This window comes from Chaetodon trifascialis, chromosome 7, assembly GCF_039877785.1.
Source record: "Chaetodon trifascialis isolate fChaTrf1 chromosome 7, fChaTrf1.hap1, whole genome shotgun sequence".
Classification (NCBI taxonomy): domain Eukaryota; kingdom Metazoa; phylum Chordata; class Actinopteri; order Chaetodontiformes; family Chaetodontidae; genus Chaetodon; species Chaetodon trifascialis.
In genome coordinates this window covers 7,002,078-7,123,973 of record NC_092062.1, presented here as the reverse complement: position 1 = coordinate 7,123,973, position 121,896 = coordinate 7,002,078, and the positions used below count along the sequence as shown (strand labels likewise).

At 41.6% G+C, this 121,896-nt stretch overlaps 2 protein-coding genes across 6 annotated transcripts; one reads left to right on the top strand and one right to left on the bottom strand.

The window, feature by feature from the left end:
- The first annotated feature begins 350 nt into the window (after positions 1-350).
- Positions 351-13,364, top strand: LOC139333439 (grainyhead-like protein 2 homolog). The gene is made up of 15 exons (XM_070965847.1): positions 351-674; positions 1,516-1,702; positions 1,815-2,252; positions 2,398-2,453; positions 3,282-3,540; positions 3,724-3,835; positions 5,004-5,098; positions 9,323-9,481; positions 9,600-9,657; positions 9,909-10,048; positions 10,211-10,248; positions 10,505-10,596; positions 10,694-10,779; positions 10,934-10,998; positions 11,632-13,364. The coding sequence occupies exons 1-15, from the start codon at positions 661-663 to the stop codon at positions 11,744-11,746; spliced, it is 1,914 nt and encodes a 637-aa protein (XP_070821948.1). The 5' UTR covers positions 351-660; the 3' UTR covers positions 11,747-13,364.
- A 2,750-nt stretch (positions 13,365-16,114) lies between these two features.
- On the bottom strand, positions 16,115-81,526 carry ncalda (neurocalcin delta a). 5 transcript variants are annotated; one of them, XM_070965907.1, is made up of 8 exons: positions 81,328-81,511; positions 79,034-79,160; positions 65,418-65,478; positions 63,059-63,125; positions 30,706-31,116; positions 21,515-21,620; positions 19,755-19,874; positions 16,115-18,344 (listed from the first exon to the last, which is right to left on the bottom strand). In XM_070965907.1, exons 5-7 carry the CDS (start codon positions 31,081-31,083, stop codon positions 19,777-19,779), a joined length of 582 nt encoding a protein of 193 aa, XP_070822008.1. In that variant the 5' UTR covers positions 31,084-31,116; positions 63,059-63,125; positions 65,418-65,478; positions 79,034-79,160; positions 81,328-81,511; the 3' UTR covers positions 16,115-18,344; positions 19,755-19,776. The 5 variants fall into 5 exon arrangements, with proteins under 5 accessions (XP_070822008.1, XP_070822009.1, XP_070822007.1 ...); XM_070965908.1 differs by having other exon boundaries at positions 65,418-65,465; XM_070965906.1 differs by lacking the exon at positions 63,059-63,125 and having other exon boundaries at positions 65,418-65,465; positions 81,328-81,526.
- Positions 81,527-121,896: the final 40,370 nt, after the last annotated feature.

Below are 121,896 nucleotides of genomic sequence, written 5' to 3'. Positions count from 1 at the left end.
ATGATTAAGAGAACACACCATCTCTACTATATTACTCTTTACAATATTAACTTTCAGCAAAAGTAATTTTACTGTCGATTAATCTATCACTTTCAAAATTCTAACAAACAGTCCTGACGTACTAATGTCGTTAAAGACGTGGGCCAACTGAGGGAGAAGCGTGCTGTCACTACAATACAGCTTTCAAGAAATATATCAGCCGAAACTACATTTTGTCCACCTTTCTCTCATTTCAGGTCACGCTCGCTTTCGTCCTTATTCACCAATGGGATGACGACCGTGCCACCTGTGTAGAAACATCTAACCAATCAGCAAGGCAGCTTGCGTTTCCTTGTTTATCCTGCCTTTTCAGCTGCTGCAGCACTAATGTCTTAATTTACTACCTTCGCCAAACAGGATTTAAAGCTGGCCGGCACAAGAAATGCGGCTTTATTTATTTTGACAGTGTCGACTCAAATTTTACCTGACATCAGAGACATTCGAGTATATTTTAATACGCACGGTTAGAAATGATTTCATTGGCTGATTTGACTGAGAAGTTAAATAGATCCAGCCTCTTGGGCGCCCTGTTTTCTCTCCCACACAAACTTACCTGCACCAACTAGAAAGTCCAGTTTCTCAAGCAAGTCCTAGAAAACACCACAGAGTCCTGGAGGCAGCATGGACCTGGACAGGTAAGAGAATCATTCATGTTACGTCTAATAAGTTAGTGTTACTTCAATTTTTATAAGTGTTAAAAATATTTGGGATGGCTTTTGTCTCTTTGTTCTTTGCACGTAGGCAGCAGAACCTGTCTCATTTAATAAGAAACATTCATACATATATATGTGTTTGTGTGTGTGTGTGTGTGTGTGTGTGTGTGTGTGTGTGTGTGTGTGTGTGTGTGTGTGTGTGTGTGTGTGTGAGAGAGAGAGAGAGAGAGAGAGAGTTTGTGTGTGTAATTATTAGCAGCTACTTAAGGAGTAGTTTCTATCAAGAAGAGGAACATCACAAATACTACAAAAATGACCCAAATTAAAATTGTGGTAATATTATAGTAATTTGTATAATGTACACTTACATACATACTCTTTTTCACAGAGGTGCAGTCATGTGTTACTGTTTTTGTAAGTGCTGTAATTAGTGATAAAGGTTTGACTTAACTGGGATGTTAAAAGGTGTACAATGCTGGGGATTCAGAAAGTGGGACTTTATATGCAGCGTCTCCTCTGGTCACTCTCTCTGAATGATGTGTCAGAAATGACATTTAAAAAACAACCCATGCCAGCTTGACATTTTCAGAACTGAATCAGTACATCTTTTTGTTCATTAAATGTGATATACAAGCAGTTATCCCCAGAAGTGCACTTAAATAAACACACCCCACATGCAGCGGGTAATTAGAATGAAGTTCGGTGAGAAACAGCCTGGGGCGGACTTGGTGGCTTGGCAGACATGACTTCTGTTAATGACAGACTGGCTTTGCAGTAACAACATGACTTATTGTTTCTTCCCATTGTCCTGTCAATCTCCTAGTAAACGGCTGGTGGTGGTGGTACCAAACGAAGTGCTGGTGCCATCTCGCAGAGTGCTCAGCAGCGAGGATGAGGCATGGAGGAGCTACCTGGAGAACCCACTGACTGCTGCCACTAAGGCCATGATGAGCATCAATGGAGATGAGGACAGTGCAGCAGCACTTGGAATGCTGTACGACTACTACAAGGTGTGGAAAACATGACATTACGACCAAAACAGATGATATAATAATACCATTATCACATGATGTGTTTGATTTGTTCCAGAGCTTATTTCTGTATTTGTTTTTATCCTGTCAGGTTCCCAGAGAGAGGAGACGTGTCTCCAGCAGTGTTAAACCCACAGACCCCTCTGCTATTGGGCCTGATAACTGTGGGAGCTTGGAGATGCTAGATCACCATCTCCAGGCTCTCAGATCCATGCCTGTCAACCTCTCTCTAAACAACAGCACCACTACAGAACATCAGGGCTCCAAGTATGGAGCTACCTGCCTCGCAGGAGACACCAGAGGAGGAGATGGTAAAGGTGGAGGTGGGGCGGCTCTTGCTTTGGTCAAGGCAGAAAGCCACACGTCCATGGGAGTGTCCTGCTCTGGAGGTGCCTACCAAGAAGAACCCAGAGAGCAGATAAGGATGGTTTATGACCAGTGCCACTATAATATGCCCCTTGTTGGGTACATGAAAGATGAACAGAGAAGCTCACCAGACAGCATGTATGACGATGCTGTGGAAGGAGAGGTGAGACTTGTTATACAAGCGGGGTGAACTGGTATTATGTCTTACTTTGTAAATGAGCACCACATTTGTGGGATTTTGTTGCTCCATTAGTTGTAGTTTGCTGCATTTATACTTCTGAAATACACAATATATTCCTCGTTGACAGATATACCAAAAAAGTCCTTCCTCAGGAGTTGATGAATACCACTACAGCCTCCCAGTGTAAGTTAAAATCCTCAGATAAGCAAAAGCATGAAACGTACAGATTCCTCAAATCATGTGCACGCATGATGTTCTGATGCAGAAGTGTTTGTCAGGTGTTAAATGATCAGGATTGTAATTTTCTATGTTCTTGTTATTGCTTACAAATCCCATAAAAAGACCAAAACCAAGTCTGTCTCAAGACTTCCCGAGCATCTCTGTGACTCTCAGCCCAAGCCCGCTCATTCCTACGGATGATGCAAATCTGCAGTTTTAGCAAACATTACTCACAGGAGTAACTAGTGTGTTTTGGGGACTATTTTCAGCCTTGGAATGAAACACATTTGCGTGAGTGAATGTTTACCGTACAGCAGCAGGACAGTGTTAGTGGGATTGAGTCAAAATAAACTACACTGTGTGTGTTCATGGTAGTGGCAGAACAATGGAGCTCTATGTCCCAGAGATATGTCAGGCTTTGATACAAAGGACATAGTGGCATCAGTTTGTTATTGGTTTTGATCTTTTCTTGGGATTTGCTGACAATAATGGGAAATAGAATATCAGAGATTTATCACCAAAGCACTTAGTCCAGTCAGAAAACAAATTCAAAAATTCATCTTCATTTTCTTTTCTTTCTGATTAAAATGACATGTGTGGGTGTGTATGTAAATTTATATGTATGCATATATATACCTGTGTGTGTGTGTGTGTGTGTGTGTGTGTGTGTGTGTGTGTGTGTGTGTGTGTGTGTGTGTGTGTGTGTGTGTGTGTGTGTGTGGTTTATTGTTATATCAGAGGAGATACTGTATCTTCATGACGTTTGCCCCACACGTGCTTATGTTCTTCCAGTGACAGTTTCCACTACTGTCTGGAGGCCAACATGTCGCTGCGGCCGCGGCAGGGGGAAGGACCCATGGCTTACCTGAACCGGGCCCAGTTCTACACTTTAACACTGTCGAAGACTGGCCTCACATCGTCCCTGTGTCAGCCCAGAGGCAAAGCGCGGGTGAGTGGACTGACACTGTCACACAGGCCTGATGGGAGCCCATCCAGTAGTGAGCAATGCACCATGGGAGGCCCTGAGCTGCAGCGGGACAGTATTGTACAGGTGAGGGAGTGGAGATAGTACATGGAGAGAAAGCGTAGAGGTAGATATTGAGGGTTTCAGTGTTATCTTCTTGGTGGGTAGAGGGACAACTTGTTACATTTAGAAATGTAATATTTGTTTTTGATTCGTTCTTATTCTGTGTTGACCTGGTTATACTGTAATATGTCTTTGCTTCCACTTCAGAGCGTTATCATGGTTGTCTTTGGGGAAGACAAGTGCAGAGACGAGCAGCTGAAGAATTGGAAATACTGGCACTCCCGCCAGCACACTGCCAAACAGAGAGTCCTGGACATTGGTACGATGCTTATTGTTATCTTCCTCAGGCCTGGGTGAGACATCCATGGCCTGATGGCGTTCATCAGTAGAACAGATGGGGAATAGGCCCGGATACAAAAATGGCGCGCGCACACGCACACACACACACACACACACACACACACACACGGTTCAGTATAGAATATCACACTTAGATGTGGATATTTCAACACCTAAGCTGTACTGAACCAAGGGGTAAAAGGAGAGAAAGCAGGTGGCAAACCTGCAGGAGCCTCCAGGAGAACCCAGAGGCATATCCTGAGGTGAAACCCGACACAATTTAAATAACTGTCAATCCTCAATTCCCACAGGAGCACTATGAAGAGACAGGCAATGGGTTTGCATTTGCATAGACGTTAAGAGGAGAAATAGGTGGGGGCCTGGACTGAGGCCATATCCTGTATGATCAGCAAGAAACAGGCCTCAGCCTGTGGTTTAAAACTCAATGGAATGAAGCAGAGATGTCAGACACTGGTTTTGTCTGTGGCAAGTTCATGCCAGTACCATGGTGAAATCCATAACCTAATGTAGGTGGGTGGGAATTAGCCTGCGTGTACTGCAGAAGTTGAGTGTTTAAGGAGGCAAAAATGACCGTATGGGAATTTTTAGTCATTTGGAACCTCAATCAGGTTGACAGAATTGTTTCACGGGTGAAGAATAGCAGATTATGATACAGACACTGCATTTAAGGTAAACCTAAAACTCAGTGTAAACAGGTGAGACAAGAAATGGGTAAACAGTCTTCTTTTAGTTGAACAGTGGTGCAAAGTAAGTGGTACATTTACTCATGTACTGTACTTAAATACAGTTTTAATGTACTTGTGTTTTTTTTTTAATATTTCCATTTTATGTAACTTTATACTTCTACCACATACTACTACTCCTACTACATCTGATATTTTGCTTTACAGATGAAGATTATACAGTAATATATAACACATATGATAAGCATATAAAATACAACACATAATTAAAAATTCAAATTCAGCCAGTGGTTTCTAGCCTGTTTGGCTTAATTATCAGTCACAGGGGCCATTTTCCTGCAGAACAAGCACTTTTACTTTTGATACCTGAAAGTGTCCTGAGATGTTTGGACTGACTATCTCACACCCACTGACAGTTTTCTCTGATCTTCACTTTGCATGCAGCCGACTACAAGGAGAGCTTCAGCACCATCGGGAATGTGGAGGAAATCGCCTACAACGCAGTCTCTTTCACATGGGATGTCAGTGAAGAAGCAAAGGTAACAAAGCCAGAGAAGAATTCAGAGACTGTGCTGTTTAAGTCAAGAAACAGTTGATCTGGTCAGTGTTTATTCTCTTGCCTTTGCGTTCTCATCGATTCAGGCAGTTAATAATTTGGTTCTGTCGTATTGTTTTTTTAGTACTAAACTTGTAGCCACTTGTGGTAAAGATTGCTCAATGAAACCGCAAGTTTCTGTCTTGAGGTCTCTTCAGCTGTAGAGACTTTCAGTCTGTACTCTTCTGTTTACGGAGTACTGACACCTCAGGGTTTCAGAATGGCTAGTGGGGCCATATGCCAGGCCCCTCCATCCACCCCCGACCCCTTTGGAAGGAAGGGGAAAGGAAGGGAGTATCTCATGCTTACACCAGGCACACGCTCAGCACACCTTGAAAGGATCCTCAGATTTCACCCTTGTAAAGGGGGAGAATTGGATAAAGACAAATTGCAAACAATGTGTGAACACACACACACCCACACACACAGTATCAGCCCACCCTCAGGGTGTTTTGGGCTCAGGAGATTGTGGCTGTGGCTCCCATGCAGCTTTCATGAAAACTCCACAAACTGCCTCATTGTGAGAGAGGTAATTGCAGCTTTGTGGGCTTGTGGATAAATATTTCGGTTTGGAATAAACCTTCACTGAACTGTAATTGTTTTTCATGTGTTCAGGTGGTGGTATGCTAATATAGCATGGAGCTTTTTTTTGTTACACCTCAGACCACAGTAATGTACCAGAGACAAAGTGTATGAAAACTGATGCAGCAGATATGGAGGAATCCTGACTTGAAGTCAGTAAAATGAGATCACGCCCTTAAATACTTGATCCTACACTTGAGCATCTTTTCGTCACATCCTTTGTGCCTGGTAAACAGCTACATCTTTCATTTTTCCCGTTCATGACTAGAGCCACCAGCAGGTCAGCAGTTTTGGTTCTGAGTGAAATGTTAAACTATTGGGTGGATTGCTCCTCAGGTCCCCTTCAGGATGACTTTCAGTAACTTTTCATTTGGCGCCATCGTCAGGTAAAAGTGTCATTTTGACCAATCTTTGGGTTATCACCAAATACCTGCAAAACTAATGACATTCCCATCAGCTGTACTTTGTGTTTCGAGCTAATTGGCACATGTTAGCATACTAACACACTAAACTGAACTGGTAAATATGATCTGCTATATATCAGATTGTTAGCTTTGTCATTGTGAGCACTGCAGTGCCTTCTGACAGCCTCACAGAGGCCCCAGCATGGCTGTAGACTCTTATGGACTGTATGAAAATGACTGGTGGGGATGGGAATTGTCTCCAGTTGACATATTGGACCTGTTAGCTTGTGATACAGAGACAGGATAGTAGTGCTGTGCATGTGACAAAGCACACCTGTGTGACACACCGCACACATTACAGCCATCATTTGTAAAGTATAAATCCAGGGTGAGAAACATGAGCTCCCATGTTCTCCTAAAAAAAGTTACACAACCCTCCATTTGGCAAAAAGAAAATTGACGTAACCCGTCCCCCTTTCTGACCCCCAAATGTTTATTCTATATACATATAGAGAAAATGTTCCTATTAATATTGCAATACTCATTTCATCCGCCCGCTTCTAACTTTCATCTTGCCGTGCTGATAGAGCTTCATTTCCTGAATCTGTGTTTCAGTCAGCTGATGTGTGAAAGAAACATTCTTGACAATGATAATGAGCGTGCTGAATGCTTGGTGGTGAGCAGGTTGAATGTGTGCTTCTGCTGTCAGATACAAACCAGATGATCATTATCAGCGCTGCTGCTGCTGCATGCTGGCTGTGTGGCTGCCCTCATACGTCTCCACACAGGACCAGGGCCTGCAGGAAAGAAGGTGGAGGAGGTTGAGAGAGTACACCTGTGTTATAGTGAGGAAATATGTGGGCTCACGGGTCACTGCGGCTGTCGCGTCTGTCTCTCGCTCTTTCTCTCTGTTGTGCCACCTACAAATTTTGGTTTCCAGACATAATTGGATGTACAATCGGGCTGTGACGCTATGACATGTAAAATTGGTATTTTTGTTGCAAATGATCCGTTTTGCGTTTTGCTTTGGCATGGCTCTGCTGTTGCCAGGCGACAATCATCATCCTCATTGTAATGAGGAGTAGTGTGAAATGTGCTGGTCGGGGAGATGAGTTGCTTCCTGCAGCATGACTCTGTTTTTGTGTTTGTTTGTTTGAGCCTGGTTGTGCGGCTGGCACTGAACAGCCACTTACCGGTGCCCTTGTGAACTTTTTTTCTTTTTCGGAAGGTGTTTGAATGCTCACACGCGCAGTGCACGTAAACACAACAAGCCTCCTACACACACACACACGCAGATGCTAGCAACAGTGCATCCAGTGCTTCTGGAGAAATTTAAATGGCTTGGGTCTGTGGAGGTGTGAATTTGTGGAGGTGTGTAGGAGGCTCATTTGTGCTCCAGGCCTTTCCAGCAATCAGCCCTCACCTCTGCAGGTTCAGACACGATGCTGTTGATACGTAGTGGGAAAATTGCTGTTGAGCCACAATGAGGAATCTCTACCGTTAGTTGTCCGACCCCAGGCTGTCAGTCCTGTTTGACTGGAAAATTCATCAGAAGTTTATATTGGTTTGGATACTTTGGCGCTAAACAAATATCATCACTCATCATGGGAATGAGATCTTGTGAATTCTGTTTTTCTCTGACAAGCTTTTAAAAGATTCAGCAGATCATGGGCTCTGCTCTGATACATTATTTAGTGATTTTGGAGCAAAGCCTCACATTTCTAGATGCTGCGGAACAGGGAACAATAAAAACCACCACTAATTCAGTCTGTCCGTATGCAAAACACACTGTCAGATCCAAACCATATCAGCCACAAGTGTGTTCTCACAGATTGGAAGCTTATTTGTCAGTACATGAAACACTGAACATAAGGCGCATTGAGAGGTGGTGGGACACATTAGCATGGCAGAGTGTTGCCTCTGGCCTGTGAACTGCTGCTGCTGCTGCTGCTGCTGCTGTGACTCATGACTCTCTGACCCTCTCACTCATCACTGCACCGTTTATGAGTCAGGTGGAGATTCACGGGGGAACAAAGATCTCTGTCATATCTGCCTCTTCATCTGAGCCACGCTGGCTATAAAACTAACTGAGCTTTAATCGAGCTGATGACAGGCAAATAGCGTGTTCCCTCATTGAAATATGTACCTGTAAGTAATACCTTTATTATCAGCTTTAAGTTAGCAATTATTGCTTTACCTGTGAAAGTGAATTACAGTAAAGTGATGCATTTCCTGGTTTCTGGGGGAAGCTCGTAGCACACCCTTCAAACCCTAACTTCAAAACTCGTCCCGACAAGATTGAAGGTCTGACTTGTCTCTTGTCTTGATTCCTGACATGTGAACCGTCCACCGGTGAAAGATTCTTCACAGCTCCAGAGATGATTTAAGTTCATAGAGAGGTGTCCAGTGTTTCAGATAAGACAGAGGGAAACACACAAAACATCACTGTCAGCTCCGAGTGATTTGTCTTTTTTTCCAGTTGGATTGAGAAAATACGTTTTCACATTAAAGCATCCTGTATGACACTGTACCCCAACCTTTTTGATATTATATATAACATATATATTTAAACTGGATGTCATTGGACTCTATAAAGGACATAAAAGTGGATACTATCGCAACATTTTTATACAGTTGAACTGTTTGTGCTGGTTTGGTCATGTTTACGTTCGGACTGACACCACCTGGAATTACACAGCTGGACAGCTCACCTCTTTGTTCATTGTGTTTCGCTATTTTCACCATTAATGTCAGAATTAGCTATTTTTATCATATATCACTTACTTTTAGCAGATTATCTGTTATCCATTACTTGTAACCTTTTTCTGTCTTTCTTTTCATCTAGTTATTAATTACATTTAGCCATGTGTCAGTGTTGGCTGTCTATTTGTCCATTACTTTGAGCAAACTATTTCAGCTGTTTATCCATTTACTCTTTGCTAGCTTCAGACCGTTCTGATGGCTTCTGAATTTGTTTTCATGCACTGACATCATGTTCAGGTAGTGCAGCTGACTCAATGCGAGGATCAGTTCTTTTTTATCCAAATCATAATTTCAGACTTTTCAAATTAGTTGAGCTGTGCTACGATCACACAGTTTGATAGTCACACTGCTCACTGCTTGTTTCCGGTCACAGAACTCCAGGACTTGACCCCGTCCTATGTCTTCTTTTTGTTTTGTAGGTCTTCATCTCTGTGAACTGTCTGAGCACAGACTTCTCCTCACAGAAGGGTGTGAAGGGGATGCCTCTGATCATCCAGATCGACACCTACAGCTATAACAGCTGCAGCAGCCGGCCCATCCACAGGGCCTACGCTCAGATCAAGGTCTTCTGTGACAAGGTGAAGATGGCCTGCTCTGCTCGATCTAGACTTGAATGAAAGATTCTGTCTTTACCTTTACTGTCTTTTTGCATTTTCTGCCTTTCCCAACCAGTCAACCCCACTGTGTGTCTTGCAGGGCGCTGAGAGGAAGCTTCGTGATGAGGAGAAGAAGCAGCTCAGGAAGAGGATGAAAGGCAAAAACATTTTAAAGAACAAAATGAATGATCTTAATTTTCTATCTTAGAATTTAAAACAGAATTAGCTGTTGGGCTTGATTTAAAATCCACTGAAACAAGGTTACAAAACACTTTCCAAGAAACAATAAAGTTAAATAGGAGAGCTGAGCAGAGGACAAAGGCAAACAAATGTAATCAAACCTTATCAAATCTGTACTTGAAGTAGTTGCCTGGCAACAGATGCTGAGTTCACAATCTCCCTGGATTAGGGAAAAGTGGAGGCTCGGGGCCGATCTCTCCAATCAAGAGGGCCGATAACACACTGCTGAAAACCATGATAGACCTGGACTCCCAGCCTGTCCTCTTCATTCCTGACGTCCACTTTGGAAACCTGCAGAGAGCGGGACAGGTGAGACTTTCTGTCTTGTTGTCTAACAGACACACACACACACACACACACACACACACACACACACACACACACACACACACACACACACACACACACACACAGAGGAAATGTCCAGTCAGTGCAGTGTGCCTCACGTTGGCTTTTTTACACCATTGATAGGTGTTTGCTTTGAACACAGAAGAGGTCAAAAGAGACGGGTGAGTATCATACTGTTGTTTTCACACTTTGGTTTGCTCTAAACTGCAGCTCACTGCACCATGTGACCTGTGTGACAACTCATTTGAAAAAAAGTTCAGTAATCCCAAACTCTGTCCATATCAATCATAATCATTATTGAACAAAAGAGGAAAAAAGTTCCCTGTTTAGAGGAAAACAGGGATCCACTGGCATGCCCTTCAGATGGTGACTACGATGACAATGATGATTGTGTGCGTCTGTCCATCTGTCTGTCAGGAGTGTTCTCGTGAAAAGGGTGTCATGTGCATCTGAGGAAGATGTCTGTCCACCTCAGCCCAAGAAGTCCAAAGTGGAACTGGAAAGGAAAGGTTTGTAAATGTCACTTCTCTCTCACCGCAGGTTTCTCATCATCTGCTTTAGTATTTGACTGAATTATTATGCTTGTCCAATTCCACACCTCACCAGTTCTGCTGTATGTGAGGAAGGAGTGTGATGAAGTGTTTGATGCCTTAATGCTGCACACCCCAACCCTCAAAGCACTGATGGAGGCAGTGAGTATTAATCACTTATTGTTTGAGCTGCTTTTGCCTGAAACAAATTCAAACAGATCATTATACAATTCTTTTAAAATATTGATGAAGCTCAGCTATGGCCTCAGTGTGCTTCAGCATGTTGAAAATGAGCCGTTTCTTCACTGTTTCACAGATCTCGGAGAAGTATGCAGTGCCTGTTGACAAGATGGCCAAAGTTTACCAAAAAAGCAAAAAAGGGTAAGTGAGTCAAACTACTGTCTTCAGCCACACTGTAACAGAGAGCAGAGCTGTGCTTTGAGCCAAGTGCATACTGGACATCATACTGATGTTTAGCAGATATATTTACTGTGTTCACGATTTTAGTTTAGCCTGTTAGCATGTTAACATTCGCTAATCAGCACTCGACACAGAGTACAGCAGAAGCTGAGGCATTTGGCCATAAATCAAAATAGATGAAACGTAATAAATTCTCTATTTCAAATCATCCTGAGGAATCACCAAAGCCACAAACATCAACCTTACCACGCTGCTAGAGGGAAAGTGAGGGGATCACCAAAGTCAGTGGGATGTATCATCAGGAAACCATGAATGTTTGTACAACGGTTTGTGTTAATCCATTGAGCTGGCTGGTGGTGTTAGATAGAAAGTCGGGGGATCGCCAGAGTCACTAGGATTCATCCTCTGATGGCCGCGAATATTTGTACAAAATCTTATGGGCTGACCCACAGACCGACACTGCCATCCATAGATCCACACTGCTAGCGTGACTAAAAAGATATGCAGATTAAAATGAGAAGGCTTTGGTTCACTGAAGGTTTACCTTAAATTAAGTGGAGTGCTCTTGTCTATGAACGTTTTTGTCTTCCTCAGGGTCCTGGTGAACATGGATGACAACATCATCCAGCACTACTCCAATGAGGACACCTTCATCCTGGCTATAGAGAGCTCAGCGGACTCCCTGCGTGTCACCCTGTCAGAGATCTGATGGGTGTTTGCCACAGCACTGTATTCACCAGTCACTGTCAGACAGAGATGATCACTGGTGGGCGAAGCGTTGGCCGTGCCATGTATAGAAATTGTGAATGTTGCTAGCGGTATTAGACAACTGCGCAAAAATGTCGTCTTTGAGGAAGACCACAGAGTCTCAGTAGGGTTTGTTGCCCTACATGGATCATAGGCTAAACTAATCCACATACGCCTCAGCTGCTGCAGGACCTCTTTACCGGACAACCTGCTGTCGGAGGACTTGCATTAGGAGCACAGGCTTAACTTGGAGAACTCATGAAAGCGCCCATATTTGTGGGTTAGGGGGGGAAATGTTTGATATTTCCTGGATAACAACCTATGCAAGTCTTGACAAGCTGACAGGAATTCACTTCTTACTGCTCGGTGCAACAGAAGAAAGGTCTTTATCCAGGTCAGCACAAAGCATCCAGCCGGCTTGCTGTGGCTCCACAGGAAGAGGACGGTACAGAATACAGTAGTGTTATTGGATTAACGGCAGGAGCTGCTTCCTCTGTGCCTTCCTCCTTCCTTCCTTCCTGTTACCTCCTCTAGTGGTGCAAGCTTTTAAATGACTCCATCAGATGTTTGAAAGACTCTTGCTTCAAAGAAGGTCCATGTAACATCTTTTGCTGGCACTCAACATTTCAAGGTAATGGCTTATAATGTGCAGAATTATTTTCAGGCTAAGAGTCACAGTGAGGTGCTGATTGCTGGAAGTGAACGTGAGAGGAGGAAAAAGGTGTCGCTCTCTGGCTCCATATGCATTTCTCATTATTCAGATGACGTTTCAGCCCTCAAGATCATGATTGTTGATGCATTTTTTTTCCTACTCTTAAATAGTTGTCATGTTGTGATTCTAAGTCAGTGAAGTCACTCTAATCTTTCTTTGTTGCCCATCATTTTTATTGATTGGTCTTGTTTTTACTCTGTACTGAATGTTTCCAACTGGTGCCAGTGAAATAACAGTTAACCCAGGCTGTGAGTGCATTCTGGTGTTTAGGGATCTACAATTACATGAGGCACCATTACGGAACAAGACTGCAAATCTGCAGGATGCTGTTAAACAGTTTTTCTTCTTCTGTGCATGTCTTCATTGGTTTTCCTCTCGCTCAAGAGACCATGGTCATTAGTATTTATGACATTAGTTTACACGATCGTTTTCTGAGGCCACTGCAGACCGTCAGACTTTAAGAGCCTGATCGCTCTGTTCCTGCTCACTGCCTGTGCGTCTGCCTGATTCGCTGACAGCTTCTGACTGTGTCCTGTATCTTTTTTGTCACGCACCATGACGTACAAGCTTTTAAATGAGTCAATAAATATAGTTTTATATGTAGGTACATGTCCTCTGGTTTCTTCTAACAGCAGTTTGTTTTGCCAGTATTACCTCCATAAAGACATTATAAGCTGTAATTAATGACTTTATTAATTAATAAATCAGCTCTTAATGTTTTATAGATCATTTATCAGCCATTAATATAAACAAATGTTTCTGTTGTCAGGTTATGAAGAATCCCTTTGACTGGCTATTATCCATTCTATTGAGCAATAAATGCATTTATAACTGCTGACAGCCATTAATAAATTCTTTACAAACATTCATATGAATCCAGTCAGGTTTTTTTGTTGTTTTTATTACGGCTTATACGTGGGCCAGCCTGCATGAAGCCTCTCAGAGTAAAATGTTGGTCTTACTTGTGAAAAATAATGAGAATGATATGTCTTTAGAATTAAGAGTAAGCAGCATGCATAAACATTGCTAGGTGTCAAACTCTGTCAACTCGCTAATGAATTCAGAGAGCAGGTAGCTCTGACCAGCAGAGGAAACTGCTCCACACAGCTTTGAAATGTTACAGTAAGTTAACAAAAGATCCTGCTAATGTTCGCATTCAGTCATAAAATGTGCAATATGAGTCACATTAGCTGAGCTTTTCAAATTCTGCTGAATGTGAGAGACAATAATAAACGATGGACAGATGGATAGAAACCTGTCAGTCCACTTAAAGCTTAAAGCCTGTGTTTCATTTGGAAAAACTAACAAGCATGCACATGAAATCATTCTACAGGAGATCCACAGATAGTATCACTTACAATGGTTATTACATCCCCCCTGAACTCTTCAGATGTTTATGAATGACGGCATGATACTGTCAACATCGCTGTAGAGCAGGGGTGGGCAAATTCATTCCACAAAGGGCCATGTGGCTGCAGGTTTTTTTTCCAACCAAGCAGCAGCACACCAGACTTGACTCATTTAATCAACTGATCTCAGTCTTCAGACAGCTGATTGTTCAAACTGTGTGCTCTTGGTTGGTTGGAACAAAAACCTGCAGCCACACGGCCCTTTGTGGAATGAATTTGCCCACCCCTGCTGTGGAGGAAACATGTTCAACCTTCCTCTTGCATGTTGCATGTTTGAAGCTGTGATGACTGCACGTGATGCAGCTCTGACATATAACCTCTGGAGGCCTGCTATTGGCTAATTGAGTTCTTGAGGAAGTGTCCTTAGTCCTTAGTTTACAAGACTTACAAGAGGCCTCGAAGAATTGTTTGATTTATAGTTCAAGTTTAGGGCCATTCTTAAGACGGTTTCCTAGATGTTTTATACACACTGATCTATAAAGTCACCAACCCATAAATCCTTTATAAAGAGTGCTTAATAGAAGTGATACCAATTTGCCTCTGGTACCTTAGTTTTAGCTGTAAGTGCTTAGAAAGATTAAATGACCTTGTTGTGATATAGTGAGAAACTGTTGCTTTATCAGTTTTCAAATGTGCAGCAGGTTATTTGACTGTGTTCCTTTCTGTAATCAAGGACTGAAGTCCTTTATACAGTGGACAGCTCAGTGTGACGGGTCACAGTGATCTCATTTGAGCAAGCTGAACTGACAAAAGCCTTTCATTTGACATTACTGTTGAGAAAAACTGCTCTGAACACCCACTGAGTGGCAGTTTGGAAGGTTTTGGTCAATATCAGCTTCCACAGTGTAACGGAGGGATGGCAGTGTTGGTCGGTTCACTACTTCGGTCCTGACTGAAATATCTTAAGAACTTTAGGATGGATTGCCATAAACTTTGGTGCAGACATTCATGGTCCCCAGAGGAGGACTACTACTGACTTGATGACCCCGGCTTTTCTTCACCACAAAGATGAGTGACATATCTCAAAAAACTACCAAATGCATTGCCATTGTATTACATTCCTGTTCTCCACGTTTGTAAACGTAAAAGCATGACTGAATGCCTCAAAAGGCAGTAATGTGCATTTAGTGCTAAATGGCAAAATTGAATCTGTGAACAAGCTAAGCTCAAGCCGCCTGTTTGATTTGTCACCTGGCCGTCAATTATCTTCCTCCCAGTGGATTTTAGTCTGTTTCCCTTAGTTTTGGCAGTTTGTCTTCGTACGTCTTTCTTCTGACTATCTTGCCAGTATTCATGAGATTTTGGACATTTGCTTCTTTTTTTCCTGGACCTTACTTGTTTTTGGACTTTTGAACTCTGCCCCCTTTTTCATTGGGTTTGTTTGGACTTTTTACTTTGGTTTTGATCCTCGCCAGCCTCCGTTCCGTTGCTGGCCTCCAGTCCTGTTGCCCCTCTTTTAGAAGGGACCCACCTACGCTGTTGGTCTCCAGCTCAAACTCCAGAAGGGATTTGCCTTCAACGCCGGCGTCCAGAGGGGTTCGGCCTTCACAGGCCTCTGGCCCATCTTCCAGAGGATCTCCGCCTGTGCCACTGGCCTCCAGAGGGACTCCACCTTCACTGCCGTCCTCCAGAGAGGTTCTGCTTTTCGTTGTCGGCCTCCTGCCAGACCTTCCGAGCCAATCCACCTTCACAACCAGCCTCTTGACAGACCTCTCCGCTCATCTCTACAGCCCCCAGGCCGTCCGCCTGAGGTTCCCTGCTCCACCCCTGCCCAGTCATCAGGCTGCCTGCCTGAGGTTCCCTGTCCAGTCTATTCTTTAGCTACGTGACCACTTGGCCCCTCCTCCCTCACGTTTTTTTTTTTTTTTGTTTGTTTTTGGACTTTTGAACCCTGCTCCCTTTTCCTGTGGACTTTTTACTTCAGTCTGGACCCTTGCCTGCCTCCCCTTCCGTAAGTCATCGTTAGTTGCCATTTTATTTAAACAAATGTATTGAATTGCACCAGCTCTGCTGTGTGGTCTGCATTTGGGTTCTATCTCTGTTCATCTGTGACACATTATGACATCTTTAACATTTCTGATATTTCTTGTCATTTATGGGCCAACATACACACCGATTCAATGTGTCTAAAAAAAGCAAACACAGGCTGAACTTTAGTGGCCACAATATCACTAAAACCAGAATATTCAACAATTAACCAGACACCACATTAATGCTTGCACACAATAAATTGTAAATTTAATTCTTGCCTTTTAAAGTTGACCAAAAAACAGAATCCTGTGTTGCAAACTGCAGTCACTAAATACAGGATACCATACAAAACCTACAAAATGCAACAATTACAAACATTTTGTTCAACAGATAACAATTGTACAGTATAAATTTATACAATACTGTTTTTGTTTTTATTTGGCACTTGACCACAAGATGCTATTTTGTGTTTTAACAGAAATGTTAAACCTGACTAAACTTTTTTTTAAAAAAGGAAAAAAAAAAATCATAAAAATACAATAAAAGCAACACATCGTGACAGTATCACTGCAGTAGTTGTGATTCTCGGTTTGTCTGCATCTTTTTCTTCACAAAAAAAAAAACAAACCCAAAAACAAAACAGCAGTTATTTAGTAAAACATTCAAAGCTTTTCTAATTGGAAAAAAAATCCAATAACTAAAACGGTTCTGCACTGGGGAGGGCTCAGTTACATACGAGGGGGAGGGGGTGGGGGGACCTCAGGAATAGCTTCTGTGCCTTTTCTTCAAGAGGATGAATCCAAAAAGCGGCAATGAGATCCTTCCGTTTGGATTAAGTGGGATGCCAGCACTTAGGCCGGCGTGTGACCAGTAATATGTCTTTCAGTTTGTGCAATACTATCATCTGTGTACATGCTTTTTGACTGAAAGTGTGCTCAGACTTGAGACTGGTGCTAAAGGTTTCAGTCCTCTCTGAATGTTTGTTCCTGTTACAGATACAACCGAATGGTGATTTCATTATTGAAACAGAAAAAAAGCTCTCAGCTCAGACTACCCAGCATTGAACAGTGTTTCTTTATGTGTATTGATTCTAGTACACGGTGGTCTCCCTCCATCAAGTTATTCATATGAACCATTAGATGTGTCAGCTTTGGCAGTCCATACGCTGTCAATAACACTGACTACTGGTAGCACTAACAATGACAATACCAACATACAGAAGCGAGCACAGAGCCTGATGGGCGACTGGCTGTTTAGCCACTGATATCCATAAACATACGTAAAAACACACACATGCGCAGTCACATGCATACGTGTTATTTAGTCTATGCACCCCTGTACCCAACTGTTCAACGACTGATTCAACATGCGGCATTTAAAACATCTAAAAGTGAAAGTGAAGAAGTGTGTCTTTGTTCTTCAGATAGGAAAAGTCAAAAAAGGAACTGGTTTGCATGCTTGACATCCCGCAACACCTTAAATAAACAAACTTTTTTTTTCATTATTTCACAACATTAGTTATGAACTGAGCAATGTGGACTATCTGGATTTGATTAAGGTAAACTTGAATATATCTACACTGTACTCAAATACTTTATAGAAGACTACTTTTCTATTTTCCTTAAGCTAGAGCGCAGTAACTCACTCAAACTGACTGATATGAAAAACCACTGGAACAGATGATGGATAAAGGGATGTGATTCATCCTTCATTACGACTTCACAAATTCAAACTACTCATTAGGGCGCATATATGCATAGTAGCATAATATTACATCTTGATGTAATTTTGTCCCAGCACAAAATATGAAACAAAGTCTATCAAGTTTGCAAAATACACAAACACACGTACACATTCTCACAGTAGAAAAGAGGAAACTAAAAGCAGTACTCGTCGTGAGTGAAGGACAAACTTCACAAGTCCTCTCTGCAGATTAAATAATCTCACCTACAGTATGTCCTGTTATTCAACACCATCACGTCTCTCTCTCTCCTCGTCTCATGCACACACTCTGTCTATGATACACATTAGAGTGACAGAGTTTCTTTGTCACCCGGCTGGAGCCTCGAAGGGCACAGAGAGCCAAGGAAAGACACTGATACAGAGACTCCAGTTTATACTGTACATATACATCCTACTGCGGACCTTCTTCATACTCTGACATGCTTATAGGAGAACAGAGGGATCCTGGTCAACTGCTATCAGTGGGGCTTGATAACCTGATGAAGGTTTGGAAAAGTCTTCAGGTTCAGTCTTTGTTTGGGTTTGGAGGGTTTAGATAAACAACTTGGGGGATTGGGGGGGGGGGGGGGGGGGTAAAGTGGAGAATGTGGCTCCTGTGCCCATCTTAGAAGTCCTCAGTGCATTTTGAAGGCCTGTCTTCTTCATCGTCATCAGCTTGTCATTCTTCATCATCAGTCTGCTCCTTAGTGGAGAGTTAAGGGCGTTTAGAGTCACCCAAAGAAGCACTGTGAGAGACAGATGAAGGGAAACAGATTAGCACTGTTGTGTGGATGGGTGTTAACATGTTGGTCACTTTTAAGCATCACCATTTCAAATATGATGCAGTATGAAAGAGAACAGAGCAAGTGTGACAGAACATCATTTAAAACAGACCTCACCACTGCTTTTTAGTTTTGTACGCTACACAGTGTAGCATATTTGAATACATTAAGTTTTCAGTCAAAATATCGACATGTATTGATAAGCGTGTTCCAATTTACTGATTTCTCAAATCTCTCTCATCCCTGCCAGGTGTGGACAATATCAGTGAATTAAATCCCAACTACTGTGCTACTTTATGAAGGAACACACAGACATTAAGCTACATCCAGGACAGAAAATACAAAAAGTAAAAACTCTGAATATTAATTACACTAAATTTATGTCTAATGCCTTAAACAAATGCACACCTGAACTCCTCCGTCATTTTCCTAATGATTCTGATGCTGACACCACAAGAGCCTCACATTAACCAAGAATAAAAACAACTGTGCAGCTACATGGAACAGGGTTTCCTCTCCTTCCTCATAAAACAAGAGGTTAAACAGTTCAAACACACCTTTATTAAGATCAGCCACTGTAACAGATGCTCCAAAATATGCCTACACCGCAGGAAGAGGTGATGATGAGATCAAACTCCTTCTTCAGAACGCCGCACACAAACATTCAGAGAGCAGAGACATGTGCCAGGCTGCTGTTGGCTGACTGCTCCTCTGCTGTCATAATCCATCTTAATTTTCAATTAACTACTGACAACACCCTCCTCCTTTTCTCACTGCTGGCCGACTTCAAGTCACAGACCAAGTTCATCAAGTGTTACTGCAACTAGCGTCACAAAACGTAACTAACTTGTTGACTTCACAAGACAGTAAGAGTTGTAAACATCCACGGAGAGGCTGAGTTAAATCTTGAGTAAAGTTTTTTTACTAAGGGTGCCCACAAAGACAGAACTTCAGCATCGGACAATCCTACACATGGGGGCTTTAAAGGCACAGCGCTTCTGCAGAGCAGCAACACCTTCAACAACTGCTCCAAAATAACAGGCCACCTCCTACAACGTCTCTCATGCCAGTCCACGAACTGCAAATAGTCATAAAGACAGTGACACTGTGATGACCCATCCCACATGCTGCACGGTGCACGCAGCCTCTGAACAGCTTCCCTCCAGCAGCCTTCACTGGCCGGGAGGCACGACTGTTCGTAGGAGAAACACCTCTGTTCCCGAGGCTGAACCTCAGGCTCTTTCTGAAACTGAAGCACCACCAGTGCACCTTCAGTAACTCCACCTCGCTGAACTTGCTACACTTTGCTGTTTAGTGAAGTAAAGTTTCAGAGTGAGGGGTGCTGCAGGTGGAGGTGCTGAATGTGAGGCTTACAGGTCGTGTTGATGCCTCAGGTTTAGAACTGTCCAGCGCTGCTCGGGTCACACTGCAGCAGGCGGACGATGGAGGGGTCGCTCTTCGCTCCTTTGATGAACTCCTCCAGAGACAGCTTACCTAAAACACATACAACACCAGCACAACATGACAATCCCCATTCCAAAAAAAGTTGGGAGGCTGAGTAAAACAGAACTTGTGGAGTTTAATCCTTTCTGACACATACTCAACTGAAAACAGTACAAAGACAATATATTCAATGTTTTAACTCATCAGCTTCATTGATTTTTGTAAATACATGTTTAATCTGAATTTGATGCAGCAGCATGTTTCTAACAAGTTGGGACAGGAGCAACAATAGACGGGGGAAGTTGTGGAATGCTCCAAAAACACCGGTTTGGAACAGCCGTGTTCCACAGCACACAGCTTTAGGAACAGGTCGAACTGACGGAGCAGCACTGCGCTACAACACTACTGGGAGACACGTCTTGCTCTGAAAAAAGCAAATGTCAGTAATTACTGACACTGACAGAATTATGGTCTAAATGTGTTCCTGTTGGGTCTCTTGTTTACTTGTTTACTCATTCTGCTGTCAAAATGTGACTGCTTTATTGGCTACCTCATGCTGTGACGAGGACCTGTCACCTGTCCACGTTAGAGCAAATCAATGGTGAACCAAAGGTTGAAGGCCTTAATTACCATTCTACCTGCTGACCATTTACAGCCACTCGTGGGGTGGCTGGGGTGGCGTGGGGGTAGCTGGGAATTGTGATGGAGTTCAACTAAAGGGCTTTGCAAGAATTTTAGTGAGATAACAAAACACATTTCAAGGCCAGTCTCTTGTGATTCTTTGGAATTGTTCAGGTTTGAGAGCATTCACAGCCTGAATCAATGCAGCCTCGTGATTTTCCACTTCTCACCAACAGGCGGCAGCGTTGAGACAGCTCCACCTGTCCACCCTTGCCATAAACAGACTCTGTTGCCTCTCTACGACGTGGACACTACTTATGACTCTTCTTAGGAGCAGCAAAAGAGAGACAACACATTTCCATGTCCAGGTCTGCACACTCCCTCTCTCTTCTTGTTCTGCTGTCACTTTTCTCCCAGTCAGTCTTCTCTCCTCCTCCGCCCTTTTTTGCTACATCTTCTCCTCCATCTACCCACACTTCTCTCTAGTTCCTCACTGTCCGTCCCTCTGCTCCGTTTCATCTCGTTTCTGTGTCCCCTGCTGTATGACTGTGCTCTCTGAGTATCCACAGTACAATTATGTGTGACTGCAATCACATGTGAATTCTGCTGTCAATGAATTGCAGCTTCAGGCTGGAGCACTCTGCAAGTGCCTCTGTAGTGGAGAACAAGGCCAGTTTGTAATGACAACAGCTGCTGGCAAGCTAACCAGGTGGCAGTGACAAGCTGCTCAATACATTTGCAGCTGAGATGCCTGTTTTGTTCCTTTTCACTGAAATCAACCACTAAATACAGTAAATCTATCAGATCTTTTGAAGTGTTTGTATGTAAAGTCAGGTTACAAGTTACAATCATTAATATCTTCAAAGACCTGCTGTTTTTTTTTTTCCTCACCAGCACAATCGATGTGAACTGAAGGCAGAATCTTTGTATTTTCAGAGTACTGACTTAAGAGCAGGTACACACACACAGCTACAGCAGGTCTTCATTCAACAGTCTGCTGTTAAAACAGACAGAAAACCTATGTGAAACTTCCCCAGCTAGAAGACAGCAGCAGATGAGGTGGGCCTCACCGTCTCTGTTGGTGTCCATCTGCCTGAAGATCTTCTCTGTCCTCTTCTCAGGCGTCGACTCGTCCTCAGGCATCTTCATCACAGAGGACACCATCTTATAGATTGCCTAGAAAGGAGCACAAGGGAGATGATACAGTGATGAATCCTTGGTCTCTAAACTGTTTGCTCTATTGCCTCATGGAATGTCACAACTCTGTGGATGTCCACGGCCGCCAGACTGTACCTAACTACAAATGTGACTTTGCTACTGCACATGCTTGATCCTGTCTACCAGTCATGTTTGAATTTTGAACGTTGGATCTCAGACTCAGAAAGTCTATTTTCTCAATCAGCTACTTACTCAGCAATGTGAGTCCTCAATGAGCACACTACCATCTACCAAAGTTAGAGCATTAATTCCATAAACACAGGTTTAGTCCTATAGCTGCAAGGAAATGAAGAAAGGAACTTATGATTTGTATACACGCGCACACACACACACATGCACACACGTGCAACATCAATATTTCTGTGTTTCTGCTCTTCTTTCTTAAGCACTAATGCTTAGGAAATCTTCTGCAGTGCTTCTCTTTTCAGCCTGAGCAGTTGCTGCTGCTTCTTTTCTGCTTGCTGAACTGGACATTCATTCAGTTAGTTAAGAAGCGCAACAAGTGTTCGTTTGCCAACATTGTGTGCCTTGAACAGAAAAGCCCATTTTCTGCAAATCCAACACACCCCACGAGTGAATAAAATAACCCGGGCAGGCAGCACATGGGAGTTTGCCACAGACAGGATCTTATGTAACATTCCTCAGTGATATGTAATTGACTGATAGAAGTAACATTTACTCTGATGTGTCACAGAGACCTCAGTGAGTCAATACGCACTCTCGGTGCTCACACCCATTCAGAGGAGACTTCATTCCAATACGTCGACATGTTGCACTGTTTCACCATTCTGTGATCACATTTCGGTGGTTCACGTAGGGAGGGGTGGAGACAAACATACGCAGATACACAATCCCTCACAGACTATTTATCAGTGTTGTGTCTCCTTTGCTCTCTGTTGCATTGCAGGCTGTTTGGCAGTAAACAGTGAAATCACAGCCCACTCTCTCTGTCTCTAATAAGGAGGCGGATTTGAGGGAAATGGGAGCTGACATGTGAACAGAGGAGGGCTGATTGTGATTACAGTGGAGCAGGAGCTTTAAATAGGTGCTGGTTATGCCTCCTATTACGCAGGAGCAGGGTAGAGCTCCTGGGTCACGGTGGAGCTGAGGGACAGGCAGCAGCCTCCGTTCATATCGTCTTCATTTCAGTTTGGAGCTGTTATTAATGGAAATCCTTCAAACTGCTGTGACTGTTCACGACATTTAGCCAATATTACATGTTGGAGATTTAGCTGTTGGTCTAATCCAGAGCAACACAGTGGAATAATCTTAACTGTCTAAATCCCAAAATTACAAGCTACCAATAAGAAGTGAAACGATCTGGAGCTTTTCGCAATCTCAATATTTCAATATGAACACAGTTGAAGCCGGAGCGAGACAGAGGAACTTTCTCCTTCCCCTGTGCCACAGAGCTCCACTGCTGGCCAAAAACTATTCAAAACACACCAGTGAGCCACACCGCTGCACTGGGTGACACGTTCTTTCATTACCACGAGAACACACACACACACACACACACACACACACTATAGTTTATTTTGACTCAGTCGCGCACACACACTAGAGCGCCACCATACACACCACTGTGCAGAGCGTGTGTCACTGTATTGGGCGTCTACTAAAAAAGACATTTTTCATGTGTGTTTCTTAGTCAAAGCCACTGCAGTGGAGGCTAACTATATAATAGATATGTCGCTCTATAGCATAGTGGGGTAGATGTCATGTGACTTCAGTGACGATGGCAGCAGTGACTCTGATGATGAATGGCAGCCAGACGAAGGAGCAGCAATCCTGACCCATCTTTCTACAGTACTGACAGGGTCGCTGAGGATGCTGAGGATGTGCCACCTGATGTGGCTTCATCCTGTGCTGTCATTCTGCAGCTGTTTTTTTGGATCTTGTACTTGCTTCGTGCAAGCCTGAAAAATAGATGATGAGCACCGTAAGGCCATTTGTACAATCACAGTGGACGAGTAGCTCTCGAGTATATAAAAGAAAAAAAACCTTGACCCATGCTGAAAATAGCTTTGCTAAAAACTACAGTGACAAGCTAATGGAAATCACTGAGCCTTTAAAAAATGACTACATGTTTGTGACTCTTTTCTTTTAATATTTTAAATATCTATGCATCAGGTAGTAAGACAGGGTAGAGAAGTCAGGGAGTGTTAGGAGACACACTACCACATTTGGTTTTTCATGGGATTTGTTGACAAAGGCAGAGAGTACAGCAGTGTTATCCTTTCACACAGCCGGCCTTCTGATAGCACATTTGAGTCTCCTGCACCAGAGGTAAACCAGTGTTAATCACGTATGATCCTTCCTCCCCATGTATCCACAGACCACAACCTTCGTTTTAATGGGATGTGTCTTTCTTTTTTTTTTTTTTTGTTCCTTCAAACACCCTGCAGGCTGGTGTATCCTCCCTGGCTGACTGACTGTCTCCATCTCTCCTTCAACCTTCTGTGATGAATTTGGTTTATTTCGCTCACAAATTTAACAATGAACACTACCTGGAAAGGGTTTTTCTTCTCTGCCAGCTATCCCTCTCTTTGTCTGCAACTCACATATGTATTTTTACATTTCAGACAGACTCCACCAAGCCTCAGAGGTCTCAGCAGCATCCTTTCTATAACCTGAATGCCACACGGAGAGAAAAAAGACTGTTCTTTCATTCCCTTCAGCAGGGACCTTCCAGACAAGAGCACAACATGGCCTCCCGTGGAGCTGGAAACGGTCTGAGCCACAGTTAAATGAGGACAGAGAGAGGGGAAAAAAAGCACACAGCTACTAAGCCACAGCTGTGGACTATTACCTGAGCACTTATGAATGAGAGTGAGAAGGGAAGTATCATCACATCAAAGTTATTACCTTCCTTCTACACCTTAACCACATTAGACAACACAGAGAGGGACAGAGTGAGGGAAGCTGTCCACTTGTTGGGGCTTTTTTGGACTGACAGAGCCAGCGGAGCACCGTTTAAGTCATCCTGCATTAATAAGCATGCACACACGTACGCATGCACAGCGTCTCACCTCACCCTCACATCAAAGATGAATATGTCTCCCACGGTGACTTTATCTGCCTGAGCAGTGATCTATTCATCTCATTCATCCCATTCTGTTCAAGCTCACTAAATTACCAGTATGAATGCTCTCTTCTACCCTCCTTTTTAACTAATCGAGACAATGAACTTCCCTCTGTGCCCCTCTCGTCTGCTGATAGTGGTGTGTGTCGGACAAAAGGTGGGTTAGATATCAACTATTGATGAGTGGATGAGACAGTTTTATCTTTCTTTCTCGCCGTGTTCAGATTTTGTCATTATCTGAAGAAGATGAGGCAGGCTGGCGGCGATCCTTCCCATTCAATTACTCCCACAGCAAGGCTAATTATGAGCATCACCAGCATTTACACACTCTCTGCAGGAGAGACCATTAGCTAGCTGCAGTGAGCCACAGCTCCCAGTCACTGCGGCAAATGGAGGCGAGTGTGAATAGAAAACATGGAGACCACTGCGGGGGGAAAGACCAGGTTCTCTGAGCGAAGCGTCTGCAAGTACTGGCCGCAATGAAACTGATGTGGAGGACAATGTCCCTTACAGAGAGGGAAAAGTCTAAAAATGGGTAAGCTGATGTTAAATCACAAAATAATTAAATGGCATTTCTCTGATAAACAACAATAAAGGCTGCATACACAGTACACACTACAATCTGTGTACGCAGATGCATTCCAAATATACCCACAAGAAAACAGGATGGCAGGAGGGAGAGCTCCTATGTTTTGTCTTTTCCACTGATTCGGAGAACAGTGTGGTCGAAGAGCTTTAACAAAACGCATTAAACAGCGTATAGTAAGATTTGCATTGCACTGCAGATTAAAAAAAATTAAAATGAAAATAAAAAACGGTCATCAAATTTAGTAGGCTCTGGGGGCCATGCATGCCTGCACAAAACGATGTCATGGCAATCAATAGCTGTCGACATGTTTCACCCTGACCCAAAGTGGTGGACAGACTGACTGACAACGCTTACACTGCAGTAAAATTAGCATAAAAATAAAGGTGTGGAGCTTGGTTCTGCCTTCTCTCAAGCTAAACTAAAGCAGGGCTGCATCAATAACAAAACTGAAGCTGGTGAGTATCAAGTTGCCTTTGGGGTCAGGATCTTGGTAGAAGGATGTCTGGTTTACTTTGCTTAGCCTGCTACCATCATGAATCCTATCCAGATACAAAGCAGGAAATGGATGGATTTAGCCTCATGAGATCCACCTGCCATCTGCCCTCTGACTGCGCTGAAAGCTGATGCTGTGATCACACTAAGCTGCAGCGTTTACTCGAAGACTCTGAGCTCGCTCATCATTTTCACTGCAGTTAGTTGCAGAAGTCAGCGCTACCTGAGAACTTTTCTCTTAAGCCTGCTTTTCTCTGCAGAGGTGGGTGGCTTTGAACCAAGAGAGTGAAACAGCCAAATGCAGAGAGGGAGTAGACACACATGGAGATAGATAAATACTGAGTGTATGTGCGTATGTACAAACGCTTTTTGTGTCTGAGACAGAGAAATTGAGATGGCCCTGAGCTCTATCTAAAACTGCACTCGTAAGACACCAAGTTACTGCTTCTACATTTCAAAAGCTACAATCAAATTGGGGTTAGAGCTACATTAAAGTTTTTTAGTGCACAGTGGAAGTGGAAAACATTTCTGAGCCCTTAACAAACTGCAGCTGATTAACAACACATTAGCTAAATAACCTCACTCACATTCACGCTCACTCCCTCATTACGGCAGACCCATCAACTTTTCAACACTCTTGTCATCTGATTCACTTCAATTGATGAGCCCTGCAGACAGCCAGACATCCAGCGTCTTAGTCATTACTTTCTATTCTTTTGTCCATGGGAACAGCACCACCTTTTAATGGAAAGTGGGCAGAGGGTTTATGTTGTCAAGATGTAATGGAAGTGACAGGGCTGAATCACTGCGGTCTTCAGGTAGAGAAGCTAATTTAACCTTGAAGCAATGATACGTGGGCACATGTGAGGTATTATAAATTCAAATTTCCTAGGACTGCCTGTAGCTACCTTGGAAATGAATCACAGGAGCTGGCTTGATTAACTCAACTCTATAGGCACTGTACCTGTAGAATCAGTGATTCAGATGATTGGAGAAACCAAAACTCTAAATAATAAGAGGCAGTGCCACCGACCACAGCACACACATTTAACATTAGCGATGACAGCTAGATTCTAATGAGAAATTATGAATTTCTTATATAAGTCGTTGCTGAATTAGAAATGCTAATAGATCAGTCATCGAGACTGAATTAGAACGGATAATGTTGTCACAGGCTCTGTGAGGGGGCAGCAGGGGCTGTCCTGACCAATCACACACTTGTTTCATCATTTCAATAACTGCACACTCAAAGTTCCTCCATTTGGCCCTGCTTCATCAGGATGTGAAGGAAACTTGGTGTGTATGTTCAGGAGATATTCGGTCTGAAGATATGTAACCACATTTATAATGCTTGAACAAATCACGACAATTTGACGGGGTGCAGCAGAAAAATAACATAATGTCATTATATCAATGTGTAAAAAGGTGTTTCTTGACGTGTTCCTGAGCTCATGTAGTAATATTCTGATACAATCACGTGTTCACAAAGAGTGAACCTCTCTCCATCCTTGCTTGTGAATGACTGAGCCTTTCCACGATGCTCCTTTCATACTCAATGTTGGAGCCTCACTATGTGGATGAACAAAGAGAGGCTTGCATGTAAAAACTAAAGCCTGATGAAGAACAATCAAAAGAAATCACGGTAAAACCCTGTTGGGCCTTGCAAACCTCTCCTGAGAGCAAGATTTGGTTTGAATTCAAATCAACGCCCCTGCTCTACCTCTGCTTTCCACTGCAAAGTCAAGTTGCTATAGGAGATGCATTGTTCCTAATCAAACATTTGTACTTTAAGTAGTCTTGGCAACAGTCCTTTGCCACGCTGGACGAGTAACAGACTGTTTGTGTTCACTGAACACTTCTGGATCCTGGGAAATCAGCTGTTTGTGTATCTGGCAAGCACCCTGCACAAGGAATTATATGTATTAATGTATTATAGCTCCTAGTTGCAGTTGGACAACAGATGTCTATTGATTGAAGGATTATTGATTGTTGATCAGTATTGCTGAAGTTACATAAATGCTACTGTACATTTAGACAGCAGTTGTGTGTGATTTTATTTGCTTATGTGTTGTGGTAAAAGCTGCTTCAACCCTTCTCTGTTCATCTGATAAATGTAAAATAATATTTTATACATTGACCTCTGAAGAGCCTTTTTGTGAGGCTGTGTCCACAGTTTGGTTATTAGTCCTGATCTCAGGGTGGTGAATTCTTATATGAATTCTTATTAATAATTTCATTGATATTGATACAGTTAGCAACACCTCCAACCAGATCTCAACATTACTCATCATACTATAACATTATCAGATAGCCTGTTTACCTGTGGAATGTTCCAAACAGGTGTTTTTGGAGCATTCCATAAGTTTCCAGTCTTTTGTTGCTCCTGTCACAACTTGTTTGAAATGTGTTGATGCCATCAAATTCTGAATAAATGTATATTGACTAAAACCAATGAAGTTGATGAAGTAAAACATTAAATCTACTCTTTCTTTGGGCTGTTTTTTTAATATCATATATACATAGTATATGTCAAAAAGGATTAGCAAATCATCTCATTCTGTGTTATTTATGTGCTACACAGTGTCTAAAAGTTATGGAATCAGGGTTGTATTTGCACAGCTGTAACTGGCAGTGACATTAGTCAGCAGCTGCAGCCCCAATGTGCAATACACATAATGCAATATTGCATAATGCATTACAACACATAACAAGTAAGCAGAGACACAGTCTTAAGTATTTTGTTCTAGCTGCCAAGATAAGCAGCAGCTGTTTGTGAAGTATGCTATGTCAAACTTTACGAATATAGTAAACAGTAACCACCTACTCTTTCGATGTGAGAAAGTCCCCAAACTCCCAAAAAAAACCATCAAACCGTATTAATTCATCATGCCTTTGAGTGAATTTGGTAATAAATGTCATTTGTCATTTAATTTATGTTTAAAAAATTTAAAAAAAAACCTCACACTTCTGTTTTAAAACTTGCCTGTCCAGTTTTTTCCTTCTTCATGTTACTCCATGATTCTTGGCATCCATTGTCAGTTCATGCTGCTGAAGCACGCAACAACTCCTGAATGTCTATTTTAAGCCAAACTATTATCTTTTCCTGAACTTGACCAAGTAGTCTCGCTGCCAAAACAAAACCAAACTGCAACAGAAAACAAACTGAAAATAATAAGTGAACTAAGCCTAAAAATACATGTCAACAATATAACAATTAAGAAGTCTCACACAGGACACAGACCCTGTCTCTGGGGTGAAAGTCCTGTGCTTGACCCATTCATCCACCATGACCTGCTCCCTGTGTCCATTTTGTTGGCCATATCAGATAGGCTGGAGAGAAGTGTAAAATACAGGAGAACCCTGGGAAAAACGTGAGGGTTGACAGGCCTGGAAACGAGAGGCTGCATTGTACATGCATCCAATTTCAAACTGCTCAAGGAGAGGTAAAACAAGGTGAAACTGAAGTCGGACCAACTAGCTGCTGTTACACAAATGTGGAGGAAGCAAGAAGAACAGTGAGGGCAGAAGTCTACACACCCACACACGCTGATTTACAGTGTGTTTGTGTGTAGCTCTAATAGTCTGTTTACAGGAGAAGCTCTTGTGCAGGAAATGCCACCCATGCTCCCCCTTTTCCCTTGTTGTTTTCTTTTGTAAAGGTGAGCTGTGCCCTACTGTACGGCCCAATTTCCAATTCTTATGCTGTAAACCTGAAGAACAACTGTGGAACGTTCCACGCGGAACAACATGGGATTGAATCCTATAAAAATCTGGAAATACTATGCCTCTCATTTCAAAATGACCAGGGTTTTCGCAAGCTGCTTGTGTGGGTTTTATCCTTTTTTTTTTTTTTTTTTTTTAGAAAAATAATACATTGGGAAGAACCTTTGAAAGCCCACAGAGCCTGCTGGGTACTGACATTTACATTCATTAGCTTAATGTATAACAACAGGTTAGCATGCATGGGCTCTTAACACTGTCTGGGATTAAATATAAATGTCCTTCCTCATCATTCCAGCATTAGGCTGTTTTTGGCAGCTAGAAAAGAAAACAAGTGGGCTTTACAAAATATGGTAATGCTTGTACTAGATAAAACATGCACACATAAACACGACAGCACAAGACACAATACAGACTTCAGACCAGAAGCCAACTCTCTAATGGAGGAGCATATACAGTATACAGCAGATGATTTAGCAGACATGTATAACTGTTTTAATTCCATTTGTGGAACTTAAAAGGTGCAGAACAGACGGAAAATGGATCCTTTTCACTTCAAGAAAAGACTAAAAGCCACATTTAAGAAGGAGTAAAGCTAATGAATTCCTGACTGTTTCCAAAACTGCTTTTATTGGCAGGACAAAGAATGTTTCCAATTAACCTTAATACCTAAATGCATCCTTTAAGCACTGACATTTGAATGCAAACAGTAAATGAGGTCGTGAAGGACGTATCTCTTGGAAGCCCTGTGTTAGATGGAGGTACATCCAGCTCCATGTCTGCAAGAGCTTCCTCCCTATATGGAGCAGAGCTGTGTGTCCTCCTGTTACTATAATGCCAGCACTGCTCTTAAGTCTCATATAGACTGTGTTATGGATACAGTACTGTTAATGCAACGGTGTTTAACACACCACCCTGGCTAATGCTACAGCTAGTGTGTGTGAGAGTGTGTACGATATCAATTTAGAGCTCACCACCTCACAGTCACAGACAGGACTTGAGGACATGTGAGAGTAACTTCCTTCCTGTTAGTCTTGTTTTAGCACTTTTATGTATTTCAGTGGGATCTTTTGTATCTTTTTCCATAGTCGCTTTATATATTTATATATATAGACACACTGAGCTCAACATGTCCATTTGGCTCTAAGCACACTCACCTGAACAATCTCCAGCATCTCAGCTTTACTGATGTACCCATTCCCGTCCAGGTCATACATACTGAAGGCCCATTTCAGCTTCTGCTCCAGCTTGCCACGTGACGTCACACTTAGTGCGATGATAAATTCCCGGAAGTCTATTGTCCCGTCGCCGTTAGCATCAAATGTGCGAAAGACATGCTCGGCGAACTTTGAAGCGTCTCCGTAGGGGAAGAAGTTGCCGTAGATCTTCTTGAACTCCTCCATGGAGAGGTTCCCGCTGGGGCAGTCCCTCAGGAAGCCCTTGTACCACTCCTGGATTTCGTGCTCTGTGAAGTCAGTGCTCTCTAGAAGGTCCTGCATCACCTCAGGACGGAGCTTGCTATTCTGCTTCCCCATGTCTGTCAGTCCGGTCGATCACTCAGCTCACAGCTGGAAAAGAGAGGGAGGAGAGAGGGTTTGGTTTTAGGATGGCATAAACATCAATCAATTCTGCTGATTTCTAGGGTCCCAGCTGAAGGACAGAGATGAAAAGAAGAAAAAAAGGTTCCTCACACACGTACAAAATGTGTAGATTTAATACCCATATTACTGGAACTCATTTTAATCTAAAGACATGTTTTGGAGTGATGTCATCCTGACATGCTTGCACACATGTGAGTGATTTTGTTCCATAAACTGTACGAATCACAAAAGCAGACAGAAGGAAACCTTTTCTGCTCAGATTGCTTTATAAGATAGCAGCATGGAGCAATCTGGTCAGAGCCCTGGATTTTAAGATGTTCAATAATTTCGCCTGGTATAAGGCAAGACGGCTCACACCGTTACTGAATGCTTCAGACAGTTTAAAGAATGATGATCAACGTTTATGTGATCAGTTTGACGTGCGTCTGGTGTGCGATCAATGATGGTCGATGGCTCTTGGATGGAAAGTGCGCCATGCTGTTTCTCTTACAATATTTCTTTGTGTAGTCTTGGGTGGCATTATAGGTATCATGTTAGCTAACCAGAGCTCACATATCTATCACTGCGAGGTGCGCAGTAACATTTTTTTACTGCTTTCCAGCAAGCTGCTGGATAATGAAATATATATATCAGCTGTTCTGACACTGTGTGCGACCCCCTGCAGTGCATATATCTAACGCTCCTATTGCTGGTACAATGGTGTGCATCACCAACCACAAAAGAAGTAACTGGTACATTCAAATGTGTCCTGTTTTCTCTTGTTAGAACTCATTATCATGGGTCCTTTGAACATGTTTTCAGTTATAATATGCCTGTTCAAGTCTCCTTTACTTTGAAAGGGGAGCTCAGTAATTGGCTGCACAGTAGGATGCGGGTTTTGAGGCTTGAATCCTGTGGATGAATCAGTTAAATAATCACCAAGGACACAGCTGCTGTGTCCTCGAGTGGCTTCACTGAGGTATGAACCAAAAACGCAAACAATCCGTCTTTGCACACTTTGCATTTATCAGGACTAAAATCACTCCCTTCTGACAAACTATTGGAACTTTCCATGGAAAACATCACTGTGTACTCTGAGTACACACAGCACCATATGCCCAACATGGGTTTAATTAGTCTATAAAATCTCCACACACACAGACACGCACACACAAACCTCAGCTTAGCTGCACTGGAAGGAAAAGGAGGTGCATTGAAATGATATTTAAGCTGAGCCGCTCTGCAAACATCGTTCACATTCATCACCTCCTTCGAAACAATTTCTGAATCCTCTTCCTGGAACTGGAGCATCAGTGTTTGTGATGTAGATCTTTATGAGCGGGATAAAGCTTTCCAGTCACTGTTTGCAGTTGATTTAAATGTTCATGTAAAGAGAGAAATCTAAAATTGACTCAAAATAGTGATGATGATGAGTCATTCTCTACATGCAGTTGAGCCAGAATAAAGAAACATTACTGTTTATTAGTCACAGTGCTCATAAAAAGCCTTCAGCCTCCATGTTGGGTGATTGATGACTCCGACACAATAATACTACTTAACATGATTTTCCTCGCGGTTTTTATTTAAAAATGCCCCTTTTCCCCAATGATCAGTGAACAGCTCGTCAAAAAATGGTCATGTGAAATAAAAAAATCCTACTACTAATAATAACAGACTCACAAAGCCATAACTGTTGTACTTTGTTTGTATGATCATTTATCTCATTATGTCTTACTGTATTTCATATTGGCCACTTTGGGTCTCCACAGATACTATCTCTCCAGAGACAATAGCAGACGTACAGACATACATAAACAGTCAGAGTTGGACAGGGAAATGATGACGGTCAGGCAGAAAGTGACAGGAGCCATAGTGGAAGATTTCTGACTCTGTTTTCTATCTGCCCTATTGGTGACACAAACAGGAAGTGGCTGCTCCTGGTCTTGGGGAGATTGTGCTCTCAATACAGTAACCATGCAGAGTATATACACGCTCATCTTTTAGTAGTATTGTGTTATCATGAGCTTTTATGCAACTGAAATACAATTTTAAGAACCAAGAAAGTTTGAAATGACTAGAGCACAGGCAGTAATTTCCCAAATGTATTTCATCTCATATGTGTTCAGATACATATATACATATGTAGGTATTTATATCCAGTATGTATTCAGCCCTGTGCATTGCTCTGTTCACCTCGCCTTGGCCTTCACTCTGAAAAGTCTCAGGATATGAGTCACTTGTGTACTCAAAACCACCTAGCAAAGACCTTGATTACAACTGTGCGATAGGAGACCATATGAAACGACTGCTGTTTCTTTTCCCATCCTTGGGAGCAGCCATCTACTGTGTTTAGTTGACTACTGCCAACACATAATGAGAGAAATGAGAACAAAAAGTGGGAGCTCCGACTCTGACTTATAACCATCGAGTCAAATCATGGCATGCTATAAAAATAGACCTCCTGCACTCAAGGTTCAGCCAAGGCTACCGCCGAGGAGGAATTCCACAATGTAAGCAAGGCCTTTTGAGAAGTGATAACTTATCAGACCGTTGAATTATCTGCTCTCAGAGCGTGATGGAAAACCTTAAGCTCCAGGCGTGCCATAGTAGAATAATAGAAAAATAACCAGCCAGGCAGTTAATACTGCAGACCAGCTTCTACCTCTCTTTGATAAACAGTACGGCTCTGATGTCTAGGTGCAACACATCATAACCAATGAGCGCAATCATTTGAGTGGCACACAAATGAATGGAAGACTGACTTTTTGTGGGGAATTGTTGTGACACTCTGATTTGTTTACTTGTAGGGATGGGGAAATAAGAGGATTTTTAAAATCCAGACCGATTTGCATCATGTACATAAGTAGCACGCACGCTACCGTTAGCCTCAAAGGCTAGAATGTATCCCATTGCTTGGCAACACTGTCAGCTGCTCTGGGACTTGTTTCTCTCATTAGTTGTTGTGGCCATGCTCGGAAAGATAAATAACAAACATGTTTGAAATTATTGGGTTAGCCCCAGCTAGCGTGCATTCAGTTTTGAATTGGGGCTAAATTGGCCCCAAACTCCTGCAATCTGAGCCCGACTTAATAGTCCACAGCTATGCCAGCAGTTCTTGAGGCTGTGCTTTGCCACAGCAGTGCTTAGAGCAAAATGTTAACGTCAACATGCTCACATACACAATGCTAACACGCTGATGTTTGGTAGGTAAAACATTTACCATGCTCACCGTCTTACTTTACCTTGATAGCAGACTAACATGTAACAAATGTTTAAGTGCTAAATATTAGCATTGCTTTGCAGGTATTTGGTCAAATTATTATAATCCATCCTGAGGGGAACATTAATGTGTGTACCCAATTTCACGGCAAGCCATCCAACAGTTTTGAGATCTTTTTTGAGTGCTGGACTGATTACCATCCACAGAGCATATACAAATTGCCAACCTATATGTGGATGCCAAGCTCGTTCAGATTAAGGGACAAGTTCTATTTTCTACACCAACTACTACTGCAATTTTCAGAAGTATATCCTGTTTCTCCTCTTTCATTTTTACCAAATACTTGTTGCAAGGCACAAACAAAAGAATACAAAGAAAGAAATGTAAGGCATTTAACATTAAATGATGGACAGTCAAAGATTTTATGTAGCAGCCATTTAAAATTTGAGTTAAAAAGCAACAGGAAAGCCAAAACATCACAGACATTTGGGTGCTTGTGTATGGCACTAGTAATGTCATATTTGTATTGTTCTCTGTCCTATAATGGCAGGTGAAACTGCACAAGTCAAAGTTTGGTTGAGAAAACAATGACTTTATGTCAAATACTGCACTGACTACTATTTAAAAAGCTGCTACAGCACCTGACCCTCAGAGAGATTGCACTTGAGTCTGTCACCACGCTCTTTACTAATGGAATCTGCAGCCATAACCCTGTCCACTGCTATAGCACACATATACACAAACACGCACACACGCAAACGCACACTCTCTCTCACACATACACACGCGAGCATGCACACTCACAAAGCCTTAATTACAGACCCACTGTGCCAGGTCTCCTCTTATGATACACCATGTTTCCACTCGGTATATATACATTTGCACACACACACACACACACACACACACACACACACACACACACACACACACACACACACACAGACACACACACACACACACACACATATATATATATAACCACAGCGCTGAAACCACTCTGATACTACTGATGACACACTCAGCCAACTGAGGACGCTGCTGGCAGCCCACTTGTGTAGTGTGTGTTTGTGTCTTGGTACTTCTATTCTTCTTCGTGCCAGATGAATATTAGACCTTTGAAATGAATAATTGCTTGATGTTAGAATGAAATGGCGAAGCAGAAGTGCAGACAGAAATATAAAGATGTCTGTGTGTGTGTGTGGTGAGAGAACAAGAGCTTGTTTATGTACTGTACTGTATATTTGAGATTGACAGCAGCTGACATTAAAAGGAGTAGGCACTGGTGAGTGACAGAAAACATTTCTGTGCCTCTGAAGGCTGCTGCACGTGTACTGTTCAGTATGTCAGATAGCGTTGGAAAGCTGCCTTCTCATATATAGGCTGGGGGTGGTGTACCTAAGCATTTTTGTCATTCTTCAAAAACATGTGACCTGACAGTCTCTGCTCACTTTCCACATCAACAAGCCAGGGCTGACAGGAGGAGTGCCAATTCGTTCACAAATCCAGTTCTGATTCTCCACACAGCTATTTGACCACCGCATCAATCACTTTCATCCACATCTCAGCTCCTGTGTAGGAGGAGATACTGTTGCTCCATCCCTATTCTTTTTATCTACAGACCTAAACCCTCAGGTGTCAACCTCTTGGAACTGCTTGACATTAAAAACTTCAGGCTGTTCAAGGGGAACTGATGATGGATGCATAATATTAACAGGCACATTTTCTTTTACAAATAACACAGAACAGGAACAAAACTACATTTAACGAGATTAAGTGCCTTTTTTTAGCATATGGTCTCAAGTGCATGGTGCAGGTGCATTTAGCCAACTCGTCTTTAGTTAGTTAAACAGCACATAAAGCAGGTGCAAATTGAGGGCCAAGGCACAGGTTAGTTAAATAGGCACGGTGGTGCTTTGAGCTAAAGGATAAGAAAAAGGAAGAGTCAGTGGCACTGTCATGGCATGACTTCATGTTCATAATGCCACAACAGTTTTTTCGTGCTGCCTCAAATTTCAGCTGTAGTTCATAAAAGAAATACCTTGGCTGTGCAATGTGATTGGTCGGCATTTTGTACAAAGAAGTTTGGTAAAGCAGGCAGAGGCTTCCACTGCTCCTGCCTCTTATCCAGTCACACTTCCTCTGGACTCGGCCTCAAAACAGTCCAACCATTCAAACGGAACATACAAACTGAAGTGGATGGTGATTCAGATTCAAATAACCTGAGCAGAGCTGGTTCCATAGCTCAGGTTCACATTTAGATTCTAACAACCTCACCACTTCACCCACCGCACACACACACACACACACACACACACACACACACACACACACACACACACACACACACACACACACACACACCGCACACACACTGCGCACACACACCGCGCACACACACACACACACCGCGCGCACACACACACACACACACACACACACACACACACACACACACACACACACACACACACACACACACACACCGCGCACACACACCGCGCACACACACACACACACCGCGCGCACACACACACACACACACACACACACACACACACACACACACACACACACACACACACACACCAGTTAAGCTGCGGATATTTTCCGGCCACTTCCATTATGGACAAAACAATTTCTATGTAAACCACAAAGCCTCTCCACGATGAAAGGCTGTGAAGACTGATTGTTTCATGCTGTATGAATACATTGATGAGGTGGCTCTCATGCACTGACAGGGGAGAGGTAAGAGGACTGAAGCAATGAGAGGCAGAGGAGACGTGGAGCACGATGGAAACAGAATTTGTAATTCTATATGTCTTTCTATTTAAGAGACACACACCTTGTTTTTTATTCTCTCTAATACATTTCCTCTTTCACCATCTTCACACTCCTCATCTGTCCTTCATCAATCTCACTTGTGCTTCTCAATAAGATCTTTCCATCTTCACACTATCCCATTCATAAACTTTTCATCTTTCTCATCCACCTTTCCTGTACTTTATTTCAATATTCTTAATCCTGTTTCATTTCATCCTACACATGAACAACTCCTCCTTTTATGAAGTCATTTCACTGCAGTTACCATAGTAACATTCAGCAAAATTCGACAGCCATTGATAAGCTGTCTGAGTGAGCTTCATACACATATGCATGGGTACACACGCACGCACACACACACACACACACACACACACACACACACACACACACACACACACACACACACACACACACACACACACACACACACACACACACACACACACACAGAGCCAAATTGAATCAGAATCAGTGACTGCGGGATGTGTGTGTAGGTGTGTAGGTGTATAGGTGGTTGTGTGGGTGCAGGTATGTGAGGTGAGTAGCAAGAAGCCAACTGGGATCAGCATTTCAGCAGCCTGATCTGCATGCATGCTTCATGTGAAGCCGCTACTCAGGCCATTCTTTTTACCTTGATAAATTTGAATTATTAGTATATTAAATTTGCTTGGATTGTGGATGTGACATGACATTAAAAAATCAGAGGTTTAAAGTACAAAACAGAAAAAGAAAACTCTTCCACACCAGTGGAACAAGTAACAAAATCGTCTTTGTAAGAGCAGGTAACAAGGAATACATCTACATCATTTACATCTAATATTCCAACAATTAATTCTTTTTAGAGTAATTACGGTGTCATAACTATTTGGGCAATCACATACTGAACAAAGGAGGTGGACAGTCCTTTGCACCTTTATGTTCCACTAAAAAAAAGACAATCTGTTGCCTCACTTCTGAATTCAACACCCTCTTGGGAGCATTTGCTAGCTTTATTAGAGTTTTGATGATAGAGATGACAAAAAAATGGAGAGATAGAAATGGAGTTAAACATGCAACAAACTAATGTGGTGATGCTACAAATCATTGTTGTCTTAAACCCAGGTCACAAGGTACCCCAAAGGACAAATCTTTACCATAAAATGTACATTTGTTCAACCAAAATGAACCTCTCTGCACTCTTTCACTAAGAAGCATGCAGCACATTACCAGTCCACCTGAAATTAACACAGATTAAAAAAAAAAACCCTACAAGAACACTTCTAATGAGCAGCCCTTTCCCAAACCTATAGCACCAGCTGTTGCAGAGTGTAAACAAGTGAACTGAGAAAGCTAAGAAAAGGAAGAGACTGCCATCTCCAACAGTGCCAGCTTTACGACAGCTTCAGAGCAGCGGTCTCCCAATTCAGGGGCTGAATCATTTGAACTTTTGAGACCAAATCTGTCATGAGACCTGTTCGAAGGGTCTTTTATATGTAGCTTCCATACAGTTAGTGAAGTTATATGGATATATCCACCATTAGCCTGATATAGTATTTGCTTTAAGAGTTGAGTGAGGCTGATTCACCTGTGTGGCAAATCCAGCCCCTTCACTGGGACATAGTTAAACTCAATCAGAGCCCTCCTCATTCATTCATAGAAAATACTGTTATGAAGGCTTAACAACTAACAACAGCAAAATAGTCACTGGTAGCTAAAACAGTCTCCTGACCTGCCTATTGTAACCTTTAGTAATACTGAAAGATGTTTCTACTGGTTCATATCTCTGTCTCTCTCGCTCTGTCTCTTGCACAACAAAGCAGCAAGTATGATGAAGTGGGCCCTCCATGGTGGCTTTACACAAGGACTGTCAATGACTTGACCTCAAGTATCCCACCATGTTAACACAGCTTAGAGGAAATAACTTTGTCTTAGCTGGATTCAAAGAGCGCTCAGCAAAGCTTTGTTAATTCCAGCTGTGCTCTGGTCTGTTCAACCTGCGGCACAAGGTTCTTTTTCTTCAGGCCAACAGACACACACACACCAACAAATCATACATACAGTTTGGTATGTACCATATGTACCATGTGGAACCCTTGTGATTTTGCCTCTTAAGTGCAGCAAATGAATGGAAAACTAATTGTTATTTACTAGATTTCAAAAAGATTTTAAATTAGAGTACTTCACTTTGAAACTTCCCATTCATACAAATACACTGCATACTTCTTAAATTGGTCCACTTTGTTTTTAGTTGCAGAGAGTCAATATATGCAAACATAATTAACATTTAATAGATTTGCTGAATCTCCCACTGCAAATAGTCATTAATGGAAATCCAAGTCGTGATGCTAAATGTTAAATGGAAAACCAAAGCAGTTTGGGTTGAAATGCCCAAATAAAATGAAAGCTAACCTCACAGAGGGACTGCGATGTGTAACCATAAAGAAGTAGTTTTGGTTTGGGGAGAGTAAATCAGAAAGAAAGACAGAGAAAGTTTTCCAGGACAAGGGAAGTGGGAAGAAGCTTTTTTTTCTTTAGTAAGAAACATTTGCACACTTGGGTTTTTCTTAGTGCAGGGCAGCAGCTTGAGTCTCCAGAACAATGGACAGCAGGAACAACAGAGATGGAAGTGGGGAAGTGTGACAGAGAAGGACACAAAGAAACACTCAAAAATAGAGATTAAAATAAGAAAGAAAATGCTGATGAACTGACAATTGTGTCTGCCAACATCCTACTGGGCTTGAAGCGACAAACCTCTGTTCTCTCTTTTCCTGTCCCAGCAGGAAAACCCTAAGACAATTCATGTAATTTAATAATAATTCATCCTCCAAACCTCACTGTTTGATTAACTACAGAAGGGTGATAAACCACCAAACAACCCGTTTAGACTTTTTTTCTGAATTCCAGAATTCCAAAAGCATTCTACACAAAAAGGGATTTTACCCACTAAAATTCTAAGCTACAGTAAGAGCAGACTTCAGTGTGCCTTGGTTCCAAAGAGCTTCCAAAAGGAGAAACCTCTCCCCTCAAACTTCCTGACAATGCTCTGGCTCTGGGAGGCGAGGTGGGAAAATAGAGAGAGGCACTGGCAGGCAGCCAGGCAGTAGCTGGATATTGGGTAACCAAAGAGTCGGGCAGACGAGTTTGTACTACTTGGACTAAAGCCAATGTTTCTAGGATCTGACCCCTTGATTCTTCCTTTTACTCTTATAAAGAAGCTGCCCAAACTTGTGCGAAGCTCCTTTCCATTGAATCAACACCAAACCTGAGACAGCAGACAAACGGCGTTTGTTCTGTCGGGCTGATTGAGGTTGCTAGCTGGTTAGCCTGAAGCTGTCCACAGTCGATATTTTCAGCCCTTATACGTTTAAATGGCCTCCTTAGCCTTCATTAGGTTGCTATGGTAACAGACCTGATAGGAGGAGGAGGAGGCAACCACACATTGTATTGATTCAGGATAAAAGGAGTGAACCAGTGAGACGCAAAAGATGACATCCTTCCTCAAGTCACTTTCATAATCTACTTAAAGGTTATACAATTTCATCTACGCAGCCACAGCACAGAGATCTGTGAGCACTGTTCCTGTAAAAGTTTGCATTATTGTATCCATGCTGGTTGTTAAATAAGGATTACATAACATCTTTAACATTTATTATGACTCACAAGCATGAGATATAGAAACGTGTAAAGGTTCCAGATAACAGTGGATTAAGCAACTCCTCAGCTGAGTCACATTTGACAGCTATTTTGGTCAATGGTTATGAGAATCAGCTCTGGTTGAATGCCTGAGTGGAATGTCTCTTCTTCTTCACTTGCTCTTCGTCCGGCAGAAAAGGACCCCTGCCTTGTACTCTGAGGTTGTGTCTAATTTGTCTGGCTCCCTGTCTGTGGTGCCCTGGTGCGAGCACTCTGTCTGCCTGAGACTGGATCATTGGACCTTGTTAATTGGTTGGATGACTCCTGAGTCCCAACAGGGGGAAAGAGAATAGATGTATTTCTGTCTGTTACTGCAGTTTGACTGTTACTGTGGTTCTCTGATTTAGTCTGCTTGCAAAGTTAGTATAAAGGACGTGGAGTCTGACTACATGACATGATAAATGGTCATGTTAAATTACCACTTGAAATTCTTAGAAATTTCATTTCATTGCAGACAGATGATGGTAAACACAGTGAGAGTCGATTATGTCAGCGGAAATGCTGCCAGATCAAACGTATTAATGCCGGGATCAGACTACATGAATCTAGACTGATTTTGAGATGATTTTGTCGTGGCCGACCAATTACCAGCGTCATGGCCGATCGTGACGACAGTCAGGCGTCTATACTCGTGTAGTGTGACATGCTAAACATCTGTTGTCGTGAAGCATCTTGGACGCCCAACAACACCAATCAACAATCAGACGTGTAGTCTGATTCCGGCATGAGTTATAGTTGGTGAGTTATGACTGGGTAAGTGATGTTCAGGTGAGGGGCTTGGCTAAGGTTGGGTAACTAAATGCAGTCCCAAATTAGAATTGAATCCAGAATGGCAAAAATCAGATACTGATGAAAAAATTTGAATTTTGGTTCTGCTTATCGGTTCCTAAATGTGCACTAACCCTTTAGGACGTGGCTATCTGCCGGGACCTGTCAATGACAGGTATCAACTCAACAGCATGTTGGTGACTGACTGTTTACAACGCTGTAAAAACTAGAGTGTGCTGGGACTGCAGAGCTGTGAAAAACTGTTTTATTTATTTGAGTCAATTTGTGGCGACATAATTCTTCTGTAATTCCTACTGGGTATAAACAGAATGACAGTGAAGCCACAAAACAATGGAGGAAATAATTTTTTTTATCATTGATATTAAAATACACAATCAACATGAAAAAACACAAACATAAGGGTTAAACTAAATCAAACTAGGGAATTCAGTTTACGAACACAGGGCGTTACCTGTATTGTAATATAATATAAAAGCATGTAAACACTTGACCTCTTTCATTTATAACATATTGAACTGGAATCAATAAAATTCAAACGATGGCTGACCCTGGGTTTAGTGGACAGTAAATTACACTTGGATGTGCTCAGCTGCATCATTTTAATTGTTGAATATTGACTGCCATCTGGGCAGGGGACAAATCTGAAATAAATATCAATCGCACGCTCCAGCCACAATGAAGAAAACAGCCAAAGCAACTCCAAACATTTCTATCACTTTAAATGTTTAATACACCAACGGATGCCTGTTTTGGTTATTTTGTTTTGGCCTTGTTCGTTCAAAGTTAATTTTCCATAAAACTGATGACTGGTGTTAAAAAAATATTTGCCTCCCACTCAATCACACCTGCTGGATACAAATTTCCATTCGCATTGTGAGGGTGGGATGGCTGTAAAATGTGCCAAAGCTTAACTCTAACTGATAAAAGATGTTTGCAGAGCAACTTTAAGACCAGCTGGAGAATGTATGGTTGTCGCAGAATGAGGGCAAGGTCTATCGTGTCTCACAGTGTGTGCATTATGAGAGAGAGCGGAGGGAGAGAGCGTGAAAAGAGAGAAGAGGGAAGAGAAAATGTGGTTTGGGCAGAGCCTGAGCCTGGAGATGGTTCTGAGTGAACAAAGCCCCTGGGGATGCAACAAAGCTTGCCCTGCTTCCTGTGGTCAAAGAAAAAATATAGAAACAGGATATAACATCACGGAAAATAACAAAACAGAACGGAAGTTACATCACAGCGGAGGTCAAGAGTCAGGATGAATCCAGGGAACTGGGATGTGTTGAAGATTAATGCGTTAAGATCACAGAATATTTAGACTGGTAGGCAGTTTGAGTCAGACCCTGTCATGTAAGCAAAGTAAGAATGTGCAACTCTTCAATACAACAGTGATTCTTCTAAAGCCAAGTGGACAAACGGCTGCACGCTGAATGATAATGCAGCCCTGTGCATACTGGATGTGTAAATAAGACAGCATTGGCTAAAATGGAGATAATATGTCTTTAAAAGCTTGCTGTGCAGCTGCCATGTGGGCAAAACTGACTTTAAAATCAGCCACTGATAAAATCCACAGAGCTGCATGAGTATAAATAAACTTTCACACTGATTTATGCGCTGCCTTTTAATTGACTGTTTCTGTTGTATTATAGTATATCGGAGTATTGCAAACATGGTATTCCCATATGATTACTAAAATGGAACTTAATTGACCAAACTTACACTTAAAAAAACGGTTTCTGAATTACCTTTGCAATTTACTATATAATGTGTCCAGGGAGAGGGAAGTCTGGGCGTCCCTGCTCAGACTGCTCCCCCCGCAACCCGGCCCCGGATAAGCGGGAGAGAATGGATGGATGGATGGAATTTGCTATATAATGCATACTCACATGCAACACATGTACTGTACACTTGCAGGCACAAAGTCATGAGTTTAGGGACAGAACAGATAAGACAGCGTTGGACTCTCATACCAATGCTGTTATCAAATTTTCTCCTCCCATATAAAGTCAGAGTTAAAAATCCAAAAGGATGTCTCAGTTACAGTGAAGATAACTAATCATAGTCTGACAGCATCTTATAAACAGTAGTGGAAAATCCTACCAGTGTTTGTCATATCTGGGTGAAGGATATTCAAAACTAATGTGGGCTTACAGTATCTCTGTGTCGTGAACAGCTGCCACAAGATACAAGCTGCCACATAACAAGGACAAGGTCTGCTGCAACATCTCCTCTCCAAGATAGCATCTTCACTTCTGACAGCTCACAATAAATGCACAGCGTCAGAAAGCAATTTACCAGCAGATATTGCGTTCAAGTGATTTTCAAGTGACAATTCAGTGATAGCACGCTCCTCCTTTCTCCTCACGTACCGCAGTCAGGAATGCATCCTGTCTGCCACAGATCCTTGCGAACACTGAGGAATTCCAAGCAGTTGTGTGTCTGAGCTCCATCACCTCCTAGCTGTGTCATTTGCAACACTCCCCTTGGGAAATAATTCATATGCTATATTCTGAATAATTCAATATCTCCCACATTGGCTGAGAGCTGCTTCCGTGCTCCATGTGACAGAAAAACGGCTCGGTTCAAAATAATTTCAACAGTAATTTGATTTGTTTTTTATGAAATCAAGCTTCTTATGAAATAAATTTCATCAATCGTCCCTTTGTCGTCTCTTTACTGATCCAGAAATACTTTATCCAAAGGCAATGTGTGCTAGTTTTGTTCAACTATTACAAGAAAGGCCAGAGCAGACTTTATCTGCTCAGGAGACTGAGGTCGTTTGGAGTGCAGGGGGCACTCCTGAAGACCTTTTATGACACTGTGGTGGCATCAGCCATCTTCTATAGAGTGGTCTGCTGGGGGAGCAGCGTCTTGACGGCTGACAGGAAGAGACTTGACACACTGATCAGGAAGGCCAGCTCCGTCCTGGGATGCCTCCTCGACTCAGTGGAGGTGTTAGGAGAGAGGGGGATGATGGCTAAGCTGTCATCCATGATGGAGAACGACTCCCACCCCCTGCAGGACATTTTAACAGCACTGGAGAGCTCCTTCAGCGACAGACTGCTTCACCCAAAGTGTGTGAAGGAACGCTATCGCAGGTCCTTCCTTCCTGCAGCAGTCAGACTCTACAACCAGTAGTGCTCCCAGTAGACCACACACTCACAAGACTTTTAGACTGACTGCACTATAATACACATGAGCTGTGTTCACTTACACTGTGAAAATATTTAGCTCAGGTGAATTTCAACTTAAGGTGCAATATATCAATCTTTCAGTCAGGTGTATTATTACTCCAATGTGCAATATCAATACTCTAGTCAGGAGTACTACCATCCAATTACAATATCAGTACCTATTGTTCATATTTCATTATTCCTTGTTTATATTGTTTACATTGCTTGTTTGTTATTTAATGTCCTTTTTACTGAGGCCCTCTATGTTTGCTATCTACTTTGCTGCTGTAATACCTGATATTTCTCCACTGTGGGACTAATAAAGGTATATCTTATCTTATCTTATCTTACCTTATCTTAACTTATCTTATTAATTTTCTTGTACTAATTGTCAGAGATCTCATATTGAATGAAGTTAGGAGGAGTGGATTTTTGAATTATTAATGCCTTATGATGAACGTACTGTGACCCAGCACCAAATGTTCCTTCATGGTCCACATCCCAGTCTGGACTTTGACCATGGACTGGGCCTCGACCAGCATCTAACACATCCAGCCCCAGAGAGTACATACACTAAATTTAGCCTTGAAGATCTGGTTTTGCAAAGCCAAAAACATGGAGGGTAATTCTGCAAAAACATGAACACAATGCAATGTCATCAGGCGACACGATGTGTAGATTATTATTATCCTGATGGGAACTTTCAAAAGTCCTAAAATCCTTCCTCACAGCATCATGAATCCCTGCGCAGCGTCTTAATAAGCCCTCAAACTCATGAATGCATCAGTCAGACTGGACTTAATGCATCACATTTCAGCTTCTCACTGGTACCTGTGAGCACATGCGCAGCCTTTAATAAATGCCACTAAATTTGAACAGACCGGTAAAACAGTTGTTTCCCTGAACATTATCAATCTGAATGTTTTCAACAAATAGATTTAAAATAGAAATTTTAAATCAAATTGAGTTAAACATGCTCTAAAGTCCTGACACTGAAATCAGATGTTGTTGTCTCCCTGCTTCCTCTCAAACATTTAGATAAGTGTGCTAATCTTCTCTCGTTCCCAAACACGACAAGCACTGCAATGTCTTCAAAACAGATGTGTAGTGATAACATCCTGTCTCTCTCACTAACAAACAGCAGAGACGCAGAACAAATGAAAGTTGCATCACATGGCTGATCTTCTGTTTTGTTGGTAGGAGTGAACGTCCAGCCTCCTTATTTAGAAAAGCTGACTGATGATTATCTATCTAAATTTAAATGTCCAACAGCATTATCTAGCGAGTGGTCGCTGTTATCAAGTGTCTGATGGAATAATTTAACTTACAGAGCCAATAATATCAATTCTAAAACATGCTCAACAAGGACAACCTGTGAGTGTCAACGCATGCTGTGATGAAACTGATCATGCAATGACAGAAAACCTGACAGTCATGGCAGAAGGGGAGTTCCACAGTTGCAGTGTAAAGTACCACCAACAAGCATACAGTAGAAAGCTCACAGCAAAAGAACGTCTTTGTCTCGTGTCCAGCGTGACATGACAGCGTGTGTGAATTCCGCTCTACGGCTATAAATAGAACATCTGTTTCCCATAGTTCCCTAAACCAGGGGTTCTCAAACACATCACTCAAAGGACCGCATGTGACTTTTAGTCAAGGTTAGAGGCCCAAAACGATCGATGATGAAAAAACAATACTGAATCAATGAATTTACGTCTCATCTCCTGTGATTGGGCCAGCGTGAAGCCGAGGCTCAGACAGTCAGTTCATGTTTATTTCTGACTCAGACAGATTCTACAACTGCATAGACTCTATTTGGAGAAACTGTGTCCTGGACACACCGAGACACATTCTGTATCTGTGATTACGTTAATGTGTGAACTCTGCAGCAACAACACACAGCGCTCTGCAGCAGTTAACATCGCCATGACAACAACGTCAACCGTAGGGAAATAAGTCACAATAAAACCACCTTCATCTGAGGACAGGCTCCCTGTGAATGATCTACAGCTACACATGACTGATCAACGGCACATTTATTTCAAAACAGAAAATATTACACTTCATAACACAAGGTGTGGCAGGGCTCCTCAAAAAAGAAAAAAAAACAAACATTTATTTAGGCCTAATTAGTCTATTATTGTTTAATAATGTGACTTTCTAACAAAATTAATCTTATTTTTATTCTATTTTTTTAATACCAATGTGAACAGACTATGGAAAATCCTCAATGACAGCTCGATACTGAACTAGAAAAGACCTCAATGCTCATTACAAAACCAACAGTTCAACTACTCATGAACAAGTGCTGATCTCAACTAAAAGCTCCTCGTCTGGGGATTAATACATACATTTATTTTCTTTGTCCAACTGTCGTATTGAGTCTCAAACTGAGTATTTTTGTTTGCTTCCTGGGATCCTGAAGAGAAGTTTTATGTTGAGATGAGGTCTCATTCGTTGGCGGTTGAACTGCGGGCTTTGTGCTGAAAGAAGTATGTAAATCATAGTTCACCTGCTCTACAGAAGCAGATACTCACAGAGTCAAAAAGCTTGTTTATTTGACGCAAGAGGCCTAACTTGGGTTTATTTTCATTGGCCAACTGTTGTGTTGAGACCCACAAGAGGAGTTTCTGTTGAGATCAGGACTCACTCATTGCTAGCTGAACTGTGGGCTTTGTATTGAGTGCTGACTGCCTCCTTGGTGGAGCTCTTTTCTAATTCTGTATCGAGTTCAGTTGGATTTTCCATGTTTTCCATGTAGTTTAGTCTGTTCACACTGATATAGACACATAGACTCATAAACTAATAAGGCATAATTACATAAAAAAAAATCATTAATCCATTATTTGTTAGTGATGTTAAATATGCAGAGTAGCTGAAGATCACTCACGTCGATCCTGCAACCAAATAAATGCTGTTTTCATGTGGCTTACTTCTCTATTGTTGCCATGGCGAGTTCCCATGTTAACGTTGCACCAGAGACTTAGCGATCAGCTCCCAAATCACAGATACAGAAAGTGTCTCATTGTGTCCACGACACAATTTCTCCAACTAGTGTAAATGCAGTCATAGGAATCTGTCTAAATAAATATGGACTGTCTGAGCCTTGTCTGCCTTGGTTTCACGCTGACCCAATCACAGGAAATGTGATGTTAATTCATTGATTAAATATTATACTATTATAATATTTTGTACTATTAAATCTGAAAAAAGTCATCAGGTGGAGGCAGCTGAATATTCTGAAATAAATACAATATTTTCTGGAGTCCCTTCCAATCAAGGACAGCAGCAGGGACATCCACCTGTTAGTTGATTACACTGTTTCCTGCATCAAAAGTTCACAGCTGTCAGTTAAATTGATAAATGTGATAAGTTTGAGAACCCCTCGCTGAAAAATGTACCATGTGATGCTATGTGGGATCCTTTAGCTGGGGGCAATCTCTCAGGGGATTCTGCACCCCATTGGTGTTGGATTTCAGTTGAGTGACCTATGACCCCTTTCTAAAGAAGCCTGTTGGAGAATGAAAAGCGCATGGCTGACCAGCTGTCCCTCGAAACCACCACCAACATGTGTCTTTCTGCAGCACCTCATTCAGCCTGTACCTCACAGAGACGAAGGCTTTCACGGAGGATAGAGAGTGAACTCATTTATGTGCTGCTGCTCTGGGATATACTTTCATTTACTGAAACTTCTGTTATGTCATGTCCAGTTACCTCTCCTTAAACAACTGATACACTCATCTCTAGGTCAAATACAGTCCAACATAGAAGGCCATAACACCATTTTCAAAACCCTTTTCTGTAAACTGTCTGCATAAACTCACCTGTGACAAACTCCTCTTCCAATACTTAAGCCAGACACAGACACTGCTGCAGCTTGTCAGTCCAGTGGACTTATTAAATGTTTCCATAAGTGAGCCAAATTTCCACATATATTTTTTCCTTTTCTAACAATCACTGAGGAGTCCCAGGCCACCAACATGGTTACCAACATGGTTACAATGAAGTTGTGTGAGGTTCGCATGTCTAAATATAAAAAGAGTTGAATGTTACAGTAACTACATATTGTGGGGGTGGAGCGACTGGTCACCTGGAACTGATTTGTGATTCATCCCATGTTTCTACTGTTGGTAATGTTTACTGACAGTGAGGATGACAGAGTGCAGGTAACACATTTGCATTTGATACAGTGTGGTAGAGCTACGACAGGCGGTGAGTGACTAGAAACTCTAACCACCACAACATAACAGAAGTACAACCGTGCTTTGAGTGTCAGTTCTTTTTGTTCTGACCTTTACGGCGAATGCAGACAAAGTAGTGAAATATGTCACAGCCACCTATGTGCAGCAACTACGGTGACCAACATTTCCACACCTCGGTCAAACGTGCGTCGACATCTCCTCCTTCACTGAAGTTGGAAACTTGAACTGCACTACACATTTTGAGATTTGAGTGCAACACACTCTAATTACTAAATGTCATTGTCATTGCTGAAAATACATTAGTGCAAACCTGCAGAGGAGTTATCAAAGCACTGTGTCAAGTATCGTTTGCCTACCTGAGACATCCAATTTCCCCAGTAATGTTTGTGTTGCTCATTTGAGACCAGGGGCTCCGAAATGAATGGTGCTCTCATTGAGTGAGTGTTGATGTGAGAGGACCCACATTTTTTTCCACTTCATAATCATATGCTAGACAAAATTGCATTTTAATTTTTACCGCTAGTAGTGCTGAACCATGTTTTCATGAACAGGTGCCTTTACGGTCTCTATCCCCTGTTCTGCAATACACATTTCTGCCAACTGCAGAGTGGACAGAGAAAAACTGAACCACTTAAAATGAATTTTACGATAAGAGCCAACTGCTGAGACCATCATACACACAAGTGGTCTTTCTTACACTCTGTAATCACCTAGCGCTATCAAACACTTAGCAGTGTAGATGGGATATCAGTAGTTTCTTCCTTTCTAAAGGAAAAGCTCTTAACATTTTTCACAGGTACTGTATCGAACTGATGGGCTGTTGGACATTTTAAACAAACGGAGCCTCTCCCTTCCTCTGAATAATAACCCTTAAACGCATCATAGACAGAGGCCTGCACTCCTTGCTTTACAGTCTACTGGTTTTCAAGACTTCCATTCCAAGCTTGCAGTCATTTTTTACAGCTGATAAAAGAGTGAGAGGAATCCAGAAAGTCCCAAAGTGTCTGTCTCTTCTCTTATCTCTGAGCGTCGCTCTCACTTAATCACTTTTCTTTCTGTGTCTCTTGGTTTCTGTCTCCATCCCTCGCTCTGGTCATAAATCAAGCGTTACATAAACTGCCTTCAAGTTAGTTTCCACCAGTGTTACATGAGACTCCCCTAAGTATAAAACAGGATGTTATAGAAGCCTGGTTCATACAGTTCAGCTAAGTTTGTGTATAGCAGAATTAAACTCTGTTCTCCAGGTTTTTTAAACGGATGTGGGCATGAATACATCAGATACAGACGCAACTGTCTCCATGAATGTGTGGGCTCTGTTGCAGAAGAACAGGGAGGGAGTCATGTTTCAAGGATGCAGTTAACCATCATTTTCATCACGAAACGTATTTTTAAAACAGCCCTGTGCACTGAACAGTCACTGACATTGAACAAAAGAGTAAAGAATGCATTTGATTTGGGGGTAAAATAATGGTGGGCTTGTAGAATTTAAACAGATTTTTTGTGAAAAATTATCTCTTTATCTTGAGAAATTGTCCTTTTGCTATCTCGTGATAACAGCATTACATAAATAAACACATGCACTGTCGCTCTTGGCTTCTGTACCTTCACTTTATGAGCCTCATTTTTTATGCAGCAAGATGTAAACAATTTCCAACATGGTTAACTAAGGCTAGAGCAAACAGAGCATGCTTCATAGTAACAGCCTTACAGTGGCTGTCAGTGTAAAGCTTTTAGTCTTTGCATTATGTTGGCTTTAACAAAAACTACAGCTTCCAAATCTGTTACTTCAGGAGTAATGTTTGCTGCGTAATGTTGCCTGTTAATGATCTCTAGCCTGCAGCACTATGGTATCAATCTTAGCCCTGTGTGATATGTTGGTGTACTATTCTTTTAATACTGAACATCGGAAAAGCAGTTATGCCATCTATAGATGGAGCATCTGAAGTATTGATAAGCCCTCCCCCCAGAGAGAAAAGCTTGAAAAAAGCCTATCGTGACCCCGAACATGTTCTGTGTAAATGAAAGGCAGAGATCAAAATGAGCAAATGTCACAGAAACCATTTCACTCCACTCAGTCATCTCATTACCGCTGTTCTTGCATGAGTGAGTTTGACTGTTAGCGTGAAATGAAAGGGTCAATTTGAAGTATCAAATGAAAGTTTACACAACAGGTTCCAGTGACTTGTTCAATACTTAGATCAAACACTGCTGCATGTGTGACTTTGCTTTTCTTCCATGGGTGAAGATGGCTTCACGCACAGCTTTCTAATTCCATATGAAAACTACCCTCATATATCACTTCTTGACATTCTGGCAATTAGACAAACATGGCAGCGTGTCAATAAAGCACCTGGATAAAAGCTAAGACACCACACGTGATCCTCTATAGCTGCCACCTCCTTCACTCCATGAATCCAGTCGCCAAAGCTGTTTCAATACTGAGCTTTCACCATGCAAGATTACAATATTATGAAACATTTGTTCTCATTTCAGTTGTATTATATTTGGCCACCTCCTGCACACGCACACACACACACACACATGCGTCAAGAGAATTATCCACTGCTGCAGGATGTCAGATAAAACTACTGGCTGTAAGCGAGCGGTGTGTGTGGCAGTGGCTCTTTCTTCAGGGTAAATGCTGCCACTATACCCATCTTATAACACACACATAATAGGCAGACACACAACAATTAGATAGTTTGCTTGTGCACACAGTATTATTATGTTAGACTTGAAGGCAGAGATCACAGTACTTTTCTGCCTCTTGACTCAAAATGGCCTCTTGTGGTATTTATGCAGCTCATTTCACAACAGGAAGACACTTCTGAATGATGCACCCTCAGGCTTATAGGACTTTAGGAACTGCTTTACACTGACAACACTGACCGACAGAAAACTAATTTACGCTTTAAACTGTAGCTTGCACAACCTATTAAATGTCAAGATTCATATTACGTTCAGCCTGCTTCTGAGTGCACTCTATATTTGCACGATTTTTGTCTAACCTAAGGCTGTTCACTGATAAAAAACTACTTGTATTCAAATGGGCCATGTAAGGTATTATGTCACCACAACCTTTCTCCAAAAAGCAAACTGTAAATCCAATCTAATCAGTGCAGCACACACTAGGCCTAATTTGTGTCTTAATCTTCTGCAAGCTGCTGAGCATTTAATTGGATGGAGTCAGTAGATACTTCAGTGACAAAGACCTGTTACATGCTCTTGGCTCATCTCCACATCATTAAGTAGGAAGGGGGAAAAACTGCTGGGGAGGGAAGGAGGAGATGAGATAAAGTCTCACAGCAGATGAGTTCTAGACAAGCAGAGAGAGAGAGAGAAGGAGAGAATGAGAAAGTGTGGAGTATTGTTGAGAGATCCAAACCACTTGTTATGCACATTTCTTTCCCCTTCTTTGCACCCTCTTTGGGTTAAATGATGGCTGCCATGCTTTTTGTTTGAGGCAGGCAGGCAGGGAGGTGTCTGTGTGTGTGTGTGTGTGTGTGTGTGTGTGTGTGTGTGTGTGTGTGTGTGTGTGTGTGTGCGTGTGTGTGTGTGTAGGGCGATGGGGAGGGAGGGTTCTCATGCTAGACACTTGTCAAGACAATTCCTGAAAAAACTGAAAATCCTTTGGGAAAAATGCCCTTATCTCAATATTACTGCCAACCTTCACATTAGGAGAGCTACAGTTTTGCAGCATGTACGTCTGAGGCTTTCCCATCCCCACTGAGGGGGGAAGGTGGCAACTGCGCTGCCCCCCACTCTCTGGCAGACAGAGCCAGCAGCTCCAGCCCACACTACTGCCTCTAACATTAGCAGCGCTCTGGGAGGAAAAGCCATGTGGAGCTGCCCATCACTTCCAGCAACACAGGCAACACATAAGACACTCAGCCCCCATAATGATTACACTCTCTTCTCTTCTATCATGCACTCATTTCCTGCAGGGGTGAAACAGATGCGGCTGTGTTTGCTGAGATAGTAAGCAAGTAGTCTTCAAGATCACAGTCTGATCAGGGATCTCCTTCAGCCAGCACATGCAAGTGCATGTGTGCACTTCTTTAACTTGAGCTGAACGATTAAAGGGTGACGAAAAGAGTTTACAACATGTACAGAGACTCATTCACCCTTTGTCTGATTTCATCTAAAAGACAACTTCCTTAGTATGTGTATGTAAGTACAAGAGCTCTCCCTTACCCAGCTACAACTTGCTGCACACCCCTCTGGAAGCAACCACTAGCTGCTAAAGCACACAATACACACACAAAGAGAGAACACAGGAAGCTTACCTCACTTTGTAGCAATGTACAAGCTGTTCAGCAGTCCATCACCCAGCACTTTCTCTCTAGACTAAGTTTGTGGAAGCAGCAGCAGCAGCAGCAGCAGTAGCAGCAGAAGAAGCAACAGGCGAAGATAAAGAAGAGCACCAGAAAGAATCAAAGATTAGAGCAAGACGGAGGGGGAGAGAACAGCAGAGGGGGGAAGGAGAAGACGGACTGAGTGACTGGGACAAAGCTAACGGTGACTGACAGACTCCCAGAGTCTCCTAGTCTGAGCAGGGGGTTTGTTAAAAGCCCACAAACTAATTCGTTCCTCTGTCTGCCTCTCCGGGTTGACGTCAGTGTGGTCACATGACCTCGCTCTGGTGTGGAGGGGAAATGAAAGGGGAGGGGAGTCAGTGAGAGAGACAGAGGGAGAAGAGAGAGAGAGACGGAGAAGCCTGCGTTGCCGTGGTAACAGGCACACCGCACTGCAATGATTTCAATAGGCCATCTGACACAGACACATGCACACACAGATCCTTACATACAGAGGAGGTAGCTAAAGACAAGCTCAGCGCTGCACAGACGGACTCACCCGGGAAAGGTGAAGGAGGTAAAGGGAGAAATGGAATTAGAAACTGATGCAAAGTGGTTCAAGTTTCCTAAGTTTTTCTTTTTTTTTTCTTCAGTTCTCAGAAGCAAATACAAGGAAAAACAGAAAGTGCACCACACAAACTGCACTTCTGAACTCGTGCTTCAACTCCTTGAACTAAAATAAGCAGCATGTTCTGCTCTTTGCTATGACCTTCTTGACGGTGATGATGTATAGAAAGGGGTGATTCTTAAGGACTCTCTCAGTTGATTTTTTACCAATTAGATAAAGGTTTTTTAGTAACAAAAGTCCATATATTTGCCATGATTTTACTTTAAAGGTAGAAGAGCTTATGGTTGCATCACAACCAAATAATAACACCACTTTAGTTATTAGAAACAGACCTCCCCTCTATGTTGTCACTCGGAGATGAATCCTCAGGACTCCAGTGATTAATTCAACAGATGACTAATAAAATCACTATTTCTGTACAAAGGAGTAGGGAGAAGAAATGAATAAGAAAATAAAAAACTTTCATTACTTCAGGGAGGTGGGGAATACAGCAGCTCCAGTTTCAATTTTGTTTTTAATTCATTTATATAACAATACTGTGAGAGAAGCTGAAGAAGCAAACACACCTACAAAAAGATCAGATTTCAAGTAGAACACTATGATTAAGAGCCGACCAAGAACAATAACAAGAAAACCAACTACGGTGACAATCAATAGAGCATATGGGTATGATTACTGTACAACTTTATGTATCAGTAGCAGAGAAACGGCTAAATATTGTTGTCACGGTCAGAGTTAATGAGGCACATTAGCCTGGTCTCTTTCAGGTAACAGCGTCTGGTAGAAAGATGTCAGAAACGTCTGTCTTCACACAAGAAAAGACTTCTACTCCAGTGGACTTGAGGCTGCAAGACTCTGTGAGTAAATTATTCACAATTGAAGTAATAGTTTGACATTTTGAGAAATACACTTATTGGCTTTCTTGCCAAAATAAGATTGATACCATTCTCACAGTTGTATACTAAATCTGATGCTACGGCAGCAGCTGGTTAGCTTAGCTTAGTAAGAAGCCTGGAAGCTAGTGCGGCTCTGTCCAAAGGAAACAAAATCCACCTACCAGGACCTCTAAAGCTCAGGCTATACGGTATACAGGATGAACCAGGCAAATCATGGTGACGACAGGACTCCGGTCCTGTCCAGTCACTGCTTTGACCCAAGAAATAGTCTATCACATAACCTTACAAACCAAAACCTCTTTTTTTAATCTGCAGTTTTAGTCTGGATTAAACAAACCAGATATAAAGTGTTATATTATATTTAGTGAGCTCTTCAGAATCAGACACATCTTGTTACTTTTGTGCAAAGCTAATCTAATGGGGTGCAGGCAGTAGCTTATTTCCCAAAATGTTAAACTGTTCCTTTAACAATGATGGTTAAGTTCTACCACAGATATTCCAATCTGAATATAACTATTATGCCAACCACTGTGCATAAAATAAAATAAACAATAAGCTGATCAGATGATTTTTATCTAGAACATATGGGTAAACCGTGTCATTCATTTCTCTTTCTGCAACGAAGACATTTGTACACCTGGAAAAAACCTACAGCATGTTTACGTATGAGAGTGTGCAACATCAAATCACCTGAAGGGCTGTCAGAAGTGTTTTTCATGCAGCTAGAAAACTGCATTCAATTAACAAGCTGCATGTATGATTGTGACAGTAAATATTGTGATACTGCTCAGACTTCTGATTAATTGTGTAACTTAAACTTGTAAAATATGTCTTTGCCATTTTTTATTCCTTTATTTGATTAAAAAAAAAGATGTATTGAATTGGAGCATCTTGTTGCATGTGTGCATTTACTAACAGCAACTCTCTGTATTAAGAATTTTAACATTTTTACATACTCATCTGTTAAAGTGTCACCATACCTCTACTTCCAAGATGTGCTGTGCATTGTGTCAAGTTAATCTGGGGCAGGGCCTGAGTATCAGACAAAGACTGAGGGTGTGCAGTGTGGGAAGAAAAACTATTTCAGGGCCAACCAACTCCTTTTCCCATCCTCCACTCACCCAAGCTGTGAGTATGAACAGCTTTTGGCTGATTACATTCATCTGAATAGCATCTGCTGGCCTGTTGAATGGAGCGCAGTGGGGCCCAGATTAGGGTGGGGTAGTGTGGAGGGTGGGGTGAGGTCAGCCAAGTGAAAACCACCCCCACTGGACTGCTGTGAGTAAGGGTATGTATGGTTGAGTGAAAGGCACATGGACAGAGACACATGTTGAAATACCACACTGGACTGAGAGAATGGACAGAGTGCAGGGAAAGTAATTTAATAAAGCCTGCAGCTAGGACAAATATGAGTGTAAAGATCCTGCTGAGGAGTAAAGCAGAGACAAGCGGGGGAGCCATGAGGGTAGAAAACAGCAAAGCACAAAGAGATCAGATGATATAAGAAACTGAAATGAGAGTCTGACCATCAGGTGAGTAATTTGGTTCAGGGATAAATTATTTAGACTAAAGCCTGAGTCTTGGGATTAGTGGGCTGACTGGCGATGCCTCAAGGAGAATACAGTCTTTCATAAGCTTGGGTGAAACAACGTGCACCATGTGTTTTACATGGGCTGCCTTTTGATATTGGAAAGAGACACTGGTCATCATGGTGAAGGACTGGGGAGTGATAAAGGGGAAGTATTCGTCGGTGCAGGAGATAAATAAACAGCTGAAGAGAAGTCAAACAATTGCTTTCACAGGTAACACTTGTTCACTGCACTGTATGTTTCACTTTTTCAGGCCCCTGCCTACCAATGCAGACCAAAAAAGTCTGATTTTCAATTAAAAAAACAACAACAAAGATTTGATACAGTAGACAACCTTATCAGACATTTTCAAAGGGCCCTTCTCTACTTTTAGACTGAGCAGCACTTCTGTAGAGGCACGCGTGTGTGCGTGTGTGTTAGGATGTAGGGTGGGTAACCGGCACTAGAGGGAATTCCTTCCTGCTGAAGACTCAGGAAGCAACAGCATGGGCGGAAGAGAAAACAACTTCTCTTTCCAAGGCAAACCCTTTAGAAGTTGTTCCTTTGGAAAAGGAAACACTCCCCACACTGTGTCACTGTTAGAAACTCTAAATAACTCCATTATTGTCTGCAGCAAGTTTCTTAAATCAGATGAGGGCATGAAACAACAGACTCACACAGATTCCTGAAATTGCAAATTAAGCCACACCAAGCAATACTGAGAGATGAAGGAAAAGTGAGTGAGAGGAGCTACAGTTGTTACTGGGCAGTGAGACCTAAAACCAAAAGGTTGGACCTGTGTCAGCGAACTGTCGTGTTAATCTCAGAAGCTAAGCTGGAGGTATTAGATAATAACAGATTATACATTGGATAATAAGTTGTCAGGGAGGGAAGGCACAAAACTCTTAACACGGTTTAAGTGTATTATCCAATAAATCAATGATAGCACGGAAGGCATACGAACACCCACACAGATTGGCTCCCCTCTAATCTCAGCTAATTATAGATGGCATTAGTGTTTCATTATTCATCTCAATCAATTTTAAGCAATATTTTGGGAATACCGCTGCTGGGTGGAGTTATAAAAGGTTTAATATATAAAGATGGATTTTCATGCCCCACATAACAGCATAAATAAAGCATTTGCTCTCACGATACCATACCTGCACCATCCTGTGCAGGGAGCCATTGTGACTGGAGATTTAGGCATGATCTCAGTGGTTTTAGATGAGATAAACATTTTTTTTAGATATCACACTCTCCAACTTAGTGGCTTAAGCCTCTGATATACTAATTTTTAAGTATGTGCTCAAATGCACCCCACATATCCTGTGTTCTTTTACAGAGTTGGATGCCATTAAGAGGAAAAAGACTGAAGGGAAATAACAGACAGAACTGAAGTTTCTGGTGAGTCTGAGTTTTGAGGCCAGGGTGAAGTTGAAGTCACACTAAGTTACAGTTGGTGCATTTGGATGACGCAACGGTCACATCGCATTTGTGAAGTGAAAATGTGTTATGTTGTCTGTCTGAACTCACCTTCAGGCTAAACTTCCTACAGCAAATTAACAGGAGTGCACTGCAGATGTGTAGATGTTAGCGATATTTGCACTAGCTTAGTATTCCAAACGGGGATGAGTTGGCTCTAGCTTGCCACTTACATGTCGCTGTTGTCAAATTACACCTGTCAAAACATGTTGAAGGGATTAAGTATCAGTCCAGTCAGTCGCATTTGCATGACTCCACTGGTACGTCTTTATGTGTAGGATTTATTGTTAGAGGCCTCAGTGGTTTTATTTTCTGTGCTTTATTCTCCCAACAGTTAGTTAGTTAGAACCAGAGCCCGAACAACTGATGAGCAGAGCACTGTACCTGACTGTTGCCAAGACAACTCGGCAGCTCACAGACTATGGTAGCTCCCCTGTAAACAAAGAGGATGAATGAGAGATTATATGTGAATGTGTGACTGAAGGTATAGAGGAATATGATCATTGTTTTATACTGGTACTGATAAAGAGCACAGCCAATACCCTCATTAAGAAGGGGTCATTTTAATAGCCTACATTCATAACAGCATGTTTTATGTTTACTGTGATTCTATTAGCCTGTCTATTAGTCTATTAGTCAAGGTCATCTAATAGGCTTTGAAATGTAGCTAAACAGGCCGTCGTCTCCTGCAGGCATTGAGATGCAGCCCAAGCTGGTGGAGCTTATTCATTTTCATTATTAATTTTAATTTTCCTTTGCAAATACATCACAAATACAGAACTCGGCAGAAGAGTGAATGATGAATGAAAGATGTTTTGCTGCTGCCTTTTCATCTTTACTTGTCAATGTTAACTAGCTATAGACTGGGGCATAAATCATTTAATTAACTATGCTGCTACAAGGCACACTTTACTGATGACTGGATGTTCAAGATGATGAATGAATGTATGAATGAATTTCAACCGGATAACGTGAACTGAGAACTTAGTCCTTCCTCTCTCAAAGGAAAAACTGTTGGAACGTCGTTTCGGTGCGCTCTGGCAGCACTACACCTACAGCGGCACATACACATCAAATGACAGTTTCCAGTATTCTACTGTTGTTGTGGGTTAGGGTTAAGGATAGGGCATCACTAGCCTAGACCTATCACTGACCTATACAAGACCTATTATGGATTTGCCATTAAACTGTGTGAAACCCACATTGTAAAGCAGGCCATTTCCATTGCTCACAGTGCAGACAGTTAGGAGAGTCAGCCACTCAGCAACTTCAATGTCTGTTGTTCACATTATTTTAACAACCTTTCTTCATCTCAAAGTAACTGGTGAAATTTTGGTGTGAAAGTCAACAAGTGCAGACGCAGGTGTCTGAAGCACTGTTGCTCCACCCTCCGGAGGAACTGTTGGGAACATAGAGCATTTCTGTCAACACAGGGCACAGACAGCACATGGTGCCTACAATGACGGTGAGACTGTGGTGTTGCACAATTGCAAGTGTTGCCTTTCTGTGTAACTGCCAATTACAACACATACAGGAATCAGCAGAAACCTGGCTGGCAGACAGGGAAGTGATTCATCTCCCACACACCATATGGTTATGAATACAACAATGCACTGCCCTGAGAGGAGAGGGAGGGGAAAAGGACATCCACGTCTACCCCCCACCACCAAACATGCAAGTGTGCAGCCATGCATAAACTCACATACTGTAGGAAATGTTGTCTGAAGAAGCTGCACTGTTCAACACAGTCTACCAAAAGACTACCTGTAATGGTACACACTCCTTCATATTACAACAGCTGTAGTCAGACAGGCTATACAAACAGCAGCTGTTTCCACAGATTTACATTTATATCAGTATAGTAGGCTAATTCACAGCTCACTGAAATGAGTAGACAATAATGTTTAAAACAAATCTCCTTGTTTGTTATATAACTTCTGTACATGAGGTGGGCGGGCCAATTCACCTCACCGAGCAAGCTAATCCAACGTACCCTACGGCTTGCCAAAATGAATGACGGCATCGTATGTGGTTGTGTAATAAAAGGTTATGATAATGTAAATCAATACAAGACAAAAATTGCTAATGAATGAAGACAAGCAGTTATCAATTAAGTAGACAAATAATTTACAGCAGGAAGAAAAATCATAGACTATTCACATGTTTATGAGATAATTTGTAATTAAACTACTGCTACTTTTTGTTTCTATTCATTCTGAAATGGCATGTTTACTTGGTGAAAACTTGTACAACTTGCTTTGTCAATGCTGAACTTAATTACGGTGATGGCAACAAATAAAAAATCTTTTCAGTTTAGAAAGACCTGATATAGATACACTGGCTATTATCCTTCTCCATCACTTAACTGCATACTTATTTTCCATCACCCACGTTTGACCTTCCTGCCTAAACAATCTGTTACATTGAAGATTTTTCATGCTGAAAGTGATGACTGCAACATTATGTATGAAAGATTTTTTGGTTTGTCAAGTGTTCTGACAGATGATGCCAGTGAAATATGATTGTTTAATGGCAGAGATTTTGCAGGTACTCCCCAAGAGTACCACGACAGGCTGCTGCGTTGAAAGCTATCCTGTATCTAATCTCCACATATTTCTAAAGCAGCCACTGTGACTCTCGGACTGTTACTGTTATATGCTTGGATTGGGATTATCAGAAAAAAATACTTTTAGCATCAAAAAGGATATAACCTTCACAACACAGAGTAGGATTAAAGCTGCAAACAGACCTAACGTGATCAGAGCAGCGTCACAAGGCAACCATCCACAGAGTCTACAGCCATGTCTTGACTCTGTGAGGCTAAACTTAGACACAGCAGTGCTTTGAGCTACATGCTAAATCAGCATGCTAACATGTTCACAATGACAGAGCTAATATTCTAATGGCCTCCTTTTCACCCTTTCGTTCTGAACCACCCAAAGACCGCCCCAGGAAAGGAAGCCCGAGTTCCCTCTGCTGCAGAGGACAGGTTCATTACAGTTACCAGCCTCAGAAAACGCCACTTAACAGCATCTCAGATTAGAGCAAATGCTTTACAGAGACCAACTGTGTCAGTCAGGCCTTCATGGCAATTGAGGTAAACCGACAAGAATGTTGGGGCCAAGAAACACAAGGAATGGACGTTAGACCAGAAGGTGAACTGATGGTATCTGCATGTGTGGTTCCCACCATTACGCATGAAGGAGGAGGTGCGATGGTGTGGGGATGCTTTGCTGGTGACACTATTGAGATTTATTCGAAATTCAAGGCACACTTCCCCAACAAGGCTACCACAACATCCTATAAAGACGTGCCATCTGGTTTGTGCTCTGTGGGACCATCACTTTTTTTCAACAGGACAATCTATGTAAGGGCTATTTCACCAAGAAGGAGAGTGGTGGAGTTCTACATCAGATGACCAGGCCTCCACCCAAACTGAACCCAGTTGAGAAGTTTTGGGTTGAGTTAGACCACAGAGTGAATTAAAAGCAGCCAACAAGTACTCAGCAAATATGTGAAGTCCTCCAAGACTGTCGGAGAAGCTTTCCGGCTGACGACCTCATGAAGCTCGTTGAGAGAAAGCCAACAGTGTGCAAAGCTGTCATCAATGCACAAGGTGGCTACTTTCAAGAATCGCGACTATACAACATTCTTTCTTTTCCAAACTTTTAACAGGAAGTTGAAAAAGGATTTGCAAATGGTTGCATTCTGTTTTTATTTACATTTGACACAGTGTCCCAACTTCTTTGGAATCAGTGCTATATGATGCAACCTTTGATATGTCCATTTTCCCCATAATCCAAAGTGCTGAAAAGAATAATTATTTTATTTTCATTACAATTATCATTTATTTACAGAGATGATTATTTAATCCTGTTTATAGCTGGGGTGGTGGGCTGTGAAGACACAGGAAATTGGGAGGGAAAAGGTTTGTTATACAATCTACAAAGTGTCTCAAGAGTTACTCAACAGCATCACAACCCACTCCATCCTTAGTGATTCAGGAGCTATAAACAGAAGCCAGAAGAAAAGATGGATGACCAGCCTGTCTCATCCATTGTTCTTTATGGCAGACGGTAGGCCCGATGCAGAGAGAGGATTAACCAGAGCCCACTGTCTCAGTCTCTCTCTTATCAGGGAGTCAGGAGCAAGAAAAACATCGCCACCTCCCCTATGAGTCATGCTCTGGCCTCAAACTCACTATCACTGATTCACACATGCATACAGACTCCACACACACACAATGAATACATACAGACCCAGCATACATATGCACTCATGCACACACACACACACACACACACTCCCACACGTGTATCAATAATATTCATGCAGGAATAAAGCCGATGTCTCTGCATACTGATGACCATCAACTGGTATGGATGGGATGGACAGACGCAGCTTGTCTATCAATTGTCAGACACAACTATATTCATGGAGCGAGCTTGCAGCAGCAGCCATAGCACTGTGAGTCATACTGTTTTTCCAACTTTTTAACAGAAAGAATGTAATATTAAGTAGCTCTAACTTGTTTGGACGGTGCAACTGGATGAATGTCCTGATAATCACATTATAGGCTGTAGAGTTGAAATGATTACTTGATTAATTGAATGACAGAAAAATAATCAGCAACCATTTTGATCATATATGATCATTTGTAGACATTTTTCAAGGAAAAGAGTTGAAAAGTGCCAAACATTTTGGTCAATGTCAACAGACACAGACCGTACAAACTTCACAAGAGCGTCTCATTAAAGCCTAAAACAACAGCAGCCACTTTAACTGCTGTGAACCTCTGCCAAAAGGAAAAGGATGGAATCCGACCAAACATTACCTTTGTTAAGTCTAGCCTGACCTAAGGGAGATGTCGACACAATAACAAGGCAGTAAGAGAGGGGTCATGCGTCTTATAAGCATTCAAATAATCTTATAGAGTAAATCATGAGATAATTAAGTATAAACAACATTGTTCTACCACACTGCTACAGTTGATTAATGAACATCAGACAAAACAAAACAAAAACAAACAAAACAAAACAAACACTAGAAACCCATATTTAGTTCTCATACTCTTTCTCAGTTGCTCTCTATCACACACACACACACACACACACACACACACACACACACACACACACACACACACACACACACACACACACACACACACACAAGCAGTACTGACCAATAAATTGTATTTTCATCCTCATGGTGAGATGAACATCCATGATAAACACATCGCAAAAGGCTGCCTGTAATGCAATGCATACGAAATATCATTGTCAAGTTGTTTCACCAAAGCCTTTTTTAATAATTAAATAGTAATATATAAAATACCTAAGATGCATACATTTTGAATGTTACAAAATATGGTTGGTTAGTACATATATTGGATGAGTCCTCTTGGCAGGTGAATCAAAAGGATTGACCCTAGCCAGTCGTTTGCAGCCCTCAGATTAATTGGTGTTAATCTGGTAGCAACTACGAGGTTAGCTAACACAGTACTCATGTGCAATTTGTTCTATAAAAGCAAGTTTGAAATTATTTATTTATTGAGTGAGCGTGGGCAATTCAGTGTTTGGGTCTATGTTAGGAGTGTTGAAGCAGAAAGACATAGGACATAAGACGTGTACAGCTAATATGTGCACCTCAATATTTGTTTATTTATCTCAAGTCATATCATAATTGCAATATTTGAACTTAAAGAGATTTGTCTAGCTGAACAAACTGCCCTCAATCAACATTTTCAAGTCCACATGTGGTCCTAAATGTCTCATATGCAGAAAAAAAATGCCTGCTGTACACACACACACACACACACACACACACACACACACACACACACACACACACACACACACACACACACACACACACACGTTGTGTTTATATCACTTGTGGGGACATTATATAGACTTACATTCATTTCCTGGAGCCTTACCCTAACCCTAACCATAACCACTATCTGCCTGTTCCTAACCCTGTACCTAACCTAACCTTACCTAACCCGTAACCCTATCCTCAGTCTCCACCCTAAAATTTAATGATTTACATTAAGGGGACCTGCATTTTGTCCCCATAAGGGAGGTCAGTCCCCACAATGTGACTGTGTAAACAGATTTTTGTCCCCACAACGTGATAAATACCTGGTCTCACACACACACACACACACACACACACACACACACACACACACACACACACACACACACACACACACACACACACACACACACACATTAAAGCAGAGTATGTTAAACTCGAATGACATTTTCATACACTTTGCAGAGGTTAAAACTTCCTCTGTGGCTAATTTTACAGCAGCTATTGGATCAGTTAATGTGCCAATGCCATTTATTTGAGTTTCAATAATGTGGAAATTGCACAAATGCCAAATTGTGGTTTAAAAGAGAGTCAAGATTGAAACGAGTTAATCAGTGCTCTTTAGAGGTGCTGGGCAGATATTTCTGCCTTTGGAGAGTACAAGGCAAACGGTTTCTTCCCTGCTTCCGCGTGCCCAGCTAAGCTAAGTTAAGCTTTTGTTGGCTTTAGCTTTATATTTAGCATTTAGCATGCAAGTGTATTGATTTCATCTAACTCTAGGCAAGAAATCGAATAAGCTATTTTACACAATTTCACACTATTCCTTTAAAGTTATAGTTAAGCTCTATCAAATCCTGTGAACTTCCAAATCTAGACTTGAATACCCTTCAGTTCAGTAAGAACTTCATGTTCTTCTTGTGCCTTTTTCTGTCCATAACAATTGCTATCACCTGCAATGATAATGGTGAGGCTAATAGCAACCTAAGAAAGTAAACAATTAATTTTTACCCTAATTATTACCCCGCATTGTTTCAGAATTAAACTGATTGAAGTCTCCCTGTTTCCACAAAACTCTAAGTGGATGTCTTCCTAAAGAAGTTCAGAGACAGCAAGTGACCTGAAGTGAATGTGAGTCAGACTTGCAGACGGCTCTTGTTTTATACAGTGGGCCTCTTAACTGGACAAACTGCAGCTGTCCCGTAGTCTGAGAGCCCTGCAGGCCTGTGTGTGCATGTGTGTGTGTGTGTGTGTGTGTGTGTGTGTGTGTGTGTGTGTGTGTGTGTGTGTTTATGGTTGACAACTTAGATGGAGCATGTGTGCATGAAAGAGCAAAGGATGTTCAGGCCATTTATCTCTTTTAATGTTAGTTACACACATAGACACACACACCCACTCACACCCACAAACATTTGCCCCTGATTTATGAGTGAGTGTGTATGTGTGATGGCCTGTGTTTGGAGGGATCTGGGGGCCTGGGAACTGTGTGGAAATCACATTGGGCTTCCTCTGGCTCATCTCAGAGTCATGGGAAACAACACTGACCAAAAACAACAGGGTTCGTGCACGCTGCAGAATGACCACCAAACAACAGTATGATGTTTAGACTGGACATCATACAGCAACTTCTTCCACAGATAAAAGGAGAGAGGATGATCTCACAGTTCTTAACAGTTTCAAGGCAGACAGATGAAAACACAGATTTCAATATTTTTTGTACAAACCCTTCGCGTCGTCTTCTGGGCTCACGGGGTAATTTTGGCCTTTCAGACCTCAGAGTCAAATCTGTAAAAAGAAGATGTTTCATAAAGTTAAACAAGAGTCTACAGCTACGCTAACAGCTTTGTGAGGCTGTACTTTGGCACAGCAGTACTTTGAGCTAAATGCTAACATTAGCATACAAAGGACGGGTAATGCTAGAAAATAACTAGTTTGTATGAAGTGTTGTCTGACCTAGTTAGGTACAATTTTCTCCTTTCATTTAAAACCTTTGTGAAAATGTTCAATAAAATATGTAACAAAATCTAAAATAGGAATGTGTAAAATATAAAAAGGTAAGAGGAGAACACTTTCAACTATAGTTGAAACAAAATAACCCAATGTCTGAGTCTGGGTTTGTTTTGAGCACTCCACTCCACTAATTGATGCAGCTCCAATGGGAATGTCATGAAGTTCAGGTGTTTGGTCTCCAAGTATTGGAGCAATTGAAAAATTTAACTGAATGATGGTGTTAGATGAAAACTGAGGGGATCCCTCTATGTCTCAGGCCACAAGAGTTTGTAACTACTCGTTTTTAAAATGAAAGTAGAGACATTTCTACACCAACAAGCTTTATAGGCCGACCAGCTGACTAACAAGCTGACTGACATTCCAGGAAGTGGAGTTAGAAAATTAAAACAAGATGGTCAGTGGTGATCAAGAATAGAAACTGTTCATCAGCTGGAAATAACTTGTGTTTTTCTAGTCAGAGGACATTAAAAAATAATGGAAGCCTGTTTTTCTAAAGCTACCAGGAACAAAAGGAAAGCTGTAGCTAATGACATGACTGTAACGTGATATCAGCAGTGAATGGAGCCTGACTAATTGACACTGGTTCATCTATTCAAGAATGGAGGATTTCAGTTCCGTATTGTGCTTTTTACCACAGAGCTGAGTCATTAAATAATAAGTACTCTTCCATTCTTGGTATTCCTTTTAGACACCAAGCTACGAGATCTACTTTTTGCACGTATGAAGTGTTTTTCTCAGCTACAGCAACACAAGCTGATGCCATTAAAGCTTTTCCCCTGCTGAGTGCTTGTAAAGGGGAAAAGTATGAGGAAAGCGACCTTCCGTGTTGCAGCGCCTGAGGAGCAGAACAAGCTCCTGAGGTTCCTGTCCTCTCACTTCCCCAAGCTCTCTCAAATAACACAGCTCTTCGCGCAAAGCACAGCTTGACAACCACAAACTGCAGGCTGACTGAAAATTCTGCATTAGAGGGAGTCTGTGTGTGTGTAAGTGCATCATACAGCATTTAGCTTACTTGTGAAAGAGAGGGGAATGATCCAATCCAATGCAGCAAGAAAGCAAAAAAGGACATTTCAGAAAATGTTGAACTCACCCTTTATGAGTTAAAAATGGTCTAAACAGAGATATTTTCTGACCCAATGCCAATAAGAGACAGTGCTGCCACTAATATTACTGTCATCTCTAGCATTAATAATATCTTGTGATTACATACGAGAGCACCAGTACTGATTTAGGAGAGTCATTGTAAGGTGGTAAAAACTTATCCAATCAGCTATTTTACATTTTTAGCCATGCTATGGGTGGTAGTGTCGGTCTATAAGTCCGCCACTTTGGTCCAGAATAAAATATTTCAACAACTACTGGAAGTATTGACATGAAGTTTTGTCCAGACATTCATGAATGTACTGACTTTGGTGATCTCCTGACTTTTCTGCTGGCCTCACCAGCAGGTTGAAGTTTTCACTTCCTGTGAAATATCTCAACATCGACCAGATGGACTGGCACTAAATTTTAAAGCGGCATTTATTGTTCCCAGATGATAAATCCTGAACACAATCAGCTGACTTAAGGCTTTAACACTTCTCGTTTTAATCAGTCAGATTCTGCTCCGGCTCTGTGACACAGCTGTTTGTCGGTTTGTCCACTCAGTGGCAGTGAGGGGAGGAAATGCATATCAAGCTGGAAGAGTGAGTGAGAAATATTTCAAATGTTTATTTTTAATGGTGTAGCATCATAGCTTCAATCTTTGGGAAGAACCCTGTAAAGGGGCCTCCGTAACAGCTCCAACTATAACTCCACACGTTAGGTGTTGCTGCTGTGGCTTTCCCAGAATTGTTACTCAGTGGGAAGGTTTTGTATTTTGGGAGATAAACAGACACATTTATCATGTGATAATAACACTTTTAAGTGTTGGGTAATTATGTTAGGGAGCTTCTCCATAAATATCTTGCAATAAATTTGCTGATATGGAGGCAAACATTTCCCTTGTCTTTTCAGTGACCAAATAACATCGTTCCATAATAATTCAGCTTTAGTTCAGGACCTTGCAATCAAGCACCAAGGAGGGAGGAAGAGGGAGAGACTGCCGGCTGAGAAAATAACAGGTACCACGGATAATAGTCAATCCATCAAAATACAATCCAGTAGCAATTCTCTCTTGATGTGAAGGCCTTCACATCAAAGAGCATTATTTCCCCTGGTTCTGTGAGCGCTGGTATGGCTCAGGGCAATTTTAATAGCCCCATGAGGAAAAACAGAACCACTAGTGTTTACGCACATTCATGGCCTCACTCACTCTCATACAGGCAGACATACGTACATGTGTAGACACCACAGACTGTGCTGGTCTCGAGCATACTTCACACACCATTTATGAAACTGCGCAAACAATACCGACTTAGAAGTTGGCCTGCCTGACAGCCCTATATGGAATGCAACATCTGGCTCAGTGACAAAGTTACTTGATAACTTTGATCTTACAGTACAGGGAAACAGAGGAAAGAGCTAAAACAAAACTAAAAATAGAGCAACTCTAAAAATCCATGATGGAGTCCAGCTTTTGTCTTCTGGCAAGAAGTCATATTCAATGCAATTACATCAGCGCTGAGCCATTTAAGCAGGCCGATAGCGATCAAATAGTATTAATAAAAGGGTTATTAATGTAATCAGGCAACAGTCTGATTCTCTACCATTATGGACAATGTCCAACTGCAACAGAACTACGTGTGAGAATAGCCTAGCTGTTTAGCAAATTAAAAATTATCTTTAGACCAGCCCCACTGTTAGGCTGGCTTTTTCATTTTTTTCCATTCTGGTCTGTAAAGATGATGTCGTGTTTCAGTTTCTAAATATCTCTAAGGAAGTGGTCAGCTCCCCTGTGGAGACACATGGTTTCAGTCTCTGGGTCGAATGGAAATAAATGTTCTGAGAGACTGAAAAGCAGATGGGACAGAGAGCTCAAGTTGTCTTTGAACTAGGGTTAACTGTTAATCGTTTAAGCATGAGAATATTTTTGACCGGTTAGGCATGTCGGCCCAGAGGTTAATTTGCATACACACACAGTGTGACGCACATTAGCCCGAGGCCATCACCCAGTTGGCATGATGGAGACTCACATCCTGCCAATCAGTGTGGAAGAGGGCAAAGGAGAGAAAGCACTTGTCTGGTACCTTGAGCACGAAATACTACTGAGAGCTGCTGTGATTAAACGCATGGAAAAACACAAGGACGAGCTAAAAGGAAGCTTGCCAGGACAGACAAGCTAACTCTGACCACCAGCTGCTGGACAGCTCTCACACAGGAAAGCTACATCACACCTTCACAGTTACTTCATCAGTGCTGACTGGGAGCAGGGTTTCCATTAACTGATAACCACTGTTTACCAGGAAAATCTGTTCATGTCCATCATATCCAAGTCTCTCTGGTCATAATGTCCAATGAAAATAATTCCACAGTTAGATATGAAAATATTCTGGCTGTACACAAAGTTCCCCCCCCCGCTTCCTCTCTGACGTCCACCCTCTGGCTCGTTCCTCTCCTGATTTGGTGAATTAAGCAATAATTTTGACCAAACCAGAGTTAGTGGTGATTGTTAGAACAGTAGAAAGATGAACTGAGAAGGCTTTGGTGAGTTTTATTCTGCGTCAGCCAATTCTGAATGAAGAATGATAAAATCACTGTTTCTATAAATGGAATCTGGTGGCTTTGGCGACAGTGATGTAGTATCCAAGTATCTTACTCATCTCACTAGCCAATCAGTCACAAAAACAAGCGGTTTTTCCTGAGGGATCACATTGCAGTCCGTTTTGCGGCTCTTGGCTGCAGCGCTCTCGTTCAACACTGGACCAGTTTCAAAAACTGTTACCTCCATTAGTCTATGGAATAGGGGTCCATAACAACAGATAGTATATAACCTGAATATCTTCCAACTTGTCCATGGCATTGAAATCTTCCGAAAGCAGTAATAACCGAAACTGACATCCCTTCTTTGAACAAAATGTGAGACCTCAGCCTTTTCACGGATGCCATAGCAACATGTTCCATGCAGATGGCAGGTAAGAAAAAAAAAAGCAGCTAGAATCAGGTGTGAAAACTAGAACAATATTCAACTCTGAGTGGATGATCAAGGATCACAAAACCTGTGCGCGTGTGTGTGTGTGTGCGTGTGTGTATTCACGCTAAACATCAAACACTGTCAAATGAGCAAGAAAGCCGTGTAATTCAAGGGATTAACATTTCATTAGTAGCAAGCTCCTGGGCTCTATTCCTGTTATATTCATGCGGATGAAACATCCTTCTAAATGACCAAACACCACTGATCCTGACAGTTGAACAAGGAAATTATATAATTCAAGAGCTTGAGCATGTTTTAGCAACAAACTACCACATTTAATTTTATTTTCACCATGCTATTCTCGCAGTATGGAAAACCACTTGTGCCATGCCACCTTCACCAGCTCTGATCACAGCAGCTCACAATGTCGTATGGAAATAAGGCACATGAGTGGAGTACTTTATGAAAATGGAGAAATTTCCCCCCCAGAGAAAATCACCACTACCTGCTACTCTGACATACACAGATGTACTTGACTCCATACATGTGACAGACATTTCACATCGTTGTGTGAGAGAGCCTGTCCATAATGATCTGTTGTACTTGATGTGTGCAGTGAACAAGAGCTGCTTTGAAAACAACAGCAGAGTTAAACTTTTTTCCTTTCTATAACAATACTGAGTTCCTAAGGATTTACCCTTGAGTTAATATACCTGCTCAAACGGGTGCACCACGCTAGCCTTGTATATTAAACAAATGTGGATGACACTTTGCAGCAGCTGCTTCCTGGTGTCTTTATAAAAATGGCGTCCCATTGGAATGACTAGCATGATGGAATTTTACCAGGCCAAACTAATACCTCACGAATGGACATATACTGAAATGGCACAAGATATTAAAAACAACCTAACGCACAGAGGAAGAAAGAGAGAAAGACGTAACAATGTATTGCTAATCTCCTCGGACACCAGCCCAGGCAGTGTGGGTGTCTGGACGAGACATGCTTCCTTGCTCATTCGCTCATCTGCTGAATAAAACTGGGCTGCGGCTGCATCGTGTTGTCTTATACCATATTTGCTGTGGTGTACTCCTACATATAACCCCCTCCTCTTATTCACTCTTTCTCTCGCACACCCCTACTTGCGGCAGACCAACTGTCACGGTTTGCAGCCCACTCATTGCCGTTCTCTCTCATATATCTGTCGCTACAAGAAGCTTTCATCCTGCCTCTCCTCTAGAGCACACTGGGTGGTAAACTGAAACATTATATAAAGACAATGTGGGCCAAACTCATGTGCGTGTGGTTGCATCAACGTGTGCATTTACTGGTTCGTATTCACTTACATTAGTTAAAAAGGTTTGTGAATGTAGTACGTCAACTGTTGTGATAGATGTGGCTTAGAAGTAAACTGTAAAAAATTGAAAAATAAAGAGACTGTTCGAATGTTCTCATTAGAAATTACAAGTAACTGTCGGCACGTTTTGTGTTTGGTACAACTGTATTGTGGCACAGGGCTCATAGAGGACGGAAGTGTTATTAAAGCTCCTGCAGAGTATCAGTGGTTCATTTACATGACCCACAAATGAGAGCAGCATTTATGTCTCTTTGTCAAGAAATTCTGGTCTTCACCATTGAATTTTTGTTCTTCGCATCCTATGATTTACCTAATCCACATTAGTCATTCTTGTTTTTATTTGAGGATCATAGCAGATGTTTGTCATTGCTTTTGAGGCGGTTTTCCTGTCATGTTAATTGTGCTTAATTCTGCTTCGTCTCTACCTTTCTATCACAACAGTGTTTCTAATTCATTACTGATTTCACACTTGCCAGATTCGATTCACTCATGCTAGTTATGTCCAATCTCTAGCTGAAAGTTCACTGATGACTGCAGCAACACCCAGGAGTTCACACTCAAGGGGTTAAAATAACCCTGAAGTCAGCTGTATACCCAGGTCTCCACACTTGTGTGACACTGACAGACGCTCCAACCACCACAGCATTCTCACATAGTGGGAAAGCCCTGCGCTAATTCGGGGCATGCCCATGGACTCCTGGCCAGTCGGGGTGCGAAGCCAAAGCCTGTCAGTGAGGCTTAGCAACTCGTCTCAACTCCCCCAACACAACCCGCAGCTACTGATGCCATCACTTCTGACAATCTGCCTGGCCTTGGCAGAGGGGTGTCACTGTGTAGCTAGTGAGGTAATGGAGTGTGGGGTTTAAGGGTGTTATAGTATGTACAATGTTTGGCACTTCAGATTATAAATGGATACTTGTCAGTGACTCGTTGATCACTCAGCTGTCTGTCTGCCTGCCTGTCAACAGAGCTGTATGTCTTTGTGTGGATTCACTTGCGTGTTTACGCAACAATATTTGCAATCACGGCTTCATATAATATGTGCGTTCTGTTTCTGCCGCACTGTGTATTTGTCTGTCTCAGTCTATGTATGGCACGAAGACCAAACAGGCCTCAGAGTGAAATTTAGCAGCTGCTGTGCAAGATTACACACACATCTGATGTTAGCAACAGCAACAAGTGGAAACAACTACTGCTGCTGCTTTCGCATTCTGCAGTGGCATTTATTATGCAGATAAATATCAAAGGGAATTTTATAGAGGCAGATTGTTTCATGTTTAGTGGCTAGGAACAAATGTCTCATAACTATCTGGACAGGGAGCTGTGGTTGGTCTCACTGTGTTATAGACACACAGAACAATAGCAAAGATGTCATTTTTTGGCTAAATATTCATCTTTTTATGTGAGACCCACACTGTGCTGTGCTGTATGTCAGTTTGAAGCCACACTCAGTGCAGGCAGAGTGACATGCAGACAAAGACAGATTACTGTGTAATGCCACAGCTGCCGCCCATTAAGCCAGTTCATAAATGGATGCACCGTGGCATGTTGCCCTCTGGGGAAGATGTTCTGCATTGACTTTGAGCACCTGGGTGATGTTGACAGAGGTGTCTACAAAAAAGGCTCCAGTCGGCCTATTTCCATTTGGAAATGGGCTCTGTTAATCTGCCTCAGAGCATATGCATAATATATCTTTGGCATATGCACAGAAAGGATTTACTGCTTACACAGACTGCAAATGGTGCTAGCATCCCGTTTCACAAATGATTGTGCTTCCAAATTGCAGATAAATTTGGAAGTCCTACTTTCCTCTTGCACGCTTATGTATGCTTTGCAAGTACAGTGTTTATTTCAATTCATCTCCGTTCTTATTGTCAAAATCTGTGACCCCGTCCTCGTCTTCTGCATTGTGGAAATCATAGGGCTCTATACGAGTAGCCATGTGATCATCGTTAAAATGAAAATATTGACTATAGCTACGTTAAGGCAATGTCAAGCCCACAAGATAAAATAATGTCAACTCAAAAGGTACACAAAGAAGATTTTTTGAGCTTTAAACTGCATCTCACAGTCAATTCATCAGTGAATGGAGTTGTCCCGTTGGCTGGACATTTACCGTCCACATGTTTGACACCACAAACTGAACAGAAACATTCTACATGTTATTATTCCCATTCCTGTGGGATTCAGCACACCTGTGGTACTTCTGCAAAAAGCTTGACCAGAATTTCAGATAAAGCTAAAGCTAATGATTGAGACACACTGAGGAGTTTTTCGGGGTCACAATAGTGCTCAGTTTAACCATTGGCTGATTCATTTACATTGTATGGCTATGGGCAGCCAAATGGGTGCAGACTCCACTGGAATCCTATTCTCATTGTGTATGATGGAACAGAAATTTGGCTCCATCGAGCAACAGACCCTGAAGCCCAACACCAGATTGTTAGACACTGGCAGTTGGTCTCTGTCTTTCTATCTAACCTTAATTGAAGGACTAAATGCCACACACACACACACACACACACACACACACACACACACACACACACACATAGCTGAGTAATAACAGCCAGCTGGTGCATACAGCTGACATTTGAATGAGAGGCCACAGAGGGATGTGGTTTTCTGGGCATACCAACAGAAGGGTGCGGTAAAGGATGCAGCGCCGATCTAGAACAAATCCTCAAAATAAATATGATCCAATGTAAGATGCTAGTGTAAAACTGTAAGATCTACAGAGGCAAACCATATGGATCCAAACTCACAACAGAGCCATGATTCTACAGTCCACATAATGCAGAGCGATTAGGAAGCTGAACTTTACCGTCCAGACAGTTCAAAATTAGCAGGTCTTTGTGATTGTTACTGCTGACGGTAAACTGTTTTGTCTTGTAACAAACAGTGTTGGGAAAGCTACTTGAAAAGTGTGGTGAGTGTAGCGACTGGTTACTCTACATTAAATAAAGCTTCATTACACCGAAACCACCCCCAGAGATATGCAGCAGGCTAAGCCACGCGACACATAAACTACTTTTTTTTTTTTTTATTTCCCATTGAACCAACTTCTGATTGTCGGTACTGTCTCAGTGATCAATAGAACCACCAGTAAGATGCAAAACAAACAGATAAAACTGCCAAGTTCAACTGCTAATTAACCAATAAGCTGTACTGCTCTCACTGCTCCAAATGCATGGCTGCTGCATCTCCTCCTCCTTAATTTCTTCTTGCAGTCTCCTTTAATAAAACAGTGTGATAATGGGTAGATCCATTTATGATTGTACAGAAATAAGAGAGCAATTGTGCTGTATCAAACAACTTCACACTGTAAAACACCGTGGAGAAAGATGAAGAAGGCTGATGTGACTGTATTGGCCTCTTAATAACAATAACATAATAAGACAGAGTACAAGCCACCAGAGCCTGCGTATCTAACAGCAAATCAATGTTCTGCAGACTGCATAGATGTTTGTAAAGTCTGTCATCACATTTAATGTGAGCCATCGTTAAGATCAAACACAACAGACAGGCTGGCAGTGCATAGCTGTGATGACTCACAGGTCAGGGAATGTCATCTGGCCAATCACAGGGCCAGGTGTCAGCACACAGTCATCTGTGGACTGCAGGCTCACTCTGACACACAAGACATGCTGGCTGCCTTTCACCCTTTGTACACTATGCTGTTTGACATGGAACAAGAAACATTAACTACAATTAAATAATACCAAATGTGATTCTAAAAGCCTCGATGAGGCAGGCAGGCAGGCAGGCAGGCAGGCAGGAAGGCAGGCAGACAGACAGGCAGGCAGGCAGGAAGGCAGGCAGGCAGACAGACAGGCAGGCAGGCAGGCAGACAGACAGGCAGGCAGGCAGGCAGGCAGGCAGACAGACAGACAGGCAGGCAGGCAGGCAGGCAGGCAGGCAGGCAGGTAGACAGGCAGGCAGACAGACAGGCAGGCAGGCAGGCAGGCAGACAGACAGGCAGGCAGGCAGGCAGGCAGGCAGGCAGGCAGACAGACAGGCAGGCAGGCAGGCAGACAGACAGGCAGGCAGGCAGGCAGGCAGGCAGACAGACAGGCAGGCAGGCAGGCAGGCAGACAGGCAGGCAGGCAGGCAGGCAGGCAGGCAGGCAGGCAGGCAGGCAGACAGACAGACAGGCAGGCAGGCAGGCAGGCAGGCAGGCAGGCAGGCAGGCAGGCAGGCAGACAGACAGAGATTTTATGAAAAGAAGAGTGATAATGTGAGTGAATGAAAAAGGACAGAGGTGCAAATTAAAAATATGTTCAGAGTGTAAATGTGAACTTGGTCTGATCTGTGAATCTGTTTCGTAAAAGTTTGGCACAGTTTGTGAAAACTATTTTTACAGCATCCTCCACCTCTGTGAGTGACTGTACACTCAAAGAAAACTCCCCGAGTGATGTCACTCAGGTGGTTTGACTTGTTGCCGCTGGTTCAGACATAAGACAGCTAGTCATATCTTCAAATTATAGAAAGGAAGTTTCCACACATCAGTGGCTTCTGCCACACAAACACTGAAAGGGACAAAGAGTGAGCAACTTTTTGATTTCCATAATGAGTGTACTTCATATTTTCCATACTTACTTTTTTAATTACATGTATTTGTCAGGGACAGTGTACAAAGACACTGACAAAGACAAGAGACGTTTTGCACCAGATTTAGCCACTAGGTAGGATCCATACCTGTCAGGTAACAATGTAAATAAGGAAATGTTGTTTGGATGACATCCATAGAAAAGCCTGGTCTGAATGCAGTGACAGTGATGTCACCCACAGGTTTCTCAGAGAACACTTAATGTTGGGTTTACTGCTCACAGTCATGTCTGTAACATACTGCAGTCAGACGTTTCATTTGAAGAACAGGCCGACCTGAGCAGGATGATCATAATGAGACACCGTTTGGCATCAATTCACGAGTGAGCAACACAACACAAACACTACACTCGCAAATGGTCTGCCCATGAATGGATGGAGTGACGGGCTGCTCCTGCAGGCAGTGGGCAGCACATCATGTTCCCTTGTTCAAGCTGTCACCATCATGTCCATGGGAAGAACAAGGCTGACACTCGATGGTCCTGTTTGATCTCAGCCACTAAACCACTCATGTCGAGCAGAGCAGAGGCACAAGGGGACAACTGCAGGGCTCTGTGGACTGAAGGTGGGTGGGATGCTCTGATATTTGTCTGTACATGAGTGCTTCAGGGATTTCATGAAGGACCTGCCTTGACATTTAGAGTTTCAGCGGGCTCCTTTTTCTTTTTTCACAGGACATCGTGGAAATATAGTTTTAGCATTTGTCTTTGAGTTTCCCCTAATATGGAGCATCCTGGCAGCTTTGTGTTCTGGAGGCACATACCATGTGATTATGACATCATGAGGTCAGATCTGGCATGTGTTATAAGCTATCCGCCCTTGAGTTCCCTCAACCTCTCCAGTCTCAATATTTAAAATTAACTTGCCAATAAAGGCAGACACGTTAAGTAAAAAATAAACAAATCTGCCAGTAATTTGATTTGTTCAACGTTCTTATTTTGAGCAGGGGGCTCAGGAAGCTGCAGTATAGCTGTGTCCTTGGTTTCAACAAGGAATGCCAGCAATTCTAACTATCCATCCTGGGAAAACCGAAGGACAAATGTGGAGCTGTTTCCCACACTGTGTCCGTGTTTGATAAGGAAAAAGAGCCAAAGGCAACCTAACAACCAACCAAAGTGATGCCATGCTGCCGGTGAATTCCTACACTGCACCATTACGGGGGTCAAGGCTGCTGCTCTCTTCCTGCTCACTACTTACATTAGCTGATAGAAATTTGGTCTGGTGAGCTCATACAAAACAAAAACCTCACATCACCTACAGCAACCACATAGGGACAAAACACAAGTAATAAAAAATAGTAATAATTAGAGCTGCAATGATGAATCTAATATAGTAAAATTAGACAACATGATAATAGGTTAATAATATGGATATTCTCTGGTTTCTTTACTCCTCTATGTCAGTAAACTGAATATCTTTGGGTTGTGGACAAAACAGGACATTTGAGGACATCATCTTGGGATTTGGGAAACACCGATCAACATTTTTCACCATTTTCTGACATTTTACAGACCAAACAACAATTTGATTAATCAAGAATATAATTCACAGATGAATCAATAATCAATATAATCGTTAGCTGCAGCCCTTGTAATGATGATAATAATAGAAATAACTGGAAGAAGCACTTCTGTGGGGATGCCATCAGAACCATAAAGCAGCTATGATGTATCCCACAGCACACACACCCTCACAGTGTCTCATAGAGCTGAATAATAACACCACATTGTGATTTTGGAGTTAAGAGTGTTGACGAATCTTGTGTCTCTTTAACTGCAGTCTAAAGGTGTACATTTCAGCATGGGCTAAGGGGATCCTAATCAAATACTCAAACCACTTCAACCAGCTCTTTGAACCCAAAGACACCACGTAAGGACAACTCATTTCAGCTGCTTGTATTCACAACCTCATACTCTCACTTACGACCCAAAGCTCACAACTATCGGCAAATAGGGTCCTGACCAAGCACGATAAAGAACCCTTAAGGATTGAGCAATAGCTGACAGGGCAAGCTCGCCTGGAACAGGGAAGCTGGGGCCCCTTCATGGCACCAGGCCAACAATTAAGTGTCATGAAGGGTAACTCTATGATGCAGTGAGGCTTGAGTACAATGTTTACATATCTGAGAGCAAACAGAGCTCTTTGTAAAATAACAGGGCAGAATAATGTAATTAGTAATACTACTTTCTAAACCACTGCAGTGATGTCTTATTACACACTGATGTTTAGTGTTTAATGCAATGTTATACAATATTCAGCTAACAACATACTCTCAGCTTATATAATCAGTGTTTCCTTAACACTCAGTGTATTAATATATCTCGGGATGTGGTCCAATAGTATTTTACTGAATTCAAGTCCAGTATCAAATCCCCATTTTTTCAATCTGCATCCTTTTGTATCCCATACAGAATCTTTTTAGGTCCGCCCTTCAACATTCTGACTTCTTTCACACAACTAAAGGCTAAAACACCATCAACTCAAATATGTTTAATGACCTTTTGTTGGCTCAGAATGCAGAAACTCTACAGCTTTAAGTGGGAGACTAAATCGTGTTCACAGCCTGTACCTCCAACCTGAAAATGAGATGAGCAGCATAATACATACATGAAACGTGAATTAAATGTGACACATTAAATGTGATTTCTGTGATCTGATATGAAGTTTCATTGAGAGATTCGTAAACTGCTGTGGGGTGATCAGTTGATCATTTCATGAGAGAAGGGTCACCACTCTGTTGAGCTACAGACACACAGTCCAGTGAACAAGAAGGCTTTTATAGTCATTCAGCTCTCCATTCTCTTCAAGGGCTTGTCCTGTTTGGGGCTGTAGGAGACTGAAACCCCTCACAGCATACATGGAAAGAGGGCAGCTTATCATCGGGTGAACATTAAACCTCGCGCACCATGTGCTTACTCAGAGACTATATGCAATTCACCTAAACTGCGTATCTTTGAACTGAGGCAGACTGTTAACCAAAGCTTTCGCTGACAAATGCAGTGTGTCACGTTAAGTGTGTGCCTGCAGAAGGCAATATGATGAAATGAAGTTTTGGCATGATTAATGTTTCGTCAGTTGACACAAAAGTAATCATTGCTGGCCTAATTAAGACACACTCACAGTAGTGAAATCCATCTTTTACAATGGCTGTCCTCTGGGACGCCCCAGAGAGTCTCTAATGCATGCAGCAGTTTTCTAATGCCCAGTTTGATGTCTAAATGCTGATGTGCTTATTCATTCAAACTCCTGCACTTATTTACAATGTCTTATAAGTACAGACAAGCTATATTTCCTCCGCTGTAGTTCTGCCACTCACCGGGTGAACGTGTGGATGCCTGCAGCCCAGGAGAGCGGTATCAGACAGGTCACAGCTGGGTCACTCCTCCTGATGTTGGGGTTCACAGTGTCCTTCCTTATCCACCTGTGACCTTATTGAATGGCACCTGAGGAAAGATGAACAGAGACTCACTTTTCAACTTTTACTTACAGAACTGATGTCACACTGGCATTCTGTTGACCGGGAAATCAAGCAGTGTTACTGTACTCACTGTATGTGTAGATACGCATTGTAGTCTATGCTTTTGTGCTCGTATCCATAAATGCGTGTGCACAAACATGCATGCACGAGTCTCTGATCATTGTCTAATGAGTGTGCATGTTGAGTTAATGAGTCGGTCAGTGGGTGGCTGCATATCACTGAGTGAGGTCCAGACTTGTGTGGCCTGTGTGGTTCAGGGTCAGTGACCTGCAGACCCAACAGAAGCATGAGATCCTGGTTTGACTAAAGAGCTCATACATGGGGTCAGAGGAGACACTAACTGAGGGCAAAGCTTGGATGATGTTACTGACTCATCTGGTTATTTACACTATTTAAGATGCTCAGACGCTCACTGACTACGCCATGCTTTAAGATGCTATTTAGTACAGCTGGCAGCAGCAGTACCTTCACCCTGTGGAGGAAGAACGGCATAATGCCTATGGAATAGGTGTTTAACATTGCCAACTAAATGACAAACAGCCATATTATACGTCAGTAAATATGAATCAACAGACCCAAAAGGACAGAGACAGCCTCTTCCAACTGTTTTTGAAATTCTGCTATTCAACAAAGAGGAAATACCAAAGCGTCATTCACTTGAGGCTCAGTTTGACAAACAGGTTTGACTGGGTGGGAAAAACAACAACAACAACAACAACAACAAACATGACTTCATTCCCTCCTCATAATCTCCGTGGTGAAAGCTGACCGGATCCACCGTTAAGTTAAGTATCAGTGAGAAGCCTACCTGCTCAGCCTGTTGATGCTGACTACATCTGTCAGAAATAACACACTGCCTGATGATGTGCGACCTGCCCCAGATGTCGGCTCATCTGACTCCCCACACAGGTAATAAACTGAGGAGATAAGGTGAGAAATCCACTTTGCACATACAGAAGGGGATCTCCACCCAACAACACCTCCTTGACACTACACCCAGATTCTTTAACAACATACACCATCAAACATGTGATCACGGTGACAGAGATTTTCAGAGAAATGTTTGGGACTGATGAGGGAAATTTATTTGGATTATGTAAGAGTGTTAACCCACTCCCATCACCCCTTTGGATACTAATGTAGTCAGTATTTTCAATAAATAAGTCTGACCACCATAAAATTGTAGAGTAACATCCCCACTCGCTCCAGCAGTATCCAGGAATGTAATTTACATGCATTTGTTTTGGATATAAATGAAACACAGCTGAAAGCATTTGTCAAGTGACAGAAAATGAATCTGCAACTATTTACTATTTACGTCCGCAGCAACATGAGGAGCATCTTCATCCCATCATCACTGGTTTTAGTGTTTAAAAGTCTGACATGAGGCCTAGATGACAGTGGTGCAGCAGTGGTACATCTGTTTTCTCCCCAGTGAGGGGACGTGCTTCTGTGCCAAGTATGTGAGCTAACAACTAAGTCACATACTTGGCAACACATGGCTCTGTGTGGCCTTAGGTTTCTGAGAAACACATTGAGGAAACACTGCTTTATGTGTGTATGAAATAAAAAACAAAACAAAACAAAAGCCATCAGATCAACATGAATCCCTTCAACTTTCTTTATTCCAACAACAAACAGTTTGTGTGCATCACAACACTCAGTTGTTCTAGTTTGAGCCCTTGTAAATACACAACAGCAGGAGCAAACACATGTTGATTAACGTGATACTACGGAGTAACTAACAAGAGGACAAAACCCTGACCGTGAGCCATCAAAGCTGCTTCTACTCTGCAAAGCTAGTTAAACTAGCATAGCAAGCTAAAATGCTACAGTTTTGGGATGCGCCAAAGCAAAGCTAAACACGGCACACTGTATATAGACCAAATTTGATACACGAAACAAAGAAGAATAGTGAGCTAGTTAAAGGTTTTATAAACGCGAGCAGTATTTTTCTGAGACTGCTTTCATTTTAACCAGGTTACGTTAAGGAAGATGCACGGACGTTTCATTTTGACAGAGTTTACATCAACGTAACATATAAACTAATGAGTGTCTGTGAGGGTCTTTACGAGGAAACACAGTAAGAGCGACAAATGCCGTAAACATCTAGCCTCAAGCAACAGACTTACCATTAAAACTCTGTTAAAAATGTCACCAGAACAGGCTTCTTCATCTGCCGGTTAGTCGGTAAACGGCAGAGCAACACACAGGAACACATGTGTCTCCAACAAGTGTCAGTGTGCGGAGTTACATCAAAGATTGGATTTAAAGAAGATGTGCTGCATGAGAGCAAAACTGGCTTACCTTCCGGTCGGAAAAAATGCAGTCAGGCATGGCGCATGCGGCTTGGAGCAAGGTACAAACTTAGGCATTCGACATTTTTACACAATATATTAATGGTAGCTATCTTTTTTTTTTTTTTGTCTTTTTCTCTTATCAAAAATCGATAGCCTAACTCTGTACCCTGGAGGCAACGTGTGAACGCAATATCTGCGTACATTTACGGAATCCGGAAAAAGAGCAGAGTGAGAGTTCTGTCTAATTCCTCCTCTTTAGCCACCTCGAGATGAAGTACATTAAGCTTGAGACTCTTCCGCCCTCTAGTGGGCATCCAGGGAAGCTACAGCATTTCCTCACTTGCAGTGATTTCAGCCTTTCTTTGCAGTGGCTGTGAACATTTCTTTTTGTAAAGTCAAAGTTTGGTTAAAATAGGTTTGTTTCAATATTGAAACTCTGTCAGTCACATCCAATCTGATATTTGTTTGTTGTATTTTTCATTTCATTTCCTATTACAGCTGCACAGCATACTGAGGCTGCAGTGACATTTCATCAAAACACAATACAATTAGTAAAGCAATTTGAATTAGAGGCGCAGACTCGCTCTGCCTAAAGAAAATAGAACCTATGCTGTAGTATTTAGTAAAACTGCATGATACCAAGTGAGTCCAAATACAAAAAGCACAAATAGCGCGATGGAAGAAGATATTTCTTCTATTTGAAGTTGCTCATTATTATTCAGGAAAAATAGTCAGCTGCATGACTGGCATATCTGTGCATCAGACATTATGTTTCATCAAATCCATTCATATCATCGTGGGTCATCATCACTGCTTAAAATTGTTTTTGTTTTGTTTCTTTTTGGAAAAGTTTGCATCAACCTTAATTAATCATCAGCAAGCATGCTAATAAAGCAAGCACAAATAAAACACAGCCAAGATGTTGCATGAGCAACAGGTGCATGCCAGGTGACTCACAGTGGATCCTCCAGCAGTGACTTCCATGTTTGCTACATTGCTCATGAACTCGTTCCTTCAGTGAGGTGTGTGATGTGAGGCCTTTCTGCTGTCTCTGACACTTTCTGTCACAGTTGTAACAGCAGAGCCGCATTCAGCACAAAATGTTTGAACACGATGAGGAGTTCAGTGGAACACACACGTGGACTGGATATGATATGAATAATCAAAGGAGCTCAACCAAGAGTAGATTGTTGAGGACTGAGGACAGTGCACAAGACACACACGCACACACACATACACAATCCTACTACGTGATCCTACTAACACATACTAACACATTATTTCTATGAACAGGGGATGAATGATCATTTCTGGGAAGAAACATGCAGTCTTTGACCAAATGTTCCTCAAATTTTCAATAAATTCACCACTTAAATGAGTTAAAGCCGTGCATGGTGTTGTGTGTGTGTGTGTGTGTGTGTGTGTGTGTGTGTGTGTGTGTGTGTGTGTGTGTGTGTGTGTGTGTGTGTGAGGCCAGCAGGTGGTGATCAAGTGCTGTGCTTCACTGAAGGCTCCATTTAATGCATCTCACAACACCTTGTACAAGTTAATGCGCCAAAAATACAATTATTTAATTTACTATTTCTTTTTATTTTACTGCCTTCACCCTGTTTGTTTCTTCAAAACATAATCTTTATTTATAAGAACACTTCTTTGCATATAGTCAGTTAGAATTCATGTAATGGTCCATTGTAGGCACATATGACCGTACATGAGTGTAGATTGTGCATAACATCCATCAAGAAAACAGTTTTTGTGTTTGTTTTGTGTGCTGCATAAAGGAACTACAACTTGCATTTCATTGTCCATCCCTGTGTTGTAAAATGACAAATAAACAACAAAGTAAAGAATAGTTTGAAAGTTTTATTGTGTACATACAGCATCTTCGTGCATGTGTGTGTGTGTGTGTGTGTGTGTGTGTGTGTGTGTGTGTGTGTGTGTGTGTGAATGAAAGGCACTTTGTACTTACCCCGCACAACCTCTGCTTCTGTTTAGATCAAAATAATGATGCTTCTTTCTAAAACATCAACCACACTGCACTGGATCACATGTAGATTTGTCACCATTTTGACACAGAAAGATTTCTTTCCCCCTCACCCATGCATCAGTCAGATCTGTCCATAAATCTACTCTCACTTTAATGAGTGGAGAGGTAATCAACGAGAAGTGATGCCAGGCGTGGTAATAAATTCTGCAGGAATACTAATTGGGGTTTTGAAGGGTCAGAGGACTGCGCCTGTAACATAAACCACTGTCACATGCTCCTCACATTGTGCTTCTTGTCTTATGCACTAATGTTTCTTCCATTAAAGCATTGAATGGATCCAAACTGTAGGATAAAAATATATTTTCAGCATAAATGTGGTGGTCCTTTTATGGTTAAAGGCCGTTAGCATTTAAATAAACGTAAAACATGCATGTGCTTGCTGTGTTCTTTTGGGGTTGTAAATAATGAGCTGATCTTATCGTTCATATAGAAAACATACTAACCCCTTATCATGCAACACATCTACGCCGCTTAATGTGTGGCTTAATTGAAACATTGTTTTTGCAGGAAATCTCTGTCGGATGTGGGTGTGGTACAAGAAATGTAAAAAATTCATCATTCATTGTGCAGAGCCACAACAAATCCACTTTTTGTTCAGCTGAATCTTAATTACTGTTAATCACAATTAACTGGCCAATAAAGTAGATAGAATTAATGGACAATTGAGGGCCAAATGACCATTCTTTACCTCAACAAAACCCACCAAATGAAGGAAGAGAATTCTATAATAAGTAAAGCTTGGTGATCAGAGGAATGCGTCGAAATGGCCCAAAAACAAAGGAATGTGTCCAGAGGGGAGGATTACATTTATCAGGACCGCAGAGCTGCCATGCAGACAGAGACGGGATCAGAGACGGATAGCTCGCAGAAAGCTGGCTTAGTGAAAAAAGAAAGAAAAGCGGCAGCAATCTGAATAATAAAAGAGTAAATGTATGAAATAGGACAAAAAAAGTTTTTAATTATTTCTGTTGTATTTTGGAACATGAAATTGCTAATTATGTCAACAATGATTCCATGAAATTGTTATCTCCAGAAAAGATTTGCTCATGCCTTTTACGCCGTGCAGCATTTTTAAATGAATTAATTAGGCGATCACAGTAATTACTGTTTATATTGTTGTTAATGAGCCCAAAGGCAAGCGAGCTGCACTCATCCAAATTACACTCATGAGGCACGGAGCCAAGAAAAGGTCCAAACCAGAGTGTGGCATGTTAAACATTCCCCGAGTCTTCCCGGTGAAGAGGTAACCAAGAGCATACTGAATTACACTTGAACCCTCTGTTTCCTTTTGACCACACATCTCTCCCATTTAGACATGTAATTATTGTGTAGAATCTAATGAAAAAACAAACAAACCAGCTTTTAAACTTTGTAGTAAGTGTCGTAAGCCCAACAGAGAACTATTGATCTGCTCTGCAGTTTAATGTGCATATAAAGCAGGTACCTCAGATCACAATCACTGTGTCATTTTGCTCATTTTTCCATTTCATTTTTCATTTTGTCAGGCATCTATCTCAGCCTTTTCCTCCCCCGTCTGTCAAATTGGTCTGACATTTACTGGCTGCATCTTGCCCATGTTGTATTTCATCACGCACTGCAGCTATCTGAAGCACAATAGCTGAGCGTTATAATGGAAAGGTCTTATTGTAAATATGATAATTCCATCAGGTGCTGTAATCAGGTTTGTGAGTGAGTGACACACACACAGATCCCTGCTGAAGAAATGGCTGTCCTTTAGTTTTTTATTAGTGAAAATGTCACAGCAGTGGAGTCAACAGTACAGTGCTATTTCCAATGCTGAGTATATAGTTTGCAAGGAGGTTAAAGCACCTTTGCCCTTCAGTCACACACAATAAACCGTGTGCTGATAAACGGATAACACTTATCAATCCTTTCTTTCTTTCTTTCTTTCTTTCTTTCTTTCTTTCTTTCTTTCTTTCTTTCTTTCTTTCTTTCTTTCTTTCTTTCTTTCTTTCTTCAAATCTCCCCTCTTGATAATAGTTTGCACACAACAAAAACACTTCCAACATGGTGTAAGTATGCCTTTAGTGACTGAGTGAAAGTCACCTTATCTTTCTGTTTTAAGACAAGAAACCCTCTCCAGCATCGATTATAGACTTTTGCTAGAATCTCTCCTTGATTAAAAAAAAACTGCGCCCCCCACAATATCTGAAATTAATTTAACATATGTTAATAACAAAATAATATAACAATTAATATACAGCAGCCAGTGAACATCCAGGGTTTGGACATTGAGATCATGAGCAAGTACAAATATCTGGATGTTCACCTCAACCATCAGTTGGACTGGACAAAACACACACATGCCCTGTAGAGGAAGGGACACAGTCGTCTGAAGTCCTTTGCAGTATGTAGGACACTGTTAAGAATACTTTAAGACTCTGTGGTGCATCTGTAATTTTCTTCGCAGTGGTCTGCTGAGGCTGTGGAAGCTCAGAGAGGGACAGAAACAGACTGAACAAACTGGTCAGGAGAGACGGTTCTGTCCTGGACTGCCCTCTGGACTCCATGGGGGGGGGGGGGGGGGGTGGCTGACATCAATCATGGACAACCCCTCTCACTGCCTCCATGAGACGGTGGGGGGCCTTAAGCATCTCCCTCAGCAGCACACTGCTGCATCCACTCGGAAACAAGGAACTGTACGGCAGGTCCTTCATCTCAGCAGCTGTCAGACTGTTAAACTCCAACGTCATCTGACAATTTAACTGTCACTCATTATCTCACATAGCACTGTCTCACAAACCTACTGCATTATTTATGTTTTCAACATTTTGCTAAAATCCACTACATCTGGGCAAATATCCTGTGCAATATTACATGTGGTTTTTCTACTGTGTAACAGTGCATAACACTTTTATTATTTTATTATCTTTTTCATACATAATGTACACACACACACACTGTGTGTACATATATATATATATATATATATATATATTTCTACTTCTCCTTCTTTATTCTATTACTGCTGTCTGTGACGTCATTTCCCTGGCATGCGATTAATAAAGTCTGTTATTATCTGTCAATACTGAATACAGTTTCTCCACCAGTAACTCAAAGAGACAAAGCATGAATGATTCAAGATGGTGGCGCCAAACTTCACCTTTAATATACTAATGGAATAAACACAAGTTGGTAATGTGTAATAATGAACTTAAATGATTTTATAGACAAACTTTACACTCAAGTTAAACTTTTTCCCTTATGATGTAGAATTCAGTGAGAATGAATGCTGGTAGAAATAACAATCATCAGCTAATATCCATTAAAATCCATGTATTCTGTATTTCATGTGCATTACTGCTACTACTACTACTACTACTACTACTACTACTACTACTAATAATAATAATAATAATATTGAAATTAATGTATATAGTGGGTTGATAATTTACTAATAATATATAATCATGGAACTCATTAATGTATAAGGTACATGAAATCAGTATGCCAGCCAGTACTCATTGACTGACCAATCAATGAGTCCTATGCAGATGGTGTGTGTGTGTGCATGTGAGCATAGCGTATGCTTTGTGTGTGTGGGTGACAGACAGTGAGAAAGAGACAGAAAGAAAGTGAAAGGGAAGATGTTGCACCTGTGTTTCTGGGGGGTCATCCAGAGTCGATGAAGTCTTCCTGCTTCCTGCTGTAAAAGAACAGGGAAAAGATGTTTCTGTCGCCTTGGTAACCATCATGCTACCCCCCACCTCGGATACACACAAACACACAAGCGCGCACACAAAACGCGACGTGTCTGTCTCTATAGATACTGACGGCTGCTTGAAAGCAGCATTAAAGCAACAATTCACATGTTCACATGAACAAAAAAAACCTGAGTATGAAAATCTGCACCTGTGACCTGTCACGCAGCCAACAGCTGATTGAGAAACAAACAAAAGCTTGGATGTTGGTGGCAGTGAGCTACTTAATTTGTGCTTTAGCAGAAGAAAAAAAAGACCTTTTCATTTTTAAAATCTAACACAACAAACTGAAAAACCTAGAATAATAAACACACAAAACCGTAAAGCTTTTGAATGAAATGCATGGAAGTTCCTGTCAGATGACTGGCTCTTAAATGTTATGTCTCTGCATTCACGTGCATTCATTGCCCACCATAATTGCCACTTTAATTCACATGTGCTCAACTCACGATAAATACAATTTTTCCAGGCAGCAAAGGATTTACAAAGACCAGGGGAAATAAATGTGTGCACAAACAGAAGCTTCAAGTTAAATTTCTGTAACAGGGACATTGTTGTTTTGTCCCATTTGTGTCCCGCACAGAATCCAACTCATGTTCTGCAAGGGATGCTAATTGGTTATCAAAAACACATGAAGCAAAAGCAAATGGAACGTGAGTGGGCTGCAGTTGCAGTTGGCTGTGTGAGAAGAAGGTGCGATCCCAGTCTGTGTGTTCGGGCTGAGGGCCGGGCAGCTGCAGCACCGACAAGAGAACAACACCAATCAGCAGCTCTGATTGAGACGCTGCCTCAAACTGTTCTGACTGGGACCAGATGGAGCACAGAATCCCATTTACGGAGGGTCACTCACACACACGTACATGCATGCATGTTAGAGCTCCCGCAGATGCACAAAAAGCAAAAACTACACTTTTAATCATAGGCTGCTTACAATACATGTGATTATACACCTGCACACACCTATGGTACAAACATAGCAAAGAGTGGTGTGTGTGGTGTGTAATGTGTTGATAATTAACAGTCATTTTAGGTGTTTAAGCACCTGCTGCAGAAGGCACGCATGCTGACAACGAGCCAGGTCAACATGTTACTGTCCTAACCTGAGGAAAGCTGAGGCTCAGGACGTGCAGCGCTGGAAAAAGCACAGTTTAAATGACTGACAAAGCAATGCGCTGCACTGCAAGCTGCCGGATTTTAAATCACAGGAAATACTGCATGTCTGCAGAAACAATGACATTAGACATGAGAATAATAATACAAATACACATGGACATACTCAGAACAAACCAAGATAATACAAACAGGAAATGCAACCTCACTGAATTATTGTCATGGATTTCCATCGATAAAAATGTGAAAATTGTTGGTGGAAAATATATCTGTTAAAAGCAGAGGTACCATTTCCACACTGGAAAAATCGAGTGCAATTATTTTCATATTGCATATCAATAACTTGCATTCTCTCTCTCAGACATTATCTAAATAGATGCTCTCTAATTAATGTGTCTGGCGGCCTTATTATTCTTTGAGGGTGATATTTTCCTGTGATGAGAGGCAGAGAAGGTCAGTTTTAACAGAGACCCATGGGAGAGAACAGGACAAGCAGAGACCCTGTTTCTGTGTGTGTGTGTGTGTGTGTGTGCGTGTGTGTGTGTGTGTGTGTGTGTGTGTGTGTGTGTGTTGTTTTGTATTTTACCATCAGGCTCCTTTCGTTGAAACTCAGGACTGATCATCGCTTCCAGCTGATTTGCTTTATAGGAAACACTGCTGCATTCTGGTTTGATGAAATTTAAACTACAGCATGATGGAAACGGTGAAATAATTCTGCATGAAAGTAATCATTTATTCATTTACGCTTTCCTCGATCTGTATGCACGTTTTGGCCAGCAGGAATTCTGATTGGTGCATTTACTCATATATGGTGCCTCAGTTTCAGATCTTTTTGCATTAAAACAGTTGATTGTACTGCTGTACCTCAGAACAATTTGTACAAATTTAGATGTATGTATTTTACTTAGCATTTCCCAACATTTCTGTGACAGCGTTACTCTTTAGTTGTATAAATTGAAATTTTAATTCTAAAATCAGTTTAGAAAGTATCAATTTGTAAAATATGATTCAATTAAACTAAAATATAAAATATAAAGTAGTGAAAAATCAGCTCAATGAGTGAGAGCATTAACATGCTTCTGAAAGCCCAATAATTACAAAACATAACAATATAACAGGGACATGTGGATAATAAGCATTACTTTTATGTTTTCTACATTTCACTGTACTTTTACTTCAGTAAGATTCTGAATGCTTGACTTCTACCTGAAACAGGAGCAGTTTTACATTGTGGTGTTGGTACTTATACTTAGTAAAAGAAGCCACATCCTTTCTCTGTTCAACTCTTAAACAGGCTAAAATGTAGCTGTTAGTGAAGCTTAATACAGCTTAATACACAGCTTAATTAACAGCTTTTTTAAGATCATCATGCACTGCCACTGTTTTAAATCCTGCACACACACACACACACACACACACACACACACACACACACACACACACACACACGCACACACACACGCACGCACGCGCACGCACGCACGCACGCACACACACACACACACACACACACACACACACACACACACACCTTTTTCACAGTATAAGTATGCATTACCACACTTAGCTGTCTATGCCTGTGTTTGTACATTGAGAGCAACGATAACCCGAGTCAAATTCCTTGTATGTGCACATACAAAGAATGTGCACATACAATTCTGTTTCTGACTCTAAGTGGACAAGTTTATGGGAAGAATGGCTGTGAATTTAGTCTGTTACAATCACATATTTATTCTTTACACACATGAACATAAAACGGCACATGAAATTAGTATCATGAAAATGACTCTCTGAGAAACCGCTCAAATTTCACCTCAGAACATTATCCCTGAACAGATGTAAATGTGTGGATTAGGTACATATTTTTACAGTCTACATTCTTTTCTTTCATGCTGTCATTGGATGATCACAGCGATTCTCCATCACAGCCGCACCTAGAGTTAGAGATGATATACCAGCTCTTCATTAAATAAAACAAAACAAGGTGAAAGATTCTTATTCTCCTTCATGGTTTCTCCTGCAAGGAATTTCATATTGCAAGTGAATAAAACTGTGTGGGAAGAATATGTGAACAGAGTAATGTTGCTGGAGCTTTAGGCCATTGTTCTGCAGAGTTTCCTCATTGTCACTGGTGGAAAATAAAGTCTGCTTTCTGTTCATTTTTGTCTAACATAACAGTGAAGACAGTAATTATTCACAGTCGCTCTTATAACAGACAGCGGTATTGTCATACGAAATAAAATGAAGCTGAAATGAACAAACACATTTGTTATATGGCAGAAGCAGCGGGGTGGTGTGGAAGTAAAGGCAGCCATCCTATAAATACTGGCCCATTAGCAAGCACATCCTCTGCTGCTGTGCTAAATTAAAAATGTTGTTATTATGTGCTCCCCCCTGGTCAGCTCAACCCTGGAGAGGCTGCTGTAAAGTGTATGGCTATAAAACGTGCCTGTGTAACATGAAGCTTCATGTCAACATTATCCACAGTGGTAGTGTGAAGTTATAGAGCAAAAATATGACCAGAAAATTGCTTCTGGCATTTGCCCAAATGTCCAATATTTGCTACACAGTGCAACAATATGCAGCTTTCAGACAGAGAAAAAATCTTATTGTAGATACAGCACGTGCAAAGGACTCATTAACATTTTTAATACAAACCCAAACGATGCTGTTCATTCAGAGAGCATTCAACATCACACCAAAGCTGCTCTTTGCTGAACATTTGGATGTTCATGCAACATATAAACAGGTTTTAGCCAAAAGACAGATAGAAATGTCAGTCAGGAAGTGAATGCAAAGACCTTGTTGGCTTTGCTGTAGCAGCTCAAAGTACCTATGAACTGATCACAAGAGCTTCTTGTGTTCAGGAGTTAGTTAGTTGAGAAAGGATGCTGGCTGCAGTGCTGGATGAACAAAACATCAGCTGTAAACTTAAACTTATAGGCCTGTGAGTAGCAGATGCAGAGCTTTTGGCCAGTTAATGCTTTTGACCAGGTCTTCATGAGTAGCTTGAGGATGTGGCTCCACCTGCTGATCGGAGTGATGTGGTCATATTGAGGTCTTTGTGGAGCTCTAAAGAAAATCTTTCCAATCATTTCAATAAGGAAAGAAAGGAGGATTGGGTTTTACTCAGTCCAGCCACTCTAGCAGCTGAATGGGTGCTGTTGTGAAGCTGACCCGACTTCTGACCCTCTGCTGCTGTGGATCATTAGGGAACTTTCATTAAGGTTCAATAAAATATCTCTTTATCATGATCCTGGTCAGATACACCAGTATAGACTTACAGACTACCAGCCCACTGATCCCCAGGGCACCTGTATGCATTCTCATTCATGCTATACATGTTTTGCAGTTACTCCTCACAGTTAACCCCTGAACTCAACTGCTGTGATAGCGACTGGCTGAAACCTGCAATAATGAGACCTGCAATTAGCACTGGCCAATCAATGGGGTAATTGCAGAGCGAGACTGATGGACTGTGAGAGGAAAGGAGGGGTTTTCTGCCGGCACCATATCGATTTCCCTCAAACCAATTAGTTGGTTTCCACCACTTTGGAGTGTTGGTCCCCAGCCATCTGCTTCTGTAATACAGAGAGGAGAAAACATACTGTTGTATAGATTGTATGCTGCACAGATCCACTGTCTGTGTGGCTGCTGAGGGAATCTAAATTAGGATCTTTGTCCATAAACACAGTCTCATATATTTTGTGAAAAGCACATGCTTTGCAGCACAACACACACACACACACACACACACACACACACACACACACACACACACACACACACACACACACACACACACACACGCACATGCACCGTGTTGTGGATGAATGTAGATTTGCCACAGTACAATAGTGTGGGACTGTTTAATGTTACAAAAGGTCAACTAACAGTTCAGCTGAGGCTGCTGGCTGACTGGTTAAAGCCAGAACTCATCCTATGGTAAGTGAGTGTTGCTATGCGTGTCAAGCTTTCTAGCTAATCAAGCAAACGCAACCCTTATGAGTTGGTTAAAAATGTGTCTGACAGACTTTTTAATGTTTTCAGCTGACTCGTTATAAAAGGACTCTTGTAAGAGGGGTCTTAAATATCTGCTTGATGGCTCTATATGTGATGTTGCTCAGAGACATGATCATAGGCTACATGTCCCAGGCAAAAAGTCAGTATCATCAGCAGTTCAACATCCCACCAGAAGACGCAGAAATAAGAATGAAGCATTGCTATTGTATTGTAAGATAGTTAGTAATATTAGTTGGCTTACGATAAGGAAAAATGGATCAGACTGTTGATTCATTCTAACATAAACCTGTTCAGCTGCTGAGCGCTTAGGCGTAATTTCAAACAGTATATCTCCACTTTTTAGGATGTGGACCAAGTGATGTGTTTGGTGAAATGGAATGATATCTCAGCTAACAGGCTGTGGCTGCTAGACTGTAGCATTGGACCAAATCCAATAAAGAGCATGACTGAGCTGCGTTCGTCAGCCTAAACTCCGTTAGCATCTCTCAGACTGGCTGGATGTGCTAAGGGGATAAAGTAAGCTAACAGACTAATGTAGTTAGCCATGTGCCCCTTGGCCTGGAAGTAATGCTCAGTTAGTACAGTAAGCTGGTTAGCTGGACATGCTATCAAATGCAGCTCATGGTAAAGCAAACAAACACTTTCAAATCCATTTATGTACGCTTTGACTCTTGTACTTTAGGTTTTGTAAAGGCTGAGCAAAGACACCACCCATGGGTATCATCCACACCACTTTGCTGCAGAACTGTGGTTGGACAGTTGCTGATCAGGGGAGGGGGTTTACCAAACGGTCATTTAATGTTCAGAAAAGTAAGATGGCCATAGAAAGTAGAACTGTCCACAGTAGGTATATTGCTTGTGATCCAGGCCACCACAGTTACAAAATACATCCAGTATATCCACAGGATTAATTTTGTTAGCTTATAATAAAGGCAATCTTGGCAAGACTCGGTAGCTCTGTAATCATTTTCCCTCAGATTACATATGAAGAATTCATTTTCGAGATGGTAATAGTCCACAGCAACTTGCACTCTTGATGAGGTCCTCCTCTGCTCATTATGCTCTCTTTACTGAGGTGAACACACAGACACATGCAGGCCTGGTATTGATTTGGAGAGCTATTTCGAAGATGTCCTTTTCTATTCATGCACTAGTAATGTGCAAAAGGCCAGTCTCTCCCCCAAGTGAAGCCATTAATGCATGCAACCTGTCCACCCAACCATAATAATGGAGCCACTTGAGATCAGCACTACAGCTTTTTTTCCCCCCTTCTTCTTCTTCCAGGGACCACAATCACAATTTTTTTTTCTTTCGTTCTTTTCACAGAAAAGCTAAATGGATCTCTAATTATAATGACCTTCTCTGAAAAGGTTGGTCCATAATTGGAAAACAGCCCTAGAGTACAGGCCATCTTTTGCCAAAGTGGCAGGAATGGAGGACACAGAGAGAGAGCAGAGGGGAGGAGAGAGGCAGAGGGATGGGAGATTTATGAGGCGGATCAATTCTGGCATCAAAATGGCAAAATGATGAAAAATATAAGAACCTTTTCTTCTCCTCTGTGTCTGGATCTCCAGTGTCTTTCAGGGTAAAATCAAGTTGTTTATTCAAAAAGGCAGAGGTAAATGGTCACAGCGCTAATGGCATACAAAGCCTTGAAAATGTTGAATGATTGTTTTAATGATTATTTTTCGCTGAAATTTTGCTTGTGTTCCACTATACTTTTCAAAAATGAACCACTTTTGAGATACAAATAAAAAAATACAATTTGAGGAACTTTGCCTCCAGCTGATGTGTGCATTGTGTGGTGTGTCTGCTGTCTTTTCAGATGAATCTAATTTACACTCCCAGAGCACTTCCCATACAGCAAGTGAGGAAAACCTAACTAGAATGATCTCTATGGGAGGAGATAGGGAAGGGGAAATCATGGTAATTGCTGCAGAAAATTAAAAAGTTCTTTCACATGAGTAAGGCAGCATTTTTTTTCCAACTCATTTTCTCTCCCATACTGTATTTACATATTTTATTTCTGCAGCCAAATTAACATAGGGTGACTGTTTCCACGCTTTCATTATCAAACTAATAGATTTTAATCTATTGTTCTTTGCATTCATTTTGTTCTGTCTAATCAGGACACACACACACACACACACACACACACACACACACACACACACACACACACACACACACACACACACACACACACACACACTTTGCTGTCTGTCTGCAGCATGTGCTACCCATCCTTCTCTTTTCTGCCTCTTTCAGAAACCATCACAATGGAGCTGCTAGCAAGAAGAGAAAACTGCTTCCTCAAGCACACTCTCTTCTTCCCTTTATTGTCTTCAACAAAGCCAGTTTATTAATCCAAAGGGGAAAGAGAGAAGAGAAGGGAAGAGGGGGGAAAAAAAGCGAGAGAAAAAAGGGAGAGAAGGAGCACGGTGAACAGAAAGGCAAGTCAAAGCAGTTTTGAGTTTCATCTCATTTTTCTTTGAGAACTGAGGGGTGGAAAAAAAAATCAATTATGGAGCACACCTGAATATTATTTCGAGCACCCAGCCACCCACTCACTGCCCGTCCCCTAGAAAACCAAATTACTCAGCAAACTTATCGCTTGCTGTAGCAGGTCTGGTATTAAAGAAAACAATCAAGCAGGCCTGGATTAATCTCTGACAGGCGCCTTATCTTTAACTTGCACCTTTGTTATTTTCTGATGAGCTGCTCTTTTTTTCCCGCCACATTGTACCATACCTCACTGCCCCCTTTCATTTTCTCTATGGGCCACGGCAGAGGACCTTTCAGTTTATTAAAAAACCCTTTATTTGTGAAGAACAAAGAGGAGGCGAAGGCAAACAATAAGGTCAGGCAATCTCCTTTCTGCCAGCAGTCGCTCACCTGTTATTTGGAGTGTTATCAGTGCTAGGGAGGGATTCGCTGTAGGTGAGAGAGACGGACAGGACGGCAGACGCTGCTGCTGCTGCTGCCGCTGCTGCTGCTGTGTGAGGGGTGAAAAAGAAGCTGATTGACATATATCAGCCTCCAGCCAAAGACCTTTTGGATGCTCTTCATATCAAAGAAAAGAGGCCTCTGGCCGCTGCACACCTCTGCTGGATTGTTATACAGGAAGTAGAGATTCAGAGGGCAATGCTGCAGAGCACACACACACACATTTACCATACACACACATGCAACTTAGGAATGTCTGCATAGATATAAACATACAAAGACACAAATACACTAGAAACACACACCTCAACAGTGTCATTTGACTGACTCTGTCAGCCCTGGTTGCCAGAGTTACTGTAGCCTTCATTTAGCCTGCGGCTGATGGAGCTGAACAGAGCTCAGATGCCTTCCAGATTGCTCTTTGTTACTTACTGCTGTTGCACCCATCGCCCACCATTTGTCCTTGACAGCCTAAACAGAGAAACACCTGCTATAACCGGACACTGTCACAGAGAAACACTGGCTCAGGATCACAGATAGGTATTGATTGCTGAGATGAAATGCCGGCATACATAATGATTATGTACATATATATACACACACATATATGTTAGAAAGGATGAAAAGGTGAGGAAAAGTGTGTGACTTATAAATAGGACTGTACAGCAATCACTAATCAAACACGTTTCTACGTTTAAATAGAACATTCCTACATTAATGATGATTTCCACTTTAGTAAAGACTCTCCATTTTGACAATAGTTTGTATTTTCTTTTTGTTCCTTTTGGTTACAACACCATCAAGACTATTTATTTGAATACTCTTCATGCAAACATACAGAATTAAAAGACCACTTAAAAGGTTTTGTTTACTTTTATGCAGTGCAAATTTGATTCACTGGAAGTTCACCAGCAGTGAAAAAAAAAAAAAAATGACAGCTGATATTTTGTTCTCTCTTGGTTACAGTGCTGGGTAGCATAACACCACATCCCACCAGACAGATGCCTTCAGCCCATCCCGTTCCCGCCTTGATTCCATTAAATTCCACCCGTCCCAGTCTGAAGGGTTGACGAGTGTTGCTGTTCACCTTTTCTCTCTTATCTCCCTCCTTCCACAGAGAAGGCTTTGCCTCTTCTTTTGCTCTCTCACTCTTCTTTCTTTCTTTCTTTCTTTCTTTCTTTCTTTCTTTCTTTCTTTCTTTCTTTCTTTCTTTCTCAGTCTTCTTATCTCCCTCCTTCACCTCCTGGACTGTTCCACGTTGGAGAGAAGAAACATTTGTGCAGACGATACACAGGTTTACATAGCAATATCTTGTGGACACACATCTGAAATGAATAAACTAGTGCTGTCAATCGATTAAAATATTTAATTGCGATTAATCTCATGAATGTCATAGTTAACTCGCGATTAATCACAAATTAATCGCACATTTTTATCTATTCTAAATGTCCCATTAATTATCATTTTAATACTGTTATCAACATGGAAAAGTGGATAGGCTTGCTTTGTGCAAATGTTTTTTTTATTGAAAACAACATGTAGTGTTATATTTCACACTAACATTCTCACTTTGAGCAGTCATTCACATTTGAAGCAAAATCTCACACAATTTAACACTGTCAATAAACAGATGACAAAATATAAATAAATACTTGGTTACAAAAAAGCCCCTTCAACAACCCTTTCTAAGCGATCAAAACAGGGTGACACAAGATAAAGTTACAAAGTGCACATCATTGTAGACTCGGACTCAGCCTATAGTGCAGTTAAACCATGGCTTAAACTTTCCTTTCTTAAGTTTCCTTTGAACATACAAGCAGTCAGACTATAATGCTCTTCTGTTTATTCACCAGAGGCTTATCAACGCAGCCTCTTATTTCTCTCCAGAAACAATGAGCATTACTCGGCTATGGCTGCAGTAAGCTTGTTCTTAGTTACGATATCCATATGTCTCTGTCGAAAGCCATCCATTGTCGCCTGGTTTTGACAAGGAGGCGGCGGAGAATTCACATTCGCCGTGTGTTTGGCCATCAAGTGGTATTTCAGACTGGATGTGCTACGGTGATAATTCAGTTCACGCCGACAATACACACAGATAACTTTGGTCTTGTCAGTCGACCCATCTGGTAACTTTTTGAAACTAAACTTTCCATTCAGAATCTTGTTCGCACCCGTTTCGGCGTTTCGCGCTTGACATCCACAAAAACCGGTAGCCTACTCTTTTACAGCTAGCGAGCAGATAAGACCAAACACATGCGTTGGGCATACCTATTGTTTTGTTTCTGGTTAACAATCGGATCCTGTAGTTTTTGTAACGTTACTAGCAGTGGCCACAGCTTATAAAAAACTACAAGTTCACTATGTCACTAAGAGCATTAATCGTGCGATAAAAAAATGACGCCATTAAAATTTGCGTTAACACGTTAATAACGCGATATTTTTGACAGCTGATCATTCTGAAATGATGTGCATGAACACAGCTCAGGTACACAGAAACACATACTACACAAGACATAACATACACCAAGGTGTTCTAGTAGCTGTTTAGTTCACATTTTGATAGAATCTGTGTATTCAGCCAGACAGTGGGTAATGTCAGTTGCTTTAATTGCACCTTTAGTGCTCTTATAGTTTGTTTTGTAAATTTTGAACACATAACATATGCATCTATCCAGCCTTAGCCTTTTATGGTTTTGAGGAACTAACCTTGCTAACAGGAAGAGCCAGAAAATACACAAAAAAAGACCTTCTAGTCGTTCCTGTGGCATTGTAAATAGAGGTTGCATACAGTGGAATTGCAAAACTTTTATTTCCAAGCCTCAGTAGATGGGACTATTGTTCATGAAGTGAACTCACATCTGAGAGGAAACAACAAAGCACAGAAACCTAATTGGGTCTTGACAGCTGGTTCTTGTGAGAAGTTCAGCTTTGGCTTTTAACAACTTTAACAAGCATGCCAGTTGATCGATCCACCCGTCACTCAGCTCATTAATCCTGCTGCATGGGAGAATTCAGCTCTAGGTGAGAGGCTGATCATGCGGCACATACTGAAATAAGCAAATAAATGAATAAGAATAAAATATAGAGATAGACCAGGGGACATAAACCTTGACGCAGTGTAGTTTAGCTTTTCTCTCCAGGCTCTCTACAAATCTTCAAATTGATTTATCTTCATTTATCTGCATTTTAATCTTGCATAAATGTCTCTTGACTCGGTACAAACAAATTTACAGTAGTCCTGCCAGTTTTTCACTCTAGGCTCACAAAGGAAGGACTCACAATGGGAATACTATTTGCATACATTTACAGACATACACAAGCACTCTCAGACTTCTCCTTTCATTTGGGGGAGGAATGGTGCAGATTGACTCATAAATGAAGCAGAAAAAGGAAAAAAAACCTGCATTGAACAACCCAGTCGGGCTGAGTGGGCTCATCCCGTCCTGGCTGTGCTCTAATGAAGATCTGCAGTGGACACCATGGTCTCACACCACTCACAGTTCCTACAGTGCTGAGAGGGACGCAGGAGAAGGAGGGCTCCTCTCCCATTTCTCTCTCCCTCCCTCTCTCTCTTGCTTTCACTCTTTATCTCTCTCCCTCCCCCTCTCCTCCTCTCCTCATCCTCCACAGCCGGGGCATCATTGTGGCCCTGTGTGTGCATTGTTTGATGTTGTTCTAGAAGTAAATAGACGCGGCAAACACTTGACACAGTTGTTAAACAGAGAGCATCTAAATGTCTCCTAACTCGACATCAAACACTATGCTAATGTCTGTTGCATTAGTGATAGGGAGCGCAGCAGAGAGGAGGGAAGTGTACACAAGCAACACAGCTCAGCGCGACACAGCGGAGCGCAGCATCCAATGACACGTCACAGCACAACACACCTAGCGTACCGCAGAACAAGATAATGAATACAGAGGAGCGGCGTGAAGAGGCTCTTTCTCGATGCTCAGTGTGTGTTGGAGAGGTTTGGCCCTGTCTGGCACTGAGAGCAGTAGCACTTAAAAAACACACCAGTGCCACCGGTGATATGGAATACTCAGCTACACCTCAGAAATGAGTTTGCCCACTTAATCTTACATTTGACAGAGCTGCTTCGTACACCCAGTGGGCTATTTGTTCAGACAGAGTGGAAATTAAATTGCTGTTCCCCCTCTATACAGCAGCTACCAAGGAAAATGTATCGACTGCAGTCATTTTGTTAGCAAGAACACTTACATGTATATACTACTAATCTGCTTTGCCAAGTACACTTTATGGCCACAAGTATTTGGACATCCAAGCATTACACCCATACAGCATGTAGTAGTTCATCATGTTTTAATTTCTCCTTCTCTAACAGCCTCCACTCATCTGTTTTCAGGTTTTCCAGCACATGTTGAACCTGGCTGCAGGGATTTGCTCGCATTCAGACACAAGAGCATTATTGAGGCTCAACACTGATGCTGGGGGATAAGGCTCCCAGTCTTTGTTCCAGAGGTGCTTGTTGGGGTTAGGGTGAGGCCACTGTGCAGGCCAGTCAAAGTTTTCCAAACCAAACTGGGAAAAATGTTTTTGTGCACTTGGCCTTGTGCACCAGATGTTGTCACGTTGAAATATGAAAGGGCAACCATCAAAATGTATTTCATGCTTTAGTTGCCAGAAGTGGGTATTTCAGGCAAAACTAATTAAAAATATGTTGACAGTGATGATTGTGCAGATACTTTCATTGTGCACATCTTTCATTGCTAGGAAACAGTTTGCAGTGAAATGTAATTTACATGCTCCTTGTTCTATTCCCTGAATGACAACTAAGAGTAGTTGTAGAAAAGTGCAGTGTGTGTGTGTGTATATGTGTGTGTGTGTGTGTGTGTGTGTGTGTGTGTGTGTGTGTGTGTGTGTGTGTGTGTGTGTGTATATGTGTGTGTGTGTGTGTGTGTGTACTACAGTGTTTCCATCAACCTCTGCTGACCCCGGTGTTCTCCATTCACTCGTGTTTTCCTTGGACAGGTCCCACTGAGCTGTCTGCTTTTATGCCTCTGTGTGTGTATGTGTGTGTGTGTGTGTGTGTGTGTGTGTGTGTGTGTGTGTGTGTGTGTGTGTGTGTGTGTGTGTGTGTGAGAGAGAGAGAGAGAGAGAGAGAGAGAGAGAGAGAGAGAGAGAGAGAATTCATGACATCCTGAGTGATGGTCTGACAGGAGTATGATCCTCTCAGAAGGCTGCTGCTTTCAGACCCTGCTGTCATCCTCCAGTCTCCCTTTCTCTTCTTTTTCTCTTCAGAGGAAAGAGAGGACTGCCCCCCCCACTTTCTTCTGTACTGTATCTCTCATTCCCCTCTACCTCACTCTTTCTTCAGATGCTTCTCTTCGATGTCTTATGCTCTTCTCTTACCTCTTTTTTCTTCTTTTGCAAGGATATTCTGTCAAAATCAATTGAGACTCAGGAGAATCAACATCCACTTTTCTTCCCCTTCTTTTTGTATTTCACAACAGAAAGAGAAGGACAAGCAGTACTTAAAGAGAATTTCACAGAAACAACAAATAAAATCACTGAAAATCTCATGACTGCTATGCTATGCTTCAGATTTATAGTTTAAACATTAATTACACTCTTCCAGCCATAGTCGATGATTAAAGGTTGAGTTCACCCAAATAAAAACATTTTTCAGCATTCCTATTGTAACACTAAAATGAATATAAAAAGGACTTCATAGTGAAACAGTATTATGGGATTTATTCGTCATCAGGGAATTCCTTTAGAATTTCTATTCTGCACACGTTTGAAGTCATTTCAAGTCGGCACAGTTTACTGAGGAGCTGGGACTGGTGAGATGAAGTGATGGTGAATGGCAGAGAAGTGGACCAAGGGCAGCTGGGAGGAAGCAGGGCTGAAGCAGACCAGCAAGAGGACATTCCACCAGCAGACACTGTACAGGCATGAGTATCAGCATCCATTGTGGGCCACCAGAAGTGTCTTTGTGTGTGCTGAGCCTCTCTCAGTGCAGATTTAAGCTCACAGGAAACTGCTGCTTCAGCACAGGTTGAGGGGAGGACAGTGTCCTGGCTGGAGGGAGACTCTTCAGAGACATGCTGGCTGGAGAGAACGTCGGTTTGATATTTCTGGAACCAGGGCAGTGGGTAAAGTTAAACTGACCAAAAAACAATGCCCAGCGGGCTTGACGGGAGGCATTTAGCTGTCTGAATGTAGGCCGAGTTCTTGTGGATGATCCACCCCACAAATGGTTGCTGTGTTCCTTGCAGCCAGTGCCTCCATTCTTCCAATGCAATTTTAATAGCAAGCAGCTCTCTCACACTTCTCTGCCTTCACAAAGGCTATGAAGGACCTGGCAGACATGGGAGTTGTGGTCAGACATGGTCTTTGAGAAGATATGTGCATCAACAAGGTGAACAAACTCCAAGTGGTTGAGGAAATCTCTCAGTAGATCATTTATCAGAGCCTGAAAGACAGCTGAAGCGTTGTTGAGACCGAAAGACATCACCAGATATTCAAAATGCCCAAGAGGTAGGTTGAAAGTCATTTTCCTTTATCTGCTTCTCTGATTCTGACCAGGTGATATGCGTCCCTGAGGTCCAGCTTTGTGAAGACAGTAACACCATGGAGATGTTGAAAAGCAGGGTTGATTAATGGCAGAGGGTGCTTGTTCTTAATAGCCTGCTGTAGTCAATACAGGGAGTAGGGAGTTGTGTTTAAAAAAAAAAATGGAGTTTACAGTGGAGCGTGGCACACCAGTGCATGGCTGGCAGGCTGGGAGCTGAGTGAGCAGAGCTGAATGGCAGACTGAGGCATGATTGGCAGGAGCTGAGCTGTTGGCTAGAGAGTGGACTCACAAGATGTTGAGTGGGGCAGGCAGATGGAAATCACAGGGAAATAGTGAACCTGGTGCACAGGTAAACACAGGATTAAACAGATACACAAACAACATGAGGAATCACGGAACTAGAGCTTCATTTGGCTGTAGAATGAGTACCATGTTGGCAAACTGACCGATCTGCCTGGAATGATCTGATGCAGGCTGATGTGCTTCAGGTGAGGGCCTCGAAGCAGGCGTGTAGGCTGAACAGCAGTCAGGAGATGAGCAGCAGAGGAGTGCCACAGACATACACACCGAGAGAAACAGGCAGGGAGCACAGGAGACACAAGGGCGGGAAAAAACAGAGGAAAAGAAACAAACACAGAAATACAAGGGATTACTGGTGGCACAGCCCTGGCCGTGACAACCACGCTGTCACTCTGATTGATGTCAAATGGTCTTTCACCGTGGACTCCCCCCGTGTTGAATCTCTGTCTGTACTGCTTCCTCGGCTCGGAGGAGGAAGATGACTGATAAATTAACCAGTCTTCCTGGTTCCCAACGCTCCAAACCGAAAGTGATGGATGTGAATAAATGGCCCACATAAAAGCAGTGGGATTCATCCACTCGGTTTGGTCCATCCTCTGTGCCATATTAGATCTCAGTGTGTCACTGTGATGTGTCTTGTGAAAATGTAGGCCACGTCCACGTAGAGAATGGAGGGAATAATGCTTCATACACAGACCAGTGCATTAACAGAGACCCACATGCCATGCAAATATGTCTGTACAAAGACCTAACTGCAAAGTTGCAAGGAAATGTTTTTTTTTTTTTTTCCAGATTATGACCACAACACAACAGGACAGTTGCCTGTGCATTTCAAAAGACATTAACCACATACAGCCACGTCCTGCCCAGGATCTACTGACTGTAGAGGAAGATTCTGGTGGACGAAGACATGGAAGACAGGACAGAAAACTATTTTCTTTTTCTGACCTAATTAAAAAATATCTCCAGCTAGGTCAGTGCTAAACACAAAACCAGAAAAAAAGAGATTAATTAAATGACTAAAGAGAACAGATAAGGAATGTTAAGACCCTTAAATCCAAGTTTAATCCACAGCGTACATCCTCACGCATGAACTGTTAAACCTCACCAACAGCAAAAATTCATCCCACATCTGACTTCAGATATGTTTCTGATTTTCATTTTCACATCATTTGGAAAGATTGGAGTATTTTCTGCCTGCCATGTCTGCAAGCTGAGTATGTTTATCACCTCACAAATCCAAAATGGTCCTTTTATCTGTGCTGCTGCTTTGTTTACATTGTTTCCAAGTGCAATTCTCATTTTTCCCTTCATTTCCACAGCGTGGACAAAGTTGTTGCCCCCCTCCTGATGTGAAGCTTGAGAGATTGTCTGACTTCAAGGAGAGAATATAAACCAGACTGCAAAAGGTTTCGTATGCTCTGATGCACATGTGAATATGCAGAAACTCCCTCTGCACATTTCAGGTGAAACTTCAGAATAGAGCAAAATGTTTGCACTGAACACTGAAACAGATCCAACAAGAATTCTAAAGTTCCTTTATGCCGTGTCTTATGTCAATAAATCATTACTAAATTAAATTTAAAACGTTATAATTATTGCAACCAGACAAGACCACAGCTGAGATAACTGTCAGCTTCTGCTGCTCCATACATTTCATTTGATCAATGAATCATATAAACATATCATGTGAGCAAAAGCTCTGCTCATCCTCTGTGATTTTATGCATCGTCACTGTTGCCTTGTATTGTTCCAACTACACGAACACAGCGTGCTGCTGCTTAAAACATAAACTGTCCTATTTAACTCAGCACAGGAGTAGGAGGAGGTGTTCCTACCAGCATGTAATCAAGATTTTCTTGAGAAAATATAAATAAAAGATGAATGTAAGTTGCTATTCTACAGTATGTCATCATTATCTGAACAAAACTGAACAGACAGCAGTGATATCCAGGCTTCTTCCTCTGTGCATTTTGTTCACCTTATGAAAGTTCAGATGGCAAAATCTGCGCATAAAAACAGTGACAGCATAGTGGCATATTCTCTGATGAAAATGTCTGCCTTCAGCGTGGGTATCTGTAGATAGATCTGAATACATCCAAGCTTTCATATTCTGCAAACAAAGTAGATATTACATCCTTAATTCAGCTGCTCCATCACTGCCACTGATGTTTCCTTTCCAATGAAATCTCCATCGATAGCTCTGAAGAGAGGCAGGACATTTTTTACAGTGGGTACACATGTGCGACTGGACACTAGACACATCCAAGTGAGTGTCATTTATCCAAGTACTGCATTTAAGTATAGTTTTGAAGTTCTTGCACTTTTTGTACTACTTTGTACTTCAACTCCACAGCATTTCAGAAGGAAATCTTTTACTTTTTACTAAGCTATTTGTATTTGACATCTGTTGATTCATAAATATAACCAGCCTCTAAACATCATGTGTAGCTCAGTGAAGATTATCAAGTAATTTCAGCTACCATTTCAGTTAAAAAGGTGAAAATTGCCAGTGCAGTAGGGATATTTCAACCTGTTTTTAATGCAAATCAACTCATTTCAAGACTTTTTCATGCTGTAATTATGGTCTTTAAACAAGTTGATTTAAATTAAGGCAGGTTTTAATATTCTTACTTCACTGCAAAATAAGGTTTTTAGGACTCTATTAGTTTTGTGCGTTTTTGGTCTTTGGGTTGTTTTTCATAGCTGTTTCAAGGGAAATGTCTTTATAAAATATAGTTTTTTGCATAAATAAACAACTGAACATGTTATAAAGTAAGTCAAATCAGCGAAAGCTCTGTAATTTACAATGAAAATGCAGTGACGCATCACTAATAATAAAACGCTATGAAAGCGGCCACTTGTCCTGACAAATAAGTAAGCCTTTCAATACATGACTTGTAAAGGACTTTTTTAAGGTATCACTACTTTTACTACGTAAAGGATCTGAGCTGAACAGATCTGAATGACTGAGTGGTAGAGAACATCTTATACACAAATCAAAACCTTACTGTCTGCGATGATTGAGGAACAATGGTGAATCCTGAATCCTGTTTTGGTGAGTAAATGAAGCTCCCAGCAGGAGCACAGCTACAGAAACTGCATCAACTGAACATTTCAGGGAAAAGATGCTATGATAGTCTGATCATCCTCCCATTTCTAAGGCCACTGAAACTGCTAGTGATACCTTAGAATCCATTTGTGTTCCCTTATATTAAATTAGCTTTGTTGTGACTTTTTTTGTGACCACTTTTGGAAATACTCCGCAATGGTGATGATGATGATGATGATGTTTGTAGATAAGAACAATGGGAACAGTACATCTCATTAAAGACTTGGCTTAATCCTATTTTCGATCCAAGCTAAGCAGACCCCTGTCTCCTGATTAGCACAACGTGCCACCCTCTAGCTTTACACATGAGCATTAAACAGCTTTATGGTATGAAGAAAATCGAATACATGTATTTTGGCACACCAGAAAAGAATATTTCTAAATATAATCATAATCTTCTACACATCAGCAATTTTCCTACTGCAAATGTGTATATTTTTATATGTATTGAACTGGCTTTTACTGAAAACACATAAAAAAATGACAACAAGAAACTTGCAGATTACCACATGAAGATCAAATTAAAACCTTTTATTTTTGCTGTGTACTTATGTTCAACCCTCTGCTTCTTGCAGTTCACATGTTAAAGTTGATGCCGTTTCTTTTCAAGCAGATGCTAATGTCAGACGACAGCTCATCCTTCCTAACATCCCTCCACTTCTGATTCAGTGTGAGAATTTGTGAAGAAGTTTGCAGAATCATTTGCCTGATGCAGTTTTAAGGCTTTACCTGCTCTGAGCTGAGTGGCAAAATGGGGCCCACCAATAATGTGAAAAAACATCTTCAAATTCAGAAACGGGACGATGAAACGGTGACATGAAAGAGAAAAAACAAGAGCAGATGCAGAGCTGAAGAATGGAGCAGAGATTTTGTACATGTTTCAACCAACAAACAGGCAGAGGTGAGAAAGATGGACAAAGCAGGGGGCAAAGGAGAGAGGCAGCTGGTGGGGGAGGCCAAGCAGAAACTGTGAAGGGAGAGAGAGACTTATTACAGCCACAGACTAATTACAATGTACTCACCAACACTAACAGGCACGCGCCTCGGCCACAACACCCACACCTGAGACCTGCCATTGGCCAAAAGGAGGGCTCATTTCAGCCAACGGGAGGTCTGCAGAGATCCTTTAATAAATAACGATGCCCCTGGATTCAGACATGTGCACCTGCGCCAATTAACAGGTTACTAATTGGCCAGTACAAAGCAGGATATAACTGTTCGCCTCAGCAGACTGATTGATCCACAGGGGAAGAAGTGTGTTGTCACTGTGTTGTGTGGTTTATCAGTCAAAACACAACAGATTTCAGTCACAGAGGTCATCGTTGGTTATTTTTCAGAAATGTAGAAGTAAGCTATTGTTGAAGGGATGGTTTGACCTTTTAGGATACATGCTTGTTTTATAGAGTTTTATGAGAAGATTGGAATAACTCTCATGTTTCTAAGTTATTTACAAAGCTAAGGTGCAGGAGGCAATTAGCTAAACTAAGCTAAGCTTAGCTCCACGAATACAAACACATTATCTGTCAAAAGAATAATGTATGAGAGCTAAGAAGCACGGTGGACCGTACAAAAATCAGCCCCACCAGCAAAAGACTTGTGGGTGTTAAAGGAAAAAAAAAAACCCTGATATGACGGACAACTCTGGCCCAATGCATGCTGGGAGGCTCCAAACAGGATGTGGAAAATGGATGAATGAAGGAATTTTTTTTAGCTTCTTTTGATGGTGACATAACAAGACACTGGCACACGTGTGATATCTTTTGACATTGACATTATCAACATAACCAGAACATCATACTGTATTTAGATTTAAGCGCCATCTTCATTGTAGAGCTCCCAAATGTGGTTTTCAGTGCAGACCTCAGTATACTGAAGGTCAAATTGGTTCACTAGTTAATGTCAGAGCAAACACTGTTTAAAGTGTTTGATCTATGCTTCTTCTCCTGTTGTGTATTCACTGTGCTCACATACAGCCTCTACAGTAGCTTTTCCTGCTCTAAATCTCTCCTGTTCCCTCGTCCTTATCTCTGCATCTTTCATTCTGAATCTCTCCTTTTATTCTTTCTCTGCAGCTCAGTTGTGTCTTTCCCATTTCTCTCTCCTGTTTCAGTTTCTCCTCTGGATTTATCCCTCATCTCCAGGGCCAGGTCTTCCTCTATTTATGCCTCCTGTCTCTATCTATCCATCTATCTATCCTTCCCTGCATGCCTTGTTTAGATCCACTCCCTTATACCTTATCACCGTTAATTTATGCTGTTCCTCTTTCTCTGCCATCTTCTCCTCCTTCACTCTCTCTTGCTCTGCTTTTTGCTCTGCACCTCAATCTCTCTCTCTCTACCTCGATCCACCCCTCTCTTGCCCTTGTCTTTCTCTCTGCAGCTGCACACTTAAAGACCCTCGCTGCATTATCCTTTTAATAAAGGCCTGGGCAGGAAGCAGGGTGGCAGAGGACAGAGACAAAGACGAGGCCGCCGCTGCCACAGCAGCCTTCAAACCTCATTAACTTTTGTCTTGTTGCGGCAGTCGCACACAAACACACACACACGCGCGCGCATACACACGCACGTACTCACAAACATACATGCACAAAAATACCCAGCCACCCCCTCCTAGTTGTGCTTAACATACATTTACGCACAAATTCATTTTGTGTTTGGCTCTCTCTCTCTCTCTCTCTCTCTCTCTCTCTCTCTCTCTCTCACACACACACACACACACACACACACACACACACACACACACACACACACACACACACACACACACTGCTCTTATTATCCAGCTGTCCATCTTTTGTTCTGAAGCCTCTCCTTCCAATCAACTTCATATACCTACACAATATTTGTACCTCAAATGTTAGCTTTAATGCTACTACTGCTAATAATAAAAACAATAACAAGCTTCAAGCTTTGATCCAAATCTAGGATAACACCAAGACTTGTACCATCAGATTTAATGCAGGGAGAAAGAATATAGAATATTATTAAACAGCGTTTTTCTTTCTGTTTTAGAGCCGACTCGCAGGATTTCAGCTTTTTCCTCATTTAACTTCAAGAAATGATTGCTCATCCATTTATTTATTGGCAAAAAACTGTTAGTAATAGAGTCTATGGCTACAGCATCATTTGGTTCGGCAGAGGTGTACAGTTGTGTGTCATCTGCGTAACTATGGAAACATACATTGTGCTCTCTAATGATGATGAAGTGGCAGCATGTATAATGAGAACAAGGCAGCTCCCTTGTGCAATCCCAAAAGAGATGTCATGTTTCTCAGACACATGATCTCCGAGACTGACATAAAACTTTCTCCCTTTGATGTTTGTTTGAAACCAGTTTAACACACAGTCAGAAAAACCAACCAACTGTTCAAGATGATTAAGATATAAGATATCACGCTTAGACCAGTTGAGATCTAGGAATCTGTTTTGAACTGAACATTCCCTTTCAGTCTTTGTTAAAATTAGGTTGGCATCAAAACACGCAGTGATGATCAGCAGACCTTTCAGTCCGTTTTTCCCCAGGATTCTGCTGTATTTTGGCCTTCTCTCCTGCTGTCGTCTGTTTCAAATTTTGCCCATAAGTCACCAGTAAAGTCATTTAATGTAGGACCTAGTCAACCCAGTCCTTGTTGCTCTGATATTTTGAAGCAAGTTGTTGCCTAGTGGTGATTTTAAGATTCATAGTGTGTTCCCTCGTCTAAATGTAATAAAGGAGGATGTGGACAGTGGTAATAGTGGTGGGAAAGCCCAGGACAGGGTGCAAGAAAATTAACCGTATTTTCAAATCTCAGTGTTCATGTGTATGATGGTCAGAAATAGGTAATTCTAATGCTGAAACACTGTCAATGTGCAACCCTGCTGTTATTACTAAGTCTAGGCTTGATGAGTGGCTTCATTTACAAGTTGTTCAAAGCTGTCCAGTAAATTCAAAAGCTTCATAGCTTTTGAGTCATTCTTTTTGTTGATATGAATATTCAGGTGTCCATTCAGGATTAATGTGTCATATCTAGTGATACCAAGTGTGATAAGCTCTGAAGATTCCTGCATAAACACCAATGAATATCTTGGTGGTCAATACAATGTAACGATGAGCACTGATAAGTCTGCTTTGAGTTCAAGAGCAAGATATTCAAAGGATGTAAATTCCCCCACGTCAATGACATCACACACAAACTGTGCACTAAAAATGGCTGCAGTGCCTCCTCCTTTCCTGTTTTGTCTGACTGCCTGATAAAAATTATGATTTGGAAGACTCAGTCAGTGTTGCCACACCAGTAGTGCTGTTTAGCCAGGTATCAGCTAAAAACATGACATGCAAATTCTTTTCACTGATCAGATCATTAATAAAAAAGGATTTGTTCGCCAACATAAAAAAAGCTCATTTCAGCTGTAGGGATTCTGTGACGGGAAAGGAGACTGACTGTGGCTGAATATTGACAAATTGAAGAATATTGAGACAGATACCAGATGGTCTGTGATTGCTCCGATGTGTTTGGCCATGCCAGCGTCTGTTTAAGATCACTAGTGTGTTTAAGGAAGCAGACACCTGAGTCATCCACTGCCATTGTGATTGTCATTGCAATCATTATTTTTTTCACATGAACATGTGAACGTCATTATCAAATCAAAACAATTAAATGGCTTCACCAACGTCAACAATCCGGTTAGTTAAATTGCACTTCATATGGAAATGAATCAGAACGTGTTTATGTCTGCTTCATACAGTTAGCAGCATGCCAGTCAGCCTGTAAACACACCTTTTCCAGGCTAAGACTGTTGTTGTCTGCCTACATTGGAAACAACCTCACTGCTGCTGGAGCTGGCTGTTCTCCAAAACTGGGCGTAATCAATCACAGTGTCATATTGTTGGATTGATGCAGGTCATTGAGCACCGCAGCTGATACTGTGTGAATTAGTGGCTCAGTTGCTGAATTGGAGTGGATGAATCATACAGGCACACAAGCAGAGACACGTGTCAGTCAAAGAAGAGTGGATTTAGTCAAAATGGAAAAAGAAGCATTGTAGTTACTTCATGTACATTTCAAGTCAAATTCATTCAATTGGACCAAAATTGATTAATTAAATAATTAATTAATTAATCAATTGTTGAATGCTGTACGCAAAGAAACACTATTACATTAAGCGAGGTGCCCTGTGGATTTTTCTTGTAACAGATTAAAAGTTGTGCTTAGGTTCAGTGTTACTCTCTAAAATACATTGTGTTTATCCTCTGAGGTCGAACAAACGTGGAGTGATTTTTTTTATCTTTTAAATCCAGCATTGTTGACATCCATGTTTTGCAGCTCCTTCTTCTTCTTCTTTGCCTTTGTTGGTGTGTTGCTCCACGTGCTGGTGCGGGGAACAAAAAAGTGACTGTTTATCCAAAAGATTTGAAATCCTGTTCGACCAATTATCCAGTGGCAATTGTACACCTGTTCTAGGTTGACTATGCATGTGTTTGCCTCGTGTGTTTGTCCATTTTGACTCTAATGGAGACACAGTGGTGTTGAAACATTAGCCTGTTTACAGAATTAAAGGCTGCAAATCAATCAGTCTGTTCCAATCCCTATTTTTCCCTTGGACGTTTGCTGTCTTTGAACGGAGTTGCACCTGATTCAGCTTCATACTGCTGGAAGGTGTGCAGAGAAACTTGTTTCAAATCAGGACCCCACTTGTAAAAATGATGCCACTTGTGGTAGAAAATAGAGGCCTTTGTCCACAAAACAAATAAGAATCACAAAACAGGGAAACAGGATTATAATACTGAGTAAAGGAACACTAAAGTATAATATAAAGGTTATACTGAGCATATAATTAAATAGGGACTTTCAAGCAAGTATAAAAGTGAATGACAACTGTGAATCAAAAACATCAAGCATGATCAAGCTAACAAGCAGCTCTGTATGACAGTGGAGAAAAAAAACTCCACAAAAAGCATAACTAGACTAACAGGGGCAGTAATTTAATATAGTTCATTCACGGAGTTGAGGGACTTTTGAGAGACAGATTTGGTCAAAAGAGGATGACAAATCCATTTACACCTGGTATTAAAAAGTGATTTGTATCTAGACACGTTATTTAGAAAAGGAAAATTTAATTAACTCATTAATGCAAGGTTTAATTGATGATTGATAACTGGAATGTGAATGGATCTGCCTGACCACATCTGGAGTTGGTCTAATTAGCAGTGCATTCAGATCAAATGAAAATGAAGGAAATATGGGAGGGAAATGAAAGATATACAGTAAGAAATAATATGTGTGATTGTGTGCGTTGCATTCATCTGTGCAGCTGATCTGCTGTTAACAAGGCATGTACACCACACTGAGCCAAACTGACACAATATTTTTTATGCATAGGAAGGAATCATTTAATACATCACATTTGCCAAATACACAAAAGGGGACAAAAAATTAAGAATTTGTCATGGGAAGGATTTCACGAAGTTTCTGAACCTAACAACTCACAAAACATGTGATTGTATTAAGGCTGCTGCCAACAAATTACTCACATGTAGGCTTTGCTCTGGAGGACATAGATCTGATCTCTCACGTTAAAAATACCTCGTACACATGCAAAGGCAAGATCGGATCATTTATTGTCCAGATAATGTTTCTGGATACAGATTCTCATTTTAAGACCAAATGTAAATGGGGTGTTAGTCTCTAATATAGAGACATAAAAAGCAACAGTATTCTTCATCCAACCTGACTGTGCAGACCCACCACTCACTGAGCTGAATTCAATCTTTTTTTTGTCTCCACCCTGAAAACTGGAAAAACATGATGGATGTTCACAACAGTTCAACAAAATCATTTGAAATCATTATAGAATCATTCTACTGTTTATATGTAGTTTTGATAGTTGTTGCTGAGGTTTCATCACTCTCTTCACAACCTTGCTGTTCACTGATTGATCCAACACATATTTGACTGGGCTAAGCCCAGTCTAATTGGCTGTCTTACACACGGAAATCTTGAAAGTAATTTAGTTGAGATATATTCTGGACATGGAGGTGTGTAAAATCATCAAGATGTATTTCTATTAGACAAATCTAAAAGAATCAGGTTGGTTCTCCTGCTTGGTTCCATACATGTAGCTCAAAGACAAACAGCAGACCGAACAAACAGCTGCTAATAGTTCCTTTGAGTTGCAACCTGCACTGTCAGTGAACACATGAGTGGAGTTGTTCTGGCCTCAGTAGCTGTAGTTTGTACTTCAGTAGCATTTTACAGCTGGTGCCCTGCCTCAAAGCCTGCAGGCACACATCCAGAATATTGTTGAATGTTTGTAGTATTTAAGAGGTGGTGTAAAAAGGTGAAAACATGCTGCTTCCTGAGTGCAGATTAGATTTTAATCTCTCCATGTTGGTGCAGGGCATTCTCCTGTGCCACACTGTACTGTACAGCAATTACAAGTACATACAGTAAAAAACACAGGAGGGGAATTTAAAGGAGGTGCCAGGGTTGTTTGTGCCACTCAGTCACCCGCTAATGAGTAATCAACTTTCACAGCTTGAGTGTTGGGGTGGTAATTCGGGTTGCACACCATGTTCCCGAACCGTGGAGTAGCGATTCATTATCATGAAGATCTGTATAATCAAACAATTAGTGAATTTCTTCTCATCAACAAGGCCTGCTCCCTGTCTGATGTGCTTGTCGGTGACGGGGGATCGGAGGGTGGAGGGGGATGATAGTCGCTGACGACTGGCTGCCTCCATGACGTTCCCTGGCTGTTTTCCAGTTCGGGGCGTTGCGAGGGTTAAACAGCTCTGATGAATGCTCACACACTCTATGGATGTGTCAGACTGAGGGGGAAAACCACTGGGACAGTAATTGACACGACGGTAAAATGTGAGAGCGAGGGAGGGAGAGACAGAGGGAGGAAGAATTGTTTATGAGAGATGAAGGCAGAAAGAAAGAGAGGCATGGAAATGTGTTAGCCCTTGTTCCTTGTTTGCAGCCTTACTTCTGAAAAGAGATTCATTTAATTCTTCATGGAGCTGGGAAATGAAAACAAAGCAACAATCTCACAGAATGGTACATTTTTAATATGCCTTGTTATTTCTCTTGAGACCGGCTTGAATAGCTTTTTCACATGAGCTCATTCTTTCGCTAGCTTGAGAAAATCCAATCACTTCTTTCTCTTAAATAATGATTTATCATTTTCCGATAAAACCACCTATTTTATGACAATCTGGAGGCAACATTCACTCTTCTGTTTACTGGAAAGAATCATTTGGCATACAAGGCATGAGGTCCTTTATGTTGCGGCAGCAGCAACAGTAATTTGTTTGGAATAAACAGGAAAATTACAGGAAAAGGAGAGACAGTAATTCACATAATGAGCCATGATCACAGAACAAACAAAGATTTTTTCTGATAACACAAACTGAAACTTGTGACCCTGTTGGTCAGATCTGAAAGCACTGAACAAGGCCTTATAGAGTCACAGAAGATATAAGGGGAACAACGACAATCACAAAGAAAACACAGGTCAAATGGTGACATATAATCGAAAACAATGTCAGCAATAACAATGTTGAATGTAAAGAGATAAAAAATAAAAATCTGAGTTTTGTTTTCTCTTTTGATGTGCAATGGCAATAGTCCAGAGAGTATTTACACACAAATTAATGTGTACATAGTGCCTGAAAGGCAGCAGTGCAGAGTGGCTGAGTGGTTAATCAGATTTCTCTGTAGTGTCCATGTGTAACTGTGCCAGGCAGCAGGTAGTCATTAGACAAACACACAGTGCCTTTCTGATGCCCACTTGGCACCAGATCTGAGTAAGAGAGACAGACTGAAGAGACGCAGAGAGACGAGTGTACGTCACGCTTACTGTTTAGAAATGAATGATGGTCTCTTGTACAGTGACTAAGTTGTTTTCTGAGCGAACAGCCTGAAGTCACCGAATCAGTCATCAGAGAAATAAAGATATTAAGATTTTTTTCCCCCTGACTATCTATGTTAGCCCGTAACCACACTAACACTTATGTAGCTAATGAGCTACCATTGGCTACATAACAAATTTATGATTTAATGTCAGCATCAAGAAATGAGTTGTTTAATCAACGGGCAAATCCTGGTGTAATATCACACTGTAGTAGATTATTTGTGGGATGATCAGACTTTGTAATGAAAAAATGGCTGAAATTGATTATCCTGCCATGCACTTCATACATCACCGACTCTGTCCGAGCTGTTGTTTTTGCAATTACTGTTAAACATATTCGAATTTTAGAAATAGTTTTACTCCTTTAAAAACTTAAAGATAACTGGACTTTTACAATAAACACCATGCTAGCAACATACCTGCAGGGACATGCTCATTGGTAGAACTACAGCAATATGTTGCATTTTAGACAAGGTGTAAATCATATTTCCCAAAATGATGATTTTTTTCTTTAAAGCTCCAGAACATACAGATCAGCACATCATGATTATTCTGATATTTCCAGCAAACTCTTTCGAAGTTCTGGTTGCCTGGCAAGTTCATGATGATCACAGAACTACAGGAAGTCACTGCACCTGGCTGTAACTTGCTGGTTTAAATCTCTGCTTGCATACATACTAAACCGTGTTATCCAATGTGCTCGTTTTGCTCGTTTTAGGTGTACTTTTGAACTCTGGACAGAGCTGAGCTAATGCACTTTTAAAGAGGTGTACTATGCAAGCAGATACAGCCAGCTTCAATAAAATAAATGTGTAATGTTACAAGCTAATCTGAAGCATTCCAATACACCTGAGTAACAGGTAACTATCAAGCAACTAAGTCAGTGGATTCCATTTGAAAAGTGCATTTCGAGGGCTAACCAAGCGGCTGTGTCAAAGTAAAAAATGAGATCACAGAACTTGCCCCATAACACTGCGTACTTCTCATCAGAAGGCAGGTTTAGGTTATTCAAGCTGTCATTATTAAGTTATATGTGTGGCTGCACAACATTAAAAGCCCCCAAGGAATATACCATGTGTATGATGATTCAGTCATGAGGCACTCGCACACTTTCATTATTAACTGTATTTGTAGCTCTGATAATGCAATCAAAACATCCACATGATGCCTCTTTATTGGTTTTGCATGAAAACAATATCAATCTCCGCCAGTGAATAATCCACAGCTGAAATCCAATTTGTTTGTCTCTGTTGTGATGAACAGTATTTCATAAAGTGAGCAAACCTCGCCATTATTCCTACTGCATTTTGTGTGTGTGTGCCAATGACATTACACTGTATATTACTTATCTGGGGAAAATAGGCTAGCTGGGAGACATTAAGCATATGATAAATAATATATTCAGTCAGAGTTACCATATTAGGGTTAGCCATATGTGAGATTTATGTGTGTGTGTGTGGTGTGTGTGCGTGTGTGTGTGTGTGGGGGGGGGGGTTATGATGTGTTTCAGTGGGATGTTACAGCTGTAAATAGATGATCTGTGTGTTACATTACAAGGCTAAAATTCTGCCATGACACAAAAGAAGTTCCATTCTGTTCTTCACAATAACAAAAACATATTTTGAAAATTATTTCTTCATTAGACGATATGCTGCTGAGACAAATGGGACAGAGGAGAGGAATGACCTGTAAGAGGGAATGACAGGATCCTACATGGACAGTCTCAACAAACATTCATCCTTATATTGTTAGTTCACATCACCTCAGAAGCTTGCTGGGTGCTTGATTCAGTGCTATTGTCTCAGCTCAGCAAATGTCAACTACTGGTCGACATTTCTGTCCCTTTAGGACTTTCTCACAGAAAATATTTTAATATGTCGCTTGGAAAGAAACGGGTGTAAAAACTAAAATGAATGATGACTGAATTCCAATTAGCTGCTTCAGTTTCAGAGTCCTGCTGGCTCACTGTCACACTGTCATGATTCACTGGGACACTTGAATAGACCTGAGTCATTGTTAATATTATTAGTTACACCTGTGCTTGTCCTAATATGCCATGTCTAATCGTTGGCGGTGAAAAAAGCCTGTTTTAAACACTGAAGGAGAACCTGAACTTTGCAGTTCTTTTAAGGGATAGTTTGATCATTTTGGAAATATGTAATTCCGTATCTTGAGAGAACTGTGCTGACATGAGAGTGGTACAACAGAGATGGAACATGATAATTAGAGATCTTTGGATGTACTGGTAGCTGCATTTTGTTACTTTAGGACACAGCCAGACTTGCTGTTTCCCCATGTTTACAGTCTTTAAGCTAAACAGAACTAGTCTGACTCACCGGATGTAGTCTGTGAGATTAAATCTGCTATAGGCTGCCTATGTCCACCTTCTGCATGATATCATTGTCAAAGCTCTGTTGCTAGATGTAATAACTACAACCACCGAACTGGCAACCTACACCCTAAAAATGGCAAAGTACCTAAACCCTAACCTGGTTGCTAATGGCACACATAAGCTAGGAGCTGTTACCTTTTCTTTTCCAGAGATTTAGCCATTTTAAAGCCCGGAGTCACCTCCCCACATGCAAATATTCTACCAAAACAAGTTTCCCCCAGACACTATTTTGGATCCTGTACTTTGTGCCACCTGGACGAGTGTTTTTCCTCTACATCAGAATGATGAGGGGTTCAGTCATACCTTTCTCCAGTGCTGACACAGCACTGAGGTCTGACTATGCCAGACTCAGACCAACGAGGTGGCAACCTGCTTGTTGGACTGTTCTGGCCTCTTCGCCCTCCACTAATTCCTATAATATTTAATGGTCACTTGCCAAAGAAAAAAACTAAAGAACATTAACTTATATTTTCATGCATTTTGCAATCAAAATCAAGCCATGACACAGTTTTCCTGGTAGCACCTGAGGGTTTGACTAAGACCTGGAACAATCATCACCCTACTTTTAAGCAACGGAAATGTCCTTCACTTCTCCAGTAATTAGGACGAACTTAATATATGACTTGGCAATGAGCAGTGTTGGGGAAGTTACTTTCAAAATGTTATATTTTACATATTACTAATTACTAGTAACAATTAACTTCATGGTAGTAGTGTCAGTATGGAGTAATGTGTAACTGATCGCTCTGCTCTCGTGTTACTTTCCACCAATAACCGCAGAAGTACAACTAGCGTTATATATTAGTTTTATTATGGCGTGTAGTAATAAAGCTATTGCTACAATAACCTCAGTCGAACCGAGTCTCTGTGTAAATCTTATCTTACCTGATGACTGGATGACGGGGATTTTGCTGAAAACTTTATTAGATGTGTTTTCGTACTTGAGTGTCTCACAGAACAGATCTGCTCTCATTGTAATCTGCTCTCACTGTGCAGCTGTCTGCACGGACTCCATGCAGCCTTGTCTTTCAGCTGTGACTCTCGGGCGTAACTACGTCGTCAAGCATTTATTTTTCGACAATACGTGCATAACATTAGTGTTTTTACAGTAATGTCTGTAATGTGTCTGTTCAGAACATGGTTATGTTGGTAGTTGTCATTTTTGTGCTGGTTTATAGTGTTTTTGAATTCTTGTCCATGCTCAAAAGCCAGCGGAAATGCATTACACAAAATAAATATAATAATATTACTAAAATCTTGTTAGTAGCATGACATATTACTTTGTTACCAGGGAAAAGCAACATATTACTATAACATGTTACTTTTGTAACGTGTTACCAACACTGGAAACAAGAGATATGTCTGGTCCACTCAGCTCATTGAACCTTTTGGCTATGAGCTAGAAAGCTAACGTCAGTGTACTTCTTGCAGCTTGTGTGTTACAGTCACCATCCTGTGGTGTGCAGAGGTGGAGCCACTGAAGGACCGTACTGTTCAGATTTTGTTTTAGGGTCTGGCTGCTGGAGGCTGCTATCTTTACTGCTTTTCCTCTGATGTTTAAGTCTGGCCTTACACACTGGGTTGCTGGTCTTGAATATGTTGTCAGTCATAACATTGCATTAATTTAAATGCTGATTAATTTTTCAAACTTCGAGTCCTTTTGTTTTTGTTCATGGACGTCTCTCGATGCATTAACTGCCATCTTCATTGTTATTTTCATAGTGAGTTAATCTTTTTCATCTTTTGTTTAACTCTCCCGGTGTGAACTTCTTTTGATGTTTATCCTGTTTCTTTTTAATTTCTCTTTTTTTCAGCTGCATCCCAGCCATCAAAGTTGCCATATTCTCCAAGTAGCAAAATAAATTATGAAGTCCCTCATTATAATTAGTTTGATTGTAGCTTGTTAACGTGTTGCGATAAATTGAAAACAGAGGTTTTGACTGGGTCCTTGTAGCTATGGTCACACAGGCTGCACTTTCATTTAGAATGGTGAACAGTCTCACTAGAGCCACTTTGTAGATGGAACTAATGGGCACGTTGCAGCCAATCAGAATCGAGTATTCACCAGAACAGGGGTGGTCCCTGTGTCAGCGCCCCCGCAGTCATGGACCATGATTCCTCTCGGTGTGCATGGCCCCCAAAGGTAGCTTCTTCCTCACCTTGGTTCTCGGTGCCCAGCCATGTCTCCTCAGCGACAGTTAGTGTATGTATGTGGGTGTGTGTAAGTTTGTGTGTGTGGGTATGTATGTCTGTCCATGTATGTGCGTGACTGTATGTAATTGTGTATCTCTGTGTATATTTGGGGGGGTGGGAGGTTTGGGGTCACAGTGTTCTATAATGTTGTTGTTTTTAACCCCTGTGAGGCACTTTGTACTACTATAAGGTATGAAAAGTGCCATATAAATAAAGTTGATTTGATTTGATTTGGTATAAACTAAGATAACTGGCTGCTGGCTTCAGTGTCAGTGACACACTGACACACATTTACATGAGTGTAGTAGCGATCATCTCATGTACCTCTCAGTAAGAAGTATAAGTGTTATTCCCAAAATGTCGAACTATTACTTACTTACTATTAACAACCACAAAATTCATACATCCAAATACAACTGAATGTATGGAAGCTCACTTTACACCACCACAAAAAATCCACCGGCCAATGTTTGCGTTTTCACTACTGAGCTTGTTAGGATAGTATGTCATGAATATGACAAACATTCTCATAAATATGTGATAATAATAATAATATTAATGAATAATAACAATACTAATAATATTAATAACAATAGTAATGATACAATGTAGTTGGTTGATTTTTTGGTTTTTCAAGTGGCAGAAATAAGCCTCCACAGTTTTGCACAGTTTCAAAACAAAAATAATGCGGCCAAAATAATATTTTAAGTCAACATAACGAAGATATCTCTACAGTGAACACATGAAAAATGTTAAATATTAATATATTTAGTTAAATTTTCAACTAAACTGCCAACTAAAGCATGAATGCATGCGGTTTTTATGGTTATGCCTTAGGCAGATCAAAACACAAGGTAAAGGTGAGGGAAAGATTGTGGTCTTGGTTATATAAAAAGTCCATGATCTTTCCCTAATGTTAACCAAACGCCCCAGTATGTGGGACACATGGCATGAACACAAACCAAACCAGATTACCAGCGTGTAAATTCAAATTCCTAGAAATGATCATAACATCGAGCTATAACAATCATTAATAATAATCTATATAAATATCCACCTTGGCCTCTGTGCAGAGTACATTTTGAGTGCAACCTCTGCAGCACACTCAAGGAGACATCTTCAGCGTGCCAAGGCTGTGTGTGTGTGTGTGTGTGTGTGTGTGTGTGTGTGTGTGTGTGTGTGTGTGTTTGAGCTCCTTTTTTTCCTCATCTCAATAAAAGTTTTGGTTGTATCAGCACAAATTAGCATTGATGGTACCTTGCTAATCTCACACAGCTGCAGAATGGAGCATTAGGGAGAGGGTGCAGGGCCCCGGCCCATCTGTGGAGGGACCGACTCACGGTCCCCTGAAACCAACATCACTTTGGCCTTGTCAGATAGTCCCTGCAGTGTGGCTTTATGCGTGTGTGTGTGTGTGTGTGTGTGTGTGTGTGTGTGTGTGTGTGTGTGTGTGTGTGTGTGTGGAAGGGAGAGAGGGAGAGACAGGAGTGTTTCGCTGTGCATGTGTGTATTTGTTTGCTTGTGTCGCATTAACTTACAGAAAACCTTGCATGTGAAATTGCAGGCCTGAATGTGGTGAGTGGATAAGCAATTCTCTAAAGGTGCCTCCCCCTCCAGACCCACACAGCTGTGATCAAGGTGCTTTTAACAGAGAGACAAATTATTTCAGTGTACATTCATCATGAATTATAGCTTTTCTACTTGTGTTGGGTCCAGCATTGTTGCTTTTCTCCCCATCGGTCCCTCTGTGCTAAATATTGTCCTCATCAGCTCCCTTCCTCTCCGGTAACCTCTGCTGTGGCCCTTTTACTTTTCACCAAGCGGCAGTCTGATGTATGTGGAATAGTTTGAGGTCTGTCATCTCTCTTGTTCTTCGGCGTGTCTGTCTCTGTCTCTTTCAGTGGCCTGTGCCCTGTCATGCTGCAAATCAGCAGCTGTTAGCGTTTTCAGACCAGAGCAGAGAGTTAGAAAATGAAGAATGATCTTTCCATTCTAGTTCACATTACTGAATGGTTGTTTTACACGCTACACTTATTTGACACCTGTGATTAATAGGGCCATGGAAATACATTTTCAATACTGTGGATGGGATGCAGACAGCTGATGTGTTACCCTGACGAGAGCAGCATTTCAGTGCACTTGCTGATGACTATCTTGCTGGTCTTTGCAGATCTGATTCCCATGCATCCTATACATACAATAACAACATTATTTTAAGATTCAGCATCGGTGTACCAGGAAGTGGCCTCTCTACCCATTCTACATCTATATTCCCGACTGCCGCTCTCTTTAAGCCGTCTCCTGTGTCTGTGTGAGTGTCTCCATGTCAGTCCTCAGGTGGTGCAGAAGCCCCCTGAGTGTGGCGCCAGTTGCTGGACAGTCCAGACGATAGCGGCTGATACCCTGTCAACACTGACGGCCATGTCACCAGCACAAAAGACCCATGAGTGCTGCTGTGGCACACTGATGGAAACAAGTAAGTGTTTCCTCTGTAGAGAAGAGACAGATGCAAAAATGTGACTTATAAACTCTGTAGAGAAAAGATGTAAAAATGTAACTTCTCCCCTTCTTAACTGGTCTGCGTAAACAATTCAGTAATTCGGTTTGAGTGTCACTTTCCACAAAGAAGTAACTGCGGCAGGGGATGGTTTTGGGATGGAGGAAGGAGAAGAAGAAAGCATTAGGAGAAAATGTGTGTTCATTCATTCATTTCATCTATAATTGACACGTGAAAGTTGATAGAAATGGTTTCAGCCACACTGGATCGCCAGTCAGCCTTCGTTTTCCCAGGAGGTTGTTGGCAGACAAAATTGCATAGTGAAACTGAGACTTATAGGAAACCAATTGAAACACTGATGACACTGCACTGTGCAATCAACATTTACTTCATGACATATTCAAGCGGGCTGCACGGTGGAGCAGCAGGTAGTGCGCGTGCCTCACAGCAACAAGGTTGCCGGTTCGATTCCCAGGTCGGGCCTTTCTGTGTGAAGTTCTTCCCGTGCATGTGTGGGTTCTCTCTGGGCACTCCCGCTTCCTCCCACAGACCAAAAAACATGCTCATTAGGTTAATTGGTGACTGTAAAATTGCCCCTAGGTGTGAATGTGAATGGTTGTGTGTTT

Coding starts and splice junctions, on each gene's coding strand:
- LOC139333439 (XM_070965847.1), top strand. Junction 9,658..9,908: donor GCTCAGGAAGAGGATGAAAG/GCAAAAACATTT, acceptor TCCCTGGATTAG/GGAAAAGTGGAGGCTCGGGG. Junction 10,597..10,693: donor AGTGGAACTGGAAAGGAAAG/GTTTGTAAATGT, acceptor ACACCTCACCAG/TTCTGCTGTATGTGAGGAAG.
- ncalda (XM_070965906.1), bottom strand. CDS start 31,083: ATGGGGAAGCAGAATAGCAAGCTCCGTCCTGAGGTGATGCAGGACCTT. Junction 21,621..30,705: donor AGATGCTGGAGATTGTTCAG/GTGAGTGTGCTT, acceptor GCTCCTTTCTAG/GCAATCTATAAGATGGTGTC. Junction 19,875..21,514: donor GATGGACACCAACAGAGACG/GTGAGGCCCACC, acceptor TATGTGTTTTAG/GTAAGCTGTCTCTGGAGGAG.